The sequence below is a fragment of the Staurois parvus genome, unplaced genomic scaffold, assembly GCF_062004578.1.
Source record: "Staurois parvus isolate SC_StPar_1 unplaced genomic scaffold, SC_StPar_1.0 ptg000096l, whole genome shotgun sequence".
NCBI classification, from domain to species: domain Eukaryota; kingdom Metazoa; phylum Chordata; class Amphibia; order Anura; family Ranidae; genus Staurois; species Staurois parvus.
The window spans coordinates 17,166,956-17,311,134 of record NW_028317892.1 but is presented as its reverse complement, the minus strand read 5'-3'; the positions used below and the strand labels follow the sequence as shown (position 1 = coordinate 17,311,134).

Sequence of the window (144,179 nt, the reverse complement as noted above, 5' to 3'; positions counted from 1 at the left end):
ACTGGGTGAGTCACAAGCAAGTAAAAGGTGTGACAGGTGGATCAGCTGCTTCTGTAACTATTGTGAAAAGCACAAAAGGAAGTAAACTGTGCATAGTCATGATGTTTTACCTTTAGTAAATACCCACTTCCCTTTATGGTTTTATTAGTAATTTGTTAACCTCACCTTAATTTATAAGAATGGGTAATCTATGAACACCTATGTAACATTTCTTACATCAGTGCTCTGTAAACATAATATGAGCGGAAAATACATGTATGAACAAAGCAGTTTATATTAACAACCAGAACAATCTGCCATGGACAACAGAACAGTTACAATAGCAACTCCATTCATTACAGAGTTCTCTATTTTGTGTATGTGGGTAAAGTTTTATCCCCTGTTCATTACTGCTGTGTGGGTTGGCAGATATTTCCCATATGCCCAGCAATGCCATGATATGTTAACCTTGCCTTGTAAACCCAGCTACTACTGTCACCACCTTAGGTGAATTCTCTATATATGCCTATGGAGAATTAACTAGACAGCAGATGATACTTTATTTCAATGTTTTCGAAGGTTGTTAAAGCAGACCTAAACTAAAGAGCGAGCAGGCAGCTCTCTAGGTTTCTTCTGCAAAAACAAACACACTTGCCTGCTTGCAGTCTTCTATGAAACGCACAAAGAGCTGTGCAGCTGTACTGGAATGTTGACTCCTAGGTGCGTGTGCAGGATGACGTCGTCCCCCACTGGCCAATCAGGGGGCCAAAAACCTGGCACCTGGAAAGAACATAACAGCAGCCAGTGAGAGATGTAACCGCTGCATCACTAGAAGGTGATGGTGAGTATTTTGTCAGTATAATTCCATTTTAGGTGCTAAGAGCTTGTGTTGTGCCACACTGACTTTCTGGGTTCATGTCACACTATCCACATGGAATTTGTATATTTTCTTCACTTATAATTGAATTTACTTATTGCAGTTAAAACAGTTGGTAAGCTGAAAAGCTCTTCTACTTACAGCAAATCTACACCCATTCAGTACCTCCATTTTCCTACTGCTGTCTTCCTTAAAAAATAAAACACTTAAAATGCGTATATGTCAGCTGGAGTAGTCTCATTTCAGATTTCACTAAATCACTAATTATTCGGTATTTCCAGTTGAAAGAGGTGGTTCTCTGTGAAGCAGAGACCCTGATTAGATGCTTAGTTGGCAGTAAAGGGTTATTGATTCTGTATACAGTAAAGGCAGTGATTGTCTGTTGAGAAAAGACAGTCAAATAGTGCCTCCACATTATTCAGTACTCATCCCTGGCCATGGCCAGATATTTTCTTTCTTGTCCACTGAGGGACAGAGGAATTCTTAGACTATAGGGCTATACCATGGCCTACATGAAAAATGGACACTGGCAACAAAAACTTATTAGTCAACAGAATAACCCTACCCAAAACCAGCACGCCTCAGTTTTTTGCTAATATCCTCAGGAGAGTGGACATTTTTTCTTCAGCTCTGCTGTTCTATGATCATTTGGAAGATTTTTCTACTATCAAAATCTACTGTTTGATTCATGCCAGATATAATAAATCTTGGAAACTTCTGCAGTCAACCATCGAGCACTGGTAAGTTAATGCAGGGTATGTTAAATCCTGGAAGATTGAATGGGTCGTGTTTTAAGGGCTTACCATCCAGTGATCATGACATGTTGGATAGTTTTTGCAAAGCATCGCAATTTTGGCTTGTAAACACCCCTGTCCACAGCCATTTGCAGGTTAAGGGTGGGAGGCACTAAAAACACAGCTGGACCACGCATTTGTTATTGCCTCCCAACATCTAAACTTAGCCTATGGTAGATTCTGCCTTTCACCTTAACCAGGACATGTTTTTCTATCCCTCCCTCCCTATCCCTGTCTGGTTCCAGTTCACCCAAAAGAAGTTTGCCTTCAATGTCTGGATGCGTTTTGGGCTGTGAGAGTCTCTGTCTCAGCTACTGCTTCTTCAAAAAGCCTGATTCTCTTTTTGTCATCTAGCATGGATCCTGGAAGGGTGCTCTGACATTTCCCCATCTCTACATGGTTTAGGCAGACCATCATCCAAGCCTATGGTTTTAGGCATTGTGTTCTAGCCTTCGCCGTCCAGGTTCACTCTACTAGATCAGTAAGTGCTTTCTGATTTTTGGTTTTGCACCAATTGTTTCCTCCATTCCCTGATTTCACACTTAAGCAGGAGTCCATGTCTCCAGCGATCTGAGACAACTCCTCCCCTCTGCACATTACTCCAATCAATGGTGCTTCAGCTCCCTAGAGGGTGCAGGAAAATGATGTAAAAAATATAGAGAGAGGGATTTATCAAAACTGGAGCAGCCAGAATTTAGACCAGCTATGCATGGCAAACAATCAGCTTCTAAAGTTCTTTTTCAAAGCTTAATATGAACATGCTGAAGATAGAAGCTGATTGGTTGCCATGTACAGCTGCTCCAGTTTTGATAAATTACCCCCAGAGTGTAATTTAGGAAGCAACAGAAAGGACAAAGTAAATTCTCAAATTTCCTCTTTAAAGGCAAATGTGTGCTACTTGCGGGCAGGGGTGTGTAGATGGCCCGTCCTCCATATTCTCCCATTAACTTGTTGGGCACCACGTCTGGGTCACATAAAAGGGCTACCCCTGGCATGGGTTCTTCTGGGCTATGCTAGGCACCTGTAATAGGATCACTCTCCTAGCACATTGGGTACTTTTGTACTGTGCCATATTCATCAATGCACTGGGACAAGGCTGATGCTGCTGTGTGGGAACACTCAACCTTAAGGCAAGCCTTAACTCTCAGAGACGAATTTACACACCATGTACACTTGCACAATAACTATCCTCCAGTTAACTCTTGGGCTCGGGGCAATGTGTACCCTTCACTGCTGCTTGCAATTAGGAGAGACACGCTGAGCCTGTGTCCACATTCACCTGTCCAGCGTTCTCCACTACTTCTCCATAGTGGAGTGGAACCCTGCTGTGCACCTAGCACAGGCTCCAGCGTGCACTAGACTTAACTCTTGATTTGCTGTACCTCTGCACAGAATGGGGACCTCTGCAGTACCGATCTGTTCCCTTTACTATGGGAGACAGTCCACTGACAACATCTCCCTTGCTACTAGAGGCTGTTCCACCTGCCACATATACACAATTTACCAACAGGCTGCTTGACTGACTGTTAGCTTCTATTACCCTTGTGACTTTACACAAGGACTTTACACAAGGATGACTTTTAGTGCTGTCTCTTCATACCCCAATGTGCTTACTGACCCAAACGGGAGACTATGTGAGGTGCTGGTTACTTGCATTACACTCCTTTAATAACTTCAGACTTAGAAAAACTGCAAACATGACAGAGTCCAACATACAAGAACAGTCATTTTCCCTATGTCCCTAATCCCTAACTCGGGCTTGTGTGCTACCCCTGATACCTGTACAAGCAGAGTCCCTCTGTAACAGTGTGCATAGCATGACAGTCTCCAGCAGCTGGTGTCTTCTAGGTGAGCCATGGGTTCCAGAAGCACCCTTACATGATGGCAGGCTTCAAGGATGACAGCACGGGGTTATGCTACACTCTCATTCTCTCACCTCTCCTCTCTGTGGCTCTGGATCATTGTCATTTTCGTAGTGCACAGGAGCAGTGGGTCAGACCCAAAAATCTCACCATAGAAAAACAGAGTTAACCCCTAACTTTCCCAGCCGGGGCAGCACCTAACTAGGCTAAATTGCACCTTGCTTACATGATGGGCATCTAGATGAAAATGAATCCAGAGATTTTCCAAGAAGCTGGGTGAACACTTCTTGTCAAAAGCATTTATCACACCCCATGGTAACCCAAAATAGTCCAATCCACTGAAGCATTGTATTGGGCTGTTTATTGCTACCCAAGAATTTCAAACTCTGCTTTGCATGTATGTGCAAAGAGCTCTATACTAAGAAATAGTACTTTCCTACTATCCATTGAGCTTAATCTATTCACATTATAGGAGATTATAGAAAAAGCAAATGTTTTAGCCATGATCCATATGAGGCCAGGTATAATCCTGGCTTACTATAAACCTTACCTAATTGGGAACCCTGCTGTAAAAGAAATTATACATAAGAACAAAGGACAAAGATTAAGTACAAGTTAACTAAATAATCTCTATATGAAATGTTGTATTTGTTAACCCCTCAAGATGATAAGAGATCCTCATAAGAATACAAGTAAAAATGTTACCCAAGACATAACTAGCATGGCTACATACATTGAAAAAGACACATGCTTATCAAGTTCAACTATAAAAAAAAAAACTTTTATTTTTAGCACTCAAAACTCAAGGTTGATCTAGAGAAAGGAAGCACAGAGGTTTGGTGGTAAGCATGTCTGCCTTGCAGCATGGAGTCCTTGGTTTGAATCCAAGCCAAGACACTATCTACATGGATTGCATGTTCTCCCTGTACTTGTGTAGGTTTACTCTGGTTTCCTTCCACATGTCAAAGATGTGCTGGTATGATAATTGGCTCCTGTCTAGACTGGCCTTAATGCGTGCATGTTTGTATGCAAGCGACATATGGGCCTTAGATTGTAAGCTCCTGGAGAGCAGGGACTGATGTGAGTGTATAGCATGTAAAGTGCTGCTTAAATGCTGGTGCTATATAAATGCCTGTAACAAATACACTCACCGGTCACTATATTAGGTAAACCTTGCATGATGCATTATCCTGCTGGAAATAGCCATCAGAAGATGGGTACACTCAGGGGCGTCCCTAGGGTTGGTGTCACCCAGTGCGATAACACTTGGTGACACTCCCTCAGATGATCCCCGCAGAATGGATCAGATCTGCAGATTGAGCAGAATGGATCGGAGCCCGATTCATTATGCTCCCCAATCTGCAGATCTGATCCATCCTGTGGGGATCGTCGGCATGCAACCTATACGGGATGACACCGGATCCGCTCCACGAAAAGGTAAATTGTAAAGCAAGCCGACAATCCCAGCAGGATGGATCGGATCTGCGGATTGGGGAGCATAATGGATCGGACTCCGATCCATTATACATAATTCGCAGATCCGAGCCATTCTGTGGGGATCGTCGGCTTGCTTTACAACTTACCTTTTCGTAGAACGGGTCCGGTGTCACCCCGTGGGGTAGGTGTCACCTGATGCAGCGCGCACCGCACCCCCCGCACCTGCCTAGGGACGCCCCTGGGTACACTGTAGTCATAAGGGGATGCACATGGTCTGCAACAATACTTAGGTAGGCTGTGGTGTTTAAATGATGCTCAATTGGTACAAAGGGGCCCAAAGTGTGCCAAGAAAATATACCCCACACCATTTCACCACCACCACCAGCCTGAAACGTTGATACAAGGCAGGATGGATCAATGATTTCATGTTGTATGAATCTGAATGTTGCAGCTGAAGTTGAGACTTATCAGACAGGAAACATTTTTCCAATTTTCTATTGTCCAATTTTGGTGAGCCTGTGTAAATTGTAGCCTCTGTTTCCTGTTCTTAGCGGACAAGAGTAGCACCCGGTGTGGTCTTCTGCTGCTGTAGCCCATCTGCTTCAAGGTTCGATGTATTGTGCGTTCAGAGATTATATTCTACATACTTTGGTTGGAATGAGTGATTATTTGAGTTTCTGTTGCCTTTCTATCCTCTCGAACCAGTCTGCCCATTCTCCTCAGACATCTGACATCAACAAGGCATTTTTGTCCACAAAACTGCCACTCACTGGATATTTTCTCTTTTTCTGACCATTCTCTGTAAACCCTGTAGATGGTTGTGTGTGAAAATCCCAGTAAATCAGCAGTTTTTGGAATACTCAGACCAGCCAGTCTGGCACCAACAACCATGCCACGTTCAGAGTCACTTAAATCCCCTCTCTTCCCCATTCTGATGCTCAGTTTGAACGTCAGCAAGTTGTCTTTCCACGTCTAGATACCTAAATGTATTGAGTTAATGCCATGTGATTCGCTGATTAGCAATTTGTGTTAACAAGCAACTCAACAGGTATGCCTAAATAAATTGACCGGTGAGTGAAAATTTATCTATTAGGGATAATTCTCCTTCCTGATTTCCAAAGAAAATCAGAAAACTCTCAGTAACAATGTACTAGGATGCTATGGGTTATACATATTAGTAGCCATTTATATTTTTTGGTATAGAAACACATCCAGCCTTTTTGGAAACAAACTGGGTTCACACTAACCAGTTCCTATGATAAACAATTCCACATTTTCACTACTCTAAAAGGGGGTTTAATCCGTTCCTACATTATCCAAAACAAAAAAAATCAGCTTTAGATTAGCATTATGCCCAGAATTGTTGTCTTTTTATTTTGTTTTCATTATGACTGTACAGTGCCTTGAAAAAGTATTCATACCCCTTTTTCTACATTTCGTTATGTTACAACAAAAAACATAAATGTATTTTATTGGGATTTTATGTCAAAGTGGCACATAATTGTTAAGTGGAAGAAAGATGATAAATGGTTTTCAAAATCTTTTACAAATAAATATCTGAAAAGTGTAGGTTGCATTTGTATTCAGCCCCCTTTACTCTGATACCCCTAACTAAAATCTAGTGGAACCAATTTCCTTCAAAAGTCACCTAATTAGGAAATAGAGGCCACCTGTATGTAATTAATCTCAGTATAAATACAGCTGTTCTGTGAAGCCCTCACAGGTTTGTTAGAGAACATTACTGAACAAACAGCATCATGAAGGCCAAGGAACAAACCAGACAGGTCAGGGATAAAGTTCTGGAGATGTTTAAAGCAGGGTTAGGTTATTAAAAAAATATCCCAACCTTTGAACATCTCACAGAGCACTGTTCAATCCATCATCCGAAAATGGAAAGAGTATGGCACAACTGCAAACCTACCAAGACATGGCGGTGTACCTAAACTGACAGGCCAGACAAGGAGAGCATTAATCAGAGAAGCAGCCAAGAGGGTGGTAACTCTGGAGGAGCTGCAGCGATCCACAGGACAACTATTAGTCGTGAACTCCACAAATCTGGCCTTTATGGAAGAATGGCAAGAAGAAAGCCATTGTTGAAAGAAAGCCATAAGAAGTCACATTTGCAGTTTGTGAGAAGCCATGTGGGGGACACAGAAAACATATGGAAGAAGGTGCTCTGGTCAGATGAGACCAAAATTGAACTTTTTGCTTTAAAAGCAAATCGCTATGTGTGGAGGAAAACTAACACTGCATATCACCCTGAACACACCATATCCACTGTGAAACATGGTGGTGGCAGCATCATGTTGAGGGGATGCTTTTCTTGAGCAGGGACAGGGAAGCTGGTCAGAGTTGATGGGAAGATGTATGGAGCCAAATACAGGGCAATCTTGGAAGAAAACCTGTTAGAGTCTGCAAAAGACTTGAGACTGAGGTGGAGGTTTACCTTACAGCAGGACAACGACCCTAAACATACAGCCAGAGCTACAATGGAATGGTTTAGATCAAAGCATATTCATGTGTTAGAATGGCCCAGTCACAGTCCAGTCCTAAATCCAATGGAGAATCTGTGGCAAGACTTGAAAATTGTTGTTTACAGACGCTCTCCATCCAATCTGACAGAGCTTGAGCTATTTTGCAAAGAAGAATGGGCAAAAATTTCACTCTCTAGATGTACAAAGCTGGTAGAGACATACCCAAAAAGACTTGCAGCTGTAATTGCAGTGAAATGTGGATCTACAAAGTATTGACTCAGGGGGGCTGAATACAAATGCACTCCACACTTTTCACATATTTATTTGTAAGAAATGTTGAAAACCATTTATCATTTTCCTTCCACTTTACAATTATGTGCCACTTTGTGTTGGTCTATCACATAAAATCCCAATAAAATACAGGTGAAACTCAAAAAATTAGAATATCGTGCAAAAGTTAATTTATTTCAGTAATGCAACTTAAAAGGTGAAACTAATATATGAGATAGACTCATTACATGCAAAGCAAGATAGTTCAAGCCGTGATTTGTCATAATTGTGATGATTATGGCTTACAGCTCATGAAAACCCCAAATCCACAATCTCAGAAAATTAGAATATTTTGAAAAGGTGCAATATTCTAGGCTCAAAGTGTCCCACTCTAATCAGCTAATTAATAATTTATAACACCTGCAAAGGGTTTCTGAGCCTTTAAATGGTCTCTCAGTTTGGTTCAGTAGGAATCACAATCATGGGAAAGACTGCTGACCTGACAGTTGTGCAGAAAACCATCATTGACACCCTCTATTAGGAGGGAAAGCCTCAAAAGGTAATTGCAAAAGAAGTTGGATGTTCCCAAAGTGCTGTATCAAAGCACATTAATAGAAAGTTATGTGGAAGGCAAAAGTGTGGAAGAAAAAGATACACAAGCAGCAGGGATGACCTCAGCCTAGAGAGGATTGTCACGAAAAGGCCATTCAAAAGTGTTGGAGACTTTCACAAGGAGTGGACTGAGGCTGGAGTGAGTGCATCAAGAGCCACCACACACAGACGGATCCTGGACATGGGCTTCAAATGTTGTATTCCTCTTGTCAAGCCGCTCCTGAAAAACAAACAACGTCAGAAGCGTCTTACCTGGGCTAAAAAAAAACAGACCTGGTCTGTTGCTGAGTGGTCCAAAGTCCTCTTTTCTGATGAGAGCAACTTTTGCATCTCATTTGGAAACCAAAGACCTAGAGTATGGAAGCAAAATTGAGAGGTACACACTGCAAGATGCTTGAAGTCCAGTGTGAAGTTTCCACAGTCTGTGTTGATTTGGGGAGCCATGTCAACTGCTGGTGTTGGTCCACTGTGCTTCATTAAGTCCAGGGTCAACGCAGCAGTCTACCAGGAGATTTTGGAGCACTTCATGCTTCCTTCCGCAGACGAGCTTTATGGGGATGCTGACTTCATTTTCCAGCAGGACTTGGCACCTGCCCACGCTGCCAAAAGCACCAAAACCTGGTTCAATGACTGTGGGATTACTGTGCTTGATTGGCCAGCAAACTCGCCTAACCTGGACCCCATAGAGAATCTATGGGGCATTGCCAAGAGAAAGATGAGAGACATGAGACCGAACAATGCAGAAGAGCTGAAGGCCGCTATTGAAGCATCCTGGTCTTCCATAACACCTCAGCAGTGCCACAGGCTGATAGCTTCCATGCCACGCCGCATTGAGGCAGTAATTGCTGCAAAATGGGCCCAAACCAAGTACTGAGTACATATGCATGCTTATACTTTTCAGAGGTCCGATATTGTTCTATGTGCAATCCTTGTTTTATTGATTGCATGTAATATTCTAATTTTCTGAGATTGTGGATTTGGGGTTTTCATGAGCTGTAAGCCATAATCATCACAATTATGACAAATCACGGCTTGAACTATCTTGCTTTGCATGTAATGAGTCTATCTCATATATTAGTTTCACCTTTTAAGTTGCATTACTGAAATAAATGAACTTTTGCACGATATTCTAATTTTTAGAGTTTCACCTGTACATGTACTCTTTTAGTTGTAACATGACAAAATGTGGAAAATTTCAAGGGGTATGAATACTTTTTGAAGGCACTGTATACTCTTCCATGATGATCACATGCTATGAGTCAAACTCACATAGGCAGTTTTACTATTCAGCCCTGCTTCTAACACACAAAGGACTGGCTAAGGATAAAACTTTTCTGTTTTGGGCACAGCTCTCAATTTCACAAGAGAGTGACTCATGTAGTACTGTACAGCCAGATAACATAAGTCCTTGTGATCTAGCCCTGTGTACCTAGTAGAGGAAAGGATCATAGAGAGGCAATATCCTGAGCTGTGTGACATCACTGAGCTGCTGACTACTTCATACAACATTTTCTTGTGACTATTGTGTCGTCAGAAAAGGGAGAGCGATTACAAACTTTATACTCAGTTACTAGGAACACGGTGTAAAGAAGTACTATATTTAGAAATGGGTGTGTGTCCCATTTTAGCACAATTCAAATTCTAATAAATTGCAAAGCATTGCATTTATACAATAAGAAAAAAGAGGTCTTCTGGATTTGTTTTTCTTTGTCTGTTGTATACACACACTATACATATTTTGACAAGTCCCATTAATATAGTAAATCTTTACAGTGACCATGCGCTTAGTCCCATCAAGACTTACTTGTTTTTTATTTTTAATATTTACAGCTATTTAGATCTCTAAGGATGATTTACACAGGTCCTAGATCCAGAAATATATGGCAGTGTTCTGCTCATGCTTGGTCTGCTCCCAGTGGAAGCAGCAATGCAACACAATATGCAGACCCAGGCAGTTGGGATTTTATCTTTGCAGTATGTGTTCAACTTGGAGTGCTGCTAAGCACTGTCCACATGCGCATCGAGCCATTAGCTTAGGCGCAGTTGGAAGAACCAGCTGTCTCAGCCATGAGCTTTTCTCAGCCATTTCTTTAAAGCCAGAGAATGTGGTTAGCTTTGACTATCACTATGCAACAAAAAGGTAATTTCACTTGATTCAAATGGATATTATTATTATTATTATACAGGATTTATATAGCGCCAACAGTTTGCTCAGCGCTTTACAATATGACAGGAGACAATACAGCAACAATACAGTTCAATACAAGAGGGATAGCTCCTTGGAGCTTACAATCTAGGATATATCTACACTATATAACCAGGCATACATTACATTTCTCACTGTCATTCGCATTATTGTCTAATTTGATAAAGAGAGGCATGTGAAGGTGTGGGGGAAATAGTGAAAATGAAGTGAAAAGCAAAATAAGTTGAATAAAGGTAGAAAGGAATTAAAATTGTTAGGCAATGTAAAAAAAACAGTAGTAGTGCATCTGCAGTCCATGTACATTGCCCCATTTTTTTTCATTTACTGCAAATACAAAAAAGTACTTGCTGATCCACTCAAAATTCAGTGTGCTCCTAGCTTACTATTTGAGCAAACAAGACAGTGACTCTACCTCAATGAAATCCCAAATAGTGTTTCCAGCCCTGCCTGAGTTCTCTCTTGACTGGCTACAGAATATATCCCGATTACAACATAAGGAGGAGACCTTCTCTAGTCCACCAAGAAATAATTCAGGCTGATAACATTGCTTAGTATTTCAGTACAGCAGATGAAGAGTTGTCTGTTCAAATGGAAAGTCAGGAACTCACTTGATTTATGGAAAGATCAAAAGGTATTGATTATACTTGCACTATTTTTACAGAGACAAAGCATGGTGAAATGTACATGCCTTGCTGAAGTGTACTGAATATTTGAATGTTTTTTAAATGCCCATACATACACTTTAAACAAGTGAGAAGAGTATCTGGTAAAAAAAAAAGAACAAGTGAGCAGGCAGGGGAAATGCTGAGAAGGATGTTTTTTACCTGGTCAAAAAAGGGAAAGCAACCACAAGTAATGAAGAAGTCATCAACAAATGAATGTGGATTTGGCCCTGAGAAATTTAATGACTGATGATATGACACAATGATAACAAATGCTAGAATACAAATAGAGTAGCAGGGTACCTTTTTGCACTTTAAACAAATGGGGAGAGTATCTGGTAAAATAGGGAAAGTGAGAAGGCAGGTGACATGTTGAGAAGGATCTGTAACTGGACAAAAAGGGAAATCAACCAAGAGAAATGAAGAAGCCAGTAACAAATGGAAGTGGATTTGGCCCTGAGAAATTGAAGGGATAAAGACATGACACAATGATAAGTTAACAGAACCTAGAATATAGAGAAGTAGGGTACCTATTTACAAATTTAAAATGTTACTATAGAATATGTGATGAAAATGGACATACTATATAGAATGGAGATAAAGGTTGACAGATGTAGCAGTTGATGTGTGTAAAACATAAACTGGATGGGCAAAGGAGGGTGGGAGACGGAAAAAAACAAGGAGTGCAAAAGGGACCGGTGGAGAACACATGAGGCAGGAGGAAAAACAGAACATCAAACAAGACCAAGAAAAATGGATGAGAATAAGAGATAATGTGGGCGAAGGACAATAACACCCATAGATGACACTGATGAAGAAAAAAGAAATTGGCTAACACTTCATACAAAGAAAGATGATGTATACATACAAGACAGGTGGAGGAAGGCAAGGCTGAAAGAAAAGTTGGCAAGGCAGACAAGACTGTCAAAAGAAGATAGTACTTAAAACAGAATCCCACAAGGAAAGCAAGACTATTAAATAGTAACAAAGACAAGGAAGCTCAACCTGACATGGAAGGTGATACTTATGAATAAACCAGGTGAAAGAAAACAAGATAAACAAGGTAGTCAAAGTTAGGTAAGACTGAGGAACAACACAGGTGGGGAACAATTAAACTGACATACAGGACTGTGGGGGGAAACTGCCAAAGGAAAGAAAACAAAACAAAAGCAGGCAAAGGAATGAGGATAACTAATGGGTCTGTTATTGCAAAATGGTAAAGGCATGAAACACAAGCTTTTCAAAGGAAAATGAAACTTCCAAAGAGGTTGAGTAAGTGAGGGCAACAGTGACAAAATAATGAACAATAAAGAAAATGGAAAGCTAAGACTGTCAAGTGGGAAGAGGTATATGTGAAAACACACAGCCAAGAGATTTAATTACAGTGAAGAAGTTACTTTTCAAGATGCACATCAACCACCCTACATGCAAAGAGCTCTGTGAAATCTTGTTGCAGTTGGATACAGAAAGTTAAGATTAACACGTATCTTAAAAAAAATGTTTTTTTAATTCTTTATTTTAGATTACCTGACTTCTGATAGCCGTAATGTAATTAATTGTGATGAGGGAGATGGGGGGCTGAGCTGCAAATTGCGAACAATTTCTGACAACAAAAATGGACTTATGAAAATATATGGGTAAAGTAGATTACAGGGCTGCATGAATATCAAATGAAGTCAAATGAAGCATGCATAATGTTTCATGTAAGACAAAGTCTTCAAAGCAAACCGTTTGAATGGGCTGTAAATCGCAACAGAACGCACAAAATTAATGCATACGTTACTTTTGAAAAATGGGCTGCACCAAATGGTACTGCAGTACCATGTGATCTTGTGTCCGCAAATGCAGTGTGAATTAGGGTACTGGCACCCGCAGCAGATTGCAAAGGCTGTGGGTTTTGAACAATTCTTTCCCACACCCAATTCCGGTGTGAACCGGCTCTAAAGGCCCTATCAACATAGAGTAAAAAACATTATATCCATAAAATAACTGCTACTCCCCAAATACCACCCCTGAAACAAATGCTAATTTTTAAGGGAAGCCTTACAGCAAATAATAAGCAAGCAAATGAAAAACTAAAATTGATTTGGACAGAACAGTAGATAAAAGTGACCACTGAACTCAAATAAACCACAAAGTAATATGTAAGAAAAAAAGCTTCCAATAATAACAAAACAAAGGTTTATTGCTTGGATAGCTAGCAGTCAGAAAGCAAACTTTCCAAACTTACCCAAATATTTCCCTTTGTAGTTTGTCAACTTGTCTCTCTGTTTTCCATGAAACAGCTTTCAATTTGCTGACACTATGCTCTCTGCCCCCTATCATAATAAGAGGCCTGGCTTGAACCTTAACTAAAGTCAAAAAACTTATTCTTTAGTTTTGGACAGAGTGCAGATGGATTATAACATATATTAGGTTTATATTGCTACCTCTGCGTTTGTTAGGGAGAGTCACCCTCGCTATTTGTCCTATTTATCATTGTAATCGAAAGTGTAAGTAAAGAAAATCCCACATTTTGGGTTGTCCTCAAAAAAGTAATAAAGGAGAAATCTTACAATGGGAACATTGGAAGATTTCCCAAACTTTCAAGCATCCCTCTCACTTCCTGTTTGTCTATATGACAGGAAGTAAAAGGGAAATCTTCCCAATGGGACACAAATGTCAAAAAACACACCGAAAGGGGTTATAACCCTCTATAACTCTATCCAAAAAGAGAAAAAAACAGTTTTGCCTATAGTCCTAATTTAACCAAAAGCCCCCTTATTGGCCATTCTAAAACTGATGCCATATTTTAAAGACAATGCACTACTTAAAAAAAAACAAAATCTGGGTGAATCTGCACATAAATTTGCAGCTAACCTGAAACCCATAGGCTAATGCCTGAATCTCATCCCCAGTGACAGTCCACATCTCTGTGAACTACAGTTTTGGTGATTTGAAGCTTACACATGAATGGGAAAGCACAGATTTACTTAAGTAATAACTGCTGAGTGATGTAGACATAGTGGGGGACAAAGGAAACACGTGTTGAATATTTATGCAGCAATGTATCTTTATTAGATTACTGTTTGGTAGAGCAGGCAGTATGAGGGGTGAGTATTTACTGTCTTCTATGTAGGGGGCACTTTTTTTTTAGTAACAAGCTTTAAAAATAGCATGGTAGTACCAAATCATATGAAGAATTTGTGACTTCCTTTGCATACAATGGCATTTTTTTTTCTAGAAATAATGGCCTTCATGTCTGAAAGTACCATTTTTATGTGCTTTACAAATACACAAGTTCTTTCACATATTTAATCTAATACAAATAGTCTGACTACAATTACCTGGTGGAAACTGGATTGTCATTAGCTGAGAGAAGTTACAACATATCAGTGCTTTTTGCAGTATGCTATAGAAGCTACGTATATACTGTATGCACGAGTATTGAAAGGTAACAGCATTCCTCATGTGCTATTTTTAGCAGGCCGTGGAAAACATTTTAATGCTTTTTTATCTAGGGGAAGTGCATTTGTCACCTGGGGGGAGCACTATTTAAGTGAATGGAATTATCCATGTCAAATAACATTGCAAGAAATGATGTGTTCGATAAAGCCTGTGCTTAACATTGTATATAAATGCATGGATTCATAAATCTGAGTCAACGCCAAGGGCAATTGGAAAGTCACTCCAGATACAGCAAACTGAGACCTAAGTGGATTTACTAAATGCCAGTCAATAAAATTCCTAAACGTAAGAACATCATCAGTCTGTTTGGTAGTATGTTTGTTAAAGTGGATGACGGGAGCATCCACATTGGGCAGAGTCCACACATCAATAAATTCAATTTCAAAAGGAAAAAAACTCCTTTACTATGTCAGGGGAAGCCATGAGCTGCATCAATCAGGTTATCAAAAACTACTTTTAACAATGCGTCATAGGATATTCTGAAAAACAGGTTCTTTAGAAGATTGTGAGGATGCTAAATCTGAATCAGAAATTGTAATAGAAGATTCATGCACACTTAGAGGTGAAGGTCCAGTAGGATTAGAACTAGATTCTGTTGTGGATGTGTAAGGGAATTCCCATGAGACGGCTGGCGAATAGACGTGCGCATGTGCACAGAAATGCGCGATCGCGCACATGCACAGCAAAGATTGGCACCAGATGGACTATTTAAAAGGTGCCTCTGCCTGTGCTGAGTGCTGATTGGTCTTCAGCTGTTCCCTGTTTCCTGCTCGTTCCTGTGTGATTTCCTTGTTGCTGACCCGACTTGTTCCTGACCTGACTCTGATTACTCTCCTGCTTGATACTTGTTCCTGACTTTGGCTCTGCTCCTGACTTTGGCTTGCTTATGATTTGGTACCTTGCTGTCCGCCCATTGATGACCCTGGCTATTCCTTTGACACTGCTCCTGTCTCCCATCCCAGCTTCCAATCTTGCTCTGGTGCACACCTGGCGACCTACCATACCAGCTCTGCATATTACTACTGTGCCTGAATCGGAGGTTCATCAGTCTTCCAAGGTCACCAACCGCAAGAGCTGCAAACAACATCTACTGACGCTCTTGTCACCCTGGTCCCTAGACACCCTCTGTACCACCTCCAGTGGGGTCACGGCTAGTGACACAAGTGAGGCTGACCTCGTCATTTCAGTCTCCTATCAGGTACGTGACAGGATGGCACCAGATCACATTAAAGCAATACTAAAGGTTCAGATTTTTCTTTTTTTAAATAACAAACATGTCATACTCACCTGGTTTTGCACAGAAAAGCCCCAATTCTCCTCTTCTTGAATTCCCCGATGGTGCTCCTGGCTCCTCCCCCCTGCTGACTGCTCCCAGAGCAAACTGCTTCCTCTGGGGGCACTCGAGCGTGCTTGCTCCTGAGCCACCTCTGTGTGTCTATAAGACACACAGAGCATTGCTAAGCCCCAGCCCCCTCCTCCTCACTGGCTGTGATTGACAGCAACAGGAAACAATGACTCCCGATGCTGTGTCTCAACCAATATGGAGGGAGAGATCCGGGAGAGCCGCTGCTCTCATGCACATCGCTGGATCGAGATGGGGCTCAGGTATTAGGGGGGAGCTGCATGCTGAAGGTTTTTTACCTTCATGCATAGAATGTATGAAGGTAAAAAACCTTCAGCCTTTAGAACCACTTTAAAGCCTCTACAAGCAAGTTGCTGCATTATGTGTGCACAAAGAAATAAAAAAATCTGAAGTTGATATTAAGGACAAGTTTATATTAATAGGGGTCCAAGGATCTAGGATACAGGTATCAGTCCCTCCTGAGGAAACCAAGAAATCACCCATAGTAATACTGAAGCAGTATGGGCTGGTCACCTGTTGGAATAGGACTGACCTATGTGTCTATTAAAAGACATTTTGTACCCAGTAGCAGAGAGGCAACTGGGCCAAAGTGAGACAAGGCCTAACTTACTCACAAACTCAAGCAGCTGATGCTGAAGAGGTTCCAAGTGTTCAGAGGTGACCAAGCCACTGTAGGCAGACAGTGGCAGTGGTAGAAATGTTTCAGTAGCAGGAGCAGCAGTGGGATGATGCTTCCTCTAGGCTGCACACACCACTTAGTGGAAGACATCAAAGCTCAGTTCCCTCAGCCTTAACCATTACCCTTGTAAGATGGCGGTGGTGAGAAATTTAAAAATGATACCCAATAATACCAATTGTGAGATGCTTCAGCCTGATGGCATTTTCACTATGTAAAAAATTGGACTTTTGTACCTGTAAAATCCGTTTCTTGGAGTACATCACGGGACACAGAGCAGACTTACTAAACATGGCTATCTGGGTTATGTGCCACATATAGGTGAATGGACATTGGCAAACAAACGCAGGAAGTCCTCCCCTATTTAACCCCACCTCCCCAAAGGAGCATCAGTTTTGTAGCAAGCAATATCCCCAAATAGAGAGGGGAGGGACCGCTGTGTCTTGTGATGTACTCCCGAGAAATGGATTTTACAGGTAAGTATAAAAATCCAGTTTTCTTTTTTGTACATCACAAGATATTTAGCACTGCACTATTAAATAATTGGTAATTGCACAGTAATGCAATGCTGCTGTACCCAAACAAAATGTACGGTATATCTTTTTTTTCACATGAATAGAGCTTTCTTTTGGTAGTATTTGATCACCACTGTGCATATTGATTGTTTTGCATGAATGTTATAGTGTCTACAAGCTATGGTATTTATACTGGAAATTTTATTTAATTTTTTTTTAATACTACTTATGGTGGTGATAATACTATACACTGTCACTGTACCAATGACACTGGCTGGGCAGGGGTTAACATCCCGAGGTAATCAAGGGATTAAGTGTGTGCCTAATAAGTGTTAAGGTGTGTAACTTGTGCTGCTTTTTACTAAAAATCTCTTTGTTCCTTCTTCCTGTTCCCTTCATATCAAGGTGGACTGACAGTCTGAATTCTGTGACCTAGGGGCCCAGTTTTTCTTGCAAAATTGACCTTGAGGCTTTCCCCTAGAGGTCAATGCTTGAGAACAGTGAAAAGTCTGTGTAGAGGACATGGATCCTGACATACAGTAGAAGCAGCAGCTCCCCTACTAGTTGGGCGCTTACCCTTCTTCCTTTTCCCTGCTGAGATCTTCTGAATATACGTTTTATACATTTCTATACATTTCGTTAAATCTATAAAAACCTCTGCCTAGTGCACGAGGTTCTAAGTGAACCAGCTTTAGTAAATAAACCCCAGAAGAAGACTTATTAAACTTGGAGTCTCCATGACCACCCAGGTGGATTTCCTACCTAGAGAAGTAGTTTCTTACTCAAAGGAGACACAGACGCCAATCACTACACATCAGGCAGAAGGTTTTTTTGAGAACATTTTGTGGATGCAATTAAGGTGGTTGGGGTAGGCTGGTTTACATCGGGAGGTTCTTTGTTCCTGCATGTCCTTTTATGTCTTTAATCAACATAATCCACCAAATTCCATCAGCTTGACAAAGGAGCACGCTAGAACTGCTATCTCACAGCGAATGCTCAGGAAATGCGTCACTACGACGCTCGGTGACATCATCACGCACATGTTGGGCTCCATTGTGCGCTCCAAGCCTCGGTGCCAGACCTCCTCCATCTTGCCGGCCGTAATGCCTGACACTGACAGATCATCATGCAGGACTGCACACTATGCCGTTCACTGTGGAGGATTCCCGTTGATGGATATTGAAGTGCTTTATTTAATCTACCCTCCTGTAAGTTGCTGTCTTTTATGTGCAATAAACCAAGTTTACAGTTTACACTTAGAGGTGCCTTTCTCCTCTCTTCTCTTATAATCTTTTATTTTCTGCATCCTCGAAGACCTGAAGTGAAATATCTCTGATAAGGAACTCACAATGGCTTTCTGAAGCTGCAAGACACTCTGACCCTGAAACACCACAGGCTCCCAATCCTCCAAAGAGGAAGCCACCATCTGACCTTCTTCAAGCTCCACATCCTCTACCTTATCCTCCACCTATTCTCTCTCCAACATTTAGTGAACTATCTCTGATAAGGAACTCACAAAGGCTTTCTGAAGCTGCAAGACACTCTGACCCTGAAACACCACAGGCTCCCAATCCTCCGAAGAGGAAGCCACCATCTGACCTTCTTCAAGCTCCACATCCTCTATCTTATCCTCCACCTATTCTCACTCCAACACCGAAGGGGAACCAGGAAAAGGGCATGGTCTGAGCTGCAAACATCCCAGCAAGTTTTTCTTTCTAAACTAGCTAATGTGGATTCTAAATCCACCTTTGTTACATACGATATCCCTTTAGTAGACACCAGACCAGACAAACACAGAGGCTCTGAACCACTCACCACACCTGGCCCCTTAAGGGAAATTGCACCAGCAGGACTGAATACACTGAGACCTGTTCCTCAACAGGCAGTCCAAATCAGCTGGGATGCTACTTGAAAGAAATATATCAAGTGCACGGAGTCCTCTTGCCCACAGGTGTCATATCTACCTGCAGGCTGAAACATGCTGCCCTCTGTAGCAGGGCACCGCCTATCACATGCCTACATGGCTGACAGGACTCCCTCCTGCACCTCCGCATCAAGTCTGTGTGCACCACCACGTACATGTTCTCTTGTGCACCTTGGACCATATGCGTGTGTCTGTGAGCTCTTCTATGCGTTCACACACTAATCATGCCAAAAAATTTAAAAATGTGCTGGGAAGCCTACTTTTCCTTGACCGATGACAGCAAAGAGGGTGACTTGCAGATATGGCAGACTTCCTTGCAGGAATCTCAGAAAAAAAATACCAAAGTCTAAGCAGCAAGTTGAAGCCAGCTAATAAAATCGGCCTCATTGCACACAGGCCAGGAACCAGCACCCTCTAGTCTGGACATTCGGAAAGGCCAGGCTAAGAGAAAGAAGTTTTCTAGGACCAAGGATTCCAGGGACTCATCATTCCCGCATCATCCAATTAAAGGAACCAGTATCCAATCTTCGCTCATCACAATGCGCAGTATCTATCAAACCCTCAAGCACTCAGTCTCCTTATTCCAGGGGTCCACTGCCCTGGACCTATGCAGCACCCTGCTGAAAAACACCCTGGTCAGTTAAAACTGCTCAGGGTTTCCGTTACCTGCAGGGTCTAGCACCAAAAGGTTGCATTACAGGAAAAACCCTGTGAGACATCCAGTTCCAAGAACCTAGTGGGTATCCGCACATATGTGCCCATCACCTTCACATGCTGGCAATAAAATTGCTCTCCTGGTGAGGTGGGGTCATATAAGGGAGGACTTCCTGTCTTTGTTTGCTAGTGTCCATTCACTTACAGTATAGGGGGCACATAACTCAAGTAGTCATGTTTATTAAGCCTGCTCTGTGTCCCATGATGTTTGTAGAATAAATATCTGCAATGTATTTGGCATTTTGATTTGAGAAAAAAACAAAATAAAAATGAAAAAGCTAAATTATAGTAAGTCTTTCTCAGCACAGCTGAAGGAAAGGCATCCCATCTCCTAGGGCACTTGCAAAAAAACAAACAAAGAAGGCATGATGGTTACCGGTGGGGTCATACAGGAGCTGGCTTACCATTTTTTGTTTGTCAGTGTCTCAGCCTCGTGTAAGCAGCAGTTTAATCAAAATGTTTTAGAATTTTTACTTTCCTGTGTCCCTCAATTAATGATAAAGGAAGTGTTTTGTTTACTTTATGAGGCGTGGACATCACATACTTATCTGAATTTAGTACTTGTTTAGTCTTACATTTTCATCTGTGTCTTATTAATGCTTGAAATATTTCCCTTTTGATAGCAATATCAGCTTTACAAAAGTATTTCCATGTTTGAAACTGCCACATTTAGGTGTACTCATCACTTCAGTTTTGCATCCTCTTCTAGCCTGTTGAAAACCTAGTGATAATATGTTCAGCACTGATCCTACATTGTTACACTAACACTGCTAGAATGTTTTACCAATGTTTTAAAAAATTAATTAACCAGCAAGCACTTAAGGTAGCAATGTACCCTTTATGTAAAATCAGAAATAGTGTCACACTCCACTACCAATTGCAAAAATTATGAGTAAATAAATATAAAATAAATAACGAATAAATGAAAGTCCAGCATCAAAAAATATATATATAACAATAGCACTGTAATTATAGTGCTACTGCAATCATGTCCTTAGTAAGTCTGCGCCTTTAATACTTCTTCTATTGTTGTGATACGGATTAATAACCGTGCAGTTTACCAAGCTTAAAAAATACTGTGCATCTTCACCAGTTGTGCTCTCACCTGATGTATATGACCAAACCGTTAAGTGAGATCATGAAAAGCTTATGTTCCTTTAATTGGACTTAATCGTAAATGGATAGGATTATCCCTCTATCCCTGGGATGGATGGATGGATGGGTGGACGAAGTGTTTCCTCTTTTCATCTGGGGGTCCCATCACTTCATTATGAATTTTCCTGGACCGAGTGGATGGGCGGGAACATCCTTCTCCCCACTAGGGGGTCTCCTTGCTTCCTTAGCGATATTTCTCCATAGGTATATTGGCCATGAAATGTAATAAAAAATATAATGCCTTATCCCTTTAAAACAAATTTATTTAAATAAAAGTAGTGCACTCACATGTATTCCAAGTTAAAACCGCATTGAAATTTAAAATTTGAATCCACAGCAAGGTTTTCCTATATTGCTGAATACTTGCTGTATGTTGCTTTAAGCTTCGTGACGTCTGAGCCCCTACCCTTTATGGTCCTATAGGAAGTGAAGGAAATAAAGGGATGAAGTTTATATAAAATAACAAAATATGCAAAGTTCAGACTGCAAAAACAGCAGTGTTAATTTGGTTGATGAAAATATTTTTCATTGACTAAATTAACACTATTTTAGATGACTAAAATATGACTAAAACTTAAACAATTCAGATGGCTAAAATACGACTAAAACTAAAATGGCTTTTTAGTCAAAAGACTATGACTAAAAGTAAATCAAAATTTGACATCAAAATTAACGCTGCCAGTATATCTGTTGCTTTTCAAAAGAACAAGCTCTCCAGCAGAATGTATCAGTTACAGGGATGAAACAAACCATTTAATGCTAGCAGGGGTGCTTACAATGATCAGCTTTTATTTATTTATGTAAAAATTTTATCCCAAAAGGAACAAAACTGTTAGCTTATAAAGTGTTAAATGGATTTTAGCTTCAATTTGTTAGTTTATCTAAATCTGCTGGTACATCTAACACTCCTCTCTCCCCAGACTGACAATGCTGCTGTCCAAAAGTGTGCCCTGTGCTCATTCATCTAGAGTGGGGGCATTCTAATACAGAAGTGTTACTCCTCTGACCAGTTTTCAGCAGATAGCAGGCTAAAGCCAGCTGTCAGCTGATGTCGCTCAGCTTGTAAAGGTTCTGGATCAGTCCTGACTTCACAGTCAGGATCCACCCAGATGGCTGGGTTGGCAGCTGGCTCAGTCTCTCAGCAAATCGCTGTGATCCTGAGCCAGAAGCCCCCCCCCCCCCCCTCCACAGCCCAGTGCTTCAGTGAGTGCTGGAGGGGCAGAGCAGAGAGCCAGTGACTGACAGTCACTGGCTTTCTGCTCACTGAAAACCAAGAACTGAGCGATCAGCTGTGTTTGATCGCTCAGTTCTCAGTCTTAAAGCTGGCGGGGGACAGATGCAGCATGGATCGATGCTGCTTCCACCTAAGTGAGCACACGTGTTTGTTTTTTTTACAAACCCATACTTCATTTTAATTTACATGTATAGGTATGGAAAAAAACTGCACAGAGATGTGCAGCTTGTTTTAACAGCGGCAAACATATGCTGTTGGACATACTGGGGCTGATTTACTAAAGGCAAATAGGCTAGTCACTTTGCAAGTGCAGTTGCAGTCTGCAATGGAATTTGTTCCAGAGTTTAGTAAATGAGGTGAAGCTTTAGTTTGTAAAGAATACCCAATCACATGCACAAAAAATAAAAAACAGCATTTTGTATTGCACGATTGAATAATGGAAGTCAGCAGTGCTTCACCTCTTTTACTAAGCTCTGGAGCAAATGTCTTTACAGCGTGCAACTTCACATGCAAAGTGAACAGTGTATTGTTAGTAAATCAACCCTAGTGTGTGCCCAATGACAATACCAAATGATTGATATGAAATTATCACCGATCAAGAGACCCTTCACTCAGGGCTGGTGCTAGACTATTTTGTGCCCTAGGCAAGACCAGCTACACCCCCCCCCCCAAAAAAAAAAAAATTAATAAATAAATGAATGAATAAAAAATTTTAAAAACAGTAGAAAGTATTAAATCAACAAAACATGAAACTGCTAAATTTCTTTTAGTTTGCAAAAATAAGTGCAATAAGATACCACCAGCACCAATATTAAAGACAAAATCAGTGTCATGATGGACTGTATCTGAGGCTGGCAGTGGAAGGGGCACAGTTGAAGTGAGTGGAGGATGATGGTTCCATACTAACAGATCCCTGGAATTCCCTAGGCAATGGGGGGAAGATAAAACGCTGTGACAGCAGGCACACCAACACACACATCGGCAGGCCTGGCAGGCACTAGAAGAGCAGGCTTTGGGATTGTGATAATGTCATTACTCACTGACACATTGCACATGTGATGGATAGCTGGCTGGGTCACACTTACACAGACACAAGATATCTGAGTTGGACATTACCTTCCTCTGCAGGTGCAGCTCCGTCTCTGCTGATGAATGGGAAGAGGTGAGCTGGAACTCCACAGTGAACAGTAGCTGCCAGCCAGCTTGCAGTGAGGGACTGCGTCTAAGAGGAACACTGGAAGGAGTCTGAGAAGGAACACTGGCCCCAGACCCTCGACATCTTCCTTTGTACTTTCTTTCTCCCCTCTGCCACCCCTCCCCTCAGCTGGAGGGTCATTTATGATGTGGTGGCATTCCAAAAAGAGAGAGAGCACCGGCCTGTACTGCACCCAGGTGCCCCTAGGTGGCAGTGCGCCCTAGGTGGCTGCCTAGTTTGCACTGGGACACTTAACTTTTTACCACATGAATTTTTGCATGTAATGTGAATTCCCAGCAAACAGTGCACTAACCACTCAACGTTGCTTTATCATAATACATTTCTTTTTTATTTTATAAACATCTTTTAAACTCACAAAATGAATCATACAACCCACTTTTAGGGATTCTCAGCAAAATATGGTTCCTAATGCACATAGATTGGGGGAATTAACTGTATGTATGTTATAATGTGCACCAGTAAAGTGAAGTTTATTTCAGTCTTTGGTGTCAGCAAGTGTGGATCTGGTGCCACTATTTGTGTAATACAGCTACTTAAAATGTATATATTCAAAACAATTTTTTTCTGCTTTATTATTTTCCTACTTTCGATACAGTAGGGAAGAATTAGAACCCTTGTCAGAATGTAAAAAATTGAACAATCTGTGCTACGCCAACTCCCACCTGCAGACAATTTTAACAGGGTGCACTTTATACATCCAGAATCAGAAAAAAGGTAGCATTTCAATGTGCAACATTGGCATTATGGCTTTTTTTCTGTTTTGAGGTTTTTATCACTGTCACACCCTCTATTTATGTTGGAGACCATTTTTAGGAAAGTTATAGGAAATACAACATTTCAGAGTTGTCACTAGAAGGAGAGGTGAGGGGAAATATACCAATGGGGATACCTATTCCAGTGCCAACTGTCTAAAAGGGAAATTTTAATCACTGTGTAGATTTCCTCTCACTTCTTGTTGCATCTCTGGGATAGGAAGTATAGGGAGATCCCCTCAACAGAACACACAGAAATAAATAAATTGAAAGGGTTTTTAACCTTTCTGACAGTATCCAAAACAATGAGAAAAGTTTGGGCAATGCATATACTTTAATCTTACAAAAGTTATAAAGGAAGTCTTTCAAGGTCATTGCTGGCCTTGAGATTCAGTCTCCATTTACTCTTGTGCTACTTGTCATGCCACTATGAACACAAAAAGTTGCATTACAAGTCGCAGACCATTGTTTCAATAGCACCCATTCAGGTCTATGATACTTAAAGTCACAGCGACTTTGAAAAGGCTCCTGCACTACTTCAGTGTGACTTTGATGCAATTTAGTGCCAGAGAGTGTAAAGTCACATCAAAGTCGCATTCCAAAGTCACACTGGAAATCATACGACTTTGGAGTCACACAAGTGTGAATGGAGCCATAAAGTGACCAATTAAAGAAATATATTGGTGTCATTCCCTTCTGGAAATGCTGCTCCTCTGGCTGTCATATCACTTCATTAGTTTTTGAATTACTGGTACGGGAGTGTGCAGGTCAGGCTTTCTGCTTCAATCCTTCATAACTTGCTGCATGCCTGTTTCAAGTCAGTCACTCAGAGAGTGTTTAAAACAGAAAAGGAGTGGCAGGCAACTAGCATTTTCAGAAGGAGGTCAGCAGAGTAGCCTGAAGGATGTCACCTTTTGACTGTAAGTAGCAAATATGTATTATTTCATATTTGCCTGATTATAATATACAAAATAAAAATCGTATTTTTTTTCAAACGCAATAATATAAGAAAATATATTCCAAACAGTATGCATTATTGCCAGTTATAGTGCTTTGCCCCTGTCCCTACTACACTCATAGGCATAATAGGATCAATTTGCAATGAATCAATCTATTAATCTACAAGTATGTCTTCTGCACTGTGGGAGGAAACAGACAGAACATACAAATTTCATGCAGGTATTCTGTGATTGGTTCACAGAATACAAAATGTTCTGTGAATGGGCAAGGAAGAGAAGCGGACAAACAAGAGCTTGGCTTCAGTCTGTGTGAGCCACAGCTGCAAAAACTGCAGCACGCTGGAAGTATAGCGAGAGCTATACTATAGGATCTCAGTGAAAGTGTAAATATTAAGGAAGTAAAATGGTATAGTGTCGCTCACCCCAGAAAGAGCCTGCTGATTTAATACCAAGGTTCTTTCCCCAGTAAGTGCGCTAACAGCCAGGCACACCATCTCAGTCACTTTTCTGGCTTAATTATTAGTCTAGGGGTATCTTTTTTGATGCTTTTTTTTTTTCAAAACATGAATTTGGAAGGATGCAGGGTAATCATGGGATACTCCTGTAATGTTAAGTAGTAACGTAAGGACACCTATCTTCTTCTTAAAGCTTCTTAGCAACAGCAAATGATGGGCTGAGCTACACAATGATACCATACACAATGTCATTAAGTACAAGCTGACTCTGATGCAAGTGGGAAAGCAGCAGCACACAGTCACTGGGATCTCACACACTGGTGTGTACTCACAAATGTCTCTGGATAGTTGGATGCCTCCTGTGAACACTTCAGACCAGATCTCCAAAAGGAAATTTCTCAACCAGGTCCAGCAAAGTTCAGTAGAATAGGTCCCCCAGCTAGCACAGCTGGGACCTCAATGAAAGAATAAAGGAGCAGAGTTGGACTGCCCAGAAGGACAGAAGCCTTTCAGGCCAGGATCTTCTCCTCCTGGACAAAAACCTCTCTGCTACAGGCCTCAAACTATTTATGCTCCCCCCAGCCACCTTCTGGGTACTCTCCCACAAGGAATGGTTGGGACTGCATAAATATCCATACTGCAGAGTTGACTCTCCCAGCCCACTACTTTCCAGAACCATCCAGAAGGCAGGGTGAAGGAGTCAAACCAGCAGCCTGTGGTACTCAGAACAGACCAGAGTAATCACAAGCAGCTGATTATAGGAGATATAAAAGAACTAAATATACCTGGCCTATCTAGCAGCCTAGCTAGGAGGGGACTACAATACTTACTAGGATACACCTCATGACACTTAACTAGCCTCCATACCACTTGTCATATGAACAAATAAATCCTGTGGACCATAAACCTCCCTGTCCCCCCAAGAGTTTCCCCACAATAGATTTGCCCAGTTATCTAGAGGCAATATAAAAAGGGAAGGCTACAACAATAAGAGTGCCCTACTCAGTGGTTCTATTAAGCCATGGTCTAAGGTGAGATATCTATTTACTTTGTGGCACATTGTAAAATAAGACTTATGACAAGGCACTCTGTATTTGAGTGCTTTTCTGGTCTTCCCAACTTCTAATGGAGCTATTCTTAAACAATTAAAAGGGAGATACAGAGGAAGGAATTGTCACTAACAGTGGGGTGTCAATTAGTAACAACATATGAAAAAATATAAACTACTGAAATTAATTGTATGGTAGCCAATATTTGCTTCAATATACAGCAATGTCATTCCATAAAATAATGTGAAGATCTAAAAAAAAAAGGGCATTGATGTAAGGAACACAGGAAATAATACTTTCTTCACTGAGTGAGACACATTTACAATGAAATCAAAGCTTAGTTTAATGTCGTAATCCAGTGTGCAGAGGAGGACTCTGGTTTATTCAGTACACATGTATTATAAATACATTTATAATTGATAGGTGGACAAGTTCAACTATGGCATAACATGCACCTAACATAATGAAGAAAGTATGCAATTACTTTAGTGTGTATATAAATTTACACATGGTGTACAAGTCTATATTTGACTATGAGCTAATCACGACTTTCACAGCACTGTAATTTTCTATTTTGTAGGAATGCCAAACATGGTTCTTAAAGTAACATTCTTCTGAAAGACTAAGTATAATTGGAATCTACAGTAAATATATTGCTATAGTAAAAAGTAAAAAAATACAGTATATGGTTTTCCAGTACATTAGCCCAGTACATTTTGTCCAAAAGTTATTCAGTCTATACTTAGTAGCCTATTTGTAGTGTGTGTTTATATGCTTAAAAAATTGGTAGATCTCAAATAGACCTAACATCCTTAAAGACCAACTCTGGGTTTTCAAGACAATTAACATTTCTAGATTTTTTCTATAACATAGCAAATCGTTACTTTTTGAGTTCACGTTCACAGACAAGACAAAGAGACCCGCAGACAAGATAAAAACTATCACCATACCTGCATGCACACTGTGTTATACTGGAAAACTAGATATTCACTGATGTCTGCATTTTTTTTTAAATTCAGAATTGTTCCACAATCTTTAGTATGTAACTGAAACAAAATCTTCTTCAGGCCACCAGTTTTCCAGTTTGAATTGTGGACTCAGCTAGTCATTGTTTACAAAGTAATCTGATTTCAAACCAGAGGTGTTTTCTGAATGTAGTGGGCCTATATGCAAGATCATTTCTTGGCCCCCCTCTTAGATTGTATAATTATAACCCCCCTTTCCCCAGGTTCATTGGTGACAGTGTTAATGAGGATCAGTGGTGGTAGTGTGCATTGCGCAGAAACTGCCTGGGCCCCCTGACTGTCCCCAACATAATAAATGACAACTGGCAAGTCAAAGTCAGAACGTCTGAGGCTAAACTGTCTTCTCCCATGGTGCCTGCTGGCTCTCACTAATCACAATGGAAATGTCAGGCAAACATCAAGAGGGGCAAAAACAGGGTGCATTCTCTTCGTGCATTACCGTGGTGAAACACAAGTTTATTTAAAAGCATAAAAGTGCATATTCACAAACCAAAGGGGATTAAAACAGAGATAAAGAGTTCAGTAGTGACGGTCCAAAGTAACAGGAGACCCTTATTGAGGTAGGCTGATACGTTTCGGGAGACGTACGCCCTTCTTCAGAGCTTCAGGTGCAACTGGAGTCACCACTGACTCTTTATCTCTGTTTTAATCCCCTTTGGTTTGTGAGTATGCATTTTTATGCTTCTAAATAAACTCGTGTTTCACCACGGTAATGCATGAAGAGAGTGTGCACAGTTTTTGCTTTTCTTTACCAGTACCAAGATTTCCTGATCTTCTAAGGGCTGCATCTCGATGAATGACAGTTACAGTACCCCTAGTCAGCATGAAGATTTGATCACTGGTTTTGTTTTTTTGGAAAGCATCAAGAGGGGATCACTGTGCATCTCCACCGAGGTATTGGAACACTCTGGTAGGGAGGAGGAAGGGATTTGGTCTCTAAAAGAAGTACTGGTGACCACGGTGCAGGCAAGGTAAGTATTGATGGTCATGGACCCCAAAGGACAGCTTATGCTACCTGGTCCTGAACAGGTCTCCCCTCTGCACTAGGCTGCATTGCTGCCCCGTGGACTGTTATGGCAGTAATTCCACCACTGAGAGCTTTCCAGTTTCCTGTGTATAGTGAGTGCACAATGGTCCTCTACTACCTAGGGGTTTGTGTGCACCACATGCACTGCACACATTAGGGATATGCAAGTATTTTACACTCTTTGTTACAATAACTATGGAGCTTCAAATGAGAATCACCAAATGAACGCAGACAACAATTTATAAGCCTTCCCAGCTCATCAATTTAACGTTAGCTGCAAAAAAATGGCTCTGAGATTAATTCATTCACTTCAGCATGCATGGCAGTAACTAACATGTGTAGCTCAATGGTCATTATCCTTGCATGCACACCTTACAAGGGTTGTGCTGGTAAATGCATATGCAATAGCGGTGGGGGGCTTTTCATTTTTATCAATTATTTAATTGCATTTTACATTTTTCCACTTAACTTTATTCTTTATTACTATAATAGGGGGTAATAAACACCCTATAAAAGGGGTGACAGGTTCTCTTTTTATTAAATCCCTGATACATTCCAGTTACATAGATCATGCACAAACAGTCCATGGTGTCCATGTTTTCCTGGACAGAGCTTCTGCTTCTGACAGTTCTGAACCTAGAAGTTGTTCAGAGCTGAGTGCTTTGGGGTTCATTCATTGCACAGCAGATCAGGAAACAGGTGTTTCTCCATCTGCTCTCACTCGTCATCTTAGACGTGTTTGTTGAGATCCTATTAAACTATGCCAGTAAACATCACACAGTCAATACCTACTCTACTATTCTCTAAATATTATCAATTTTTTATGACCAATATCCCTTAAAAAAATTAGCTCCTTTGGATTCTGTGAAAGTTCAGGGAACCATTTGGCAGGTATGCTGGAGTGGGTAATTTTACAAACTGTGGTTAGTATAAGGCTGCTGAAAGGTATTTATGTGATTGACATTTAAAAATTGACAATGACAGGATCAGACACAAACTTGGCAATGCAAGCTGGCTTTATACTATTTTTCACCCTAGACCAGCTCCCTTGTGCCATCCAAACCCATGCACTGTAGCAGAACAAAGTGAGAAATAATTAACTTGCTTAAAGTGCTACTAAACCTAGGGCTGCATTCAATATATTTTATATACACAACATGGAAATGTAATAATTTTAGCAAATATAAACTGCTAAATACCTTTTCTCATCAGCAGTTAGAGCGGTCTTAAGACTTCTATCAGTGTCCAGCCAAGCACATGTTAAAGCTTGTAGGAGGAGTTTTCATTCTGCTCTAGGAGGGTGCAGGACCCCTGGCCTCTGTCTGGACAGTGCTGATTGGCCCTGTGTGGATCACATGCACTCTCCTAAGAAAAAAAAACTCTCTAGCAATACACATCAAACTGAGCATGTGCAGCTTGCCCCCAAGGCTTTGTTCTATCAGCAAATGGGTTAGGGACAGTAGAGGAAGGGGAGGATCAGAGAAGACAGGATTAAACAACCTTTTTACACAGTGCAGAGGATTAACTCCTTAAATTCTACAGTGAGTATAACAAGCATGCTTTACTGCATATACAGACTGATTTTACTGTTGTGGGTTTAGTAACACTTTAAATAGTAACTATCTGTATTGAAAAATAAAACAACCTAAATGTGATGAGCCTCTTCTTCATAAATTACTATTAATAAACATGTAACAATGAACTAAATAATTTATAGAATAATTTTACAAAACTGTAAATAATAAAACCCATTTTACAAAGACTTACAACATTAGCACCTTACCACAAAATGATAATCATAATAGAGAAGTTAAATCGAAATTTAGTTAATGAAACCACATCCAAAAACATGTCCTCAGAGATACAATCTGTACTAAAAAAATTGCAACTGGAAAATTGTCCCGAGACAGAATCAGTTCCTAAGGCCAGCCATACATGGGTCGAAATGCGACCGATTTTTTTGTCCAAAATCAGACCTAAGAATAATTGGCCAATTTTTGCTCTGTTATTGGGTCAATGGCACTGACCGATTTTCGTGGTTCCTCCACTTTTCAGTGATCATGCATGTTGGAAATTTGTGAAAATGATCGATTTTGGACTCAATGATGGTCAAATCGTACGATCATTTTTCCAAAAAGAATATGTGCATGAGCCATGACCTGGAAGTTTCGCCAGTTATATGTGGTGAACTTTATGACTTGGTCGGCCGATTTTTGAAATCATTGATGGCACTATCGGATTACTGAGCGAACAACGTTTTCGATTTTTGGGTGAAAAATTATTCAGAATTCGAACCATGTATGGCCTGCATTACAGACACAAGCACAGATGTCTGCAGAAACTGAATCAGTACAATACTTAGTACTGACGCAGCCAGGAAGAACTACAGAAACAGAATTTATACTGTTCTGATAAAACTAGAAATGTCTGAGAGACACAGTCATTACTGGACCAACACAACCAACAAATTGTCTACAGAGACACAATCAATATTGTATTGACACAACCAAAAATGTACAACACTGACACATCCAGAAGGCCCACGGAAAAAGCATCAGTACTGTTTTGACACAACCAGAAACGTCCACAGGGGCAGAATCAATATGGTGCTAACACCAGGAACATGTCTGCAGAGACAGTCAGTACCTTACTGACACAACCAGAAACATATTTGTAGAAACATAACCAGTACCCTTACTGACATAGAATAGAAAAAAGTGTAGTAAGATGCACAAAGGGCTTGCAGAATTGCATATGCTGTAGTACACCACTGTGCAGGGTTGTGCAGTGCATCAGAGAAAATGGTGCTTGCTCAATTTTGTCTGTTATGGTGCACTTCTAATTCATTCAAACAAGTGAGTTAACACATGCATAATGTGAGTTAACACAACGCTCCAAGATAAACCAGTGTTCATGGCTGTAGCCCGCTGGTTGCTGAAAACGGGTCACAGGGGTGCAGAACGAACTGCACTCCTATGATCCATAGGAGAAGTACACAAAAGAGCTTTGGCTATATTTCTCTTTTAAATGTACAATATATTGTATATATGTAAAGCACTGCATAAATTGATGGCACTATAAAAGTACTTATAATAATAATAATAACTCAAAACTGTAGAAAAAAGCAAATTGAGAACACACTAGCAACAAAAAAAAAAACAAAAATCTAAAACCACCCCTCCCTCTTAGATTGTAAGCTCCAAGGAGCGGGGCCCTCCAAACCCGCTTGTATTGAACTGTATTGTTGCTGTATTGTCTCCCATTATATTGTAAAGCGCTGAGCAAACTGTTGGCGCTATATAAATCTTGTATTATAAAAATAATAATGATAATGACAAAAATCCTGATGGTGTACAATGCAAGTACTGTTACAGGTACTAATAAAGCAACACCACTGCACCCAGGTTAGGCTGGCCATAAATGGACTGAAACAGGGGCGGACTGACCATTTGGAAACTCGGGCACTGCCCGAGGGCGCAGGATCAGTAGGGGGCCCCATGAGATGCCCCTGGTAACTTTTTCATAGGCTTTTTTGAGTGTGGGCAAGAACACAGGGGCCCCATGATCCCCGATTGCAGGGGGCCCCATGAGTTGTCAGTCCGTCCCTGGACTGAAATATGGCTTTTTTAGCTTATGCAAACATAGGAGCATAATGACATGATGACAAGGAGCTATGGAAAAACTATGACCTCTAGGTCGGTAAGCAATAAAAACTAAAACCAAAAGGTCATAGAAAAACCCAGCTGAGCAACAGAAACTGGAAGACCTTTTGAAAAATCCACAAGAATCATAGGCCCAATGCACTTGGGCGCTATTTCATTTAACTGACCTGAATAATAAATTATTCTGGCCAATGAAATGAAATAACGCTCAAGAGCTAAATGCACCTAGGGTTAACGTGCATTTAGATGCGTTTACTTCCATCAAGCGGGTTTTTTTTTTCCAGCTAAAGTGCTGCTACTCCTGGAAGCGCGTGTGTTGGTTTTGTTTTTCTGCCTCTAAATGCTTATGTGTGCATGGACACATAGACTAAAAAGCAGGAGCCATTAGATGCAGGAGAAAAAACACAGCCAGTGTGCATGAGGCCCTAAATTCATGAGCTGTAAGGTTTTTAAACCATTGCCTATGGTCAACTTTGAGTATTGTAATTTTTCTTTGCTTCTCAAGCATGTGCAATTTTAATATAAATGTATATAACCGCGTACCTGTAACACCCCAAAAAAAGGAAAAAAACCAATATAAACAAGCAGTGAACAAAAAAAAAAAAAATCCCTGTTACCAAAATTGTCTAAATGAATGTGTTACGCTCAACCTAAATAAATTTGCACATTGGTATTTATGTAATTTTAATACTAGACATACTGTATGTATAGTATCTATCTACTTAAGACAGTCTGGTCTTTTGAATCTTACAAAAAAGTGTGAATTATATTGTTTTTGTGTGCAGCAAAATTAACTTTCCTGTCTTCTGTACTGAAAATATAGGTTGGAAAAGCTTTTCAAAATAGCAACTGACATTAACATTTGCACCTACCATCTTTTTATGCTACAGGTTCTCTGCTTTCAGAACGTACAAATATAGAGAGATTTCATTGGAAAGGTGATGTTCCTCTTTAACCATTTCAATACCGGGCGATTTTACACCTTCCTGCCCAGGCCATTTTTCAGGTTTCAGTGCTCTCACATTTTGAATGACAATTGCGCGGTCATACAACATTGTACCCAATCTAAAATTTTAGCATTTTCTTCACACAACTAGAGCTTTCTTTTGGTGGTATTTAATCACCACTGGGGTTTTTATTTTTTGCTATATGAACAAAAAAAGACCAAAAATTAAAAAAAAAAAAACACACGTTTTTCTTTGTTTCTGTTATAAAAGTTTGCAAATAAATAATTGTTCTTCATAAATTTAGGCCGAGATGTATTCTGCTACATGTCTTTGGTGAAAATAACGCAAATTAGGATGTATTTTTTAGTTTGTAGGAAAGTTATAGAGTTCACAAACTATGGTATAGATCTGAATATTGATCAATCCTGAAGTACTGACGGCCAATCTAATTTCTTGAGGTCCAAGAATGTCAGAACAGTACAGATATCCCCAAATGACCCCTTTTTGCAAAGTAGACAGTCCGACGTACTTCATAAGAGGCATGGCGAGTTTTTTGAAGTTGTATTTTTTTTGTCATAATTTTTCGGAAAATGAAAAAATTAAAAAAATTAGTTTCATTATTTTTTTTTACATATTGTCTTCAGTGCAGTACAGCGTCATCATATAACTGGCATGGCGGTGATCAGGGACACTGACTGGTGACAGTATGAAAAAAAAAACATATATATATAAATATATTATTTTTTATTATTTTTTTACGATTTTTTTTTTCATATTTCACTATGACCAAAGTAGTACAATGTTACTAGAGATGAGCGAATCGAACTCGGCGAAGTGGAATTCGTTTCGAATATTAGGAAAATTTCGATTCCGAAAATTAGCAGACTTCGGATGCGCGAATCGAAATTTTTCCAAAAATGGCGGCGACATGTGCGGCGACGGAGCAGGGATCTCTGGGAAGGCGCGCAGACAAGGCGTGCTGACCCATAATGCATTCATTCATGACATGTGATCGCATTAGCCAATCAGCAGCCAGCCAGCCAGCACTGTGTAATGGTGGAGCTATAAATTGCGGCCATCTTACAATTCTCCATTTGCCTCTGGTCATTCAAGAGAGACAGATCTCTCTGTATTAGGGACACAGAACCGTTACTTAGGGACACAGAACCGTTACTTAGGGACACAGAACCGTTACTTAGGGACACACAATCGTTACTCAGGGACAGACACAGAATTGTTACTCAGGGACAGACACAGAATTGTTACTGAGGGACACAGAATTGATACTGAGGGACACAGAATTGTTACTGAGGGACAGAGAATTGTTACTCAGGGACAGGCACAGAATTGTTACTGAGGGACAGACACAGAATTGTTACTGAGGGACAGACACAGAATTGTTACTGAGGGACAGACACAGAATTGTTACTGAGGGACAGACACAGAATTGTTACTGAGGGACACAGAATTGTTACTGAGGGACACAGAATTGTTACTGAGGGACACAGAATTGTTACTCAGGGACAGACACAGAATTGTTACTCAGGGACAGACACAGAATTGTTACTGAGGGACACAGAATTGTTACTGAGGGACACAGAATTGTTACTCAGGGACACAGAATTGTTACTGAGGGACAGACACAGAATTGTTACTGAGGGACACAGAATTGTTACTGAGGGACACAGAATTGTTACTCAGGGACAGACACAGAATTGTTACTGAGGGACACAGAATTGTTACTGAGGGACACAAAATCGTTACTCAGGGACACAGAATTGTTACTCAGGGACACAGAATTGTTACTGAGGGACACAGAATTGTTACTCAGGGACACAGAATTGTTACTCAGGGACAGACACAGAATTGTTACTGAGGGACACAGAATTGTTACTCAGGGACAGACACAGAATTGTTACTGAGGGACACAGAATTGTTACTCAGGGACACAGAATTGTTACTCAGGGACACAGAATTGTTACTCAGGGACAGACACAGAATTGTTACTGAGGGACACAGAATTGTTACTCAGGGACAGACACAGAATTGTTACTCAGGGACAGACACAGAATTGTTACTGAGGGACACAGAATTGTTACTCAGGGACAGACACAGAATTGTTACTGAGGGACACAGAATTGTTACTGAGGGACACAGAATTGTTACTGAGGGACACAGAATTGTTACTGAGGGACACAGAATTGTTACTCGGGGACACAGAATTGTTACTCAGGGACACAGAATTGTTACTCAGGGACACAGAATTGTTACTCAGGGACAGACACAGAATTGTTACTGAGGGACACAGAATTGTTACTCAGGGACAGACACAGAATTGTTACTGAGGGACACAGAATTGTTACTGAGGGACAGACACAGAATTGTTACTGAGGGACACAGAATTGTTACTGAGGGACACAGAATTGTTACTCAGGGACACAGAATTGTTACTGAGGGACACAGAATTGTTACTCAGGGACACAGAATTGTTACTCAGGGACACAGAATTGTTACTCAGGGACAGACACAGAATTGTTACTGAGGGACACAGAATTGTTACTCAGGGACACAGAATCGTTGAATTAAAGAGTATGTCAGACAACATGCAGAGGAGTGGCAGAGGAGGCAATGTTTTAGGAGCGAGCAGACGTGGCAGCAGAGGAAGGGGTCGAGGCAGCACTAGTCGCAGCCAGAGGCCAGTGCTCCCGGTGTCATCCAGCGGTCGTGTCTCCACCGACAACCCTGCCGTCATCGATTGGTTGGCTCGGTCGTCTTCCTCTTCCCAGGTCACCTCTGACACCTACAGCCAACGGTCGGTGGGTACGTCAGACACAACCGTTAGTTGGCATGGCCCGGGAGCAAGCCCACTGAAATCACGTGTCCTCTACCTGCCCCTGTCCTTTGGTGTTCCCTCACCAAGCGAAGTATCGCATGCTGTGGGCTCAGCCCCACTGTACAGTGAGGAAGAGCTAACAGAGGGCGGTCAGGAACGGGGGGAGACATCCGCCTCTTCAGCAGCCAGGCGAAGAAGTACTGGCGAGGAGAGTGGCTCGGTAGCCGGTCTAGAGACAGGTCTGTCTCCTGACCCACACGCAGCCGAGGGGGCTAGTAGTGAGGCGGAGACCCTAATTGATGATGATGAGGCTGATCGCACTTGGCAGCCTCGTCGTCATCAGGCTATTGCTTCCGCATCATCAGGAGAAGAGGGTGCCAGCTTGGCAGCGAGCAAAACAGTCGGTGGGTTGCCCAGGAGGCAGCAGGGTCGCAGCAGTGTCAGTGGAGGCAAACGGCCACGGAGTAGAGCACCAGCTCCACTGCAGCCTACCACCGCGGCCAGTAGTGGTGCCGGTGTGCACGGAGGAAGTAGCAGTCAGCCAGTGAGGAGTAGCGGGGGCAAAGTTTCCTACTCGGCGGTGTGGCAATTTTTCGTCAAGCCGCCCGAGGAAGTAAACGTAGCCGTATGTCGACTATGTGGCCAGAAAGTCAAGCGTGGCCAGGGGGCCCATGTTGGGACTACAGCGTTGCGGCAGCATATGCAGCGTCGCCATTTGGTGGCCTGGGAAAACCGTGATAAAGATACGGCGGTTCTGCCTGCCCCAGCCCCCGCTCCATCACCCGCTCCGTTACTTGCTCCGTCACCCGACGTCAATCGCCCTCTATCAGCCAGTCAAGGCTCCAACACCTCTGCTGAGGGGAGTTGTCGCTCGTTGGCATCTTCCGCTCGTTCAGATGCTCCTTCTCCTGCTACTCCTCTTCACGGATTCCGTCAGCAGTCTTTCTTGGAATCCGTTTCCAAGAGACAACAGTTTGCGAGCACGCACCCGACGGTGCAGAAGCTGAACGTCCTCCTGTCCAAGTTGCTGGTGCTGCAGTCCCTCCCTTTCCAAGTGGTGGACTCAGCACCTTTCCGAGAAATGATGGCTTGTGCCGCGCCGCGGTGGAGAGTGCCAAGCCGGCATTTCTTCGCCAAAAAGGCAGTGCCACCCCTGCATTCACATGTAGAAGACATGGTGGGCCAGTCTTTGAGCATGTCGGTCTCTGCCAAAGTGCACGGCAGCGCCGACGTGTGGAGCTGTAACTACGGTCAGGGACAGTACATGTCATTTACGGCCTACTGGGTGAACGTGGTGCCGGCACAGCCGCACCAGCAACTTGGACAGGTCACGCCGCTTTTGCCTCCACGTTTGCACGTCCTTGGTCCGGCAAAGATGTCTGCCTCTACCACCTCTTCTTCCGCCGTGTCCTCAGCCGCCACCCCCGTGCCAAGTCCCATTACCCGACCGGCATATCACATGTGCAGGGCGCAACGGTGTCACGCTGTGCTGCACCTGGTATGCCTTGGCGAACGTAGTCACACAGGGGAGGAACTTCTGAGTGTAATGAACAGAGAAATCGACAGATGGCTGTCTCCGCGCAAACTGAAAATCGGAACCATGTTGACCGACAACGGAAAGAACATGGTGTCTGCTCTGCGTCAAGGAAGGTTGTGCCATGCGCCATGCATGGCTCACGTGTTCAATCTGGTTGTCAAGCGGTTCCTAAAATCCAACATCCCACTGCAAGACATCCTTAAAATGTCACGTAAACTTTGCATGCATTTCAGCCATTCCTACACCGCAAAGCACACCCTCCTTGAGCTGCAGCGGCAGAACGGAATTCCACAGCATCGCCTGATCTGCGACGTTGCAACAAGGTGGAATTCAACCCTACACATGTTAGACCGCCTTTACGAACAGCGAAAGGCCATCACCGATTTCCTGATGTTACAAGCGGATAAAGGTACTCCCCTGTGTAACTTCGATGTCAGCCATTGGCAGCTCATGCGTGACACCTGCCGCTTGCTCAGGCCCTTTGAGGAGGCCACGCTATTCGTGAGTCGGCAGGACTATGGGATGAACGACGTCATTCCTCTGTTGCACATCCTGGAACAAATGCTGTTAACAATGGCTGGTCAGGGTGCGGTAGACGTGGCGCACAGATCTCAACGCCACATGACCCCTGTGGGGGCAGGACAGGAAGAAGAGGAGGAGGTAGAGGAGGACATTGATGCTCAGGAATTATTGAGTGAAATGGGTGGTTTTTCCACTCAGCGGACAGGAGTGGAGAAGCAGGAGCATCTGGTAGAGGAGGAGACAGAGGACCCAGACGCACCGTGGCAGTATGCTGTGGAGATGGAGGCAGGGAGTCCCTCGCATTCCTTGGCACAAATGGCCCATAGCATGCTCGGTTGCTTGCGTAGCGACAGCCGAATAATAACCATCAGACAGAGGGATGACTTTTGGCTGTCCACCTTGTTGGACCCTCGCTACCGTTCAAAAATGGTGGCCTTTTTCACACCTGCTGAGAGGGAGGCCAAAATAACGTACTATAAAAACCACCTATGTAGTCAGTTGGTCTCTGCCTTTGTGCGCCAACGTCCATCCTCAGACACTGTGGGCCCTGTGCGCTCGCGTTCCGCTGCCATGGCAGCAGGGGAGGGGTGGGGTGGTAGGAGCAGCGGCAGCTCCACCAGCAGCGGCTGCCACAGTCTGCAGTCGATGATGAGTAGCTTTCTTCACCAGCGCAGTGAGGAAACTACTAACCAGCCGCAGCAGCAGCAGCATCAGGTGGACCTGGAGCAGGACCTCAAACAACAGGCTTGGGCCTACTTGGACAGCACCCTGCCAACCGAGGTAGACAATCCCCTTGACTACTGGGCAACGAAACTTGACCTTTGGCCCCAACTAGCTGAATTTGCCCTTGAAAGGCTGTCATGCCCGGCCAGTAGCGTGGCATCTGAGCGCGTGTTTAGTGCGGCAGGAGGTATTGTAACTCCGTGGAGGACACGACTGTCCACCCAAAGTGTGGAGAGACTCACGTTTGTGAAAATGAATCAGGCGTGGATTAGTCTGGATTTCAAACCACCAGTTCCTGACACAACTGACTAAATCCGCCATGAATCATGCCCCAAACATGTGCCACTTTCAGGTCTCCTCACACTGCTGGTGTGTTCCATTTTGTCATAGGGTGCTGGCAGATTACGGGCCTCCCATTGCTGCTGCCAGGCCCGTAATCTGCCATGGGCCCCCGTACCACCTCCTCATGCTGCTGCCAGGTCCACAGTGTCCCATGGGTCCCTGTACGGCCTCCCATTGCTGCTGTCTCCATCGCCACACTCTGCCATGTGCCACTTTCAGGTCTCCTCACACTGCTGGTGTGTTCCATTTTGTCATAGGGTGCTGGCAGATTACGGGCCTCCCATTGCTGCTGCCAGGCCTGTAATCTGCCATGGGCCCCTGTACCGCCTCCTCATGCTGCTGCCAGGTCCACAGTGTCTCATGGGTCCCTGTACGGCCTCCCATTGCTGCTGTCTCCAACGCCACACTCTGCCATGTGCCACTTTCAGGTCTCCTCACACTGCTGGTGTGTTCCATTTTTTCATAGGGTGCTGGAAGATTACGGGCCTCCCATTGCTGCTGCCAGGCCCGTAATCTGCCATGGGCCCCCGTACCGACTCCTCATGCTGTGACGTTGCAACAAGGTGGAATTCAACCCTACATATGTTAGACCGCCTTTACGAACAGCGAAAGGCCATCACCGATTTCCTGATGTTACAAGCGGATAAAGGTACTCCCCTGTGTAACTTAGATGTCAGCCATTGGCAGCTCATGCGTGACACCTGCCGCTTGCTCAGGCCCTTTGAGGAGGCCACGCTATTCGTGAGTCGGCAGGACTATGGGATGAACGACGTCATTCCTCTGTTGCACGTCCTGGAACAAATGCTGTTAACAATGGCTGGTCAGGGTGCGGTAGACGTGGCGCACAGATCTCAACGCCACATGACCCCTGTGGAGGCAGGACAGGAAGAAGAGGAGGAGGTAGAGGAGGACATTGGTGCTCAGGAATTATTGAGTGAAATGGGTGGTTTTTCCACTCAGCGGACAGGAGTGGAGGAGCAGGAGCATCTGGTAGAGGAGGAGGAGGAGGAGACAGAGGACCCAGACGCACCGTGGCAGTATGCTGTGGAGATGGAGGCAGGGAGTCCCTCGCATTCCTTGGCACAAATGGCCCATAGCATGCTCGGTTGCTTGCGTAGCGACAGCCGAATAATAACCATCAGACAGAGGGATGACTTTTGGCTGTCCACCTTGTTGGACCCTCGCTACCGTTCAAAAATGGTGGCCTTTTTCACACCTGCTGAGAGGGAGGCCAAAATAACGTACTACAAAAACCACCTATGTAGTCAGTTGGTCTCTGCCTTTCTGCGCCAACGTCCATCCTCAGACACTGTGGGCCCTGTGCGCTCGCGTTCCGCTGCCATGGCAGCAGGGGAGGGGTGGGGTGGTAGGAGCAGTGGCAGCTCCACCAGCAGCGGCTGCCTCAGTCTGCAGTCGATGATGAGTAGCTTTCTTCACCAGCGCAGTGAGGAAACTACTAACCAGCCGCAGCAGCAGCAGCATCAGGTGGACCTGGAGCAGGACCTCAAACAACAGGCTTGGGCCTACTTGGACAGCACCCTGCCAACCGAGGTAGACAATCCCCTTGACTACTGGGCTACGAAACTTGACCTTTGGCCCCAACTAGCTGAATTTGCCCTTGAAAGGCTGTCATGCCCGGCCAGTAGCGTGGCATCGGAGCGCGTGTTTAGTATTGTAACTCCGCGGAGGACACGACTGTCCACCCAAAGTGTGGAGAGACTCACGTTTGTGAAAATGAATCAGGCGTGGATTAGTCTGGATTTCAAACCACCAGTTCCTGACACAACTGACTAAATCCGCCATGAATCATGCCCCAAACATGTGCCACTTTCAGGTCTCCTCACACTGCTGGTGGGTTCCATTTTGTCATAGGGTGCTGGCAGATTACGGGCCTCCCATTGCTGCTGCCAGGCCCGTAATCTGCCATGGGCCCCTGTACCGCCTCCTCATGCTGCTGCCAGGCCTGTAATCTGTCATGGGTCCCTGTACGGCCTCCCATTGCTGCTGTCTCCATCGCCACACTCTGCCATGTGCCACTTTCAGGTCTCCTCACACTGCTGGTGTGTTCCATTTTGTCATAGGGTGCTGGCAGATTACGGGCCTCCCATTGCTGCTGCCAGGCCTGTAATCTGCCATGGGCCCCTGTACCGCGTCCTCATGCTGCTGCCAGGTCCACAGTGTCTCATGGGTCCCTGTACGGCCTCCCATTGCTGCTGTCTCCATCGCCACACTCTGCCATGTGCCACTTTCAGGTCTCCTCACACTGCTGGTGTGTTCCATTTTTTCATAGGGTGCTGGAAGATTACGGGCCTCCCATTGCTGCTGCCAGGCCCGTAATCTGCCATGGGCCCCCGTACCGACTCCTCATGCTGTGACGTTGCAACAAGGTGGAATTCAACCCTACATATGTTAGACCGCCTTTACGAACAGCGAAAGGCCATCACCGATTTCCTGATGTTACAAGCGGATAAAGGTACTCCCCTGTGTAACTTAGATGTCAGCCATTGGCAGCTCATGCGTGACACCTGCCGCTTGCTCAGGCCCTTTGAGGAGGCCACGCTATTCGTGAGTCGGCAGGACTATGGGATGAACGACGTCATTCCTCTGTTGCACGTCCTGGAACAAATGCTGTTAACAATGGCTGGTCAGGGTGCGGTAGACGTGGCGCACAGATCTCAACGCCACATGACCCCTGTGGAGGCAGGACAGGAAGAAGAGGAGGAGGTAGAGGAGGACATTGGTGCTCAGGAATTATTGAGTGAAATGGGTGGTTTTTCCACTCAGCAGACAGGAGTGGAGGAGCAGGAGCATCTGGTAGAGGAGGAGGAGGAGGAGACAGAGGACCCAGACGCACCGTGGCAGTATGCTGTGGAGATGGAGGCAGGGAGTCCCTCGCATTCCTTGGCACAAATGGCCCATAGCATGCTCGGTTGCTTGCGTAGCGACAGCCGAATAATAACCATCAGACAGAGGGATGACTTTTGGCTGTCCACCTTGTTGGACCCTCGCTACCGTTCAAAAATGGTGGCCTTTTTCACACCTGCTGAGAGGGAGGCCAAAATAACGTACTATAAAAACCACCTATGTAGTCAGTTGGTCTCTGCCTTTCTGCGCCAACGTCCATCCTCAGACACTGTGGGCCCTGTGCGCTCGCGTTCCGCTGCCATGGCAGCAGGGGAGGGGTGGGGTGGTAGGAGCAGTGGCAGCTCCACCAGCAGCGGCTGCCTCAGTCTGCAGTCGATGATGAGTAGCTTTCTTCACCAGCGCAGTGAGGAAACTACTAACCAGCCGCAGCAGCAGCAGCATCAGGTGGACCTGGAGCAGGACCTCAAACAACAGGCTTGGGCCTACTTGGACAGCACCCTGCCAACCGAGGTAGACAATCCCCTTGACTACTGGGCTACGAAACTTGACCTTTGGCCCCAACTAGCTGAATTTGCCCTTGAAAGGCTGTCATGCCCGGCCAGTAGCGTGGCATCGGAGCGCGTGTTTAGTATTGTAACTCCGCGGAGGACACGACTGTCCACCCAAAGTGTGGAGAGACTCACGTTTGTGAAAATGAATCAGGCGTGGATTAGTCTGGATTTCAAACCACCAGTTCCTGACACAACTGACTAAATCCGCCATGAATCATGCCCCAAACATGTGCCACTTTCAGGTCTCCTCACACTGCTGGTGGGTTCCATTTTGTCATAGGGTGCTGGCAGATTACGGGCCTCCCATTGCTGCTGCCAGGCCCGTAATCTGCCATGGGCCCCTGTACCGCCTCCTCATGCTGCTGCCAGGCCTGTAATCTGTCATGGGTCCCTGTACGGCCTCCCATTGCTGCTGTCTCCATCGCCACACTCTGCCATGTGCCACTTTCAGGTCTCCTCACACTGCTGGTGTGTTCCATTTTGTCATAGGGTGCTGGCAGATTACGGGCCTCCCATTGCTGCTGCCAGGCCTGTAATCTGCCATGGGCCCCTGTACCGCGTCCTCATGCTGCTGCCAGGTCCACAGTGTCTCATGGGTCCCTGTACGGCCTCCCATTGCTGCTGTCTCCATCGCCACACTCTGCCATGTGCCACTTTCAGGTCTCCTCACACTGCTGGTGGGTTCCATTTTTGTCATAGGGTGCTGTATGGCCTCCCATTGCTGCTGCCTCCACCGCCACACTGTGGCTCCACACTCTGGTTTTGGCCCCGTGACTGCCCAAATGAGTGAAGTGTGCGGTGATTCTAAGATCGACGGCACTCATCTGCATGTCATACTGACTGACAGTATTATTTCTCTTCCCCAGCAGACTCCAAGGGCATTTAAATTAAAGGTACAGTGTTCTGCACTAATATAAAGACTCTCTGAAGCCTAGAAACACCCTTTTATAAGTTAAATTCGCAGCGAATATATTCGCCTCGAATCAAATTTATTCCTCGAATTCGCCGAATCAGCCGAATCGAATTTTTGAATACTTCGCTCATCTCTAAATGTTACCATAGTAACATTGTACTACTTTGGGGAAGTGATCAGTATTTTTTTTTTTTTTACACAATTTGCTTTGCGGCAAATGGTTAAACCCTAAGTTTAGTTACATTTTGTTTTTAAAAAATCATCACAAGGGGTGGCACTAAGCCCCTGTTCCCGCTCCGCAATTCTGACGTCACAAATTTCACCTAATTCTGCATTCCGCATAGGGCACCCCATTCACTTGAGTGGGCAGCCCTATGTGCGTTTGTTGAAGGATAATGGCACCCAAACGCCCGCAGCGCAATGCACTGTCACTGCCGCACAATTTTGGATCGCAATCAAATCTTATTCGAAAGCTTTCATCTTCTGCCCCTTATATCCCTGCTTTATTTCTCCTGAGCTTAGAGGATGGCAATATCCGAGGACATATAAATGGCTACAGACATAGGCTGAATTCTTTCAGGGGGGATGAATGAAAGGTCCACCTCCTCCATTCATAGAGTGCTTTTCATTTTTGGAAGAAATTGTACAGTTTCTACGAATGGAGGAGAGAAGCAGAAAGGTCGAGCGTAGTTTTGCACTCTTGACAAGTGTCTGTGACAGGTCCAGTGGCTCGTATTAATCCCTGCAGCACTGGAAGATTACCGCTGTGGGGGTGGGGCAGAAGACGGGAGATTTCAACTAAGAGAGCAGTCAGCAGCACAAAGGACATTTCTTATTCAGTGTAAGCACCATTCTTTTTTTTTTTTATTTAACTAAATTTAGGATTTAATGTTACAAAGAAAGGTTCTAGGGAGACAGGGTATTTCCAGTTAAGCTGGAAGTTAGAGAAAAGTTTTTCAAGCAATTCATAATTATATTGTGTGTGTCTAACAATGAATTCTTCATCCATCTTAGTAGTGACTATGTCAAGCATCTATGTGGTGAATTCAGAGTGCCCGCATACTTAGCATTTGTTTCTGTAATACTTTGAACATTATCCAGGTCACTCAAAGGCAGAAATGTAGGCAGATATATATTACCTCTATTAACCCAATTATGTATTCCTTAAAAGAATTTGTAAACAGTACCTCTTTACATTAGCCATTGTACAGAATGAGTCAGTCTGGAAGAGAAAGTAACAGCAATTTACGCTAATCAGGAATCTCTACATTGTATATTACAGAGGGAGCTGTTTTATAGATAGAAGAGCATATATGTGTTGTTTCTCTTTCACCATCCAGTCACAGGCTGTGGTGATGTTTGACTGAGTTGAGTTGCTCTAAAGCAGAACTCCAGTCAGAAATAACAAGATGAAGATGAATAGCCCAACAAAAACACACAACCAACGTTTGCTGCTATATTCACCATCAATGCAGAGATTTCCCTTGCAGTACTTCTATTCTGCCACTATATATCCTCAGTCTGATTGCCAGCATCTCTTAGACCACTTCCTCTGAACCCAGTTCATCTTGGACCCATCGTAACCTGTGAAAGGAGAAACAGCACAGTCACAAGCTTGTCTCTCTGTCACTCTGCTTCCTATTTGTTTAATAAGAAAAGGCCAGCAGTAGAAGTCTCCATAAATCTTCCATGGTAGGTGTACTTTAACACTGGATAAGGTAACTTCTTTTTATGCATTTACAGTATTTCATTACATACTTTCAGTTTCATTTGCCCTGGTTTGTGAAAAATTGTCCAGCAGTGAAAAATACAAGCGTAGCTCTTATGGCAATACTTAGGTCCACTTTAAGGTCCAGCACCAGTTCACTTCCACGCGGAATAAAAACACAGGGGTTGATTTACCAAAACTGGAGAGTGCAAAATCTGGTGCAGCTGTGCATGGTAGCCAATCAGCTTCCAGGTTTTATTGCCAAAGCTTAAATGAACAAGCTGAAGTTAGAAGCTGGTTGGCTACCATGCACAGCTGCACCAGATTTTACACTCTCCAGCTTTAGTAAATCAACCCCCCCCCAGTGTTGTTTAAAATACTTTCTGTGAGCCCAGGGGATCATGCATAAAGCTGGCTTGGGCTTATAGACAAATCCTGCAAAGAATGGTACCTGTGCTAAAACTGTGGTGCTGTTCTATGAATCATTCACAGCCACTCATTGCTGATGGAGGAGGAGGACCTCTGATGTCACCTGACCAGACAAAAGACCCTGTGAAAAAAAGTTATGAATACAGAATTGAATAAAATAAAAAATAATATAGTGGTGTGCATGTGTGTGTGTGGGGGGGGGGGGGGTACCTAACTCTGAATGGGCAATGTAACAGTGTCCCTTTAAAGAAAAGATGTCACTTTGCCCATTCAGGGCAAATAAACAGACTCTTACAAGTCTAATCCCTGACCCTGACCAACTTCAGGGTTTGGCACACTCCATCACAAATACCCAACATGGAGCTTACACAGAGTTTAACTCCCATAGTACCAGGGGAGAATATCAGTGGGCTGAAGGTGGCCTACTAAGAGACGGTCTCTTTAACCAACTTTCTCTATGGTCCCCAAGACTCCATTCACATGGGTGATTCAATCAGGTCCGCATGTCAGTTTTTCAGAAGGTCCATACATTCCAATGGACAGGCAGGTGTAAATGGACTTGTGTCCGTGTACGCTTGTCTACCTCCAGGTCCAATACATTCAGCTAAAAAACATAGAAGGTGATCTGTCCTCTTCCGTTTAGGAGGATCGGACTCAGAGGGTAGTCCATAGAGCAGAGTGGGCTCTGTCCATGCCCTCTCTGTATAAACTGAGCAGACACAGATATCCAATCTATCTGCTCTACTAAGATCAGCAGGAGATCAGAGAGCTGATCCTCTGCTGACCAGGGCCTAAAGCCCCATACACACAATGAGAATATCGGACGAATGACTGTCCTGTTTTTCTGGCATGCTAGTCTCATATCAAAAATTAAGAGGTTACTAAAGTCACGAAAATTCTTGTACAACAATTAAAATTTGAAAGTGATGTGGAGTGCGCATGCGCTGCCGGCGGGACGGACATGTCCCGTTGAGGCTCCGTCTCCCCGTCGGGTGACAGCGCCGCTAAGCAGCGGGTCCCGGCCCGCAATATACCTCAGGGGGACCCAATCCCAGAAGCAACCCTCCCAGGGTCCGATCCGCCCTGGTCTGCGGCGGATCCCCTGCAGCAGGTCGGAGAAATCCGACGGGACACGTGTCCCTGCGGCGAGCTCCGCACAGGCCCGCCCACCACAGTCTACACTGCACCCGGGCAGAGGAGAGAAAAGGGGGGCTGAGAACATCATAACAGTCCCCCCCTGACTGACAGGCAGCAGAATGGTTAAGGGGGCACCCCGGCACCAGGTCCCCCCTTCTACCAAATCAATCAAGGAGGCCCTGGCAAAGGCCTCCACAAAGATGGCCACCGCCCCAGCACATGGAAGCAAGAAGGTGACAGGTACATATGCAGCCCTACAGGATCCGCAGCCCAGCCATCCCTGCACGTCTGAGGGTGAGTCTGACACTGAAACAGATGTCCCTGCACAAGCCCTGACGCCTGACCTTACAACCCCTGACCTGTTGACCCGCTTTGAAAAAATGCTACACAAAGCTTTGAAGCAAACCTCGGACCGCATGACTGCTACGCAATCTAGGGAAATCTGTGAACTAGGGCAACGCACTGCGGACCTAGAGCAGAGGGTAGATGGTCTTGATGTCACGCTTCAGACACATACGGATGACCTAGACCTTCTGCGAGACGAAAACGCAACACTATTGACACGACTAGAGGACTTTGAAAACCGGGCTTGGCGCTCAAATCTGCGTATTCGTGGAATCCCGGAAACGATCGTTGATCTCCAATCAACAGTAACAGCTCTGTTCCAAGAGCTTGCCCCAGCTATCCCAATCGAAAGATTAGAATTGGATAGAATACACAGGGCGTTAGCATTACGACGCACGGATGGTCCACCACGTGACATTATAGCCAAGCTCCACTTTTTCCGCACCAAGGAGCAACTCCTACAAGCCGCCCGTAACGCAGAATCTCTACAGTTCCAAGGTCATTCATACCAGCTATTTCAAGATCTGAGCCCCACAACAATCACCAAGCGCAGGGCTATGAAACCCCACCTACAAGTACTTCAACAACACGCTATACCGTATAGGTGGAGCTTCCCCTTTGCAGTGCGATTCCGTTACCAATCCCGGGATTACACCTGTAAGACTCCAGAAGACCTACTAGACACCCTGCAGATCTTACAACTGCATTCCTCAGCGACGCTTTCAGAAAGCGCCAAGCGGAGGTCCACATCCTGCTCGCCGCGGAAGTCCCTCCCCACCTGTGCCACTGCAGGCCCACTCAACCTCCACAAACGAGGCCACTTTTCATCTCCGGGTCTATCCTCACAAGATACCATGGACTGATCTGTGTCTCATGTTTATCCTTCTTCTCTCCACTATATTTTGGCCACACACACCAAACGGTGTACTCCTTTGATTGTCATTACTGTTGTTGCGGTTAATACCGTCAATATCCTCTCTCCCTCTACTTGTTAAATTTTGGTTGCCCCATTACCTGGGAATTGTTCGCCCCCCCCCCTCCTCAGGGCCCCACTTTAGGTTAGTTTGTTTGGGAGCCTAGGCTCTGACGGCATGAGACGCCACACCCCTTCCCCTATGATGTCTCACTGATACTGCTAATGCCGTCTGAGTTTGGGATAGCGTGATCTTCATGAATGTATTTTCTTTATGTACCTGTTTTTTTCTACCGGGACCTTGCCACCTTTTATCAATCAAGTTGCTGTCATCCTCACGGACCGTGTACCTGCACACTCCAACCTAGCCCCTGTGTTATTGGTTATTTAATAACGCTTGGGCTACTATTGTTCCCTAGCCCACCCTGACTCAGGGTGTCCTCGGGAACCCATCTTTTAGGCCTTAAATGGCCTCTTACACCCCTTCTTTCCTGTTACCTCTCCTATATCGTACCCCTCCTCCCTCCCTTCAACATGACTTCAAGACTCTGCACAACACACTCCACAATGCCCTCATCCCCCGTCAGGCTCCACCTTGGGAAGTAGTGACAGGCTATCTTAACCACTATGCGCTTTCCTCATGGGTTCGTTAAATATCCTTACCCTGAACGTGCAGGGCCTCAATATCCCACAGAAACGTAATAAGGCCTTCCGAACCTTTGCTACGCTTAAAGCTCACGTGGTTTGTCTACAGGAAACACACTTCACTCCCAACTCCACTCCTAAGTTTTTTGGCCCCCGATATCCTCAGGTCTATACAGCCTCAGCCGCCACCAAACGCAGGGGGGTACTGATAGCCTTCCATCGCACAACACCCTTCACGCTAGGCACCGAAATCAAAGATCCGGAGGGCCGTTACCTCCTGTTAGTTGGGCAACTCTTGGACATAGATGTCACCATTGTTGCATACTATGCCCCAAACCAAGACCCTTTACCATTCCTTTCCCATATACTCTCGATTATAGACCACCATAAGCGCGGAACTTTAATTGTTTGCAGAGACTCTAATAGTGTAGTATATCGCTTCCTTGATAAATCCCCTCAACCATCTCCTGCCCCTGCTTCTAAACAAACTTTCCAAGCCATTCTACACCATTACTCCTTGATAGATATATGGCGAGAACTCAACCCGGCGAAACGCCAATACACCTTTTATTCTCACCCCCACCAGTCATTCTCCAGGATAGATCATATTTTCCTTACCACCGCCTCTACCCCCCGGCTCCTGACTTCTGAAATTATTCCAATACCTTGGTCTGATCATTGCGCTGTATTTACGGCTATGACCTCCTTGGCCCCATCCCCCGCTGAACCCTCTTTGATTATTAACGATAACCTGCTTGCAAACCCAGCTCACTGTCTAGAAATCGAAGCAGCCCTTAAAGACTACTTTTCTCTTAACCAATCGCCTGATATTTCTCCTCTCCGGTTATGGGAAGCGCATAAACCGGTTTTGCGAGGGTTTGCATTAGTAAAGCATCCTTCTTAAATAAAAGCAAAAGGCAGCAACGTCTCACACTAGAGCAAACCTACGATCGTTCCCATCAAGCCTTCCAGGTGGCTCCTACGCCTGCCAATCGTGAGACTCTGGAACGTTCTAGATTGGCTCTAGATCTTTTTCTCACAGATCAAGCTGAACTCTCGCTCCGTAGATCTAGAGACAAATATTACACCAAGGCGAATAAACCCAATACATTCCTGGCCCTCTCACTTTGTAGGCTTGACCAACTCACTAGACCTATACGGATACGCACCTCTTCTGGCAACCTCACTAGTAACCCAGAACACATTCTACAGATTTTTCATAAACACCTGTCACAGCTTTATTCCTCTTCTACACCTTTTGACCCCGCGCAAGCAGATACCCTCCTAACCCCCATTTCCTTCCCGAAACTTTCTGAGTGCCAGTTAGAGGCACTTGAGCGACCCATCTCCCTAGCCGAAACCTTAGATGCTATTAAAAATTTAAAACTACGTAAGCGCCCAGGACCAGATGGCTTCTCAGCCACTTATTACAAAAAATTTGCTCACCTCCTTACACCTATCCTCACTAATGCCTTTAACGCTCTACTGTCTGGCCAAATTTTTAACCATGACACAGTACAAGCGAACATTTCAATGATCCCAAAGCTGAATTCTGACGATACACAGTGGTCCAATTATAGGCCAATCTCTCTCCTCAACATTGACGTTAAACTGTTAGCTAAAATCCTCCCTTCACGTCTTAACCTCTGTATTGGCTCTCTAATTCTTAACGACCAAGTGGGCTTTATCCCAACTAGGCAAGCGGGAGATAACATCAGACGTGCATCTCTTTTGGCTAACTTGGCTAGGTCTCGCAATATTCCCACCTGTTTCCTGTCCCTAGATATCCGGAAAGCATTTGATACAGTCTCATGGCCATACCTCAGCTATATATTGCGCCGTTGGGGTTTTGGCCCACATTTCTTAACCTGGATCTTCTCGCTATATCGAGAGCCCTCGGCCAGAATTAGGTATCTGGGACACAGGTCGGCTCAGTTCCCGATCTCCAGAGGCACGAGACAAGGCTGCCCTCTGTCCCCTCTGCTCTTTGCCCTGGCTATAGAGCCTCTGGCCCTCTTAATTAGAGCTAACCCGGATATCAGGGGACTTGAGATAGGAGGCACGCATCATAAGTTATGTCTCTTCGCGGATGACGTCTTGCTCTTTCTCACATCCCCATTGACTTCCACTCCTTCGGCTTCTTGAGGAGTTTGGCTCGCTCTCTGGTTTGATAATAAACCCTAATAATAACCCTAAACCCTAATAAATCAACAGCACTCAACATCTCTCTCCCCCCTTTAGAGTTGACACACCTAAAGCAGATTCTACCATTCCCTTGGTCGCACTGTCATACCCCGTTCTTGGGTATTAAACTGACCCCTAAGTTATCAGACCTTTACGCAGCTAATTATCTTCCGATGCTAAGCCATCTTTCTACCCTTTTGACCAAATGGTCTTCCTTACCCCTCGCATGGCTAAGCAGAATAGCAGTTATCAAGATGTCAATCCTTCCAAAAATTCTATATCTATTTAGAGTCCTCCCAGTCCCAGTCCCCCCTCACTACCTCCGCACACTACAGCGTCGCATTTTTACCTATGTATGGGGTAATACTCGTCCCCGTATACCTCGCTCCACCCTATACCGTCCTAAGCTCAATGGTGGTCTTGGCCTACCTGACATCAGCAAATACTATCAAGCAGCACATTTAGCCCAATTACCTAAGTACCATGCAACCTTTGAAATCCCTCAATGGGTTGCACTTGAATCGATAGAATGTGACCCCTTATCTACAGCTAACTTACTCTGGTTGAGGCCTATAGACCGCCGTTCTATAACCAACCCCATCACTTCTCACTTTTTATCCTTATGGGATAAACTGAAAACCCGATATCCCCTCCAATCCCTACATAATCCTCTGCTCTCGTTTTTACGAAACCCAGCTTTTCCCCCGGCCTGGCAGACGCCCCTTTTATTCAAAGCCTGGTCCTCTTCTAATTTACTCCGCACGCATCATTTCCTGCAGAGGAATACGTTTAAATCCTTTGCCTCGCTGCGGGAAACACATGGCCTCCCAGCTTCCGAGACATTCAGATACTTACAGCTACAACACTTTTACGCCCCCTACGCTACAACAACGAATCGGCCAGATGCTATGTCTTTCTTTGAACGAGAATGCTACAAAGACCCCCATAGACGTGGGCTTATTTCTTGCTTATATTCACTCTTCACTACTTCGATTACCACGTCCCCCACTCGACCCATCTTACTGGGATCACATTTGGGCTAACACAAAATCATCTTCGCAGAACATTGTAGCACTGGAAACGAATTATAAAGTTTTAACCCGCTGGTACTTGGTACCCCTAATTACTCGCCCAACTGTTTTAGAGGCTGTACAGACTTAGGGACACACTACCATATGTGGTGGGAATGCTCAGTGGCCCGAGTCTTTTGGGATGAAATTTTCACCATGCTATCTACACTTAGCGCTATCACTCTACGACCTGATCCAACAACAGCCCTACTGAATCAGTGCCCCCTTGGCGTCTCCAACTTGCAATTCAAGCTCCTTATGCAAGTTACAACAGCGGCTAAGCAGATTATAGCGAAATCCTGGAAATCCCCCACCCTTAGTGTTGCTGCAGTCAAAACCAGAATAACACAAGCCATGATACATGCAAAGGTGGAAGCCACAATTCTAGACACGATCCCTAAATTTTTGCACATATGGAACCCCTGGGTAGAGCGCTTCCTCCCGCCTAACTTTGATGAATCGCTCCTTCTCCCTTGATTTCTATACTGTGCGCCTAAGATACTGTCAATAGTCCTTCATGGGCAACACGTAGAGTCTGCTGTAAACTAGTCGATTGTTTATAGAGTCACTGTTGTTGTTCCTCTTACCATACCCTCCCTTCCTCCCCTGTCTGATCCCCCTCCAAACTTCCCCCTACTTCTTAAATGCACTTAGGAGACGTTATTTCGATTGGCTAGGACGATAATGTCATTTATTGCCGACTCTTATGTTCCTGTTTTTGCCAGAATTGTATAGACATCTGTAATGTGATTCTCATTCATTTTTCTTCATTGTCCTACTGCCTCTTCAATGTCCAATGTATATCAACAAAGTCTCCTTGTTTGTGTTGTTAAAGTTTTCTCTCTTGTTAATAAAAATGTTTGAACAAGAAAAATTTGAAAGTGATGTATTGTATTGTATTTTTAGACAAAAACTGTGCTGATTAACCGCCTCCCGCCTGCCATATAAGGAAATGACGGGCACAAGGTGGTTCTCTCGTTCTGGGAGGACGCAATTCTAACCACGCATGTGCAGCTCCGGGAGTGTGCAGCGATCACCGGTGCGCTGTGTTCCTCGGACACAGCGGATCACCGATCAACGGAAAGAGCCAAAGATTTTGGCTCGATCATGTGATCAGCTGTGTCCAATCACAGCTGATCTCGTGTAAGTAGGGAAATGCCGGTTATCTGCATTTCTCTCCTCACGAGCTGTCACGCTGACAGCTCGAGAGGAGAGGAGAGCTGGTAATCGGCATTCCTCGGAGGGGACACGTACACTGATCATCAGCTGAGCAAACTGTTGGCGCTATTTAAATGCTGTGTAATAATAATAATAATCAGGGCACTGATGATCAGTGTGCCCTGATGATCAGTGTAGCCCCAGCAGTGCCACCTGTCAGTGTCCATCAATGCCAGCTGTCACTACTCATCCATGCCACCTGCCAGTGCCCATCAGTGCCACATCAATGCCACATATCAGTGCGTACCAGTGCACATCAATGCCACATGTCAGTGCTCATCTGAGCTGCCTTTCAGTGTTACCTATCAGTGCCAGTCAGTGCCACCTATCAGTGCCAGTCAGTGCCGCCTATCAGTGCGCATCAGTGCCGCCTATCAGTGCCCGTCAGTGCCACCTAACAGTGCCAGTCAGTGTCACCTAACAGTGCCAGTCAGTGTCACCTAACAGTGCCAGTCCGTGCCACCTAACAGTGCCAGTCAGTACCGCCTATCAGTGCCATATATGAGCGCTGCCTTTCAGTGCCCATCAGTGCCACCTACCAGTGCTTCTCATCAGTGCCCATCAGTGCCACCTATCAGTGCCTATCGCTGCAGCTTCATTAGTGCATATCAGTGAACAAGAAAAATCACTTATTTACAAAATTTTAAAACAAAAACTAAGAAAAAACTCTTTTGTTTCAAAATTTTCAGTTGTTTTTGATTTGTTTAGAAAAAATAAAAAAACCCAGAGGTGATTAAATACCACCAAAATAAAGCTCTATCTATCTAAAAAAAATTATAAAAATTCCATATAGGTACAGTGTTGCATGACCGCGCAATTGTCATTCAAAGTGCGACAGCACTGAAAGCTGGAAATTGTCCTGGGCAAGAAGGGGGTATAAGTGCCCTGTATGCTAGTGGTTAAACGAAAATCGTACGATCTGGTATTGTACAGGGAAAATGTTTGTGCTTGTCCCTTCGAATAATTTTGGACGAAAGCTGTGTACTGACAATCAGATTATCGTACCACTGCTTCGAAAGTGGTATTTTTCGTACGATTTTCTGACTATGTGTACTAGGCTTAAGGGAATACATGGGTCGAATTCTGAATTGATTTTCTTTAGAAATTCAGAAATGTTGTGCGTTTTGTAATGCAATGGTGCCACCATTGATTTTGAAATTTGACCTACCAAGCCTTCAATTTCACCTCATTTTGCTAAATAAAAGAATTTTTGTGGCTGGGAATCTTCTTTTCTTTCCAGTTCACAGCTCGTGTTCATTTCTTTTTTGATGATATTTCTCACACAATTCTCCCATCATTGATTAGAAATTCATTTGTTTGTTAAAAAAATTTCCAGCATGCCCTCCTCATTGAAATGCATGGAAATCTCTGCAAAAACGCATCAGTTTCCTGTTTTTATTGTGGTTTTTGAGTCACGTCCTGTGTAAAACACACGCAAATACATGTGCATTTTTAAGGCATTTTTGCTACGGATCAGTGTGAAAGTAACATAAAACCCTTTCTTTCATTCATCCCATCACAAGTAAAGTATCGAACTTCCAGTGCTAAACCTTACAGCCCTGATTCTAGCACAGTGATAACAGTGGGTTGCTTGTACACCCCCCCTTCTCCATTCACAAAACATTTTGGAGTCTTTACACACAATACAGGGCATTCTGTGGTTGGATGAGGGGAGGGGCATATGAATGTCATGATCTACCCTGCTTTAGGCTTCATACAGACAGGATGTTTTTTTTTTCCCTCCCCTAGTCTTTGTTCCAGGGGAGGAAAATTCACCCTAACCAGTTTCCCTCTGCCCTATAGGACTCCCTACGCAAAATCACACACACATATATATATATATATACACACATACAGTATATATACGTAATCAGCGCTCCCGTCGTGCCTGCCGGTGCTGTGATTCAGTACAGCACCAGTCACTCAACAGATTGAGTCCAATGATGTTTGGCCTGGACCTGCTGATTGGCTGTACCGAATCAGAGGTCTTCCTGTACCTGTGTTTACATTAGACAAGCACAGGAAATGTTGCAATCTTTTCTCTCCCTGGAGCACATTCCGTTCCAGGGAAAGAAGAAAGCAGATCCACATGAGTAAGAGCACTACACTTTCACAGTAGAAGCACGGCTAGGTTGCATTTGACCCTTTCACTGCCCTATCACCAGTGTCACTAGTACAGTGTACAGATTTCTTTACTGATCACTGTATTAGTGACACAGTGACTTCAGATAGCATTAGCGTCAGTTAGTGTCCCTTCCAGATAGCGTCAGATTTCCTGCCACTACATCAGTCATCACATTTAACCCTTTGATTGCCAGGAACACGCTCTCACATACACAATAAACGTCCATTGTTAGAATAGTGTCTGAACAGATCATTATCTTTGATCAGATTAGCACTATACCAGCGTTCACATTAGTATAGTATCCCCAAAAATGCAGTGTTAGCGGGATCAGCCCCGACACCTGCGCAGCTCAGGTTCCTGCTATGGTTTCTGGAGGCCTGCAATGAGAGGGTGAGCATTTTTGGCCCTTGCTGGCCCATGGCCCAGGATCGTATGCACAGTAACAAAAGCCTAACTGCTATCAAGTAAAGAAAAAACATCACTGTGTGACCATATCAACTGATCAGCTTCTCCCCCTAGGAGGATCCTTTGCTGGTTTTGCATAGCCCTGACCCTGGAGAAGTCCAGTCTCTATTTATGGCTTCCTGAGACCCCCCCATAAGGATCAGCATTAACGCTAACATACAAGTAGTACTCTTGTGAGTGCACATCCATACAAGGTGGTGGGTTCCCATGTTGGATCATGAGCACTCTCAAGCATCCCAGCTGGTATTGCTGCACCTTGTAGTTCCACGATCACTGGGCATTGCTGTGATCTGTAGTGCCACGGACTAGTTATAATCACTATTGCTGAAAAGCACTCACGTACCACTTGGCACTTCTGTGACCTGTAGTGCCATGGACTATTTATATTCACCATTTATGTTCAGATTATAAGAGATTTTTTATGATCTGAGACATTCTATTAAAATTATGTCACTTGAATACATATGAACACTATTATTCACATAAGCACTTTATGATTGCATTTGTCACTTATAACGCTGCACTTACATTAGAATTGATCACCTGTAAACAACTTGTACACAGGCCATTGGCTGTATTGTTTCCACTTTCAACATTTTTATAAATATGTATCTACAATAGACTCATTACATAAAGATCTAACCCCTTTTGAATCACTCTGTATGAGGAGTTCGATGTGCTCACGTGCAATTTCAACAATATATGGCATATTACTATCTCATACATACCCACATTGACCTTATTATACTAGAGACTGGGAGAGAGAATTGGGCCCTATGTTAAACGAGAGGGAGTGGAAAAGATCCTTCAGGCTAACGTTTAAATCAGCATCTCAACTTACATATAGAAGAAAAATTATGAATACCTACAAGGTGGTATAGGTGTCCAGTGGGAATACATAGGATAATCCCGACCAACCCTGAAAAGTGTTGGCACTGTGAGGAGGATGAAGGTACAATGACTCATGTATGGTGGTCCTATTCTAGGATTACATCACCTTGGGAAATAGTATGTTGGATTTGCTCACATCTTATTAATTGCCCCAGAAATAGCATTATTATCTATTTTTCCAGAATCTGAAAGCTTCAAAAAGAGGATTGTCCTGTTATTTATTCTCTGCAGCATGTACAGTAATACCAAGGTATTGAAATACTCAGGTTGTCTGTGTCTGCTCCATTAAGGAGTGGATAGATGAAATAAACCGATTAACCACTTGCCATCCTGAGGATTTACCCCCCTTAATGACCAGGCCTCTTTTTGCTACTCGGCGCAGCACTAATTCAACTGATAATTGCGCGGTCATGCAATGCTGTACCCAAACGAAATTTACGTCCTTTTTTCACACAAATAGAGCTTTCTTTCGGTGGTATTTGATCACCTGTGTGTTTTTTATTTTTTGCACTATAAAAAAAAAAAGGCTGACAATTTTGAGAAAAAAAAAACAATATTTTGGACATTTTGCTATAAAACATGTCCAGTAAAATTTTTTTTTTATTTTTCACGCTATAAACAAAAAAAGACCAAATATTTTGAAGAAAAACAATATTTTTTACTTTCAGCTATAAAAAATATATAGTAAACTTATAGTTATAAATTTAGGCCAAAATGTATTCAGCTACGTTTTTGGTAAAACAAATCCCATTTAGTTTAGCATCTACAAACTATGGTATAGATACTGCAATTTACGCCATTTTTTTGCTATACAGCGCTGTGCTAGTTTAACGGACAATTGCGCGGTCATGCAATATGGTACATAAATTAAATTTTTGTCCTTTTTTTCACACAAATAGAGCTTTCTTTTGGTGGTATTTGATTGCCTGTGTTTTTTTTATTTTTTACGCTATAAAAAAAAAAAGGCTGACAATTTTGAGAAAAAAAAAACAATATTTTGGACTTTTTGCTATAAAACATGTCCAGTAAAAAAAAATTAAAAATCAAATTTCGTCATAAATTTTGTCCAAAATGCATTTTGCGACATGTCTTTGCTAAAAAAAAAACCCCAATACGTGCAAATTAATTGGTTTATGTGAAAGTTATAGCGTTTACAAATGGCGGGAAAGATACTGGGATTTTAAATTTTTTTTTATACTAATAATGGTGGCGATCAGCGACTTATGGCAGCGATCAGCGACTTATGGCGGGACTGTGGGACGGCGGCGGACATTCTGACACTGGGGGGGGAACTGACTTGGGGTCACTGACATCCCCAGTAACACCAATACAGTGACCTATGGCGGCAGTGATCAGGGCAAAAAAAATATACTGACACTGTACTAATGGCACGGAAACGACCGGCTGTGACCCGCCAACTGACATTCGCGGCTGTGATTGGCGGGACAGGTAGAGCAGTGGCGCGCCTCGCGCGTGCCCCCTACCTGTTTTGCAAACACACGTTTTAAAACGTGGTTTTGCCCAGCCGTTCTGCCCTGCCAACGTATTTCTACAGTGGCTGGGCGGCATGTGGTTAAAGAGAATGGATTAACTAACAGCAACCATACATGATTGGTACCATAAACATCTGTCGCTGTGATTCCCTTGGGTCAAGTTTATGGGCTCTGACATCCTGAGATCATTTATGGAATAGTTTCCACACTTACCATATTTTTCGCTCCATAAGACCCAAAAAAGGGAGGAAAATGTCAGTGCGTCTTATGGAGCGAATATAAATCGGCCGGTCCGGTATTTCCGCCGCCACCATGTCAGAATACCGGGCCGGCCGCTCAGCTGTTCTCTGCTGCAGGACCTTACCTGTTCCTCAGTCCAGCGCTGCGCAGTCTTCCCGGGCCGGCATCTGTGACAGCCGGGTGCCCACTGCGCATGCGCGAGAAGCTCTGCGCTTTGTGAATGGTCTGGCGTCTTCTGGGACACATGACAGGTCCCAGAAGACGCCAGGCCATTCGCAAAGTCCAGCGTTTCTTGCGTATGCTCAGTGGGCACCCAGCTGTCACAGCCGGGTGCCCACAGTAAAGGGAGGACAACTCCGCGGAAGTGGGAGCGGGTACCTGTCAAATTCAGGTACCGCTCCCCCTCCCTCCCTAAAGGTCCACAGTTACTGGTCATCTCCTGTACTGTCTGCAGTCCCTTGTCATCCCCTGTATTGTCTGCAGTCTCTTGGTCATCCCCTGTACTGTCTGCAGTCTCTTGATCACCCCCTGTACCATCTGCAGTCTCTGGTCATTCCCTGTACTGTGTCCACAGTCCCAGGTCATCTCCTGTACTGTGTCCGCAGTCTCTGGTCATACCCTGTACTGTGTCCGCAGTCTCTGGTCATCCCCTGTACTGTGTCCGCAGTCTCTGGTCATACCCTGTACTGTGTCCGCAGTCTCTGGTCATCCCCTGTACTGTGTCCGCAGTCTCTGGTCATCCCCTGTACTGTGTCCGCAGTCTCTGGTCATCCCCTGTACTGTGTCCGCAGGCTCTGGTCATCCCCTGTACTGTGTCTGCAGTCTCTGGTCATCTCCTGTACTGTGTGCGCAGTCTCTGGTCATCTCCTGTACTGTGTCCGCAGGCTCTGGTCATCCCCTCTACTGTGTCCGCAGTCTCTGGTCATCCCCTGTACTGTGTCCGCAGTCTCTGGTCATCCCCTGTACTGTGTGCGCAGTCTCTGGTCATCTCCTGTACTGTGTGCGCAGTCTCTGGTCATCTCCTGTACTGTGTCCGCAGGCTCTGGTCATCCCCTCTACTGTGTCCGCAGTCTCTGGTCATCCCCTGTACTGTGTCCGCAGTCTCTGGTCATCTCCTGTACAGTGTCCGCAGTCTCTGGTCATCTCCTGTACTGTGTCCGCAGTCTCTGATCATCTCCTCTACTGTGTCTGCAGTCTCTGGTCCATCTCCTGTACTGTGTCCGCAGTCTCTGGTCATCTCCTGTACTGTATCCGCAGTCTCTGGTCATCTCCTGTACTGTGTCCGCAGTCTCTGGTCATCTCCTGTACTGTGTCCGCAGTCTCTGATCATCTCCTGTACTGTGTCTGCAGTCTCTGGTCCATCTCCTGTACTGTGTCTGCAGTCTCTGGTCATTTCCTGTACTATGTCTGCAGTCCATTGGTTCAGAATATTTTTTTTCTTGTTTTTCTCCTCTAAAACCTAGGCATGTCTTAAGGTCAGGTGCATCTTATGGAGCAAAAAATACGGTACTTATGGAGCATTATTTATAAAATGGTGTTTATGGGAGATGCTCTATGGTGTGTTTGTGTTTTTGTATGTGTGGATATATGCACCTTTTTTTCTCTCTTTTTTTTCCCTTCTTTTTCCTATGAAACAACCACAGTTTTGAGTAAACTATAACTAGTATTTTTTATACATTTTCAGAGTCAAACACAGTAGCTTTATTTATTTATTTTTTTAGCTATATAAACACGGGGTAGAAAAGTTGTTATAGTTGTACTATTTTTATGTCAATCAGAATGAAACTATAAAATTTAAAAAGGTATTTTGTATATAACTGTTTGTTAGTTTTTGGAAAATGATAATAAAATTTAATTATATAAAAAAAAGGATGATGCCTGCAGCTGCATTCATTATCCTGGTATCTTTTTTATTAGCCGGCAGTCAGCTTTCATGTAAAAGCAATCCTAGAGTCTAATTAGCCACAGGATTGCTTTTTCATGTAGCGAGAGGAGATGCTCCCCCTTCCACTGCTTTATCGGGCAGTCCTGTCCTATCGGGAAACCTGAGAATGCAGCCGGCGTTTCTGCCAGCTAACCATAGAGCTGATCGGAGACCGGAATGGCTCCAATCATCTCTATAGTCTAAGAAACCGGAAGCTAAGAGCATTTCATCAGCTCAGTTTTGCCAGATATAAACAGCATCATTTTTAAATTGGGAAAGCATGTGATCACACTGATCTTGGCGAGATTAGATGATTTAAGGGCAGAGGAGATATCCCAGAAAAGAATACCTGTCAATGCCTATTGCTATTACAGGGGATATTTACAATCCTTGTGATAACAATAAAAGTGCTAAAAAAATTAAAGGGGCAGTGTAAAAAAAAAAATCATAATAAATAATAAAAAAAAAAAGCTCCCTTGTCCTACCGCGCATGGGCGCAACGGCGTATGCAAGCGTTGGCCCCGTCAGTATGCAAACAGCAGTTGTACCATGCATGTGAGGTATCGCCGCAAACGTCAGATAGAGGGCAGTAATTCTAGCATTAGACCTCCTGTGTAAATCTAAAGTGGTAGCCTGTAAAGGCTTTTAAAGGGTCGCCTATGGATATTAACAATGTATGTCGTTTGTTGCTGTTGCACGGTGCAGTTTTAAAGCATGTTAGGTTGGTGTCTATTTACTCGGCATAACATCATATTTTATATTTTACCAAACAATTGGCCAATATATTGTGTTTTGTGCATTAAAATTCAAAAATGTGTATTTTTTTACCAAAAATATGCATTTGAAAAATTTCTGCGCAAGTACTGTGTGACATTAAAAATTGCAACACCCACCATTTTGTTCTCTAGGGTATCTGCTTTAAAAAAATATATAATGCTTGGGGGTTCAAAGTAATTTTCTAGCAAAAAATAGATTTTTTTCATGTGAGCAAAAAGTGTTAGAAAAGGCTTGGTCTTCAATTGGTTAGAGTGAGTGTGTAGAATAAGCTTCTAATGCTGGGCATAAAATGCCAAGATAACACCCCAAATGACTCCTTTTTGGAAAGTAGACACCCAACACTATTTTCTGAGAGGCATGTTGATTCAATAGAATTTATTTTTTACCACAAGTTTTTGGAAAATGATAAAAAAAAAAATATATTTTTTTTTTTTACACAAAGTTGTCACTTAAATGATTTATTGCTCAAACATGCCTTGGGTATATGTGGAATTACTCCCCAAAATACATTCTGCTACTTCTCCCGAGTCTGGGGGTACCCGATGTGAGAGACCTTTTGTCAGTCTAGCCAAGTACAGGACCCCAAAATCCAATAAGCACCTTCAGGCTTTTATAGGGCTTTATTTCCTCATTACACTTCCTGACTACCTATCACAGTTTCGGAGGCCCTGAAATGACAGGATAGTACAACCCCCTCCCCCCAAAATGACCGCTTTTTGAAAAGTAGCAACCCCAGACTATTTGCTGAGAGGCATGTTGAGTCAATGGAATACTTTATTTTTTACCACAAAATGGTCTGGTCAGGAAAGGGCGTAAATCTTTCTGAGGCCAAGTGGTTAAAGAAGGTATCTAAAGTGATGTCTGCCATGCACATTTAGCGTTAATACATTCTATTGTCCTGAATATCAATTTATTCTGCCCATTAGAATGCATTAACGTGCAAATGTGTGTAGGTGTTAAGGTGTGTTAAAGTGACACAAAAGAAATTAATTTTTTTTTTTTTTCAAAAAAACAAACATGTCATACTTAACTGCTCTGTGTAATGGTTTTGCACAGAACTTTCCCGATCCTCTTCTACTTGGGTTCCCAGCTGGTGCTCTGTGTTCCTCCACCCTGCCGAGTGCCTCCAGAGCAAGCTGATTGCTATGGGGGGCACTCGTGCATACTCACTCCCTAGCCCTGCTCTGTCTGTCCATGAGACACTCAGAACAGGGCTTGGCACACCCCCTCCTCACTGGCTGTGACTGACAGCAGCGGGAGCCAATAGCTCCCGCTGCTGTCTCTGAACCAATGAGGGAGAGACCCGGTAGACCAGCTGCTCCCATGCACATCACTGAATTGGGCTCGGGCAAGTTTTGGGGGGGCTGCGAGAAAAGCTGCATACTGAAGGTTTTTTTATCTTCATGCATGGAATTCATGAAGGTAAAAAAAACTTTCAGGCTTTACAACCACTTTGATGTGTGTTTATGCACGCTTGTAATTTTTTTCTGCTAAAATGCTCCTCTTCTGAACACGCAAGTGATGTTTTGATTTTTTTCCTGCTTCTAAACACCTACAGTTGCAAGAAAAAGTATGTGAACCCCTTGGGATTACGTGGAGTTTTGCATGAATTGGGCATAAAATGTGCTCTGAACGTCATCTAAGTCACCACAATAGAAGAACACAGTCTGCTGAACATAATACTACACAAACATTAGATGTTGCCATGGTTTAATTGCACATAACATGTAAACATTCACAGTGCAGGGAGGAAAAAGTATGTGAGGCCCTAGCTTTATGACTTCTCCCAGAGCTAATTGGAGCCAGGAGTGAGCCAACCTTGACTTCAATCAGTGTGATGATATTGGATGTGTTGTTGACAGCTGTCCTGCCCTTAAAAAACACACACCTGTTTTGGGTTTACTGGTTTCAACAAGCACTGTCTGATGTGAACCATGCCTCGCAGAAAAGAGCTCTCAGAAGAGCTACGATCAAGAATTGTTGACTTGCATAAAGATGGAAAGGGTCACAAAAGTATCTCCAAAAGCCTTGATGTTCATGTGTCCACGGTAAGACAGACTGTCTACAAATGGAGAAAGTTTAGCACTGTTGCTACTCTCCCTAGGCGTGGTCGTCCTGTAAAAATGACTGCAAGAGCACAGCGCAGAATGCTGCATGAGGTAAAGAAGAATCCCAGAGTGTCAGCTAAAGACCTACAGAAATCTCTGGCACATGCTAACATTTTTGTTGACACATCTACAATAAGGAAAACATTAAACAAGAATGGAGTACATGGGAGGACACCACGGAGGAACCCATTGCTGTCCAAAAAGAATATTGCAGCACGTTTGAAGTTTGCAAAAGAGCACCTGGATGTTCCACAGCACTACTGGCAAAATATACTGTGGACAGATGAAACCAAGATTGAGTTGTTTGGGAAGAACACACAACACTATGTGTGGAGAAAAAAAAGGCACAGCACACCAACATCAAAACCTCATCCCCACTGTAAAACATGGCGGAGGGAGCATCATGGTTTGGGGCTGCTTTGCTGCCTCAGGGCCTGGACGAATTGTTGTCATTGATGGGAAAATGAATTCCAGAGTCTATCAAGACATTTTGCAGGAAAACGTACGACCATCTGTCCGCCAACTGAAGCTCTGCAGAGGATGGGTGATGCAACAGGACAATGACCCAAAGCATACAAGTAATTCAACAAAACAATGGCTGCAACAGCACAGAATATACCTTCTGGAGTGGCCCAGTCAGAGTCCTGACCTCAACCCGATTGAAATGCTGTGGCATGACCTTGAGAGAGTAATTCACACCAGACATCCCAAGAATATTGCTACACTGAAACAGTTTTGTGAAGAGGAGTGGTCCAAAATTACTCCAGATCGTTGTGCAGGTCTGATCTGCAACTACAGGAAACGTTTGGTTGAGGTTATTGCTGCCAAAGGAGGGTCAACCAGTGATTAAGTCCAAAGGTTCACATACTTTTTCCTCCCTGCACTGTGAATGTTTACATGTTATGTGCAATTAAACCATGGCAACATCTAATGTTTGTGTAGTATTATGTTCAGCAGACTGTGTTCTTCTATTGTTGTGACATAGATGACGTTCAGAGCACATTTTATGCCCAATTCATGCAAAACTCCACGTAATCCCAAGGGGTTCACATACTTTTTCTTGCAACTGTATGTGTACATGAACACATAGGGTAACACAGAGGAAGCATTAAGAGGCAGTAAAAAAGGCCTGCAAAGGTGACTTTTTTAAAATCCTGTGTACACGAGGCCTTAATCATAGAAAACCTTGTATTCTGTGAAAAAAATGCAAGAGGTTTTGTGAATGGAGGATGGCAAATGACTATGATCGCTGTATGCCCCATATGAGAGCCGCAGCTGTAACGTGTCATTGCTTAATGTTGGGCAATGACGGGGATGAATGATAAGAAAGAGTTTTACATAACACAGCAACCATCCACACAAGTAGGACACCCCAAGGGAATGGTCAGCCCTGTCACATTCATGGCGTTGACAATTAAAATCCATCTGGTCCATACGGGGAGCACTGAGGGAGAAGAGTAGGGAATCCTTGAACCGGCTGCGGAGATGCTGACAGCTCAGCAACCCCGGAGGTAAGTACAGTGGAGACTGAAGGGGGGTGGTGATGGTGTTCGGTGTTAGTTCACCTTTCCTTTTTTCTGTAAGGACCAGTTCACACCACAAAAAAAGTCCTCCAGATCCGTTCTGGATGCTTTTCTGCATGCGCTTTTTTACCGCATTTTTGATGCCTTTGCAGATACATTTCAGATGCTTTTTTTCCTGTTTTTTTTTCAATGCACTGGTGCTTCTTTTATGCTTTTTATTGCATTACAGTACAGTTATATGCAGGACTTTTTTTCTGAAACTGAAAAGCACTGCGCTGGTGTGAACTATGCCAGTGGAACCCATATAACCTACTTTGCATGCTTTTTTGATGCAGAAAAAAACCAAAACACTGCACTATATGTGGTATGAACTGACCCTAAAAGTGAACATAATTTAATTTTCAGGCTTAAAATGTGTATATTAACTTACACTATATTGCCAAAAGTATTAGGACCCCCCTCCAAATCATTGGATTCAGGTGTTCCAATCACCTCCATGGCCACAGGTGTATAAAATCAAGCACCTAGGCATGCAGACTGCTTCTACAAACATTTGTGAAAGAATGGGTCGCTCTCCGGAGCTCAGTGACTCCAAGCGTGGTACTGTGATAGGTTGTCACCTGTGCAATAAGGCCATCCGTGACATTTCCTTGCTACTAAATATTCCACAGTCAACTGTTAGTGGTATTTTAACAAAGTGGAAGTAACTGAGAACAACAGCAACTCAGCCACAAAGTGGTAGGCCATGTAAAATGACAGAGCGGGGTCAGCGCATGCTGAAGTGCACAGTGCGCAGAAGTCGCCAACTGTCTGCAGAGTCAATAGCTAAAGACCTCCAAACTTCATGTGGCCTTCAGATTAGCACAACAACAGTGCGTAGAGAGCTTCATGGAATGGGTTTCCATGGCCAAGTAGCTGCATCCAGCCTTACATCACCAAGTGCAATGCAAGCGTCGGATGCAGTGGTGTAAAGCACGCCGCCACTGGTCTCTAGAGCAGTGGAGACGTGTTCTCTGGAGTGACGGATCACCCTTCTCTGTCTGGCAATCCAATGGATGTGTATGGGTTTGGTGGTTGCCAGGAGAACAGTATTTGCCTGACTACATTGTGCCAAGTGTAAAGTTTGGTGGAAGGGTGGATTATGGTGTGGGGTTGCTTTTCAGGGGTTGGGCTTGGCCTCTTGGTTCCAGTGAAGGGTACTCTTGAGGTGTCAGCATACCAAGAGAATTTGGACAATTTCATGCTCCCAACTCTGTGGGAACAGATTGGGGATGGCCCTTTCCTGTTCCATCATGACTGCGCATCAGTACACAAAGCAAGGTCCATAAAGACATGGATGAGCCAGTTTGGGGTGGAGGAACTTGACTGGCCTGCACAGAGTCCTGACCTCAACCCGATAGAACACCTTTGGGATGACTTAGAGTGGAGACTGCGAGCCAGGCCTTCTCGTCTGACATCAGTGCCTGAACTCACAAACGCCCCCTTCTGGAAGAATGGTCAAACATTCCCATAGACACACTCCTAAACCTTGTGGACAGCCTTCCCAGAAGAGTTGAAGATGTTATAGCTGCAAAGGGTGGGCCAACTCAATATTGAACCCTACGGACTAAGACTGGGATGCCATTAAAGTTCATGTGCATGTAAAGGCAGGCGTCCCAATACTTTCGGCAATAGAGTGTATGTACATAAAGTGTGCTGGCACTGAAGAGGTTAGCCAAGGTAGCCCTCCGAGCTGTAGACTATAGCGCGTCTTTTCCTGGTCGGCTATACACCGAGGTAGGCCGTGTAAGGGTAAATGAAGGCTCCTATAGGCAGTGTTAAGTCTTTTCCCGGTCGGCTGTACACTCAGGTAGGTCGTGTACGGGTAAATGAAGGCTCCTACAGGCAGTGTCAGGTTTTTCCCGGTCGGCTATACACTGAGGTAGGTCGAGTACGGGTAAATGAAGGCTCCTACAGGCAGTGTCGGGTCTTTTCCCGGTCGGCTATACACCGAGGTAGGTCGTGTACGGGTAAATGAAGGCTCCTACAGGCAGGCTATACACCGAGGTAGGTCGTGTACGGGTAAATGAAGGCTCCTACAGGCAGGCTATACACCGAGGTAGGTCGTGTACGGGTAAATGAAGGCTCCTACAGGCAGTGTCGGGTCTTTTCCCGGTCGGCTATACACCGAGGTAGGTCGTGTACGGGTAAATGAAGGCTCCTACAAGCAGTGTCAGGTCTTTTCCCGGTCGGCTATACACCGAGGTAGGTCGTGTATGGGTAATTGAAGGCTCCTACAGGCAGGCTATACACCGAGGTAGGTCGTGTACGGGTAATTGAAGGCTCCTACAGGCAGTGTCAGGTTTTTCCAGCTCCTATATTACCTTCTCCACTCTGGTTACAACAAAACTCGGAGCCCTATTCCAGCACCATGACGTCACCCCCTTATCTCTAACACACAGCGAGACTTTCCAGTATTACAGCCCACTACAAAGTACAACCTCTCCGTGCCCTTAGGACAATGACGACATCCCCATATGACACGTTCCTCACATTTAGCCCGCCCCCCCGGTGATGTCACCGCGGCTGATTGACAGTTTCACTGATAGTGTGTCACCTCCGCCGGGGGTACCGCCCTCAACCTGCTGCATGCTGCGTAAGAGGAGGGGCTTCCCTGCTGGGGGACTGGCCGCCTTGTAGTCAAGATGGGCGTGGCTGACGTAGGGGGACAACACGGGTGTGCTCGGAATTGTCGTGGTGCTGATGAGTGAGTGAGCCGGACATGGGGTGGGCGTGGAGTGTGCAGGGAGGCGTGGCTACGTGTCTGGCGGAGAAGGGTGGTTGAGCAGGGGTGCCGCTCTTGCGCCGGTGTCACTTCCAGCTCTTGGTGTTCTCGGAGATAGTGCTGCTTGAGGCGGCGAGCTCCACACAGGCCGTTCACTGAGGGATTGAGGGAGGCGGAGGAGCCAGGGACACCTACACACTGCTTCACTCTTCCGCTCCAGAGCCCGCTGCGTCCATGTCGTGCTGTGTGAGGCATCGCTGACACTTGTCACTGGTCTGCCCGGACGCCGAACCACCACTCGCCCACACAGGAGACAAGCAGGAGGAGGAGATCTTCATAGTGCTCGGTGTCATCTCTCCCGGTTATGGCCGTCCTGGATCTGGCCCTGCAGGGACTCGCCATCTTCGGCGTCGTTCTCTTCTTCGTCTTATGGTTCATGCATTTCTTATCCATTATTTACACGTGAGTAATCACATCAGCATCTATCTGGGTGTCAGAGGGAGGGATCACACCCCCTGAGAGTCTGCACAGGGTATGTCACCCCATCCCTACCGATCATATAGGTCTGATCTTCCTGGGCTTCTGTCATCTCTACTATATACCCTCCAGCTTCTACAGCACACCTTACCTGCAAAAATGTTCACATCTCCGGGACACCTTGTACAAACCACTTCACTGCTCACTAGTCATAGGAACGCCCCCTTCATTGGTGGCCAGTCAGAGGAACGCCTCCTATGTTGGTGGCCTATAGGAAGAATGCCTTCCTTTTATTGGTGGTCAGATGGAAGAATGTTTCCCCATTCCATTGGTGGTCAGTTCAAAGAAAGTGCCCCCCCCCCCCCCATTCATTGGTGGTCAGGTCAAAGAAAGTGCCCCCCTCCCCCGATTCATTGGTGGTCAGGTCAAAGAAAGTGCCCCCCTCCCCCCCATTCATTGGTGGTCCGTCAAAGAAAGTGCCCCCTTTCCCCCAATCATTGGTGCTCAGGTCATAGAAAGTGTCCCCTCCCCATTCATTGGTTGTCGGGCAAAGAAAGTGTCCCCTCCCCATTCATTGGTGGTCAGGTCAGAGAAAGTATCCCCTCCCCATTCATTGGTGGTCAGGTCAAAGAAAGTGTCCCCTCCCCATTCATTGGTGGTCAGGTCAAAGAAAGTGTCCCCTCCCCATTCATTGGTGGTCAGGTCAAAGAAAGTGTCCCCTCCCCATTCATTGCTTGTCGGGTCAAAGAAAGTGTCCCCCCCCCCCCCCCCATTCATTGGTGGTCAGGTCAAAGAAAGTGCCTCCCTCCCCCGATTCATTGGTGGTCAGGTCAAAGAAAGTGCCCCCCTCCCCCCCATTCATTGGTGGTCCGTCAAAGAAAGTGTCCCCTTTCCCCCAATCATTGGTGCTCAGGTCATAGAAAGTGTCCCCCCCCATTCATTGGTTGTCGGGTCAAAGAAAGTGTCCCCTCCCCATTCATTGGTGGTCAGGTCAGAGAAAGTATCCCCTCCCCATTCATTGGTGGTCAGGTCAAAGAAAGTGTCCCCTCCCCATTCATTGGTGGTCAGGTCAAAGAAAGTGTCCCCTCCCCATTCATTGGTGGTCAGGTCAAAGAAAGTGTCCCCTCCCCATTCATTGGTGGTCAGGTCAAAGAAAGTGTCCCCTCTCCATTCATTGGTGGTCAGGTCAAAGAAAGTGTCCCCTCTCCATTCATTGGTGGTCAGGTTAAAGAAGGTGCCCCCCCCCTCGGTTTATTGGTTGTCAGGTCAAAGGATGTGCCCCTCCCCCTTCTATTGGTGGTCAGGTCAAAGGATGTGCCCCTCCCCCGTCCATTGGTGGTCAGGTCAAAGGATGTGCCCCTCCCCCGTCCATTGGTGGTCAGGTCAAAGGATGTGCCCCTCCCCCGTCCATTGGTGGTCAGGTCAAAGGATGTGCCCCTCCCCCGTCCATTGGTGGTCAGGTCAAAGGATGTGCCCCTCCCCCGTCCATTGGTGGTCAGGTCAAAGGATGTGCCCCTCCCCCGTCCATTGGTGGTCAGGTCAAAGGATGTGCCCCTCCCCCGTCCATTGGTGGTCAGGTCAAAGGATGTGCCCCTCCCCCGTCCATTGGTGGTCAGGTCAAAGGATGTGCCCCTCCCCCGTCCATTGGTGGTCAGGTCAAAGGATGCGCCCCTCCCCCGTCCATTGGTGGTCAGGTCAAAGGATGCGCCCCTCCCCCGTCCATTGGTGGTCAGGTCAAAGGATGCGCCCCTCCCCCGTCCATTGGTGGTCAGGTCAAAGGATGCGCCCCTCCCCCGTCCATTGGTGGTCAGGTCAAAGAAAGTGCCCCCTGTTAATTGGTGGTCAGGTCAGTGCCCCCTGTTCATTGGTGATCAGGTGGAGGAATGCCCCCGTTCATTGGTGGTCAGGTGGAGGAGTTGCCTCCCCAAGCATTGGTGGTCATCAGGTGGAGGATTGAAGACCCCCTTTCATTGGTTGTCAGGTGGAGGGATGCCCCCCATTGAGGTCATGCTGCATCTGATTGTTGGTGTTGACCCTGGAACTATGCAGGCACCATCAGATGGGAGGATAGTCAGTCACAGCTCAAACCCTTGCATTCTACCGAACTCTGAGAATGATTGCTCTAACAAACTGGATCTGATCATCTCACATCTGCTCCTAACTATACAATGCAGTGCTGGTAAATCATTCCATCTGATTTTCAGTGAAAACCTGCTAAAACCGTGTCCTTCCTCCACTGTGCTTCAGAGGCAGGCCAGGGGCTGCTAAATGGAGCAATCCTTGATAGGTGGGCTAGGCTGATGGATCATTCTTTGCCTGACAACTCACCGAAGCAATTTTGACAAGTATATGAGCCTGTACATCTCATGTCAATGCAATGCAAGTGTAGCCGGCTTCTATGACTGGCTTTGCACAGTACCAGTGTATAGACAGACATGTGGCTGTCATTAATTGTGTAGTATGTGCTTTAACATGGATATCCCTACAGTGGATGTATGGACAAATGTGCTATTGATAGCCGTGCTGCTTTGAATGGTATGGATTTTTGAGAATGGCAAGAGGAAGAAGCTGCTTACAGGAAGGGGGAAGGAGTATTTTCTTGCTGTCATGCTGCTGCTATTGACATTTGAAGTGTCTGCTCAAGCAGTTTAGAAACAGGAACATCTAGGCCTTCTTTTACCCCGATTTGGATGGCCATTTATAGCTTTGTTGATACCACACATTTTTAAGTGCATACCATGTATCGTTACTGTTTGAAAGGGAATATTCCAGTAGAAGGGATGAAATCCTATGATTTGTATTACAACTGAATGCAACCAATGTGCCTGGATTACTTGTCATCTATGACTTTGACATTTCAAAATCTGTTTGTGGTCAAAAGTGTTTTGATGAGCAGAAAAGAGCCAGATACACCAGACTGCAGAATATTCAGCACACATTACTAACATTGCTGAGGCTACCTAGTTTCCAGTATGCGGGCTTTGAAAAGAAGGATGTGGTGGCTCCAATGTACATTCTAAGACTAATGTGTGTAATAGACTTGCTGCAATGTTATTTCAGCATAATAAATGTGTTGTTGGTGTCTAAGTTATGCAGAATTGCTGAGTATCCTAGTTTTAGCTCATTATGGTCTCCCATGATAATGCATAATTAACTTTTACTCTTTGCTCACTTTGAAGAAGAAATTGCTACAATAAGATGATTAAACTTTGTACTGCATCAGCAGATCACATGACATTTTATTGCAATAGTTTGTGGCAAGTTAGGAGCGTGCTGTGGGGATATCATGTAAATGTAGTCCATGTCGTGTTGCCTTTCATTGTTTTAAATTGCCGCTTTCCATTCCATATTTCACAGGATCTGTGGTGGTGGATTAAGATCTGTTTAGATCTAGTATCCTGTAGCCATAGAATCGTTTATAAACCTGTTCACAAAATTGGTTTAAAGACTAACTCCACCTTAGCAACATGTTACATTATTATTATCATAATACAGGATTTGTATAGTGCCAACAGTTTACTCAGCGCTTTACAATATAACGGGAGACAATACAGTTCAATACAAGAGGGTTAGGAGGGCCCTGTTCCTTGGAGCTTACAATCTACATGTAGGTTCTTCTCCCCTGCAGCTGCCATCACATTTGAAATGTTAGAATGAATGAACTACAAGTCCCCATCTGCTGGTAATCAGCGTACTCATGGTTCATTGACAGTTCCTCCAGCTCTCCAATTGAAAGGCTGTACATAGGTATGGGCAGGTAGCTGGAGGAAGAGTTTGCAGAAGCCTGACATTGCACTCGTAATCAATCCACTGATCATGAGTGCAGTACATTGCAGGCTCGTGTGGTGAAAAAACTGCACATTTTCTTCCTGCACAATGTGTGTATTTATTTTGTTAAAGGAGAGCTTAACCTTTAATAGGAATAAAATCTACACACACACAATGAGAACATCAGATGAATGATCGTCTTTTTCTTTTTGTATGCTAGTTTCAAATAAAACAAAGAAGAGGATACTAAAGTTATGAAAATTCTCATACAATAGAATACAACTTCAGAAGCAATGTCATGTATTGTAAAGTATTTTTTTTTTTTTTTGTTTCTGAACATGGTCTTAATCACTCAATTTTTTTTTTTACGGACGAATACTGTACTGATTAAAAGAAAATTGTTCTGGTATTGTACAAGAACAATTATCATTCTTGTCCCTTCGGATAATTTCACATGAACTGTCATGATCAGCTCTCAAAAGCTGTGTAATAATGATCAGATTATTGGATGATCACTTTGAAAGCGGTATTTTTCGTCCAATTTTCCTATCTCGTGTACTAGGCATTAGTCGGAATGTATCCTTGCAGTGGGCCCTCCTGCACTGCAAGGGGTTAATGAATTGTTCAGTATAGGGCTGCAGGTATAAGAAGCAATACTTTATTCCTCACTCCAGCAGGGTCCTTTCGGTGGTGCCACTGGTACTGCGAAGCTTGCTCTCCTAAGGGGTTCCTGGCCATGGTCGCACTCTTGCCTCCTTCACGTACAGTGCAGGTAATAGACCAACATTGCATGTGATGATCCAGAGGGATGGTCCACAGCCCAGGAAGAAGAAGAGTGCTAAAGCAAGCTGGGGCAGGATTTTGTAAAATGTTACAGCTTTTTCATCTCCCCCTAGACTCAGTGAGTTTAACCTGTCCAGTTTATGTGGCCCATGGCAAGTCTCAATTTTGTCTAGTTGCAGGAGTTTGACTTTAAGCTTTTATGTGCCTAAAGCCATTTGTTTTGAATAGGGTGAAGAAGGCATAGCAACCCTGCCCGGTTATTATTGCTGCCCGCATCCCCACTGGGAATATTCTCCTTCTCTATTTACCCAAGTTACCATTGTCTTTTGGACTGGGAAAGTGATGGGGAAAATGTTAAAATGTCACCTGTCCCAGCTTCTAATCGTAAATGGTGACCAAGAGCTGTTGACCAGCTCGCTCAGTTATCATGCTGTCTGTGCTGAGCAAGCACACTCTCAGCATAGAATAGCAATGCTTTATGTAACCATATATGCAGCAGCCTGGTGGTAAAGTCCACCCGCCATGTTGATACATATATGCATATTTCCATTGGCAAGTGCGTAAGCTTTACCTATACTGTCCAAAGCAAAACTTTTTTTTTTTCAGATTTAAAGTAGAGCTAAACTTTTTTTTTTTTTTTTTTTCCCAGCATTTGGGATAGAGTAACTGAGGGTTATAACCCCTGCCAGTTTTATTTTTGCTATCTGTGTCCCATTGAGGAGATGTCCCTTCACTTCCTTTCCCATAGCCAAACAGGAAGTGAGAGGAAATCTCTGAAAATTAAAGGAATTCCTTGGGTCACCAGAACTAGTGTCCCCATTGGAAGATTTCCCCTCTACTACTCTTCTAGTGACAACCAAAACTTAGGGGTTTTCTTTTGGCTTTCACTTTCAATGATAATGGTATACAGGACAAATAGAAAGGGTGAATCTCTCTAATTGGGGCACAGACTGCAATAAAAACTGACAGGGGTTCAATCTATCCAAAACTAAAGAAAAAAAAGTTTTACCTTTTTTTAGTTCTATTTTAATTTTGCATCAGTCTGTGATCGTCGGTTGTAGTTCTGATAATTACTTGGTGAAGGTTGTAGTTCTGATAATTACTTGGTGAAGGTTGTAGTTCTGATAATTACTTGGTGAAGGTTGTAGTTCTGATAATTACTTGGTGAAGGTTGTAGTTCTGATAATTACTTGGTGAAGGTTGAAGTTCTGATAGTCGCTTGGTGAAGGTTGAAGTTCTCATAATTACTTGGTGAAGGTTGAAGTTCTGATAATTACTTGGTGAAGGTTGAAGTTCTGCTAGTCTCTTGGTGAAGGTTGAAGTTCTGCTAGTCTCTTGGTGAAGGTTGAAGTTCTGCTAGTCTCTTGGTGAAGGTTGAAGTTCTGCTAGTCTCTTGGTGAAGGTTGAAGTTCTGCTAGTCTCTTGGTGAAGGTTGAAGTTCTGCTAGTCTCTTGGTGAAGGTTGAAGTTCTGCTAGTCTCTTGGTGAAGGTTGAAGTTCTGCTAGTCTCTTGGTGAAGGTTGAAGTTCTGCCAGTCGCTTGGTGAAGGTTGAAGTTCTGCCAGTCGCTTGGTGAAGGTTGAAGTTCTGCCAGTCGCTTGGTGAAGGTTGAAGTTCTGCTAGTCGCTTGGTGAAGTTTGTAGTACTGATAGTCGCTTGGTGAAGGTTGTAGTACTGATAGAACTTCAACCTTCACCAAGCGGCTATCAGTACTACAACCTTCACCAAGCGACTATCAGTACTACAAACTTCACCAAGCGACTATCAGAACTTCAACCTTCACCAAGCGGCTGATAGTCGCTTGGTGAAGGTTGTAGTACTGATAGTCGCTTGGTGAAGGTTGTAGTACTGATAGTCGCTTGGTGAAGGTTATGTTTCTGAAGCTTGCAGTTTGATAAGCATTTAAAATAATGTATAGGCATCGGGTATATTGCTATGGTTGTATTTGTCATGGTACATTATCTGGTGTATTTATATTAGTTGGAGATGTTTGTCAATTGTTTCACAAGAATTGGAGTAAACTTCACATGTCTCCTGCACAGCTATAGTAAGGTGAGTTATCCATTTCATGCAAGTAAATATTTTCTTATAGTGCATTTTAATTAAAACCTGAGTTGGTTATCACGCTGAGAGCCTGCAAGCTTGGGTTCACACTGATGCAGTGCGGAATTTGCAGCGAATTCCGCACCGCATTATAATTGCAGCCCGTTCATACGAACCACTGCGGGTGTGTATGTTAAGTTAACACCCCGAAACCAGTTTGCAAAACGTGGTGCGATGTTTAGGATCAGATCACATAGGTATGAATACCTATGTGATCCAATTCTAGTGCGGACAAAAAAGGGTCCCACACCTTTTTGAAGTGAATGCAGTGCGATTTGAGCCATACATAATGTATGGTCAAATTGCACCGCACAAAATTCGCATGTGATTTGCACAGGAATGTGGTGCGGTTCCTGTGCGAATTACATGCGATATGCTGCACCACAGAAGTATGACTCCAGGCTAAATGTTTCATGTTTGTAAAAAAAAAAAAAAAAAAAAAAAAAAAGAATAAGGATTATGGTAAAACATACTTAAATCTTAGGTACAGAAAGCAAACGATCTCAGTTTGGTTTAATGTGTCTAGTACATACCAGACATGGGGTTTTGTTGCCCAGCAACTGTCAACCTAATATAATTAAGGGAGGAAGGCTTCCTTGGGTATTGTCAGCAGTATCCAAGGACAACTGGTGCAAAAAGGTTACCACCTATATTGTCTGCACAAATCACTAAACTACCAATTGAGCAAGCCACATCTGTTCTGCTCTTTGGTGACTCCTCCATATCCCAGTGGATCTACAGTAGTAGCATTAATGAGATCATTGGTGTCATGTGCTCTTGTGCCTTGCTGCCTTGCACATGTTCAAAAACTATCTCTTAGGTGTCCCAAACTTTAGGTACAGCAAGATTTTCTGCAGTATGATTTTATCACAGGATTTTTAATCTAGTGACCTCAGCAGCAGCTGAGCTGTATTATTCTCCTAGAGATTTGCCTATTCATTTGAGAAAATGCCAAAGATCACTTGCCAGCTTTCCTTGAACCTTGCTCCTTTTCTGTTTTAGCAGATCTCAAACAATGCTTTCTCTTTTGCTAAAGTTATAAAAAAAAAAAAAAAAAAAAAAACACTTTCAAAGGCTCATCAAGCATTGACTCCTAGCTGAATTGGGATGAGATTCAGGCCAAAACACATTTCCAATTTATTGTCCATACAGCAAAGATTTGCTGACTATCTTATATTTAAACATGTATTAGATCCTGGATCCTACACTGTTATAGCTCCCTGGTTTCCTTTGGTGTCAATTCTCAGATTAGAAAACATCTTGAATGCCATAGCACCTCCATTTTTTTTCATTCCTCTTTTATTTTTATATATATGTTATTAGTAAGTGAATCTACCACGAGTGGGTCTTTTCCAACTGAACATGAAATGGGTACATAAACAGAGTTTACCTTTACAAAAGAAAAAAAAAATTCTTGGCAAATCAATTTGTAGATCTGGAGTTAGACAGAAAGTTGTATGCAAATTTCAGCCTTTCCCATAAAAGCTGTTGTTGGTCCCATCTCTGTGTTGCCCCATTATTCAGGCTCCCACATTATATTAAAAGTGGAGTAAAGCTCAATTTTTAGAAGAATAGGAGAGTGTAACTTCAGTTGCCTGTATCTCTGAAACTAGTCATCCTTTTGACAAGTGCTCTTGGCAGTAGTGTTTTGGCACAAAAAATGCCTCATGCTTGTAAAATTGTTTAGCGCTTTTACGAGTTTTTAGGCATGTTTACAGGTGTCAAGCACTTGGGTGTTCTTTTCATTGTCTCGAATAATAATTTATTCTGGCCATGGAAATAAATGAATGCTTAAGTGCTTTTTTTTTCTGCCAAAATGCTGCTGCTTCTGGACGCACTGGCTTTGGGTTCTTTTTCAAGCTGGTAAATGCCCCTTGCCACTAAAAGCTTCTAAAATGCTGTGTGCATGGAGGGGTGTTTGGAAGCCGTAAAAAATGAGACCTAATAAGGAAAAAAAAGACACAAATGTCACATACATGATTATGTTTGTTTACATTTGACTTGTGAAGTGTGAGGGAAGTCCAATAGCAAAAGAGGATTTTTGTTTTCTCTGGAGTTCAGACTTTAAAAAAAAAAATCCCAAAATTTGTTTGGCTGTACGTCTGTGGATCACAGGAGTGCAGTTCGTTCTGTACTCCTTTTGACTTGTTTTTAGCTGACAGCGGACTGAAGTGTGATGTCAGCTGACGTCACTCAGCCAGTCCAGGCTGGGGAAAGATCCCGACTTCAAAGTTGGAATCAACCCCAGAGTCTGGAGCAGCACCTGATCAGCCTCTCAGCGAAGGAGAGGCTGAGCCAGGAGAAGTAAGGCCAAAGCTCTTTTGGTCCTCATCCTCCTCCTGTAGGTCACTAGAGTGCACTTAGTTCTGCATTCCTGTGAACCGTATTCAGCTGACAGCTAGTCCAGGCTTTGGAGAGACCCCAAATTTAATGTTGGGATCTACAGAGATGCCTGACCAGCAGCTGGTTCAGCCTCGCAGCACACTGCTGAGAATCTGGGCTAGCTGCTCCCAGACCCTCCACAGTCCACAGCTCCAGTGAGTGCTGGAGGGGTAGAGCAGAGAGCCAGAGACTGACACTCACCGACTCTCTGCTCAGTGAAAACCGAGAACTGAACGATCAAGCGGCGGGGGACAGATGGAGAATCCGATCTATGCTGCATCCACCTATGTGAGGATGTGAGGTTTTTTTTTTTGTTTTTAATTCCCACACTTCTTTTAAAGCACAGGTGTCAAACTGGCAGCCCTCCAGCTGTTGCCAAACAAGTCCCATAAGTCATTGCAAGACTGACAGTTAGAAGCATGACTCCCAAAGGTAGAGGCATGGAGCGCCGCCAGTTTGACACCCCTGTTTTAAAGCATAAAAGGACAGATTCTTTCAAGGCAAATGCTGGTTTCTTAAAGTGATATTCTAGGCTATTAAAAAAATAAAATAAAAACACAAATGTATTATACTTATTTGCTTTGTGCAGTGGTTTTGTTGGCGCTCCTAGCCACTCCCTCTTGCTGAGTGCCCCCAGAGCAAGCAACTTGCTATGGGGGCACCCAAGCAGGCTTACTTCTGAGCTGCTGCTCTGTGTGTCTGTTCACACACAGAGCCACAACACGGCAGCATCCCAGTGGCTTCCACTGCTGTCTCAGCCAATGAGGAGGAAGAGTCCCCAGAGAGCTAGATAGGGATGGGGCTCAGGTAAAAATTGTGGGGCTGCTACATACAGAAGGTTATTTATGTTCATGCATAGAATGCATAAAGGTAAAAAAACCCTTGAGCCTTTACAACCACTTTAACATGTCCCAGTATTGTATAGCAGGGAATGGTAGATTAGCCGCAAGGATGCTGCTATTTCATTTGCTGTCCAACATTATCAATACTGATAACCACAATGCAGAAAGTCCAATGTGCCTGCATTTGCACAATTCCACTCTCACCTCCCTTCCCCCAACACTTTTTTTTTTTTTAATAGACGTCTGGATGTTTAAGTGACAGGCAAGATACTCTTCTCTTCTCCAGCACTGGTGCGCCCTTGGCATCAAGTTCTTGCAGCCAGTAGGGCATCATCAAGCTCACAGGAGAAAGGTGCAGGGAACCGCAATCAGATCATGCAGGGTGGGAAGTCGGATAAATCAGAATTGTGTTTAAAAAAAATTAAATAACATTAAAATTGAAAACCGGTATAGTTACTTTGAGGTCTTTATAGTACTAGTAGATGACTGAGACACATCAGAAATATTTGCACTCATACCTGTTATAGGTAGTGACTTGCTCTTCTGAAAGCTTGTATTGATTTTTGTTTACAATGCTTGTTTACAATTGTTTATGATACTGCACATGTGATCAGCTTTGACACCAGCCATTTGAGGGCTTGAAAGTTATTTGAGAATTGACATAGGCACACTGGCAATTGTTACAGCTCTAGTGTCACTAGAGGCAAGCCTTGTAATGTAAAGCTGGTCATACATTATACACTTTTCTTCTTCAATTTCCGTTAGATTTACCTCCAACTATGTAGTGCAAGGGGCTGCCTGATTGCATACAAATTGAAAGTGTTTGTTTGACCTCCATATTATGTTTTTGGTAAATCTAAAGAAAAATTGTACAAGAGAATTGTGTAATGCATGGCCAGCCATAGAAGAATGAAGGTTGCAGACAATCGGATCTCAGCAGCATGGCATGAGCATATGAATGAGCTGATTTATAAAAGAATGCTAAAGGTTACTTTATAGCACCAGGGTTCTTTATTGATCAGGGAGCCCAAGCTAAACAAAATGTGGGCTGCCACACAAAATGCTAAACAAAATGTGGACTGTCCCCTTTTTGAAATAAATGCTAGGAGCCTGACTGGTTAATTCAGTAACTTTAGTACTTTCTAAGTTCATGAACTGGAGCAGACATGCAGAGCTAGAGTTTGGGCTTTACTTGCTGCTTTCTTTTTCCATGTCTGTAACTTGTAAGGTATTAAAGCGAACGGGGTTGTCTTAAGAAGGTGAGATTGTTCACTTGAGTAAAGTTGGTCATAAACACCCCAGGGGGCTAAAAAAGCAAAATGCATAGATTTCCCTTCTAAGTTAAAAGCCTAATCTCCCTCTGTCACCTATTGTATCCTGACAGCCTACAGGTGTCAGAATATGGAAGAGTATCTCCATCTGATTAGCTGCAGTCACTGTTTGAATTTTTTCCGTCCAGCTTCTTGGAAATTATTCCCCTGAAAGAACTGGGTGGTGTTGCCCATTGGCATAATCTTTACTCTTGAATCATTCAGTAAATTTATTGTGTATTGGAAGAAGAGGGGTGGATGAATGACAGGTTTTCCCCTTCATAGAACATCTTGCATTCTGGGAGAGGAATGTTAGGAGTTTTGTGAATGGATGATGAGACCAGAATGGGAAGGTGAGGTGCTGATTCCCCAGCTGTTAACTCCTGCAGCATCGGATGATCACCACTGTGTTGTGTATCCAGGGTCAATGGAAGGAGAATTATCAGGGTCAGTGGAAGGAGAATTATCATAGTAACCAGCAGAACATGGATTACACTTTATTAGTGGTAAATTATGTGGCTGGTGCTCTATGGACAAAAAAAACTTTTTGGCCTGGTTCAAACCTATGCATTTTTCAGTGCTTTTTGCGTTTTTCAGAAACTTACTACAGTCCATTAAACATGGTTTCCTATGGGACATGTTCACATCTGTGCATTTTCAGCCACTGTGTTTTTGAATGGGGTCAGGGACATTTTGTTTCTCGCAGCAGATTGGAACATGCATAGGTGTGAACCAGGCCTTACTGGAGTTCTGCTTTAACCCATCGCCCAATCAGCAGACTTCTGCAGTGCTCAAATCTTGTTTAAATGACCACTTTCTCTTTCGTAGAAGTCATTACATTTTGTCATTTGAGCTGCTTAGGGATGGTGGTTGCTCCTGAGTTAGCTGCTTTATAACCCATAGATCTTTATCAAGTAAAGGTAAATATGTAATGTGAAGTGCAATAGATCTTTGTCATGGAGCTTTGTTTCTCTATGCAGCACCTGCCATTAGCGATACAGTTCTAGCTCTAGGCATTTGCTTCCTCTAGTAGTGCTTTTTTAATTGCCTCATTCTGCTGATGTTCAGTGAGTTCTCACATGAAGGCTCAAGGCAATTACTAGTGTGTTATCATGGGACTAGCAGTCACTAGCAAAGGCAGTTTTCTTAATAGAGTTTCTGATCATTCCAGTCCTTGGTTAAGCAGGCACATTAACAGCTAGAAAGTTTTAAGTTCTTCTGTGTGGCAGAGTGGACTGTGACAGTTGTGTCTCTTGGCCAGATTTTGACTGCAATAAAGTTGAACTTCAGGCAAACGATAAAATCTATTTTAGGGAATTGTTTTAACTGCCCAATGATTTGCCTTTTATTCCAAAATTTTACATAGCCCTGTCACACTGCACAGCCTGAAGATCTGACAATTTTCTACTGCTGTCTTGTAATACATCCAGCCATTGTCCCTGCCCCCAAACATGTAACTGGACATTGAAAGAGAAGCAGCAGACTGATAAGCTCATTTATCTGCTCTGTTTTGCTATTATCAGGTTCCTGCAGTAATGTCTGGTTCCTCCTGCTTCTCATCTCTGTCTGAGCTCTGCTGTACAGGGGGATCGCAAAGAGCTGAAAATGCTAAGTTAAATTCAAGTACATACAACAGTTGCTTTTTAAAATACATTTAATTATTTTTTAAATATATATTAAAAAAGTGTTTAAAACATTTATTTATTATAGGTATTTGTATAGCGCTGTTAATTTACACACACACATCAGTCCCTGCCCTCAAGGAACAATTTTAGGTCCATAACTCATACACATACTAGGACCAATTTTATACAGGAACCAATTAACCTACGAGCATGTCTTTGGAGTGTTGGAGGAAACAGGAGTACCTGAAGGAAACCCATACAGGCACGTGGAGAACATGCAAACTCCAGGCAGGTAGTTGAATCGAACATCTAATCTCCACTGTGCGACTATGCCTTAAACTGTACAATCTTTCTTTTGAAACCATTCTGCTCATGCTTGATGTGGTCCTATTCATTTTTGTGAGAGGAGTGCTGTACTCAGAAGGACTTCTGGAGGCTTCCACCATGAGTATAGCGCCTCATAGGAATGAATCGGGCCATGGGTACTTTCTGAAGAAAGGCTGTTTGGATGCGGGCAGGACTACACAATGAAGATTGCTGAAATGGGAACATAGGTAAGTATTGGACTTGGTGGGCTGCCGCCAGGGTGAGGGGGGCACCAAAATCGTACCGGTCCTTCACACAATAAAGTTTAGACAGATGAAGAGACAACTGAAAATTAATTGTGTTGCACTTTGATTAAAAAAAAAAAAAGTCAAGCACACTGTATGTGAAGTTGGGTTTAATAGGAAAATATTGATTAGCCTTGAAGTGTATGGATCCAAACGCATTACTTGGTTTTTACTTGTAAGGTAGTTATTTACTGTAAATTTGCACTGTATATTACAAATGAAAGTGTTTTTGGTCTTTTTGGTTTTTTTTCTAGTTCATTTTGTGGCCTCTTGACCTACTTTAAAATGATATGCCTTGTTTTTTTTTCTGTGTGGGTGGAGAAGAGAAGGAGGAAAAGAAAACCTCACCATGTTGCTACCACTATTGGCATTTATTAATTTTATAACCTAATACAAAGTATTAGTTATGTTTAGGCTTCTTTACCGCTACTGTACCATTTTATTTAAATGTAACTAGGTATTCAAAAAATGTAAATAGATGCCACCTGATTTTTAGTTCTATTAATTTTTTTTTACTTTACATCTAATCAGTTAGGCCTCATGTAAACCAGGAAGTTCCCCCCCCCCCCCCCCAATGCCTATGCTCTAGGGGAGGTAAAAGCAGTGTTAAGAATGCTCTTAAAGTTGTGTTTTGACAACAGATTTAGTCTCATCCAGCATTTGGGTGTTCATTCATTCCATTAAAATAATATTGTGGATGTTGGAATTAATTAAAGCTTTAGGTGCTTCGGACAGATTTTTGTGGCAAAACGCTCTTAAGTGTGCTGGCTCTTTTTTATTTTTCGTCTTTTTCCCCTGCTTCTAAACTCCTGTAAAAGATTTTGTACAAGGACACATAGGCTAACATAGAGGGGTGTGTAGAGGCAGCAAAAACCCCAAAAAATAAAAACCGTCAAACACCCTTACAAGTGGCGTTTTTGGTGTCCTGTGTGCCTGAGGCCTTAAACTCTTTGGAACTTAAGAATAGGTAAAGAGGACTTTTCCCCTCCTACATTTCTGCATACATCATGCAGAAATAATTTTAAAGTATAGCTAAAAGCAAAATTTTAGCTATACTGGAGAGAGCTTATAATACCTGTATGTTATTGCTGACTGTGCCCTGGTTAGGGAGATTCACCTTCTCTTTGTGAAAGAGTCACACATTGGAGGTTGTCCCCAGAACAATAACGGGAAAATCTTTCAATGGGGACACCAGTTTTGGTGACAAGCATAAAATCCCCCTGTTATGAGACAGGAAGTGAGGGGATAAACAGGATCATTCAACCCACTTCCTTTGAACGGGATCTGCCCTCAGCCTGTGATTGGACAGTGAAAGGTGAAGTAGTACAGTGACAGGCTCATGTCTCTGTCACTCTCCCTTCCTTTCCTATCATCATGATTCTTGTCATCTTGGGATCTGCCCACAGCCTGTGATTGGACAGTGAAAGGTGAAGTAGTACAGCGACAGGCCCATGTCTCTGTCTCTCTCCCTTCTTTTCCTATCATCATGCTTCTTGTCATCTTGGGATCTGCCCCCAGCCTGTGATTGGACAGTGAAAGGTGAAGTAATACAGTGATAGGCCCATGTCTCTGTCTCTCTCCCTTCTTTTCCTATCATCATGCTTCTTGTCATCTTGGGATCTGCCCCCAGCCTGTGATTGGACAGTGAAAGGTGAAGTAATACAGTGATAGGCCCATGTCTCTGTCACTCTCCCTTCTTTTCCTATCATCATGCTTCCTGTCATCTTGGGATCTGCCCCCAGCCTGTGATTGGACAGTGAAAGGTGAAGTAATACAGTGACAGACCCATGTCTCTGTCACTCTCCCTTCTTTTCCGATCATCATGCTTCTTGTCATCAGATGACCCTGAATGGCTCCCTATGCTGCTTCTTCCTCTCACACTCCCAGCTCTAATATACAGGAATTGCAAGAGGCTGGTACCAGGTCAGTTTCAGGTACTTGCTCTGATTGTATTTAAAAAATACATTTACTGCTGTATTAATGATTACAGAGCTGCATTAACTGATTTATTAATGATTACACAGCTGTATTAATGTGTATCCTTTATATCTGCCTAGAATGTATCATTAGAAATGTTTAATGTTGTGTTTTACTGGATAGATGATGGGATTCATCAGTGTTTTATGTTATTGAACTTAAGATTCTCTTATTGTACAACAAAGCCATATGAGTTGTTCAAACTCCATGATGCATTTCCTCCTTAAAGGGAACCTCAACTTTCATAAAAAAAAAACCTCACAGCAATTACAACAGAAGCCATTTTGTAATTTTTAATATGTTTAAATGACCCTTCCATTGCACTCTGTAGATGTAATTTTCTAGACGTATCTGCTCTTGATTTCGTTATGTACAGTATCATGCTGCAAGTGTAATCTATCAAAGTGCTGGCCATAATACCAATGCTCTAACCATTACACCTGCTGCTCACTGTCTTGCCGCCTGTGTTGTTGTGTTTGATATTTATAGCTTCATTACAGAAGTGCTGTTGGTGCCATTTGGTCCTGTATCTGCAGTATGTTCAGTGCTTAGATAGTGCTCTGACAAGGAGTATAAATCCCTATTGACAAAGATAAAAATGACACTGTTATAACTACTGATTCTGAATTCATTCTTCTGTTTTTTTTTCCTATCATTACAGGAGACTACACCTTAACAAGAAGGCATCTGACAAGCAACCTTACAGCAAGCTTCCTGGGGTTTCCCTTCTTAAACCATTAAAGGGTGTGGATCCTAATCTCATCAACAATTTAGAAACCTTTTTTGAACTGGATTATCCAAAAGTATGTGGGAACTTTTTTCTTTTGTGTTTTATGAAATACATCAGACATGTATCGACTGAAGAACTTGCGGCCCTGTGGTCATCCCATACCAAACACTTCCTCCACATGCTTCTACCCTCCACACATTCCTTTTGGTCAGACCAATAGGAATGGCGCTCTAATGCTGCATGGAAGTAATGCAGCCTGGTGGTAGAGGATAAAGAAAGCTGCTGTTGTTGTATGTAAAGGTCCTAGAACTTTATTCCTGCCAGCAGGTTCCAATATTCTTAAAGTGTTACTAAACCCAGGACCCTGCATTCACTCCATCTGGTCTCTCACAGTACACACAACATGGAAATGCAATTATTTTAGTAAATATAAACTGCTAAATACCTTTTCTCATCAGCAGTTAGAGCGGCCTTGTGACTTCAATCCGTGCCCAGTAGAGTACATGTTAAAGCTTGTCGGAGGAGTTTTCATTCTCCTCTAGGAGGATGCAGGACCCCTGACCTCTGTCTAGACAGTGCTGATTGGTCCCATGCTGATCACATGCACTCTCCCAAGAAAAAAAAAAAAAAAACCTCTCTAACAATACACAGCAAAGTGAGCATGTGCAGAGTGACTCCACACAATATGTCTTTTCAGGAGATAAGAGGGGGGGACACTGGAAGAAGGGGAGGATCAGAGAAGTCAGGATCAAACTACATTTTTACATAATGCAGAGGATTAACCCCTTAGGTTCCACAGTGAGTATAACAAGCATGCTTTACTGCATATACAGACTGATTTTACTGTTGTGGGTTTAGGAACACTTTAATGTGCTAGGATCATTAAAGGGTAACTCTACTTTCTTGGCAAAAAATAAAACCTATATAGCATATACAGTTGATACAAAAGCCATATTGTAAGTGTAATTTACTGCTTTGTTTGTTTGGCTCACTGCACTGAGGTGCAAGTCAGATATTCCCTTTGGGCTAAATATTTCTATAGGGATGCAGACACTGCAACATTTTTTTTTCAGAAGAACACTGGGTGCACCAGGTGATTATAATGAACCCAGGCCCTATTATTCAGAATCAGTTTCCAGAGGACATGCTCAAACATCTATGCTTTCAGAGCAGAAACTGGTAGAAATCTGCAACCATGTTTGTTGAAATCCTCCCAATGTATGTTGATCACCTAGAGTGTATTTTTTTTTCTTAACAAAAGAGGAGTTATTCTTTAAGTCACTGCAGGTCTTGTTGATGTATTCTACATTGCATAAAAATTAGTAGTCCTTGACAGCCCTGAGTTTGGTAAAGAAACACTGATACACAAATTTAAAGCATGTAATGTACAGTGCAGAGTGTACTGACCACTGGGGCACATGTAGTCAATGGTGTTTCCTCTGCTTTAATAGACATCTGCAAAACTGCTATTTTTTGGTTTTGCATGGTTGCAAGCAGTTGAAGCTGCATATACTTTTTGTATTATTAGAAAAAAAGATCTTCACAATTTCCAGCTCCTTTTTTAGTATTGTTGCAGTTACAACACCAAATGCTTGTATTGCACTTCCCTGATGGATTTCCTATAGTGGGAGGTGAGGACAAATCTATATTTGTGAATCAAGCTGCAAAAGAGTAAGGGCTCATGTACATGGGGTGTTTAGAAAACTCTTCTGAATGATGGAAACTGACGCTGCTGCGTATGCATACCGCATTTGTGTGCTTTTGCTTTAGAAGTGCTTTTAAAAGATAACCTCAGGAGACCTTCCAAATGCCCAGAATGCACTGAAAAACAGTAAAAAATTAACTATTTTAGAAATTTTGAGAGAAATAGAGAGAGAAGAAGCAGAGAGAGCAGTATGTGTTGAGATGACCTGTCTTTTCTGGTTGTATTCACTATGGATCCCATCATGAGCATAATGAAGCACATTCTACCATTTGTTCCTTCACGCAAAACCTGTAACTGACTGCACTGGTGTGCTAGGTCCATTTTAATACATGGAAAACACTTTGCATGCATTTCTGATGATGAAAAGAGGCTCTGGACATGGAACAGTTAATTGCGTTTACAAGCATTTGGAGTTTGAAACGCTGGTAAACTCAACTGCCTGTAAATGACATAGTGTACATGGACACATAGGAAAACATTAGGGAGAGTTCAGGGGCTGCTGAAAAAAACTCTGAAGAGCTCCTGTATGTGACTTTATCAGCTGCAGTGTACATGAGCCCTTACACTGTCATTCTGGCTTTGCAACAGATGGCTAGGCACAAACTACTTAAAGGAAACCTTATGTGTCCTTTAGTCACAAACTATTCCTTCTTGTGCTGCTCTACTTTATACTGCAATGTGGCTATCTATTTTTTGTGACTATCTGTTACAATATTGCAACTTCAGCTCAATTTCAGCATAGGATTTGCAATTTCATGAAGTTATTTTTTGTTCCCTTTCAGTTGCAAATACTAAAACATAGCTTGAGTTTATTACATTAGCGCGTTGGTGTGTGACAGTATGCTTGGTTCGTCTGTATGACAAATTCTGGTATGACATTAGCACTACAATTCTAGATCATTTGCAATATGTGATTGAATTGCAACAGATTAATAGATGCAATAGGATTGAAAAACGGGTTGAGCAGGGTTTTTTTTTTTTTTCTCAACATTTTTAATTTTTTCATAGATACAATGTGTCAGCATTGGCCAATATAAAGCACCTCAGCCATCCAATGAGTTTTAGGTGGTTATGGCAGACTGTATTTTAGAAATAGTGGGACATCTACTTCCTGTGACTAGTGTTGTGTAGCCTGGTGAGAACTCATTGTACTGGAAATAGCTGTGCATTTTATAGTGTAAATGGATTTTCTAATGCCTATTTCAGAGGAGAGCCAAACATCTGATGTTTCTTTTCTTTGTATAAAAAGCAGAAAAAATGCATTTCCTTACTGAGAGCTTCTCAGCTTCTGTTTAGATCTACAGGTACCATGATGCTGCACATGTGATCAGCTTTGATACCAGCCATTTGAGGGCTTGAAAGTTATTTGAGAATTGACATAGGCACACTGGCAATTGTTACAGCTCTAGTGTCACTAGAGGCAAGCCTTGTAATGTAAAGATGGTCATACATTATACACTTTTCTTCTTCAATTTCCTTTAGATTTACCTTCAACTATGTAGTTCAAGGGCCTTTCTGATTGCATACAAATTGAAAGTGTTTACATTTGACCTCATGTTATATGGTTTTGGTATACACTGTATTGCCAAAAGTATTGGGACGCCTGCCTTTACATGCACACATACTTTAATGGCATCCCAGTCTTAGTCCATAGTGTTCAATATTGAGTTGGCCCACCCTTTGCAGCTATAACAGCTTCAACTCTTCTGGGAAGGCTGTCCACAAGGTTTAGGAGTGTGTCTATGGGAATGTTTGACCATTCTTTCAGAAGAGCATTTGTGAGGTCAGGCATTGATGTCAGACGAGAAGGCCTGGCTCGGCTCGCAGTCTCCACTATAATTCATCCCAAAGGTGTTCTGTCGGGTTGAGGTCAGGACTCTGTGCAGGCCAGTTAAGTTACTGCATCCCAAATTCGTTAATCCATGTCTTTATGGACCTTGCTTTGTGCACTGGTGCACATTCATGTTGGAACAGGAAGAGGCCATCCCCAAACTGTTCCCACAAAGTTGGGAGTATGAAATTGTCCAAAATGTCTTGGTATGCTGACGCCTTAAGAGTTCCCTTCACTGGAACTAAGAGGCCAAGCCCAACCCCTGAAAAACAACCCTACACCATAATCCCCTCCTCCACCAAACTTTACACTTGGCACAATGCAGTCAGGCAAGTACCGTTCTCCTGGCAACTGCCAAACCCAGACACGTCCATCAGATTGCTAGACAGAGAAGCGTGCTTTGTCATCCCAGTGCTCTAGAGGCCAGTGGCAGCGTGCTTTACACCACTGCGTCGGGCGCTTTGCATTGCAGTTGGTGATGTAAGGCTTGGATGCAGCTGCTCGGCCATGGAAACCCATTCCATGAAGCTCTCGATGCACTGTTGTTGTGCTAATCTGAAGACCACATGAAGTTTGGCGATTTCAGCGCACTGTGCGCTTCAGCATGTGCTGACCCCACTCTGTCATTTTACGTGGCCTACCACTTCATGGCTGAGTTGCTGTTGTTCTCAGTTGCTTCCACTTTGTTCTGATTCCACTAACAGTTGACCGTGGAATACTTAGTAGCAAGGACATTTCATGGATGGACATCTGCAGGCCATACACGGGTCGAATTCTGAAAGCTTTTTCTTTAGAAAATAGGAAATTTTGTGCATTTTGTAATTCGATGGTGCCACGAAATTCAACCAACCAAGCCTCCAATTTCTCCTCATGTGGCTACAGAAAAGAATTTTCGTGGCCAAGAATTTTCTTTCCTTTCCAGGTCACAGCCTTATATTTCTTGTGCGATTTCTCCCATCATTGATTCAAAATTTGTTCGTTTTTCAAAAAATTTACAACATGCCCGATCACTCAAATTCGATAGTCACACGAAAATCGACCGTTTCTGTTACCCACTAATGGTGCGAAATTCGATCGAAAATTCTTAGAAAAGATCCCATGCATGGCCGGCTATACTGCACAGTTGGCAACCTATCATGGTACCACACTTGAATTCACTGAGCTCCTGAGAGCTACCCATTCTTTCACAAATGTTTGTAGACGCAGTCTGCATGCCTAGGCGCTTGATTTTATACACCTGTGGCCATGGAGGAGATTGGAACACCTGAATCCTATGATTTGGAGAGGTGTCCCAATACTTTTGGCAATATAGTGTATCTAAAAAAAATTGTACAAGAAACTGTATGGCCAGCCTTACTGCTTGGTGAAACAAATTATTGAGTTTAGTTCTGCTTTAATTGTTCTAGTGTTTTGGTGTGTGTTTTTTAAGCAGCTGTTGATGATTAACAGAGTGGTTTTAACATGTAAATTTCTTTTGGCTGGAAATGATGAGTTGCAATGAAACTCTTCCTGTTTGGTTTTCCTGCAAAGAATTTTATTATTATATTTTTTAACTTCTGAAAGCCTTTTTTGACCTTTTTTACCCAGAGGAACAGCTGAATTAATTTTCAGAACCCTGCTAAGTTTAATTGAAAGGTGGCAATTTTCTCACTCCCATTGGTGGTCAGTAGGAAGAATGTCCTTCCTTACAGTGGTGGTCAGAATGTTACCCTGAAGCTGGATTCCAAATTGAGCTGAGCATCTGGACATTTTGATAGGCATTACTTTTGTATCATTGTATTTTCACTGGGGTTTTTTTGCCAATGGAAGACTAGTTACTGGGGAGGATTACGCCTTTTTCTGGTGTTCATGGTTTTTTTTTTTTTTTTTTGAGGTACAAGTTTCAAGCAACACTACGCCGTAGAAGGCTAGTCCATGCAGGTCTCCTGCAGACTTGTCAGTGTATCTGTGTGCCCGTACATTGTATGGGTAAGCACATACTTACTGACAGGAAGATTCAATGAACTACCACAGCGCTGTGGTAGTTCATTGAAAACTAAAAGCCAACAGCCACAAAGGCTATTGGAATTTGTAGTGTTCTCATGCACAGATTACTGTGAATGAGTGACATGGCTGGGCAGGCAGAGCCCAGCACAAATGCGTTTTTAAAAAATGACAGCTAGCAAGGGGAGAAGATCCCTCACTAGCAATCACAATGGGAGATCAGGGGGGTGCTGGAGCCAGTCCGTTTGCAACATTGTACACCATGAATACGGGTGTAACATGTTAAAACAGATGAACTTATCTTTTACCCCTGGTTCACATATGTGCAGGCACGAGAGCCCGTTCATTTGAATGGACTCCCGTGCCCCGTGACACGCATGGAAGAAGTACCTGCACTTCTGAAAACACAGTCCACGCGGGAACCTCGGTTCCCAGTACGGTTGTGTTTTCCAGTGCAGGCGGCATGCCATTAGAACTAATAGTACCTGTCTGCGGGTCCGCATTCCTCTGTGCGGGTGGGTCTGTGCACGGATTTTCATGCAGATCTGCAGCGGCACCACCCACACATATGTGAACCAGGGCTTAGTCTTCATGCACACTGGACGTTTTTACAGCTGTTTTTGGCTTTTGACTTTTTTTTTTTTTTTTTTCTACAGACAGTAAACCCCCCAGCGTGTTATCCTATGTGTCCTTGAACACATACACTGTAATCAACGTTTTTTAGCTTTAAAAAAACCCCAGAACTAGTGGGTTTCTAGAGGAGTTTTTTAGCTGTAAAAATGCTCTAATGCTGAAAAACACGGTAAAATGCCACAAACCAGTGTTTTTGGACTTTTTTTGACCAAAAAAAAGTTTGTTTTTTTTAAAAAAAGCTACAAAACGCAAACATGGAACAATGCAGCTAGACGGTAATGTAAAAACTCTAAAAAAAAAAAAAAAAAAAAAAAAAAAAAAAAAAAAAAAGCTGAAAAACGTTTTTAACGTGACTTTGCACAGCTAACAATACCAGCATTAAAACACCCAGTGTGCATGGAGACCTAAATCTGTAACAAATGCTTCTTCTCAACCTTTTCCACTTTGGATGCCTTTTATTTATTTCCAGCTGAAATATCTGCAGGGATGAGTTTTGTTGTCTGGCACCAATGCAAATCTATAAAGCTGTCTTTAGCTTTTAGGAAGAGCATTCATGCTATTTTTGTAAGATGTTTGCATTGCTGTAATGTGGCTGCTAATTGCACCTCTGCTGCATAAAGTGCATAAAGTATACAAATCCCTTCCGATCTTTGCTGTGCTGTGTCCTCGATTTAGTGTACTTTTATGCTAAACGGTACATCATGTCTTTATAGGTCCTCATGCACACTGGATGTTTTTACAGCTGCTGTTTTTGGCTTTTGATGGTTTTTTTCTACAGCCAGTAAACCCCCCATGTTATCCTGTGTGTCCATGCACACACAGACTGTAATCAATGTTTTTTTGGCTGGAAAAAAAACCCCAGAACTAGTGGGTTTCTAGAGGAGTTTTTGTAGCTGTAAAAACTATGAAAAACGCGGTAAATTAAGTCGAACCAGCGTTTTTGGACTTTTTTTGACCAAAAAAAGTATTTATTTTTTTGTCAAATCAAACACGAAAAATGTGGCTAAATGTGAATACAAAAATGCTGAAAAACTCACTTTTTTTTTTTTTTTTTTAACGTGAATTGACACAGCTAATGTTACCAGTGTTATTAAAACATGCAGTCTGCATGGAGCCTTACTTAGAACCACCAATTATTATTATTATTTTTTTTTTTTTTTGTTTAACATAAATTTTAATGAAGTAACAATTTTCTAACATGATAATTTTTTACATAAATGCATAAAAAATGTTCTCACATTTAGAGCAGAAAATGGGGGGGGGGGAATAAAAATGTGTGCTCTTTCCTTTGAATCCCAGGGGAAGCTTTTTTACAGTTCAGCTAAGTTTAATATAGATAAAGGAAAACTAAAGCCCAGCAAGTGTCCTCAAAAATTGTGTCCTAAACAATTTGAGTGAGTGCGGCCTCAGGCTGTGTGTTTCCTTTCAGGAGTACATTTCTTTCCAGAAGAAACAAACAGTTTGGAAGAATGCTTTTACTGTTATTATAGATGCCACATAAGGACATTTCTACATTTTAAAGGGATTGTATGTATCATGAAGCAAAGTCTTTAAAAGAGGCAGGCATTTGCATGGTGCCTTTTAATTCCACAATAGTGATGCTTTAACTTTTTGTTAATGTTTAACTCTAGCTAAAACTTTTTTGTAAATTTGGGATTGGATAGAGTATGGAATGATTAAAACCTTCTGTATCCTTTTTTTTTTTTTTTTTTTTTTTTTTTTTTTTTTTTTTGGTACAGTGACAGCCATAAAATTTGTGAATTTCCCATCTTTTTCTCTCTTGATGACAGTGGTCACCAGGGCAAATACGGATAGTGAATGTCTCCAGATTATTATTATACAGGATTTGTATAGTGCCAGCAGTTTGCTCAGCGCTTTACAATATAATGCCTATAGAAACTTTTTAAACCTCTAGTCGCTTCCTTGAAACTAGTTGGTGGTGCATGAATGATTGCCTCATCCCAAGCTTCTGAGATGGCTGCTTTTGCTTTGTGACAAATTTCCTTAAACAATGATAGGTCACATACTCAGATCCTCAGTTTAGTATGGACCACTTGTTTCTGCTATGAATGATTTGCTTCCTTAGTGTATCCTGTATGAAGTACTTTCCAGAAATGCCAATTTTATTTATTATTTTTTTTTTTTTTATATGTACATGTTGGAATTTTGTTTTGTTAGATGTAAACTCTAGTTGTATGGCATTTCTTAGGATGAGTTTCCTGTTGATGACAACAGTGGCCCATGCCTGCATAAAATGTGTGTTGAACCAACCACTTGTAGTCTCCATCAAAGGCCATTATAGCAGGGTAGTAAATCAGAAGCACAAATGAGGCCGGTACACAGCATTGTCACTGTCATAGGAAATGGCTGAGCTCAGACTTTCATGTCAGGATTGCAGATGTTAGGACCTAGTTCTTAATTGGTGTACATATATTTTAAGCCTGTTATAGACAGGTAAGGGTCAGATAATACCAATCATTCTATTGTCACACTTTTTTTTGTTGTTTCTTTCCGGGCATAGGAACATACATGTGCAGTCCAGACCTCTAATGTTGGTGGAGAGAGCAATAGGCATTTGGCCAATATGGTACAACCCTGGGGCAGACTAGATGGACCACTGGACTTTTCTCCGCCGTCACACTTCTACGTGACCCAGCTCGTTATTCCTTTCTCTGTCAAAAGTGACCTGAGGAGGTCTGCTTGCGTAGTAGATTCCTCTTTTGCCCGGTTAACCCAATTCTCCTGTAAAAAATGGTAAAGTACACAAGAGAAGATACAATCAAGTTAATCCAGCTGGATCAGGCAACAGTCCTCCTATGGATCATTACCAGCACCAGACAATCCAAATTGTCTGTCTGATTTTGTAGAAAATAGCAATTGGCTAAGATAGATAAAGTTGGATAACTGATACAAAAACCTGGTTGATTGAAATGTGTATTTTTTTCATGAATTGTTTTTCATGAATATCTATGGTTTAAATCTGAGATGCACATCCTTTTGCGTGAGTTTCCAAGGTGAAAATGAAATTCCAAGATGAAATGTAACATTTCTTGGAGGAGGTTGTATAGATTTAGTTCAACCCCATGTTTGGAGGCCCAAAGTAAAGGCTGTCTGAGTTCAGTAAATTAGTGCACAGGAAAAATATGGGGAAAAAAAACCTGCAGTCTTTATTTAGATGTGAGTTCAGCATTTGTTTGAATCATTCATTCTCATAAAATATACAGCTGCTGTAATACACTGGCCGTGGCATTTGGGCAGATGGATTTGGTGATTCAGAAACTGCTCACTAGACTTCATCTATGTTTTGCAGCTTGAAGGTGTGTCTAGTATACGTGTGTGCACGCATGATATAATTTATTTAAAAAAAAAAAAAAATTATATATATATAAAAAATATTATTATTATGCAGTGTTCTAGTTTTTTTGCCCAGACCTTAATTTATAAATTGAAAAACTGACCATTCCAGATTACCAAAATCTCTACTTTAAAAAAAATATATATATTTTTTTTTATAAGTTTGCATTTCATAGTTCTTGGATAATGCACAGTGATGATCCTCATACCATGTGATGACACTGCATAAAGAAAAAGCAGCAAGCTCATTACTGTAATGTTACCAGATCTCTAAAGTTTGTTGTTCATCTTGCTGGAAGAACACACATGGGAATGATGAATATCACTGGAACTTCGTAATAATATTTTTAACATGTGGCTAAAGGTTATGTAATCCCCAGTGCTTTCTTTTAACACATGAATGTTTGCTCGTGTTAGAGTACTGTACCAGACGGAAGTTCTTTCCCTGTTGGTTTATGCGCATGCAGGACATTTGGAAGGCTACTGAGTGCTTGCAGTGAGTTATCCCTTTCTTTTGGTGCCATCTCTGTTCAGCTTGTTGTAGAGCTAACTTTTTAAAGTGCCACTAAAGGCAAAACTTTTATTCATTTTTGGATAGAATAAGGTTTTAAGGCCTGCCAGTTCTTTTGCCATCTGTGTTCCTTTGGGGAGATTACACTTTTTACTTCCTGTCTCATAGCCAAAACAGGAAGTGAGAGGAAACCCTTTCATGGGGACTCTCCAGGGTTTCCAGAACTACTGTCCCCACTGGAAGATTTTCCCTCTATTATTGTTTTAATGTCAACCCAAAATGTGAGATTTTCCTTTCTTTTCACTTTCAGTACCAGAAAACAGGACTCATAGAGAAGGTCAATCTCCCTAATGAGGGCACAGCCAGCCATAAAACCTGACAGGGGCTCTTACTCTCTCTACTCTATCCAAACCGTAAAAAAAAAACATTTTCCTTTAGTGACACTTTAAATTAGTATCTATTGAAATTTCTTTACTGTGCATAAACTACCTTTTCTTCAGCTTTTCTAGTAGCTTGAAAGCAAGTGAGCAGTGCTTTAAATGTGTGTTAACCTGAAATCTATTTTTTTAGTATGTTTTGACATCATGCCTTTTGGTATAATTTTTTTATTCACTTCCTTTTTTAGGCTGACACCCCTGAGATGCTCCCACAGAAATTAGAAGTAATGCTGTGAGCTTGTTGCATTGGTTGGCCTTTGGGCTGCCATTTAGATAAGCACACCCAAAGCAAACTGCAGGAGTGCATAGCAGGCTTACAATGCTGCTGCTTACTTGCTCAGAATAGCCAACCTTAGGCTAGGTTCACATCTGTGCGGGTGGGGCCGCTGCGGATCTGCACAAAAATCGGTGCAGCCGCACCACCCACACAGAGAAATGTGGACCCGTCCGCACTGGAAAACGCAACCATACTGGGAACCAAGGTTCCCATGCAGGCTGCGTTTTCAGAAGACTTGAAGGGACTTCTCTGCGTGTCACGGGGCACGGGAGTCCATTCAAATGAATGGGCTCTTGTGCCCACGCAAAACGCAGCCCGCACTGCCTCATATATGTGAACCAGGGGTAAAACAGGAAAGGCTGTTAGGCTCCATTTACACCTTCCAGGTGCAACGTCATATGTCCACATTTCGGACAGACTATACATTTCAGTGGGTTATGCTTCTTGCGAGGTAACTGCAAAAGAAGTGCGTACAAAACTGTAAAGCATGATGTCAAAATGCTAAATAGATTTTGGTCTTTTATACACTTTTTAAAAAAAATGTGGTCACCCTTGGATGTGATAGAAGCAGCCATTTCCCAGCTCAGGTGCCACATACTGGTTCTGGGGCAGGAAAAATAGTTACTGCTCTGAAATCGGTCTGTAGGACACAAGTCAAGAAATGACCGCTTTCCTCTCACCAAACCAATGTCGAGGACAGTGTTGACTGGAAGGTTTATCTAGCGGGCAACCAAGGGCACAAAGAGTCATTCAGCAGGTAGGTTATGTCAGGAGAATGTGTGTGTGTTTTTTTTTGTTTCTGTTTTCTTTAATGTAGAATTTCTTGTTTGGCTAGTGTGCTCTTTCAGTTTGTGCATTTATGTTTTGTTTCGTTATTCTTTTTCTAGTATGGCTGTTGTGTATATACCAGACTTCCAAAGTCCAATATCAAATTTGGAGGGGGGGGGGGGGTTCTGGATGCACAATTGGTGCAGTGTGTGGTTTGTCTCAAAAAATACAATCTGTTCTTCATTATCCTATTTTATGAGTGTTGTTTTTGTTTTGTTTTTTTCTTTCATTTGAAAGCAGTTGGTGCTTCCCATTAAACATTGCAACTGTGATAAAGCCCAAAAGTTGACCTAGTTTACCCTAATCTGAATTCTGTGTATTCCTTTTTAGTTGCAGCACACCTCTGTACAGGGTCACGTCAGCTGTACATCTCACTTCATTTCCTGCTGTTTTGCTTGCACTTTTGCCTGCATCACCATTCAGAATTCCAAGTCCAGGTTAAATCTGTTGGCTGTGAAAAACTTCTAAGTTATAGTATCTTGTGTGTTTTGTATTTGATTTTTGTTTTTGTTTTTTTTTTAATATGTATATGTGAGAGGTGGCAAGGAGTCTGTGTCACAGGCAGGGCTGTTCTATGATTACTAGATGACTGTCAAAAAAGGAAGAGAGATGAACTGGTGTATGGATGCCTGGGTAGGAACCCTAAAATGCTGAGCAGTTGGTTTGTGCTTCCTGTATGAACCTGAAGATTTGTTTTTACTGGAGTGTATATTGAATTTGTTTTAGAAAATTATTCAACCCAAAAGCAGAAATTATATTGCAGCTTAGCATTTCTTAGATGAACCCCCCCCCCCAAAAAAAACTAATGCAGCCATCACATCCATTTTAATCTGGTCAGTAAGTCTGTTGCTTTTCAAAAGAACAAGCTCTCCAGTATCAGTTACAAAGATGAGACAAATCATTTAACACTAGCAGGAGTGCTTACAGTAATAATCTTTTTATGTAAAAGCTTTATCCTAAAAGGACAAAAACTGTTTGCTTTAACTGATTATAAAGTGATAGCTGGAGTTTGGCTTCAAATTGTTAGTGTATTTAAATCTGCTAGTACATCTAAAACACACACACACACACACACACACACTGATAATGCTGTTGTCTAAAGGTGCCCCTGTACTCCTTCATCCAGAGTGGGGGCACTCTGTTACAAAAGGTGTGTGACTGAACAGATCACCAGGTGAAAACGGGGGGGAAAAAAGTCTGAAAAAGAAAACTAATGCAGCCACCACATCTAATGATTGGTAAGCCGCTATACATCATTACATTTTTGGGTTTAATACCATTTTAAGTCCTTGGACAAATTCAATGTAAAGAAAAAAGTGCGTATTGAAACTGCTGGCTTTCCAAATATTTATTTTATACAGAAGTTACAAACTTGAATAAATGCTAACAGAGTTTAGAATATGCTTGTGTTATTTGAGATGGTTAACTAATTGCTAATTTTTTTTTTATGTTGTCCAGAAACTTTAGCTGTATGTTTCTGCACTTATGGTAGAATTATTATGACAAAATCTATCAGCTGGAATACCTGATGTTTCCAAGACGTCCACATATCTACTTGATGAGCGAAAACTGCTGCACAGGCTTGGGTGTGCAAAACTGCTTAATACCAAATACCATTCTTTTCTTTTCTTTTTTTTTTTTTTTTTTTTGTTTTGTTTTGCGCTAATTTGGTGTGTGTCTTAGCAGAATGTCCTTGAATTTAGTTAGTCATTATTATAATAGTTTGAATATGAAGGCAACTTGCCTGTCCTCAAACACACTGACCTGGTTTAGTTCAATTATTATTTAGCCTCCTTCCACTTTTTATGTTTGTACTGCCATTATATAAAAAGACAAGTGGCTGGAGTGCCAATTCTAAGGGTCCTTTCACACGGGCGTTCTGGTTTTCTTTTTTGTCACATTTTTTTCACAGAAAAAAACAAATGCGTTTACATCCGTTTTTTCATCTTTTTACATCTGTTTTTTTCATCTTTTTACATCAGTTTTTTCTCATCTGTTTACATCCGTTTTTTCTCATCTGTTTACATCCGTTTTTTCATCCGTTTACATCCGTATATTCATCCGTTTTTGGTCTGACATCCGTTTTTAGTCTGTTCTGTGGTTTTTTTGTTTTGTTTTTTTTTTTGCGGAAGAAAAATAGGGCTTTCTTCCGTTCAAAAAAACGTATGTTAACGGATGCAGACGTTAATGGATGTAAAAAGATGTTCATCCGTTTACATCCGCAAGTCCATAGAAATATATGGGGGTCTGTTTTTTCATCCGTAAATGGACAGATGAAAAACAGACATAAAGAACACCCGTGTGAAAGGGGCCTATATTATTATTATTATTATTATTATTATTATACTACAGTATTTATAAAGTGCCAATAGTTCGCTCAGCGGTCGGCAAGTTAGCAGGGGGTGAAGTAGGCTTCCCTGAAGAGATGGGTTTTCAGGGTGCGCCGAGAGGAGAGTAGGTGATAATCTGATGGGTTGGGGCAGGGAGTTCCAGAGGATGTGTGACACCCTGGAGAAGTCCTGGAGGCGGGCATGGGAGGAGGAGACCAGGGAACTAGAGAGAAGGAGGTCTTGTGAGGAGCGGAGTGTGCGTGCTGGGCGGTACTTGAAGTTGTGTTTACAGGCTGGTTCATGTGCCAGATACGTGCACTTTTTTTTTTTTTTTTTTTTAAATCACATTGTCATTAGAGATATCCGATCACAAACAAAATGCTCACAGTCAATCAGAGCATATTTACCTCTTTATTGATGTTTGTAGGACTGTGTTCCTATATTTTGACCACCAACCTCCAGGCAACATAAGTCACAGTAAACGTCTTTATCATTCTAACAAAGAAAATGTTGCCATGCTTCAGGTCTTTTAATACAATACTGTTGTGTCTGTGTAACCAAGTATTCAATATACAGAACAGGCTCAGGAAATGGAACCTGCCAAGGGAGGAATGTGTGTTGCCCTTGTCAGCCTCTTGCGGAAGATTCTTGTTGCTTAGCTTTTGTCGAGGTCCTTGTCACTGCTTTAGTTGCTGACTGCAAGAATTTCCAGTATGTAGCCAGCGTAGTGGAAATCACTAATCTGCATGTTTGTCTAGGTTACTCCTAGCATTGAGAATTGTTCTTCTTGCATATTTCTGTGATGACAGATTACCTGTAAGCACAGGTTCAGGAAGTTGTTACTGCACAGGATTTAGAAAAAGTAATCAAAGTATAAGGATGAGCTCACATGTTGTCTGGTTAAACCCTGGGAGGTACATAAGCTTTCTTAGAGCTGAGTTAATGAGTTACCTTGACATTAGCTGGAACACATTCACACATCATCCTCTTATACCACACATCTATTTATAGATAACAGGGAAGGAGAATAAAAGAAAGATTTTATGCTGTTTTCATTCACCCGTTCATTTACTATTGAACATCTGATAGGTTAGGCTTGTTTAAAGCATAAGTCCAGGCATTGTCCAAATTTACCACCAAACTTCCCTCCCCTCTTTAGAACATATCCCAGCATTCATTTTTTTTTCTCATTTTATTTATATATTACAGGTACTTGCATAGCGCCATCAATTTTCACAGCGCTTTACACATATATATTGTACATTAACATCAGTCCCTAACCCTCAAGGGTGTACAATCTTCCTCCTGAGATTGTAAGCTCCAAGGATCAGGTCCTCCTAACCCTCTTGTATTGTTGCTGTATTGTTTCCCTTTATATTGTAAAGCGCTGAACAAACTGTTGGCACTATATAAATCCTGTATAATAATAATCTAAGGTCCCTAACTTACATTCATACATACACACGCAAACTAAAGCCAATTTACTCTAGGTTCACACCTAAGTGTTTTTTAGAAACACAGTACAGTCCATTTAACATGATTTCCTATGGGACAGGTTCACATCTCTGCATTTTCAACCAGTTAGTTTTTTTGGAAAGGGTCAGGGACTTTTTTGAACACAAAACATTGCATTTTTGGTTCTATAGACTTCAATGGGAATGCTGCAGAAAAGCATGTATTGCGTTTTTGCTGCATTTTTTTTAAATGCTTTTTGTGTTTAAAATCTGCCTAGCAACAAGAAAAATTTTTAAAAAGGAAAAAAAAAACTGCATCAAAAACATGTTAAAAGCACAAATGCAAAAACCACAAAATGCAATGCAAAAACACACCAAACGCAACCTGCATAGGTGTGAACCTAGGCATAGACAGGATCCAATCAACCTACCAGCATGTCTTTGGAGTGTAGGAGGAAACCGGAGTACCCTAAGGAAACCATGCAGGCAAAGGGAGAACATTGAAACTCCAGGCAGGTGGTGCCGTGGTTTGGATTCACACCAGCGGTCATAGTACTGTCAGGCAGAAGTATTTAATTTGTTCCTGTATGATTATTGGGTTTTAATACTATTGGTGACATTTTTCACCAAGCTTATACAAATTCTGGGCAGCTTCTGGAAGGTCAGCTGGTGGGAATAGGTGGATCTCTGTCATGCAGTTAGTGGGGGTCAGTTGCATGACTGCCACATTGATGCTTTGCCTTTTCCAAATGGTTGACTTGAAGCTAGTATAGAAGTAAGGAATTCTGACACTTTGCTATATGCGTGTGCCAAGTCTGTGGCCTTCATTTCTTGAAACCGGACGTGGACAGGAAACTTGCATTTTCAGAAGGCAGTGATGCCACCCTGCTTACTTAAATTGTAAAACAGAATTAAAGACTGCAGATGTAAACAAGTTGGTGTTCTCCTGAGCTTGCCCAAGACAAGGCATGTTTACATCCAGACCTGGGGTTCACACACATGCATGCTGAAATCACATTTTGCGTTCCTGTGTGAATAGCATTGTGGTTTAAGTGCAATTTCACCATAGATGCGATTTTGGTTTCTGCAGTTCTGTTGACTTAAAAAAGGCCTTCCATTGTCTTCTGTGCAAAAACACCTTCCATTGACTGCAGTTCAAAAATGCTTGTCGATCGCAATCCTATATGAACACTGACCTCCAAATGCCACTATTTTCTGTCACTTGCGAGTCTGGAACACACCGTTCCAAACTCGCACAGAACCCTTTTTGGAATCCCACTCAAAATTAAATGCTTGTGGATCGCATCAGTGTGAACCACCTTAAAAGGAACAAATACTATCTAGCCTGTCATGCAAAACTGCACATTTGAAAAATGCATCCAGAATCGCATATGTGTGAACAAGGGCTGAAGTGCTCCAGTGTGCCCTGAAACATCGGTTGTGAAACAATAAGTGCATGATTAGACTATAAAAGAATTTTCTCCTTTTGCCTTCATTTGCTTATTGTAAAAGATATCTTATTTCCAGCACAGATGCTTCTGTACACTAGACCCAAAAGGCAACAATCTGGATTCCATTGAAAGCAGCCCCCCTACGTTTTAAAAATGCACACTGCTGCCCCATAAGCCTGAGTCCAGTCAAACTGTGAGTTGACTAAAGAGGCAGAGATAGATTACTGCCTATGTGACTGCAGGGTGTAGGCACAAGCTGAACAGGACTTCTCATTTATGGACACCTGTTCACTGACTTGACAGGCAGTGGCTCTGTGTCAGAAGGTGAGTCTGTTTTACTAAGTGTAGAAGGCCAAGAGGGAAAATATTATGTCTAGTCATGCAGTTATTCTTGCTGAGTTATCAAATTATGCTTACTTGGTGGCATTCCAGGCTGTTTGAGCCCACAAATGTGTTTATGTCTGCCCCTCCATAGAGGAGAACAGAGGGTCCAATCAGACCACTTACACAAGCTTGGTCTTATTTTCAAAATGACGCTTTGAATTGTCATTTGGTATATCATTTGGATTATTGAGACAGTATCATGATTTGAACTTAGCCTGTTCACAGCTCTAGGTTCACATCTGTGCAAGTGTTTGCTGCTGCAGGACTGCACCTTCACAGAAAAACACAGGATATGTGTGTAAGTGTCATTAATCCTAGTGGTATGCCGCATGCACTGGAAATTGCTCCTGCGCTGGGAACTGCACTGCACTTTCAGTTCCCATGCGGACTGCGATTCCAAAAATGATGCAGGGACCTTTTCCCTGTGTTACAAGAGGCATAGCAGCCCATTCAAATCAAGTGCGTCATCAAGCCCATTCAAATAATTGGGCTGCCATGTCTGTGCAAAACGCATCTCTCAGAGCCGCATCATTGTGAGCCTATCCTTTAAAGTAACCATTTTGACCAAGCAAATGTTCTAAAACAAATTGATACAGTTATTACTTGAGTAAACTTCTAGAAGATTATTTAGGATCAAGATACAACAGGCCTGGACAAACCTCAGTTTAGGTTAGGGGCAAGCAAACTTCAGCTAGTTGACATAGTGATTGATATTTTCATATCCTACTGCCCTCCAGCAAATTGTATCGTGGGTATATGGGACTTTGCTGTCCCAATATTTAATTCAAAAACTAATATATAGTTTAATATATATATGTTTATTACATCATTCAGATCATATTTCACTTGTCCTTGAGTAATACTCGAAATGCGTAGGTCAGCTTCTACATCGAGACTGTTACACTTGAACCTATGAGAGTTGTATATGGGGTCCTGTTTCCCCCTATGGTCTAAGCCAGGGGTGTCCAAACTTTTTTCAAAGAGGGCCAGATTGGATGAAGTGAACATGGTGGAGGGCCGAACATTTTTCCGAACATTCTTTGAACCATTACAATTAAATGCAAATAAATTATTTTATGCCAAGTTAATTGCAAACGACATACTTCATTTCATAACATTAAGATCAACTGACAGCTGAGTTTTCACAATGTATTGAAAATAAATTAAAAAAAACTTACCTGCACTAATGTGAAGGGTGAAAAAGGTAGCTGGAGCTGAAGTCTCTGCTCGGCAGCCGGGAGGGGAAGAGAAACACACTTCACGCTGGAAGCCCGGCCCTGACGTCACCGCCCTCTGTCGCTCCCAGCGCGGCGCAGTCACGCATGCGCACTGCTCTCAAGCAGAAGACTGTCTGCCACAGAAGGGAGGGCCGTGCGACAGCCGCATTTACACAGACCAGAGAGACAGCGCAGCAGTCAGGCATGCGCACTGCCCTCTGCTCTCAAGCAGAAGACTGTCTGCCATAGAAGGGAGGGCTGTGGGAGGGCCACATTACACAGAGCAGGGAGGGCTGTTGGAGGGCCGTATTAAACCGACCCCCGGGCCGTAAATGGCCCGCGGGCCGGACTTTGGACATGCCTGGTCTAAGCCTACAGTGTATGAATTGAGATATAGTATGTTCTGCTGTATAGGTTTTTATAATGAGTGGTTTTTAAGTTCAATGTTATAAACTCTGTGTATGTATGTATGTGCTCATATACAATGTTTTAAACTGTGTGTGTATGTATATATGTGCTCATATACTTGTGTGTGTGTATATGTATGTATGTATACTTTTTTTTTTTTTTTTTGGTAGTATTACTTTACACATACATTACATACTCATTACTATATAATGTAAAGTAGCTGTTGTCACTTTCTCATGCTTAGTTTCATTCCTTTTTTTTTTTTTTTTTTTCTTTTAGCAAAAGGTAGGCTGTTAACTTCCAGACATAAATAGCTTTATGTTTGTTTAAGAAAGGGAGTAAAAATTCTTTCATAAAAGTAAATGTGTATTTTTAAAGTGGGTATACCAACTTTTCAGTGTTCTTTTAGAAACACAAGTAAGAGGTCAGCATGAGGTAAAAAAAAAACCTTTGCTGTTGATGTGTTAATTGTGTGTGCAGTTTTTAGTGTACTCTGGGCTGCTGGATTCTGCTTTTGCAGTCCTGCACAATAGTTTGGCTTTTCTGCTTTACTGTCTTGCAGTACAGATCTATGAACTGGCTACCTCATTGAAAACCAGCATTGGTGGCTCACTGCAGGAGGTTAGGAAGGCATTACGTTTTCAGAAGATAACTCTGTAACCAAAGTGTTTTAAAGGGATAAACATGAGGAAATGTTTATGTACTGCAGAGGTGTACGGAGAAAAAAAAAAAAACTCATTGACAAGGTGCCTACGTTAAATGAAAAGAACGAAAAGAGTATAGAGAAACTGAAACTCTTCATTTTTAGTAGTCCTATTTGGTTGTACTCAGTCCATTTACTATACTGTAGGACGTATATTTTAAAGTCACACACCACCAAGTTAGTGTGATAATTGACTTCTTAACTAATCATTTTGGTTTTTTTTTTCACTTGCAGTTTGAAATCCTTCTCTGTGTGCAAGATGTTGACGATCCGGCAGTGGATGTATGTAAAAAACTGCTTGGAAAATACCCGAATGTGGATGCCAACTTATTTATAGGTATGTTTTGTGCTGAATATTAAGAGTGATGGGGAATCTATTTGCTAGGTGGGTTAACGAAAATGTCCAAAGACAAGTTAATGCATCCTGCTATTTATCTTTGTTATTTACACTAATGCAATCCCCAAAGAGAGGTGTGGGATCTGTAATATAGCTGGTTTGTGTGGTGAAGGAATATTAGATGCCTTCTGAAGACCCCCCCTTTTCCCCTGTTTTTGTAGGAGTTGTTTCAAATTGTGCCTTTAACTGCATTCCATGTAAATTTGGTGGCATGACTAAACCATCCAGGTGAAAAGAGATTCAGTACATACTACCTGTTCTACCTTGGTTGATTTAGTTTAGCATTCAGATATAATTGGTTAAATTAGTCATACTTTTTAAATGACTAGTAATGAGGGATCCCCCTTGCTACATGTTGTAGCCTCCAGCAGAGCAGAGATCCAATTTCCTTTTTAATCTCCTGTGGGAAAACCCCTCCTCACTTTTTTTTTTTTTTTTTTTTTTTTGCACATTTGTCAAATTTCTCACAACAGTGACATAGCAACATGGGTGTGGGAAGACACTTTTAATGACAGCTTCTTTGGTGCCATAGTGTTGTGGTATACTAGGGGGACAAGTATATTTGAGGCTAAGCAGCTCTTTGTGGGAATGGTGTGCACCAGGTGAGCTTTGACTGCTCATAAACAGAACTTGTTAAATGTGCAGGGTTTGGGGGGGGGGGTTAAAATAAGCAGCAGGGCCTTTTATTATCAAAGCTGTTTGCATAGCCTGGCTATCATGCTGATACAGTGGCATTAGTATGTTCTAAGATGTTTGTTTGGAATACCAATTCAAGCCAGAGTAGGAAGCTAGTATTCTTAGTTCAGCAATGGTAAAGCTTTTATTTCTGGCCATAGCCTGCTGTTGACTGATTTTTGAGTCACAGGAGAGTAAAAGTAAGTGCACCCCTGTGACCCACGTAAGACGCCTGACTAAGCAAGCTTTAGCTGTACTTCTCTTTTACGCTCAAGTCTTGCGATTTTATGTTGGTGTGAGCTGAATGTCAGTGCAACTTTCCTTTTTACCATGCAAATTGTGATTTTTTTTTTTTTTTGTTTTGTTTTGATGGTCACTATTTGAATAATCACACTGATGGTGCCCCAATGTGACAATGCCTGGACCTTTTTGACAGGTTGCTCAAACTGGCCGTTGCAGTAACTGGTCTGGAGGCATGCATGTTGTCCACTTCAAGCAGTGCCAAATAGATGTTGGTGCTGGTGGTAGCTATCTTACTGTCTGGTTAATATTTTTAATTTTTTTTTTTTTTTTTACTCCCACAAGGTGGTTTTACGTATGGCTTACATAAAGCTTAGAAAGTTGGGGTTCAAGAATTGATCCCTCTTGGAGAATGGGGTCAAGTGCTTCCCTTGATTGTGGCAAAAACTTACACACCAGCTATAATAATTTTAGTTGCCTGTACTGCCTAGCATTTTTCTGGCTAAGAGTACAATCCTAAAGTTTGTGTGTGTGTGGTTTTTTTTTTTTTTTTCTTCTTTTTTTGTATTAATTAAATACCAAACATGTCATGCTTACCTGCACTATGCAGTGGTTTTGCACAGAGCAGTCCCGATCCTCCTTTTCTCAGATCCCCTGCCGGCTCTCCTGGCTCCTTGACCTCCCCCCCCCCGGCACCCATGCATGATCACTTTCAAGCCAACCCTGTATGTCCATAAGACATACAGGGCTTGGTACCGCCCCCACTCCCTCCTCACCGGCTGTTGTGTCTCAGCCAAAGAGATGAGAGAGACCCGGGAGAGCTTCGGCTCTTGTACACATCACTGGTTCGCGATCAGTCTCGGGTAAGTTTTCGGGGGGCTAAAAGGGGAGCTGCGCACTGAAGGTAGTTTACCTTACTACATAGAATGCATGAAAGAAAAAACTTTACAACCGCTTTAAAGTAGCAGAGGTATCCCCATGTTTGTAAACCAGCAACTATGATTTTTAACATAACATTCTCACTAGCAATAACATGAATAATCCAGGGTGCAAGCTAACTTCGGAGCTGGATGTAGCAGGATGTTTAACAGAGGAGCTTTGTTCATAAATCACTCCACTGTGCTTTGTAATCTAATACAGAACAAGCTGCTACACTATAAAAGCAATTGCTGCAGTGCTGTTACTGTGCAGTATCTGATACCCGAATTCCAGGATTTCCACATCTCTTTAAGAAGATGAATTTCTGTGTTCTTATTATTTCTTTAAAGCTAGCGAAAGCATTCAGGGGTTACTTTGAGGAGCTCTTCTTCTTTTTTTTTTTTTTTTTTTTTATATAATAAAAGCAACATGTACAGTACCTTTCTTCTTTTTTTTTTTTTTTTTTTTTTTTTTTTTATCAGAGACTTTGTTTTCTTTTAACAATTGTGACTGGTACTGGTTGCAAATTTCTTGGCAGGTTATGCTGAGGAAGGGAAACCTCCTTTGACTTATTTCAAGATGCATTAAACAGCAGTGTTTGCATTTTCTGGGATTCTGGCATGCAAGCTAAACATAACTGGCCCGCGAGACCCGCCAACAGCTGAGCTCCGACAAAACTGCTTGGCCTCAATCAGGCTGCCTCTTTCCTGCCAGTAATGAATATTTCATAGCTCGTGCTACACACTTCCATTATATGCTGTCAGTCTTCTGAAAAATTGGGGCACGTTAAAACATTTTTAATACGTTTTCGTTCCTGCTTTCCTCCTTCTTGATTTGTTCCATATACATCACGGGTACATGGACTGTTGAGTTTTTCGACAGTGCTCACTGTATTGGGGTCAATTCATAGCAATCTAAAGCAAAAATAAAAACCACTGTTCTGATGAAAGCCGTTTTCTCACTTCTTCTTTGTGTGTTGTCCAGGACACAAAGTGATTGGAAATTCCCTCAATGTGATACAGACCTTAAAAAGATGGGTTTTTACCAATCTGTACTTCCCCCACTCTATTCAAATAAAAAAGTGTTGGTTTTAGATGAGCTTTAAGATTGTGCCTGGGTACTGTTTAGCACAACAGTAGTATAGCTGTGGCCTTATGATTACCATAACAGATTGGTGCCACTGCATGCCAACAGTATCAGTCTCCTGGGTTCATGCTCTGTATTCAGGTGCTGGCAGAGATGGAGGTTATTTCGCTCCAAGATAAAATGTAGCATACAAATACCACCACACACTATTCAGATTCGGTGTGAAGGCTTTCATTGTGGCCTTGCAACATTTTAATTTTGCACTCTCCAAGTCAACTTAAAGATCTACCTGTCTTCAGTTCTATTGTCATAATGCACTACTCGCCATTGGTGCCACTGTGACTGGTGCAGTGAAAATGTCTAAAAGGAATGATCAAGATCTGCCTTAAAATTTTCTGGCATGCTGAAAAATTCTGCCATCACTACTTTTAGCTGGAATAAGCTGCACTACATGTACACTAAATTATGTGTGTTTTTAATTTGACTATGACCAGGAGTCATTGTTGCCTAGATCGTCAGGTCAAATTTTAGCAGCCTCCATATGTGTTAGTTAAATTGACAATATCTCAGACTAATTTGCATGCCTAAAACATAACTAGGCACACTTCTGGATGATCAGTGTACATTGGAAGAATTTTAACAAACTTTGTTGCAGATTCCTGCTCTAAAGGAACATTGTTAGACCATGAGCACAGTGACACTGAATGGGAGTGACTAGTTCATTTTAATCAGCTGATGCACTTTGAGTGTTGGATGAAAAAAGTTGCAGTACCTGCATCCCTTTAAAAGTGATTAAACCTTAGGGGAGTATCTCTGCAAAAATGTGTGGTGTTTTTTTTCATTCGTTTTTTTTTTTTTTTTTTTAATTTTTCTCTTTGCAGATCATGCCTAAAATCTGACTTGTATCTTAGTGCAGGGTTATTTGCCCAAGCAGGAAGGGGAGGCACACAAGGCACATTTTTTTAATGTGTTTCCGGAGCTTCATGCAGGTAGACTGTGTTAGTCAATGGAAACGCAGTGGCTGTACAAACTCAACTACACATCCAGATTTGGAGGGTGCGCAGGAATGGGTGCATAGGCCCCAAACGCAGACAGTGTGCATCTGGGGTTGTGCACCCATCCCTGCATGCTTATCAAACTAGAAAGTGCAGGTGAGTCCATACAGCTGCTGCTTCTCTATTGACTAACATTTGTTGCCTGCACATAGGTCCAAACCCAAACAAATGACATTTCGCACTGTATGGGCCTCTGCCCCCATGTGACTAGGCCAGAGTCTGCTGCCTGCTTTTGTCATAGTCCCTCTGTGTGTGAGGCCCATTGACCATTCTGCTGGCTGGCCGTGGCTTGTGATCATATTATCAGGAATCATGCTTCTTGCTTGCTGTAACTGACCAGAGTATATGGCGGCTACTGCTTTTAATGGAGGGTGTTAAACACATGCTCTTGCTGAGGAATGCTGTTATATAGATTACAGATGAGAAAGCATTAAATCAATTGCAGTACTTGTAAATATCACTTAGTGGTGAAAGTGGTTCTCCGCTTTAATTACCCATGGACTTTATAGACGCCAGTATTTACCAAATACCACTGGTGTGGGTCAGATTCACTTTTATCATTTCTGGCCCAAACATGGCTTCATGTTTTATAGGTTTGTTTTTTTTTGTTTTCAGTCTGTTTTGTATGACCTGTTTGTTATTGGTCCTTCCATATGTAGCATTGACCATATTTGACTGTTTTATTTATTTCACATCTTAGGTGGCAAAAAGGTTGGCATTAATCCAAAGATAAACAATCTAATGCCCGGATATGAACTTGCTAAATATGACCTCATCTGGATATGTGACAGTGGGATTAAAGGTATGTTGATGATATTACACTTCTAATGATTCTTACCATGCTTATCAGTGCAATTATGCATGATGACAGCAGAGCATGACATGAAATTCTGATTGTGTAAATTTTTAATGAGTGAAACAATGAATTTATGGGATATTAAATGCCTAAAACAATCGTCTTGTCCTGTATAATAAGCCACCTTGGCTAAATGTTGAGTGGCTATGGTGAGAATTGTCATTGTTTATATAAAGTAGTCTATTTATACATCATCACTGGAATCCCCATAGAACCCATTTTGGCTCTGCTGGTTTTTTCTTTCATCAAGAGCGTTATAAGGCCGGCGGGATTTGATGGGAACTATTTATTCTTCCATATCCTCCTAGTACATAACATGACTTGGTTATTTTGGTTGATGTGTAGACAATGCAAAATTCAAACATCAGTCAACATTCTTCTTTGAATGCTCTAGGGCCTTTATGCATATTACAGTGAAAAGTGAGAACATACAAATAAGACAGCAGAATTATTAGAGTAGGAGTGAGAGGTATCTTTTACAGACAGAAAAAATACTATTCTTTCCAGTATTCTGTAATACTTTCTTTTTTGACAGGATGTTCCCTCAGTAGAAGTAAAACTTTTTAGATTTGAATAACGGTGAAGGGTTAAAATCATGTCTATATCCACATTAACCACTTCAAGTGCAGACACTTTCACCCCCTTCCAGTCCAGGCCAGTTTTCAGCCTTCAGTGCTATCACACTTTGAATGAGAATTGCGTGGTCATGCAACACTGTACCCATAATAAATTTTTAGCATTTTCATTTTTTTGAGACAGATAACTTTATTTTGGTGGTATTTATTCACCACTGGGATTTTTATTTTTTGCTATATCAATGAAAAAGATCAAAAAAAAATTTTAAAAAGTGTTTTTCTTATAAAATGTATCAAATAATCTTTCTTCATAAGTCTTGGCCAAAATGTAATAATCTATCTTTTTAGTAAAAAAACAATAACCCAAATTCCTTTATAACCAAAAATTTAAAATTTTCAAACCAAATTTTTACATTTTTATTTCTATTTATACTATTTGTGTATTTTTTTTAATGTAATTTTTTTTACACACTACTATAGTGACACTGTACTACTTGTGGGGGTGATGATGATTTTTTTTTTTTTTTTTTTTCTTTTTTACACTGATTGCTTTTACACCCATAAAGGCTATAAAAGCAATTATTTCTCCTTCTCTCTGGCTGCATTCCTGCAACCAAAGAAGGAAAATCTTCCAGTGGGGACAATCATTCTCCTAAAGGCTAACTAAAAGAGGATTTCCTTGACATTGGGAAGATAACCCTATCACTTCCTGTTAAAACTACATTACAGGAAGTGAATGGGAAAACTCCATAATGAGACACAAATGAAGAGGAGAAAAAATATCTGACAGCGGTTTAAAGCTTCCTCTACTGGAGAAAAAAGTATTGGCTTCAGATTCATACTGCTTGCAAAGACAAATGCTGTTTTTAATTGCGGATTCTTCCTCCATTCCCTAATACACATTAGCATATGCTATTCCACCTTAACCATTTAAGCTCTGGAAGATTTTACTCCCTTCATGACCAGAGCATTTTTTGGTCTTCGGCACGGTGCTACTTTAACTGGCAATTGCACTGTCATGCAACACTGTACGCTATTGAAATTTATATGATTCCATTCACACAAATAGAGCTTTCTTTTGGTGGTATTTTATGACCACTGGATTTTTCATTGTTTTATTATTAAAAAATTATACTTTGCTATAAAATCATATCCAATAAAAAAAAAAAAAAAATCTAATTTCTTCATACATTTAGGCCAAAATGATATCTGCTACATGTCTTTGTTCGGTTTTTTTTTTTTTTACCCAATCCCAATTAGTGTATATCAATTAGTTTGTGTGAAAATTAGTGTCTACAAACAATGGTGTGTGTGTGTGTATATATATATATATATATATATATATATATATATATATATATATATATATATATGGATTTTTTTTTTTTTAACACGAATAATGGCTGTGATCAGCAACTTATAGTGGGACTGTAAAAAGTGCAGCAGGCGATCTGACACTAACGGACACTGACATCAGTGACACTAATACAGTGATACTATACACTGTCTCTGTACTAATGACACTGGCTTGGAAGGGTTTAACATCTAGAGGCTATCAAAGGGTTAACTGTGTGTGGCAAGTTTAAGGTTTGAAATGTGTTCTGTGCAGGGAGAAAAAAAAACAGCCACTCCTTTACTTCGTATAGCAAGCCCTGTGTTGTGTTTTGCTAAGCAGATCAGCAGGCCCTGGCCATAAATCATTGGCTGGGACTTGATGGCCAACTTGTGCTGTCCCAAATTAGAGCACAGATGGGGCGGCAGGCACACACCCCCTGTACCCAGAAATGCTAGTTTTACATACATGTACGTGATCCAGGGCAGATATAACTTTAACCAGCAGTGGACCGCCCCATGTATATATACTGCGGTGGGGCGGTCCACTGCTGGTTAAAGTAATGTCAAGGCACAATTTAAAAAAAAAATAGTGTTTAGTACAACCCAGATTCCAAAAAAGTTGGGACGCTGTGTCAAATCTAAAAAAGAATGCAGTATTTTTCACATCTCATGAGCCCATATTTTATTCACAATAGAAAATGCATCAAATGTTTAAACTGAGAAAATATACCATTTTAAGAGAATATAAGCAACATGACTCAAAAATGTTGAAACAGGTCAACAAAAGGCTGTTAAAGCAAGTGGCTGTAAGAGCATTTTGCAACTAATTAGGTTAATTGGTAACAGGTCAGTAAGATGATTGGGTATAAAAAGAGCATCTTAGATCATCAGTGTTTGAGAAGTAAAGATGGGCATGCACATTTCCTCATGTTTTTTTTTTCCTTTTTAACCATGATGCAGTTGCATACAAATACTTGCTCATGTGCCAGAAATATAATGTGCTCCTACCTTCCTCTTTGACTGGACAACAGTGTTGGTTTTGAGTTCCAAAGCTCTTGGCGTCAGCCTTGCCTACTTTTCTGATGCTTTACAAAGAACACAGACCTCTCCTCATCTCCGTCCCAATCTTCATAACCTTTCCTTATGCACAGGAAGAGACTACAGGAGTTACCGGTTTAAAAGATTTCTGGCAAAATCAACAGTATTTTTTACAATGCTCTGTTTTCTTGTAATGTCGAACTTTTTTAAATCTGCAGACTCAGTGACTATCATTCTCATCACTGGTTTCACACTTTTAGTCCTCATGCACGCTGGACGTTTTTACAGCTGCTGTTTTTGACTTTTTTTTTTCTACAGCTAGTAAACCCCCCAGCATGTTATCTTATGTGTCCATGTACACATAGACTGTAATCAATGTTTTTTGGCAGGGACGTTTTTTGGCTGAAAAAAACCCCCCTAGAACTAGTGGGTTTCTAGAGGAGGTTTTTAGCTGTAAAAATGCTCTAACGCAGTAAATCGCGGTAAACCAAAAAAACCACTAAAAACCAAAAACGTGGGAAACCGCCACTAAATGTTAATGCAAAAACTCTTTAAAAAAAAAAAAGCTGAAAAACTTACCTTTTTAACGTGACTTTACACAGCTACCGTTACCAGTGTTCTCAAAACACCCAATGTGCATGGAGCCTAAGGTTTTATTGACTGCTTGTTTGCTCTAGATTAGTGTCTCACTAATGCAGGCCATAGACGGGTCGTTTATCGGCCGAATTTTCATCCGAACGAAAAATCGTCTGATATTCACACCGTTAGTCGTCGGCCGATTTTCGCGGATCTTCTCATTTTTTTATCGGTCATGCTGGAAAATCTACGAAAAACGGCTGTTTTTTGTCAGCATTGGTGGCAGCAACGACCGATTTTTCGTTTATCGGTCGATAAACGATCCGTCAATGGCCAGCATAAGACATTAAGCCCATATCAGGATGACAACCCTTGAACCAGTACAGCAATGGCAATTCCATTTCTGTCCCTGGGTACACTTTTTAGGTTTTGAATAAAGCTGGGAAGTGTTAGAACCTTTTATCAAGTTTTCATTTCCATTGTGTCCTCAATTGGGGCGAATTGCCATGCTACCTCCAATGTGAGTCGGGAAGAAGTAGGAATGTAAAATGAGTAAAAAAAAAAAAAATCTAAATATTTAGACAATGGTTAAATTTCAGCCTACTTTTTATATTAGTGTGCAGTGTTTTTGTTCTTGCTAACCTATTACCATTCTCTAACTTTTTTAATGGCAGTGAAACCTGACACATTGACTGATATGGCTAATCAGATGACAGAGAAGGTTGGCTTGGTCCATGGACTTCCTTATGTAGCAGATAGGCAAGGCTTTGCTGCTACATTAGAACAGGTAAGCTAAAATTAGAGTGTGACAGATCATTGCCTAGCATTGCTGAAGGAAAGAATGACAAACAAGTTATGTGAGGTTGTCTGAGTGTGTTGGGTGTGTAGTGACTTTGAAAATCTGATACATATTCCATCATCCACTTTAGTACTATATAATAATGTAATATTAGCACACCTGTCTTGTGTTTATTCCATATGTACAGCTGGACTATATTTTGGTAGATGAAATCATACCTACAAGGAACATTTAGATGGCGTTTTCATGTCTATATGCACGTAACTATGTAACTTGGAGCCATTTTTCAACTGATATTTTAGTTGTGACTAACTACACTTCAGTGGAGCCCTTTTCTTGTAGATTTCCTGTTGGTTGTATCTCTTGTCATGGTAGTCATGTTGGCCTTTTCACCGATTTTATACTTGATTATCACAGATTCTACTAAAAAATACTGAAATCCGTTGCATGTCCCTTTTTGTGAGAAATGAACAAAATGATTTGCGGAGGTGATGCACTTAACCCACCATGCATTTCACCCGCTAGAATCTTCACTTTTACTCTCTTGCATTAATATTATGGAAGCGATCAGCAGCCTATATACCTGCAGAGAGTAAAACAGAAAATTGGAGAAAAGTTTTTTTTTTTTTTTATTTATATGGGCTGCTAAAGTTGAAATGAGGATGTCGAAATGTGCGTGACTAGAGTAAGAGAGCAGATTGCTCCTGCTGTGGTGCCTGAGAGAAATGAAAATTTGGCAGGGTAATCCAGCTTGTTGGTGTCCTCTCAGCACTCCTATGTCAGTTCAGGTAAGCAGGAGCTGTAATGATGTACGTTTTATATAGCCGGAACAGAGAAACCTGGAAGTAAATAATTCACTGCGCAATTCGGAGCAAACCTCTTCATATTTATGGAAATTTGTTAGGTTCCTTTTTTTAAAAAAAATCTTCAGCAAAGGCAGTTCTAAAAGGGAGCAATTTTATAGGACAAAGTAGTAAAACATTTCAAACCATTTTTTTTTTTTTTTCTTGTCTCATTTGATAAACTAGTAATAAAAACCAGTCGGAAATTGAGAGGAGCGCAGAGGACAAGATGCATTCTTTTTGGTTGTTGCAGGTTTCTGCACTTGTTTGTACTTTCTATTAAAGAAAATGAAATCTGCAGTATATCATGCATTATTCTTTTACAAGTAGGAAAGCACTTGCTTCTGTTACAGTGTTGAGAAAATGTATTTGAATCGTTAGATTTCTGGTTGAATGGCTCTAGATTTTAAACAATAGTGTTTTGATGTTTATAGAGCAGATAATAGTTTAAAATTGCTTTTTATTGTGAGTTTACTGTGTTAATTATTTCCTTTCACTACCTATCCTAGAGACACAGCAGAAAGTGAAGGGAAACCACCCTCCTAGGGCCCTTTCACACCAGTGAGTAGTGTTTTTCTGCAGTAGAAAAACGCAGATCACCACTAGGGAACATAATTAATATAAACTATTATTTTTTATGTGCCCCGAGGTGCATTGCACTGAGGTGTGATAAAATGCAGACATACTGCATTTTTTTGCACCTCAGTACATGGCACCCCGTGCCACCAGACAGATGCGCAGAATGAAAGTGTCACTTTTGTGTACTTAAAATAAATTTGTCCAATGGTAAATGGTGAACTGTGTGATGTGGCAAAATGTGCAATACCCTTCCCTGCGGCTGTCAGAATACCAGTGCAGTCAGCATCTGATTGCATACAGCTTCAGTTCAGCCAGAACATTTCTGTCTGGTTCCTTCGTCTTTTCAAACAAAGGATGTCTTCCTGAATGGCCAGACAGTGCCATCTACATTTTGGCCAGTTCATCAGGAACCAGTACAAATCTGCATAATGTAAGGATCAACTTTAGGCAGTTGTTCCCCCTGTGAAACGTGTTTTCTCATCACGTTTCTGACCCAGTAACAATGATTACCAGGATAAATAAAAAGTGGAATCCCCAGCAGGGGCTTGGGCAGAAGTAAAAACCCGACAGGTGTTAAGCATTGAAAGCACAGAAACAAAAAATTAGCTTTGGATATAAGACATAATATAATCTCTGTCACAGACTGGATTCACACTGTTGTGAAACACAGCTTATGTGCATTGGTGTGCTGTGATGCCATGCATTCTGGACAGACACGCTGTAACGCACTACCATACATTGTGTGCACTGACTTAATGCAATCCATGTTAACACACAACACAGATGGAAATAGGCCCATAACACACTGCTCAAACAAATTAAAGGAATACTTTGAAAACATATCAGATCTCAGTGGGGAAAATATTATGCTGGATATCTATACTGATATGGACTGGGTAATGTGTTAGAAACGTAAGGATGCCCCATTGTTTGATGGAAATGAAAATTATCAGCTTACAGAGGAATGATTTCAAAGACCCCCCCCCCGAAAATCAAAGTGAAAAAATGATGCAGCAGGCTAGTCCATTTAACTGAAATTTCATTGCAGCAACTCAAAATGGTACTCAGCAGTTTGTATAGCCCCCCCCCCCACCTGCTTGTATGCATGCCTGACTATGTCGGGGCATGCTCCTAATGAGACAACGGATCGTGTCATGGTGTATTTCCCCCCAGATCTGGTCTAGGGCATCATTGAGCTCCTGGACAGTCTGAGGTGCAACCTGGTGGTGTTGGATGGATTGAAACATGATATCCCAGAGGTGTTCTATTGGATTTAGGTCAGGCGAGCACAGGGGCCATTCAATGGTATCAATTCCTTCATCCTCCAGGAAATGCCCGCATTCTCTCGCCACATAAGGCCAGGCATTGTCATACACCAGGAGGAACCCAGGACCCACTGCACCAGCGTAGGGTCTGACAATGGTTCTAAGGATTTCATCTTGATACCTAATGGCAGTCAGGGTGCCAATGTCTAGAGGTCTATGCATCCCTCCATGGATATGCCTCCCCAGAACATCACTGACCCAACCACCAAAAATGGCATGCTGAACAATGTTACAGGCAGCCTAATGTTCTCCACGGCTTCTCCAGACCCTTTCCTGTCTGTCACATGTACTCAGAGTGAACCTGCTCTCATCTGTGAAAAGCACAGAGGGCCAGTGGTGGACCTGCCAATTCTGGTGTTCAGTGGCAAATGCCAATTGAGCTCTGTGGTGCCAGGCAGTGAGCACAGGGCCCACTAGAGGATGTCGGGCCCTCAGACCACCCTCATGAAGTCTGTTTCTGATTGTTTGGTCAGAGACTTCCACACCAGTGGCCTGCTGGAGGTCATTTTGTTGGGCTCTGGCAGTGCTCATCCTGTTCCTCCTTGCACAAAGGTGCAGATACCAGTCCTGCTGATGGGTTAAGGACCTTCTACGGCCCTGTCCAGCTCTCCTACAGTAGCTGCTTGTCTCCTGGAATCTCCTCCATGCTCTTAAGACAGTGTTGGGAGACACAGTAAACCTTCTGGCAATGGCATGTATTGATGTGCCATCCTGGAGGAGTTGGACTGCCTGTGCAACCTCTGTAGGGTCCAGGTATCACCTCATGATACCAGTAGTGACACTGACCCTAGCCAAATGCAAAACTAGTGAAAAACGGACAGAAAAGATGAGTAGGGAAAAAAATGTCAGTGGCCTTCACCTGTAAAACAATTCCTGTTTTGGGGATCTTTTCATTGTTGCCCATCTAGTGCACTTGTTAATTTCATTAGCACCAAAGCAGCTGAAACTAATTAACAACCCCCTCTGCTACTTAACTGACCAGATCAACATCCCAGGAGTTTAATTGACTTGATTCTATACTCTGATTAAAAAGTGTTCCTTATTTTTTTTTTGAGCAGTGTACATTCTTGTCTATAAAACACAAACATTTTATTTTGATGTCTCATGAATGTGTGTGTGTGTGTGTGTGTGTGTGTGTAAAACTGTACTGTATTTGTTTTACTGTAAACTTTGGATGGACACGGAAATTGAGAATATGAAGTCTTTTGTTTAACGCATTGTATTCTTTACATACTAACAGACATTGTTAACACATTTCTGCTTTTCTGTTAATTTTGTTCTCTTATTCTCACATCCTAGGTTTATTTTGGGACTTCCCATCCAAGGTCTTACATTTCTGCTAATGTGACTGGTTTCAAGTGTGTTACTGGTATGTCTTGTTTGATGAGAAAAGAGGTTCTGGATCAAGCAGGAGGCCTTATTGCGTTTGCCCAATACATAGCTGAAGATTATTTCATGGCCAAAGCAATTGCAGATCGGTAGGTAGTGGCTATCGGATGCTTTTCATTTATAGACCTCAGTACACTTGTGTTTACCATGGGCTGATATTGGTGACTGCTCTTAAAGCAGTAGTAAACCGCACTTAAAAGAAAAAAAAAAAAAAATTTTCCCCTGCAAGGTTTCTAAAGTAAGGACTTACTTTAGAAAGAAGCCCTCCAGCGCTGTCACCGCTGCAGAGGCTTCCATCTTCACCCAGTCTTCCTTCCGGATTCGCTATTTCCGGATGCCTGCCTGTCTGAGCCGTGATTATGTCAGTCCCACGAATGTGTTCAGGGGTCCTAGGCACGGCGCATGCTCCAGCAGTCAAATAAAAGCAAATATCTCCTAAAAGGTTCATGTTTAGGAGATATTAATTTTATCTACAGGTAAACTTTATTATAAGGTTACCTGTAGGTAAAAATAAAAATCTGGAGTTTACTACCACCTTAACATAATTTTTACACTACGTTCAACAATCCTTGCCCGAGTTCTTTCTAGGCCTTGTGCTGCTTTGGGGAAAAACTAAAATTATTTCCCCTAGAGGTAAGCCCCAACTCTGACAAACCATTATTAGATTTTGTAATATAGATTCCCTACTTCTATAACCTTTCAAAATGTCCTGTACTGTTGGTTACAGCAGAGGGCAGGGTATTAAAGTGATACTAAACACTTAACCACTTGCCCTCTAGAGGATTTTCCCCCCTTCCTGACCAGGCCATTTTTTGTGCTAAAAAATATATAAAGGAATGCGTTAAATACCAAATCACATGAAAATGCAAATAAATACATAAGTAAAATAAAAAATATATCTATAAATGTCCGTAATTCATATACAAGTCCAAACACCAATATAAGTGATTGAAAAAATCTCTTCAAACAAGAAAAAAACCCGTGTAGCAAAATCCACCACCGAATGAAATGGGTAAACTCACCAGAGCTATTTGCTGATCAAATTATAAATCAGCAAAAATAGCAATTGCTCTGGGAGCGATGATCTGTTGGAGTATCCAGGAGCAATAGACTGCAATCAGCCAAATCAGCACACATGGAACAGCCTTAACTGCAAGTGGTCATCATGCCTTCATAACTTTGGAAATGCTCGGGGAATCAAAGAAGAGTATCATGGTGCAGTATATTAAAAGAAAGATAATTTTAATTGTAGCCTTAAATATGCACTCACAAGAAAGGTGTCCAACCAACACCAGCAATATCAGCAATATCAGTCTCAAAAAGCTAAAACGGGGACGAGCCTCGCTCACTGCGATCACAGCTGACCGTCTCGATGAGCGTCCTGACGACGCATCCACTAAGCCCAGCCCTACACGTTTCATCATCCAACGTCTTCAAGGTTTCGTCATCCACCCCTTGAAGACGTCGGATGACGAAACGCGTAGGGTGGGGCTTAGTAGATGTGACGTCAGCACGCTCCTCGAGACTGTTAGCTGTGATCGCGGTGAGCGAGGCTCGTCCCTGTTTTAGCTTTTTGAGACTGATATTGCTGATATTGTTGGTGTCGGTTGGACACCTTTCTTGTGAGTGCATATTTAGGCTACAATAAAAATTATCTTTGTACACTGTAAGCATGCTGCTTTGTATGGCTCTCCCCCATCGGTAATACTTGGGAGATCGCCGGGTGCCGGCCGGGACCCAGTGATTGACAGCTGAGGACGTTAATGGCCTACCTGGAGCTGCAAAATCACGTGTATATGTACGTGATTTTGCGCACCCGTGCCACTCTGTAGCAGTGTTTCTGCTATAGGGCGGCACAGAATTTAAAAAAAAAAAACATTTTACATGTACCTGCTCTGCGCAGTGGATTTGCACAGAGCAGCCCTGATCCTCTTCTTCTCAGGTCCCCTGCCTCCTGGCGTGTGCCCCCACAGCAAGCCGGCCCTGTATGTCCATAAGACACACAGGGCGCGGCTCGTCTTCCCTCCCTCCTCAATAGCTATGATTACTGTGTCTGAGCCAGTAAGGAGTTGGAGACCCGGGAGAGCTGATGCTCTCATGTACAACACTGGATCGGGCTAAGGTAAGTATTAGGGGGGCTGAGGGGGAAACTGCACACTAAAGTTTTTAAAAAAAAAAAACAAACTTCAAAACCACTTTGTCATTTCTGGCACATTCTCACCTTACCTTGCTTGCTCGTATAAAAAGCAGGGCACAAAAAGCTCAGTTGTGGGTACTTTTTGGTATTAGACTAATATGCTGTGATAAACTTCAGTTATTTGATGGCTTTTTCTTTTTTTTTTTTTTTTCTTTCATGTACAGGGGATGGAAATTTTCTATGGCTACACAGGTCGCAATGCAAAATTCTGGTTGCTACTCCATATCTCAGTTTCAATCTAGGATGATTAGGTAAATATGTCTTGGATTTTTTTTTTTCTTTTGTCTGCTTTCAAAGACTGATATTTGACAGTCACGTTTTAAATGTTATGTAAGGCATTGATTAAAGCCATCTATCTCCTGAAAGTAAAAGGCCTGTGAATAGTCTATACAATACCCGCCAAAAGGTCTGGTTCCTTTTATATTGAAAATAGTTTTTGAAAGTTCAGTGTAGAAGAGTTTGACTCTATCCATCCATATTCTCAGATCTGTTCTAGATTTGGCTAGCAGAAAAACAATTTTCACAGTGAGAATTCTCCCCCCAAAAAAGTCTAAAAGCAGAAGTGAAAAATCACTTTAGCTTTCTGCAGACAGTTCAGTTTTTTTTTTGTTTTTTTTTTCCACAAGGTTTGTCAAAGCGGTACTGAAATACCTCTACCACAGCTATAAAAATGTAACTAGCCACAATTTGTTTTTCTTGTTTTGGTTTGATTGTGGAAGTGTTCATATTTCTTTATTTTTTTTTCTTTGTCAAGTTTCGGTTTTAGTAACAATGGTTACCCAGATAATTTGAACTGGAATGCCAATGAAAGGAAATCTCTAATGGTGCAAACACACTCAACTATACAAAACTATTTCTGCTGAGTTACCCTCATCTTCCGACCCCCATAATAGCTACAAGACTAGGATAGGAAGTGTGATGACGTTCCCCAAATATCTCACACACAGCTATAAAATCCTGACAGATTTTAACCTTTTGTGACTGCATCAAAAACGTATATATACAGTCAGGTCCATATATATTGGGACATCGACACAATTCTAACATTTTTGGCTCTATACACCACCACAATGGATTTGAAATGAAACAAACAAGATGTGCTTTAACTGCAGACTGTCAGCTTTAATTTGAGGGTATTTACATCCAAATCAGGTGAACGGTGTAGGAATTACAACAGTTTGCATATGTGCCTCCCACTTGTTAAGGGACCAAAAGTAATGGGACAGAATAATAATCATAAATCAAACTTTCACTTTTTAATACTTGGTTGCAAATCCTTTGCAGTCAATTACAGCCTGAAGTCTGGAACGCATAGACATCACCAGACGCTGGGTTTCATCCCTGGTGATGCTCTGCCAGGCCTCTACTGCAACTGTCTTCAGTTCCTGCTTGTTCTTGGGGCATTTTCCCTTCAGTTTTGTCTTCAGCAAGTGAAATGCATGCTCAATCGGATTCAGGTCAGGTCACTGACTTGGCCATTGCATAACATTCCACTTCTTTCCCTTAAAAAACTCTTTGGTTGCTTTTGCAGTCTGCTTTGGGTCATTGTCCATCTGCACTGTGAAGCGGCGTCCAATGAGTTCTGAAGCATTTGGCTGAATATGAGCAGATAATATTGCCCGAAACACTTCAGAATTCATCCTGCTGCTATTGTCAGCAGTCACATCATCAATAAATACAAGAGAACCAGTTCCATTGGCAGCCATACATGCCCACGCCATGACACTACCACCACCATGCTTCACTGATGATGTGGTATGCTTAGGATCATGAGCAGTTCCTTTCCTTCTCCATACTCTTCTCTTCCCATCACTCTGGTACAAGTTGATCTTGGTCTCATCTGTCCATAGGATGTTGTTCCAGAACTGTGAAGGCTTTTTTAGATGTCGTTTGGCAAACTCTAATCTGGCCTTCCTGTTTTTGAAGCTCACCAGTGGTTTCCATCTTGTGGTGAACCCTCTGTATTCACTCTGGTGAAGTCTTCTCTTGATTGTTGACTTTGACACACATACACCTACCTCCTGGAGAGTGTTCTTGATCTGGCCAACTGTTGTGAAGGGTGTTTTCTTCACCAGGGAAAGAATTCTTCGGTCATCCACCACAGTTGTTTTCCGTGGTCTTTCGGGTCTTTTGGTGTTACTGAGCTCACCGATGTGTTCCTTATTTTTAAGAATGTTCCAAACATTTGTTTTGGCCACGCCAAATGTTTTTGCCATCTCTCTGATGGGTTTGTTTTTTGTTTTTTCAGCCTAATGATGGCTTGCTTCACTGATAGTGACAGCTCTTTGGATCTCATCTTGAGAGTTGACAGCAACAGATTCCAAATGCAAATAGCACACTTGAAATGAACTCTGGACCTTTTATCTGCTCATTGTAATTGGGATAATGAGGGAATAACACACACCTGGCCATGGAACAGCTGAGAAGCCAATTGTCCCATTACTTTTGGTCCCTTAACAAGTGGGAGGCACATATGCAAACTGTTGTAATTCCTACACCGTTCACCTGATTTGGATGTAAATACCCTCAAATTAAAGCTGACAGTCTGCAGTTAAAGCACATCTTGTTAGTTTAATTTCAAATCCATTGTGGTGGTGTATAGAGCCAAAAATGTTAGAAGTGTGTCCATGTCCCAATATTTATGGACCTGACTGTATTAAAAAAAACTAAACTTCCACTTTAATATAATTTATTTTTAAAAGGAAGCAACTAGTTATAATTTTATCTTGGCTATACTGAAGTGAAGTTCCTCTAGTATCTTTGGTGGACACTTTTTTTTTTTTTTTTTTTTACTGATGGCTGGGATTGTACATCGTTTTTGACCAGCAGCAATCATGGGTAGGAAGTTATTGGAGGACCTGCTGTAATGGGGGAGAATTTTTTTTTTTTCATAAAGAGCCTTAATGTCAATATATCAGCATTAAAAACTGTATAAATGTAATATTTGTTTTTTGGGTTTTTTTTTCCAGGTGGACTAAGCTAAGGATCAATATGGTTCCTGCTACAATCATATGCGAGCCCATATCTGAATGTTTTGTAGCCAGTTTAATAATCGGCTGGGCGGCACATCATATCTTTCGATGGGATATCATGGTGTTTTTTATGTGTCATTGTCTAGCATGGTTTATATTTGACTATATTCAGCTCCGAGGTGTTCAGGTGAGGTTTACCAATCTCTTTGGCTACACATTTGCTTGAGTCAGCGCTATGTATATTTATAACATGCATAGGACAGGTACAGGTTTCTACAAGTTCTTGAATATTATGTATATAACAAGTTACCTCAATCTTTATAGATTCTGAAATATCCTCTGATTGGAATTAAATAGGAAAGCCTGCACAATTCACATAACATATTTAATGCTGTTGATGGGGCAGTACAGTCAATTGGCCATTTAAACATCTATGTACTTTTAGGGCCAGTTCACACTGCATGCGTTTCATTTGCTTTTTTTTCTGCATCCAAAATGCGCAGAAAGCAGGTTATATGGTTGTCAATGTCATAGTTCAAATTAGTGCTTGCAGTTCCAGTGCGTTCTGGTTGCAGAAAAAGTAGAAGATGCTGCATTTTTTCTGCACAGAACTGTACTGGGATGTGTTAAAATACACCAAAATCACACTGCAATGCACATGTCTCTATTGAAATTAAAGCAAAAGAGAGGGGAAAAAATTAACTAGAATGCATAAAAAAAACACACTGGAACGTATCAAAACCGTGCCTGATTGTGTCAAAATGCATCCGGAACACATCTGGACTGCGTTTCTATAGTGTGAACCGCCCTTAGGGCTAGTTCACACCAGATGCAGTTCAGTGCAGTTTTTTTCTGTATGAAAAATGCGTGCACAGTGTTTTCCATGTATTCCAATGGCCCTAGTTCACACCTGTGCTGTAAGTTCCAGTGCGTTTCTGATGCAGAAAAATGTAGAACATGCTACATTTGTTCTGCACAGAACTGTACTGGAACACAGCAAAACGTTTCAAAAATGCAACGGAACAGAGTGTAGTGTGAACTATAAACAGAAACACGTCCTGAGTACATTTTTTTTTTTTTTTATGTTGTTAACTAGCCCTTATAGTCAGGATATGAAATACAGACTAGATTGAATACAGACTAGACTGAACTGTATTGTTAAAGCGGAGTTCCACGCAAAAGGGGAAGTTCCGCTTTAAAGATTGGTCCCCCGCTCCCCATTAAGGATTGGCACCTTTGGGGAGCAGGGGGGGGAACGGGTACCCAAACTTGACAGGTACTTCCGCCTAGGTGATCAGAAGCAGAAGTTGTCCTCCTACCCTCCCTCTCTGTAGTCTTGTGGGACACGTGACAGGTCCAAGAAGACTACGGGACCATTCAGCACTACTCGTGCATGCGCAGTGGGCACCTGGCTGTGAAGTCACAAGCAGTCACAGCCAGGTGCCCACACTGAAAATGCTAGCATCTGGAACACAGGACAGCTGGTGAAACGGGCTGCGGTGGGGGCAACGTGGGATCGTGGGACAGGTAAATGGCTATATTTTAGAAGGCAGCAGCTACAGTTTTTGTAGCTGCTGACTTTTATTTTTTTACAGAGTGAGTGGAACTCCTCTTTAATGTAATGAGGTATATACACTGGTAAGCCATAACATTATGACCACTGACAGGTAAAGTGAATAGCATTGACTATCTTGTTGCAATGGCTTCTGAAAGTGGGTGGGATATATTAGGCAGCACGTGAACATGTTGTCCACCAAGTTGATGTATTGAAAGCAGAAAAAATGAGCAAGGGTAATGATTTGAGCGACTTTGACAAGGGTCAAATTGTAGAGGCTAGACAACTGGGTCAGAGCAACTCCGAAACTGAAACTCTTTTGGGATGTTCCCCATCTATAGCGGTAAGGACCTAAAGTGGCCCAATGAAGGAAAACTGGCAAATTTGGTGACTGGGTCATGGGCGGCCAAGGCTCATTAATGCACATGGGAGTGAAGGCTGGTTCTTGTAGTTAGATCAAATAGAAGAGCTACTGTAGGTAAGATTGCTGAAAAAGTTATTGCTGGCTCCAATAGGTGTCAAAACACACAGTGCATCACAATTTGTTGCATATGGGGTCTGCATAGTTAGACCGGTCAGAATATCCATGCTGACCCGTGTCCACAGCCAGATGCACCTACAATGGAAATGTGGTCATCCGAACTGGACCGCAGAGCAATGCAAGACCTGGTCTGATGAATTAAAAAATGGTTTGAAGAACACAAGAAGTTTGAGGTGCTGGCTTGTCCTCCAAATTCTTAAGATCTTTGTTCAATCAAGCATCTGTGGGATGTGTTGGGAAAACAAGTCTGATCCATGGAGGCCCCACCTCACAATGTACAGGTCTTAGAGTCTGCTACTGACAGCTTGGTGCCAGATACCACAGCATACATTCAGAGATCTAGTGGTGTCCTTGCTTTGATGGGTAGTCATAAAGTTATGGCTGGTCCCATGGATTTCTCACTTCTGTTTATGCTGATATGTAGTCTCATGATGTAATCACTTTCCCAAGTGATGTTGCTTGGCTATTACAACTATCTGAGCAAAGACTTGATTCGCAGAGGTTTTTAGAGAAAACAAACCTCTTAGTTTTGCTGCATTTGCATTCAACAACCTTCTCACCTTTTTTAGTTTATACTACCAACTTTTGCAATGTAACATTTGTAAATATCAACTGTATTTTTTTACACAAAAGTTAATAGATTTTGTTTGTTGTTTTTATTATGACATGTTGCACATACCCTCCCTTTCACTGTAGGTTTGGCTTGTGTTAAAAATGATGTATGCTGAAGGAGAACAGTATAATATTCTTTGTATGGTGTTTTGTGGCATGGCTCACTTGGTTTAATTATATGTGTTTTGTACAATAACTTTAAATGCATTCTCCTGAGGTTTTTTGCTACAACTTTTGTTTGGGGAAACAGCTTTTGAAAAGCTTATTTTTTTTCCTGGATAATTAAGCTTAGTGTTTCCCATTGTTCTTTGAGCCCTAAGCACTCATTCACACTCCCAGTTGAGCAATGTTGATCTGTATAGATCCATGCAGACTCAACACAAGGGCACATAGAAATTAGTTTATGTACCCTGTTCACACCACAGTGCTGCATTAAGGTGGGTCATGGCTTAAAAATTTAGACATGCTGCATTTTTACAAAGCTCAGCTCAATGCACCGTATGTCAAAATTAAATGATTAAACGATTCAGTATTTTGTGACAGTTCAATAAAATAAAAAAACAACACAAATACCAGCCCACATATATTTTAGCCTGGTGTGAATGAGCCCTAAGAGTTGTCATAATCTGTTACTATAATGCATGTAAATTTATTTTACTTGAGCTGTGAGGTTAAATGTGAACTTGCAATATATACTCTTTCAGTGAATTTGAACTAATTTGGGTATGTACATTGGTGGCATTTCTGTAACTTGCTGCTTTAACCATTTGTCAGGGCATTTTTTTTAATTTTTCACACATGGCAAACTCTGCATTTTTGTTGGAAGATTACTTTGAACCCTGAAACCGTTATATTTTTTCTGAAAGCAGAGGACCTGTAGAATAAAAACGTAGCTGTTGCAAGATATTTGAGCAACTGTTTATCGAATACAGATTTCGGGAAAAAACACACTAAAATTAATTTTAATGCATACAAACACAAAATTATACCCATTTATTTGTAAAATATAAAAGATGGTGTTGTGCCAAGTAAATGAATACCAAACATGTCAAGCTTAAAATTTGCACTTGCCTGTGAAAAGGCAGAAAACTAAGATACCCAAATTTGCCCACAGGCAATATTTTAAAAGCCATTACAATTTAAAGTTAACCCTGAATTATGAGCCTAGAATGATTGCTTTCAATAAATTTTAGGTGATACCTCATATGTGATGCAGCTGATGGTTATATACGCGTGTGTGCTATGCTTGCATTTTGCATGCGAGTATGGGGTAGTGGGTTGCTTTTACATTTATTTATTTTTTTCTTTTACAGTTTATTTTAACCCCTTTTCATTAAGTTTTTTCATTGTTCTTTCTACTGTAAAGGTATTCACTGGCTGAAAAAATATTTTGCAGCCATGAGCTTGTTGTAACCATTCGTCCAAGTCCAGGCCATTTGGATTTTAAGTAGTTTAACCACTTGCCTACCAGGCACTTATACCCCCTTCCTTACCAGGCCAATTTTCAGCTTTCAGCGCTGCCGCACTTTGATTGACAATTGCGCGGTCATGCAACATTGTACCCATATGAAATTTTGATCATTTTTTTCTCACAAATAGAGCTTTCTTTTGGTGGTATTTAATTGCCACTGGGCGCTTTACTTTTTGCGCTATAAATTAAAAAAAGTGCAAAAAATTTGAAAAAAAAAAAGTTTATTTGTTTCTTTTATAAAATTTTTCAAACAGGTATTTTTTCTCCTTCACTGATTTGCGTTTGATGAGGCGGCACTGATGGGCACTGATAGGCGGCACTGATGGGCACTGATAGGCGGCACTGATGGGCACTGATAGGCGGCACTGATGGGCACTGATAGGCGGCACTGATGGGCACTGATAGGCGGCACTGATGGGCACTGATAGGCGGCACTGATGGGCACTGATAGGCGGCACTAAAGGGCACTGATAGGCAGTACTAATGAGGTGGCACAGATAGACGGCACTGATAGACAGCACTAATTAGGGGTCACGGATAGGCGGCACTGATATGCAGCACTGATAGGCGGCACTGATAGGTGACACTGATGATGGGTACTGATAGACGGCACTAACTGGCATCACTTCTGGGCACTGACTGGCGGCACTGACTGGCACAACCCCTGGGCACTGACTGGTGGCACTGACTGGCAGCACAGGTGGGTGGCACTGGTGGGCACAGGTGGGTGGCACTGGTGGGCACAGGTGGGTGGGCACAGGTGGGTGGCACTGCTGGGCACATGTAGGTGGCACTTCTGGGCACAGGTAGGTGGCACTGCAGAGTGGCACAGGTGGGTGCACTGCTGGGCACAGGTGGGGGCACTGCTGGGCACGGGTGGGCGGGGCTAGTGGGCGCACTGCTGGGCGGAACTTGCGGGTGTCACTGCTGGGCACCGATCATCAGGGCACTGATCATCAGTGCCCTGATGATCGGTGCCGATCCCCGCTCTGACAACTGCCGGTTCTCGGCAGTACTTTCCTCACGATCTGACAGCGTGAGGAAAGTGCAGCCGAGAACCGGCACTTGCATTTCCCTGTGATCAGCGTGTCATTGGACACCGCTGATCACGTGGTAAATGGCCGGTGGGATCGGCCTTTCACCACATCACGTGATCAGCTGTGTCCGTAGGACACAGCGATCACGGAGATCGCCGGGTGCGCGCCCCCTGGGGCGCGCAGGAGAGCGCATTCTGGGAGGACGTCATATGACGTCCACTCAGAACTGGCCGGCCGCGGTGAAGCCGTCATTCGGCTATGCGCGGTCGGCAAGAGGTTAAAGATGGGTTAGGTTAGAGTTGCCATTAAGAACAAAAAGCTGGTGTGAGTTGCCATGGAAAAGTTCCAGGATATTTTCTGGACAGCTGATGTTTAATATTGATATTGTAAAGCAGGGAGTAATATTTAGTAAGGGAATGCTAGAACCTCATCTGAGCTTTTTATTATCAGTTTCCTTGTTGCAGGTTTTCTTTCACTTTCTATCTGGTAAAAAAATAATCTCCAGAACAGGAAGTGATGGGAAATCTCTTTAATGGAACCCTGGATAGTCGTAAAACCTGTCAGAGGTTCTAACCTTACCCCATTCTATCCACAACTAAGAGAAGGTATGGGTATAGATATACTTTGAGACGACTTATTAACCATTTGTTTTGTTTTTTATTTTAGGGAGGTTCGCTTTCTTTTTCAAAATTGGACTATGCAGTGGCTTGGTTCATTCGTGAATCTATGACGATATATATTTTTCTATCTGCCCTTTGGGATCCCACGATCAGTTGGAGGACGGGACGGTATAGGTTAAGATGTGGAGGCACAGCTGAAGAAATTCTAGATGTATAGTTTTCAATTTATGACTGTATATAAAACCAGAAAAAATTCAAAAATGGGGAAAAAAGTATTATAAATTGTTTATACGAATGCTTTTAAAAAAGACAAAAAAACAAAAACCTACCTTTTTTGAATAGTTTTTACATGTATGTTTTGCTGTCTGATCTTTAAATTATTTTGCATGGCACTTGCATCTGTGAAGACTTAACATGTTTGTAATCTAGTCCATATGGGGCAATATTGAATTTATTTCTTTTTATTTTTTTAAAAAAGAGATAATTTCAAGATGTTATACGTACTCTGCAGTAAACTCTATGGAAGTGGGGGGGAAACATTGTGCTTTTCTGAAAATATGTGGAGTTGGATGCAGTTTCTGTGAAAAATTAAGGCAGTCATTTTTTTCTTGCGATTATAATCTGAGCCCTAATACAACAATATTAATGTGTATCAATTTACCATTTTTTTTTTCCATTTTTTTTTTTTATATGAAAACCAGTAGCTCCCTTACTGGATTTCTTACACATTGTTTGCTACCTCGTAGCATTGCTGCAGAGTAAGTGTAATCTTCACTTGCTGGTATCCTGTATGTGAATATGCTGTAAACAGCAAGAGAAGCAATATTTAAGTGTACTAGTTGTTGGAATCAGCCGTTTTCTTGGTTGAAACAGTATATATGTAAATGCAAGCCAAGTACAAAAGGACCAATGACTGGTTCATAGTACATAGGATGCATTGTCATAAATATTGGCACAAGCTGAAAAAATGGCTGATCTAATGTGTATTAGCAAAGGTTAAAAGGGTGGATTGTCTTCCTAGCTGTTACTGCTGAACCAAAAGTAGACTGTTTGATTGCTCCCTATGGCTAGCCATGCTCTTAAAGATCATTACTAATTTGTCCCATCTGGGACCCTTGCTAATCACAATGCTGTACTTCACTTTAGCCTTTGCCTCCATAATTCCTCCTGGTGAGGTCCCCCCCCCCCCCCCTTTAGTGTAGTTTTTTGTTTGTTTTTTTTCCCCCCTTTTCCTTTTTTTGTTTCTACAAATGGTAGAAATGCCATTTAGAAAGCTCACGCGTTTAACTATTTTCTTACTCCACATAAAAATAAAAATTGCTAAGTCATTTTGTAACATATTTAGTATCTTTTTAATGCATGTATGATGAGCAGAATGAAAGAATCACCGTAAATAATGTAAATAGCTATTTAAATGTATAAAAACAAAGTGAGGTTATATTTGCCGCATTGAAGAGCTGTACACAGTCTTAATTTATTAGCTTTCAAACATGTCTACTGTTGGGTTGTATGCTTAATACAGTTGGATCTAGTTGTATTTAAATTTATTTTTTGTTAATTATTTTTTTTTTAATCTATACTTGTATAACAGCTAAAAAAAATTGCAAAATGTAAATGCATGCTGTATATTATTCATATAACTGTTTGTATTTATTGTTCTCAACCCTGATGTCTGGTTTCCCGTGAATTTGTGGTGAACTGGGCGTGTTTTTGGTTCTGTACATGCACTTAAAAGAAGTGAACAAGATATGCATAAGCCTTTAAGAGTATGTGTCAGTGTCTTGCTATGCCATCTCTGTCGCCTCCCATGTTTCCATCCTGGCTAGTGAATAGGACTCTCGTAGAAGCTTGAACCTTTGATGGTTTTAAGCTTAACATGTGCCAGAGAACTCCCTATTTAAAACCTCAGACTACCAAAAATTATTATTTGCTGTTCGTTGGAATCTCTCACCTGCTTCTTCTCACTTTCAGAGACTTCCAGTGATGAGTACAATTCCCAAACCCACCCAACTGCCATGATCATTTAAAATGGGTATCAACAGTCCTTGTTTGATTCCTTGTTCATTTTAAATGGCAGAGATGACGGTGGCAAATGTTCGGATTTCTTTTGCTACAAAAAATAGACAAACTGTATTGCTTGGGTGACAGAGACAGGAATCTCCAGCTGGTAGGTCTGACCAGAGGTTCTGTGAGAAGCCAGTGGGGAATTCAGCCCACCAGCATTTATATATAGCCAAAGTAGTAGGATTGGGTGAGCTAGCCTGAAATACAGCTAAGAGCACCATTCAGAGCCTAGTACTCTATACCAACCAATAAAAACATGGTCGTTGACTCAATAAATTGCAGAAAATCAGTTGCTGTGGGTAAAAGCACAGCATAACTATTTGCACTACGTTAAGTGAAGCCCTGTGTCTGGAAAGCAATAATTACCTCTGTTAACATTCGGGCACCTGTTTTCCATACTGATCCTGTAAATATTTTGCCCAAAATTGTATTTCAGTGATTTCTCTGGCCAGATCTATCCTAGCCAGCGTACTGTTTTGCCTTATGACATCATCATATTTTGTTTGAAGGGCATCTGTATCAAACTGGTGGGGTGAGGCTTTTGTTGCATGTTCGCATTCTTTACATGAATCAGGGACCTGCTTCCCTGAGGAAATAGCACATTGCAAGCCAGTCTAGTTGTGACCCACATAAGCTGTCCATTAAATGCTTTATATCATTTTGTTACATATTTTTTTTGTATTTTTTTAATTTTTTTTTTTTTTTAGTGTGTATTTGAAGTTTGAGTGATGCAATCCCTTTACACTGCTATCCACAGCATACTCCGTAAGCTTTTGAGTGTTCGCAGTGTATAGAGACTGAAGGCTGGACAGTTTCTTGATAGAACAATGATGTTTTGCACTTCTTGTACATCTGCATATTTGAGGAAACATTGAGCTGCACCGAAGAGAGCTGAAGCTTTTGGATTCACATACTGTGTTAAAGTAGTGGTAAAGTAGATGCAAATGAGGACTTGTGTAGATTTTTTTTCAGTGTTTATTTAAAATCATTGTTCCTCAAGTTCTTTGTTCCAAGGAAAAAAAGAATAAATTTTGATTATAGTGAAATGATAACCTTGTCTTTTTTCATCATTTTAACATTTTGATCACTATTGTTCAAGCATGTTTGTATAATTATGGTTTCTTTTATGGCCTCTTTATGCTGGCTTATCAAGCCTTCCTGTACCAATATACATTAATGTTTGCTGTTGCACACGTCCAACATTTTTGAGATGTTATTAGTACAGGAAGGGGAAATCTTCAATGGGGATGCAAACCCATTGTGAATGGAACAATTTGCAATTTCCTGCAGGAGATTTCGCAATGTGAGCCACAGGTGGGAAGCCACACTGAAAGCAATGTGAGCCTGGCAGTGCCTGCAACTATTCACAGCCATTTGCATGTAATCTGTTTCCAGGACAAAGGTTACTTCCTCCAGCACTCACTGGAGTGCTGGGCTGTGGAAGGGGTGGGAGCGGCTGGCTTGGGCTCTCAAGGTATGTTAGGTCCATATATATTTGGACACAGGCACAATTTTAGTTTTTCCGGTATTTACCAAAACATATTCAAGCTATAGTTATATATTAGATATGGGCTGAAAGTGCACACTCAGGTTTAATTTCAGGGTATGTACATCCAAATTTGAGGAAGGGTTTAGGAATTACAGCTCTTAAGAATAGCCATCCCCCCTTTTTCAAGGGATCAAAAGTAATTGTACAATTGAATCAAAAGCTGTTTCGTGGCCAGGTGTGGGCTACTCCTTTATTTCTTCATCAATTAAGCAGGTGAAAGATCTTGAGTTGATTCTAAGTGTGGTATTTGCTTTTGGAATCTATTGCTGTGAACCTACATCATGCGTTCAAAGGAGCTGTCCATGCAAGTGGAACAGGCCATTGTAAGGCTTCAAAAACTAAACAAAAACCATCAGAGAGATAGCAGCAACATTAGGAGTGGCCAAATCAACAGTTTGGTACATTCTGAGAAAATAAGAATGCACTGGTGAGCTCCGCAACATAAAAAGGCATGGATGTCAACAGAAGATATCAGTGGTGGATGATCGCAGGATCCTCTCTATGGTAAAGAAAACCCCATTCACAACATCCAGACAAGTAAAGTACACTATCCAGGAGGTGAGCGTATCATTGTCAAAGTCTACAATCAAGAGAAAACTTCACGAGCGCAAATGCATAGGGTTCACCACAAGGAACAAACCATTTATAGGCCTGAAGAATAGAAAAGCCAGATTAGACTTTGACAAAAAAATCTAAAAAAGCCAAACCAGTTCTGGAAAAGCATTCTTTGGACGGATGAAACTAAGATTAATCTGTACCAGAATGACAGGAAGAAAAAAGTGTGGAGAAGGCTTGGAACAGCTCATGATCCAAAGCACACAACATCATCTGTAAAACATGGTGGAGGCAGTGTGATGGCATAGTCATGCATGGCTTCCTGTGGCACTGTGTCATTGGTGTTTATTGATGATGTGACAGAAGCAGCCGGATGAATTCTGCAGTGTTTAGAGATATACTGTCAGCCCAGATTCAGCCAAATGTAGCAAAGTTGATTGGACGGAGCTTCACAGTACAGACGGACAATGATCCAAAACACACTGCAAAAGCAACCTAGGAGCTTTTTAAGGAAAAGTGTAATATTATGCAATGGCTGAGTCAATCACCTGATCTCATCCCAATTGAGCATGCATTTCACTTGCTAAAGGCAGAAAGACCCTCAAACAAAGAACAACTGAAGACAGCTGCAGTTAAAGCCTGGCAAAGCATCAGAAAGGAGGAAACCCAGTCTTTGGTAATGTCCATGGATTCCAGACTTCAGACAGTCATTGCCAGTAAAGGATTCTCAACATATTAAAAATGAACATTTTATTTATGATTATATTAATTTGTCCAATTACATTTGAGCCCCTGAAAATGGAGGGGCTGTGTATAAAAATGGTTGCAGTTCCTAAAATTTATACTTTATATTGTTCAACCCCTTGACTTAAAGCTGAAATTCTGCACTTCAAATTCATTTTGTTTCGTTTTAATTTATTCTGGTGGTATACAGAGCAAAAAGTATGAAAATTGTGTCTGTGTCCAAATATATATGGACCTAACATATACCTAATACTGCTCAAAAAAATTAAAAGAACACGTTTTGATCAGTATAGCATCAAGTCAATTAAACTCCTGAGATATTGATCTGGTAAGTTAAGTAGCAGAGGGGGTTAATTAGTTTCAGCTGCTTTGGTGCTAATGAAATTAACAAGTGCACTAGATGGGCAACAATGAAAAGACCCCCAAAACAGGAATGGTTTTACAGGTGAAGGCCACTGACATTTTTTTCCCTACTCATCTTTTCTGTCTGTTTTTCACTAGTTTTGCATTTGGCTAGGGTCAGTGTCACTAGTGGTAGCATGAGGCAATACCTGGACCCTACAGAGGTTGCAAAGGCAGTCTAACTCCTCCAGGATGGCACATCCATATGTGCCATTGCCAGAAGGTATGCTGCGTCTCCCAGCACAGTCTCAAGAACATGGAGGAGATTCCAGGAGACAGCCACTTACTCCAGAAGAGCTGGACAGGGCTATAGATGATCCTTAACCCATCAGCAGGACCAGTATCTGCTCCTTTGAGCAAGGAGGAACAGGATGAGCACTGTCAGAGCCCTACAAAATAACCTCCAGCAGGCCACTGGTGTGAATGTCTCTGACCAAACAATCAGAAAAAGACTTCATGAGGGTGCCCTGAGGACTTGACATCCTCTAGTGGGCCCTGTGATCACTGCCCAAAACCATAGAACTTGATTGGCTTTTGCCATTGAACACCAGAATTTTCAGGTCCACCACTGGCGCCCTGTGCTTTCACAGATGATAGTAGGTTCACCCTGAGTACATGTGACAGACATGAAAGGGTCTGGAGAAGCCTTGGAGAATGATATGCTGCCTGTGATATCGTTCAGCATGACCGTTTTGGTGATAGGTCAGTGATGGTCTGGGGAGGCATATCCATGGAGGGACGCACAGACCTCTACATGCTACACAATGGCACCCTGACTGCCATTAGGTATTGGGATGAAATCCTTGGTCCCATTGTCAGACCCTACGCTGGTGCAGTGGTTCCTGGGTTCCTCCTGGTGCACGACCATGCCCGGCCTCGTGGTGAGAGTATGCAGGCAGTTCCTGGAGGATGAAGGAATTGATACCATTGAATGGCCTCCACACTAGCCTGACCTAAATCCAATAGAACACCTTTGGGATATCATGTTTCGGTCTATCCGACACCACCAGGTTGCACCTCAGATTGTCAAAGATCTCAGTGATGCCCTGCTCCAGATCTGGGAGGAAATACCCCAAGACACATCCGTCATCTCATTAGGAGCATGCCCCGACATTGTCAGGCATGCATACAAGCACGTGGGGACCAAACAAACTACGGAGTACCATTTTGAGTTGCTGCAATGAAATTTCAGCAAAATGGACTAGCCTGCTGCATCATTTTTTCACTTTGATTTTGGGGTTTCTTTGAATTCAGTCCTCCTGTAGGTTGATAATTTTCCTTTCCATCAAACGATGGGGCATCCTTACATTCTTAACACATTACCCAGTCCATATCAGTCTAGATGTCCATCTTGATATTTTTCCCCATTGAGATCTGATGTGTTTTCAAAGTGTTCCTTTAATTTTTTTCAGTAGTGTGTGTATATGTATGTGTGTGTGTGTGTGCGTGTGTATATGTGTATGTGTATATATACATACATACATACATACATACATACATAGTGGGGCAAAAAAGTATTGTCAGCCACCAATTGTGCAAGTTCTCCCACTTAAAAAGATGAGAGAGGCCTGTAATTGGCATCATAGGTAGACCTCAACTATGAGAGACAAAATGAGAAAAAAAATCCAGACAATCACATTGGCTGATTTGGAAAGAATTTATTTGCAAATTATGGTGGAAAATAAGTATTTGGTCAATATCAAAAGTTCATCTTAATACTTTGTTATATATCCTTTGTTGGCAATGACAGAGGTCAAACGTTTCCTGTAAGTCTTCACAAGGTTGGCACACACTGTTGCTGGTATGTTGGCCCATTCCTCCATGCAGATCTCCTCTAGAGCACTGATGTTTTGGGGCTGTCGTTGGGCAACACGGACTTTCAACTCCCTCCAAAGGTTTTCTATGGGGTTGAGATCTGGAGACTGACTAGGCCACTCCAGGACCTTGAAATGCTTCTTACGAAGCCACTCCTTCGTTGCCCGGGCGGTATGTTTGGGATCATTGTCATGTTGGAAGACCTAGCCACGTTTCATCTTCAATGCCCTTGCTGATGAAAGGAGGTTTGCACTCAAAATCTCACGATACATGGCCCCATTCATTCTGTCCTGTACATGGATCAGTCATCCTGGTCCGTTTGCGGAGAAACAGCCCCAAAGCATGATGTTGCCACCCCCATGCTTCACAGTAGGTATGGTGTTCTTTGGATGCAACTCAGCATTCTCTCTCCGCCAAACACGACGAGTTGTGTTTCTACCAAACAGTTCTATTTTGGTTTCATCTGACCATATGACATTCTCCCAATCCTCTTCTGGATCATCCACATGCTCTCTAGCAAACTTCAGACGGGCCTGGACATGTACTGGCTTAAGCAGGGGGACACGTCTGGCACTGCAGGATCTGAGTCCCTGGCGGCGTAGTGTGTTACTGATGGTAGCCTTTGTTACGTTGGTGCCAGTTGCAGGTCATTCACTAGGTCCCCCCGTGTGGTCCTGGGATTTTTGCTCACCGTTCTTGTGATCATTTTGACCCCACAGGGTGAGATCTTGCCTGGAGTCCCAGATCGAGGGATATTACCAGTGGTCTTGTATGTCTTCCATTTTCTAATTATTGCTCCCACAGTTGATTTGTTCACACCAAGCTGCTTGCCTATTGCAAATTCAGTCTTCCCAGCCTGGTGCAGGTCTACAATTTTGTTTCTGGTGTCCTTTGACAGCTCTTTGGTCTTCACCATCGTGGAGTTTGGAGTGTGACTGTTTGTTATCAGTATAAAAGACACCTGTCCACAACCTCAAATTCACCCAGGTGCCATTGATACAGGTGATGAGTGCAGGACAGAGGAGCCTCTTAAAGAAGAAGGTACAGGTCTGTGAGAGCCAGAAATCTTGCTTGTTTGTAGGTGAGCAAATACTTATTTTCCACCATAATTTGCAAATAAATTCTTTCCAAATCAGCCAATGTGATTGTCTGGATTTTTTTTTCTCATTTTGTCTCTCGTAGTTGAGGTCTACCTATGATGCCAATTACAGGCCTCTCTCATCTTTTTAAGTGGGAGAACTTGCACAATTGGTGGCTGACTAAATACTTTTTTGCCCCACTGTGAATATTTATATATACATACATACATACATACACACTGTATATACAGGGTGACCAACAGGAGTCAGACTGTGTTGAAAAAACAGTACTTCATAGATTTTCAAATAAATATTTATTTATTTTTACAACAGAGGTCAAGACATGCCATTTGAGTTACTTATTTAGTTATGAAAAATAATGCCATTTAGATAAGGACCATCCTCTTGAATGCTGCTTTCAATCCTTCGCTTGAAATTATCCATCACTCGGGCCAGCAGCTCTTGATCGCATGAGCGCAAACATTTTCTTCCAAGATCACTTTTATTCGCACAGCAAAGTCTTTCTTTTTTTTGTTGCTCCTAATCTCTCACATTGAGCTGTTGAACAACCTGCATTTCATATGGATGGAATCCTAAATCTTTGTAAAATGATTCTCACTGATTCGCAAATCAAACCTAACTCACTTGCATGTCTTCAAGGAGACCGTCCTGGGTTCCTCTCTCACCCTTGCAATGTTTTCTGGCGTCTTTGCTGGGGCTTAGTGGTTTCTTGTTCATAATGTTTTCAGTTGTTCTGAAATGTTCAACCCACCTGAGGACCGTGTTGAGACTGGGAATTGCCCCGTGTCAACCAAAATTTAATTCTCGTTGAAATAGCTGCTGTGTTGCTGTGATAGACTCACCACTTCAAACAAAGCTGTCGTAAGTGAACAAACAATGTTGTAGTATCCATTGCTTCATTGTGACTGAATTGGTATTCCAGTGGGGGTGGTGGGGGGAAGACACCTAGCTCGTCCACCTCTCATCACCAATTACCGTGTACTACTGGTTCTGAAAATGTCCGACTCCCAACGGTCACCCTGTATGTATGCATTATTATTATTCAGGATTTATATAGCGCCAACGGTTTGCTCAGCGCTTTACATTTATAGTAGGAAACAATACAGTAACAATATAGTCAATACAAGAGGGATTTGAGGGCCCTGCTCCTTGGAGCTTACAATGTATGTATGTGTATAAATATATATATATATGTGTGTATATACAGTAGCCTTATGCAGGCCATAGATGGGGAGAACACCGGCCGAAAATTCATCCAAAAAAATAATCGGCCGATTTTCGGATCGTTAGTGGCTGAATTGGTCGGCCGGTTTTCTTGATTTTGACACATTTTTTTAATCGTTCATGTTGGGAAAAAAAACGTCCGATTTTCACGGCAATGATGGGCTAATCGTACGATCTTTTTCCCGATTAAAAAAATGTGCATTAGCCGTGACCAAAGAAAGAGAACATCTGTATCTATTTGTATCCATACAAATGGATACAATGTTTGCAACCGCAATAAGAAATGTCAAATCTATTAGCTGTGTCCCTGCAGAGAGCTCTGCTATTATATTTGACATTTAAAAGTATTGCGGTTGCAACATTGTATCTATTTGTATCCGAATAGAAACATCTGTATTCGAAATGGATACAAATAGATACAATGTTGCAACTTTTTCTTATTATTCATATTCTATTTCTTCTTTTAAATGTCAAATATGGCGGAGCTCTCTGCAGGGACACCGCTATTATATTAATTGCCGGCCGCAGACGGGACGAAAATCAGCTGACTTTTTTTTTTACCAATGGTGGTAACGTCTGCTGATTAAACGACCCATTTTTCGTTTTTCTAAAAAAAAAAAAAAACGGCCGGTTTTCTCCCAGTCTATGGCCTGCATTAGGCTTGGTTCACACTATTGTGGGCCGTGCAGCCTGCGTTTGCTCGGGAACGGCAGCCTATTCATTTGCATGGGCTGCTGTGCTCACTGTAGAAAAAAGGTGGCCACAGGGAAACCATATGGTCTTTTCTGACCATGCAATTTCCATTCAGTTCCCACACCCGCAAACACCCTGCCGGCTGAGACACATGGGGGTGCCATTCAGAAGAGCAGTGCAATTTGGCTATGGGTGGTTGTAAGTGCGGGAACTGGTGCGATTCCTGCAACCAACCTGCAGACTGTGGGTAGGTGTAAATGTAGGGTAACACTATAGGATTAAACTTTCGATCGGAAGATAACGTGAGGGAAACCTCTGCTAAGTGTATGCGATTTCCCTGCTCACCACTGACAGTGTAATAAAGTCAGCTACTGCAGAAAGGGAACTGCTATGCAGAATTGATACTGTTGCAGATACAGAACTCTGTTATTTAAATGTTCTGTTGCTCATCAGAGTTTCAGAAGAGTAAACTTGTCAAACCTTGGTTTTCCATCTCTGCAACATTGTACCATTTCTGCTATTCATTCTCTGATGTAGCTGATTTGTTACACTGCCAGTGGCGAGCACAGGAATCGGTATACACAAATACTTACCTCCATCGAGTAACTAAATGCAATATTTTCTGTTTTAAGTGCTGGTTCTTGCTGGAATGCCAGGCACGCAACCCATGTTTGCAAACACAGTGGCTGTGGGATCTGCTGCAGGTATCAATAGATTCCTAATGACACCTCAGTTGCAGATCTCAAGTACAGTTTGTTTTCTTGCACCGAATCGCATGGTACCTCAGTACCATGTGATCTAGTTGCAGTGCATTTTTAAAAGTGAATGGGCTGAAAATCGCATCTCACTGAATTGCAAAGGAACATGGAGCGCATTCTTGTGCAATTCCTGGTGTGAATCAGCCTCTAATCACTTTACAATTCAACAGCACATAATATAGCCTATTTATATTTATTTTTGGTCCCATGTACACAGAATGAATCTACATGCACTTTAATTGAGCAACTGGCTATGAAAATGCTTTACAAATCAACCCCTTTGTTACAGTGCAGAGGTCTCACTCATATTATTTCCCCTTTTTTAGTCAAACATTCTTAGCCTATAGTGTTGTTTTTTTTCTCTATCAGTTGAATGTTCTTTGGGCTATTTTTCTATTAAGATTGAATGTTAGGGAATGTTACCTTCTCCCTGAAAAAAGGTGACAAATAGAAACTGGCATTTCACACATGATATGGATAGTATTTGTGATCTTTGCACAAATGCTGGGACATTCTCTGTTTTATAAACACGATTTTTCTTTCCACAATTAAGGGTTCTCCTCCTTGTAAACTGTACACTGAGCTGCACCTGTTTACATCAGACTACCTCACGTATAGGTCTGCAAATATGGAAAAAAAACGTAGACCCTAGGGGCTGCGCTGCAGTGTGATCTGTCTCCAGTGGACACAGCGGATATTTGTACCGGGACGGTCCTGGTGTCATGTAATAGCTGTGGCCACAGTGAATGGCTTTCATTCATAGCCTTTCATTGTGTATTATTGTGACACTCTATGATTGGTCACAGTGATCACATGGTACAGACAGGAGCGATCACAGGCATTTGTACCATGTGGTAGCTGTGGCCAATCGTAGCTAATCACAATAGTACTCAATGAATGGATGCCATACATAAAAATGATTGCTTAGAACAGTGATCATCACTGTTATAAACGTTCATATCGTGAAAAAAAAACATCCTGATCACTTCCCCAGAGAAGTACAGTGTCACTATGGTAACACTGCTCTGGTCAGCGTATATAAAATTAAAAAAAAGTTAAATTTATTTATTTTTTTTTTACAAACCGTCACCAGTTAGTATCCCTATCACTGCCACACCAGTCAATGATGACGCTGTACTGCTCTGACAACAGTATGTAAAAAATAACACATTTCATTGAATTTCTTAATTTTCCAAAACATTTTGACAAAAAAAATTACAACTTCAAAAAACTCGCCATGCCTCTGAGTAATACCTCAGACTGCTTTCCAAAAAGGTCATTTGGGGGATATTTGTACTGTCCTGCAATTTTCTGGCCTCAAGAAATGAGAGAGGCCGTCAGTACATCAGGACTGATCAATTTTCAAATGTATATCCCATAGTTTGTAGACTCTATAACTTTCATACAGACTAAACAATATAGATTGTTTGGGTTATTTTTACCAAAGAAATGTAGCTAAATACATTTTAGCTTAAATTTATGAAGAAAAATGTATTTATTTGTAAAGTTTTATAACAGAAACTAAGAAAAATGTGTTTTTTTTTCCAAAAATGTTGGTATATTTTCACTTCTGTAGGAAACAAAACCCAGTGGTGATTTAATACCACCAAAAGAAAGCTCTATTTAATATATATTAAAAAAAAAAAAAAAACGATAAAAATGTTATCTGGGTACAGTGTTGCATGACTGAGTAATTGTCATACAAAGTGTAACAGTGCTAAAAGCTGAAATTTTAGCCTGAGCAGGAAGGGGTGAAAGTCTCTGGTACTGAAGTGGTTAATATACATGTTTGTTTTTCCTGTATTCTTGTTTTATTCGTGTAGAACGAACACATTTTATTACTGTAAGGAAATACTCCTCCCTAGTCTGAATTATATAACTGTATTTTTTAATTTCCTGTATCTCTCCTTTTTCAACACTCAAAGTTTGAAATACAGCCAAAAGGCTGAACTTGTTTTTCAACATTTGGAGCTCCTCACCATACACTTGATGTGGAAAATACAACAGTGCTGTCAATGTACTGCACAGAAATTTACCTAGAGTTTTTGTTTTTTTGGGAGAGGGGGACACATCAGATGTGGACCTGACCAAACTGAAAACTACTTAAAGGCTAAGTTCACCTTTAATAAAAATATTAAATGCACATATTTTTACAGGTAAAAAAAGTGCATTTTTTTTTTTTTTTTTTTATGGAGCCTGCAGAGCATTGTACCACAAGAGTGCTCGCAGCGCCCCCTTGCAGTTCATTGAGAACTACAAGACGTTTGCCGCAATGGTGGATGGTAGTTGTAGTTGATTCACAGAACTCTGTGAATGAATGGCGAGGCCATGTGGGTGGAGCCCTGTGTAGCTGCACTCTTTTTAAATTGTGACCATAAGTGCAGGGAGAAGATCACCAGCCCCCTGTCACAGCGGGGGATTGGGGTGGGGATTGGTGCCTGCAGGTGCTCATTGGTAACATGCTACACTCTAAATAGGGGTGTAACATGCTACCAAAGGTACCCTTCTCCTTTTAGGCTGCATTCACACTATAGCAGTGCATGAACGAAATATGCAAAAAGCTTGAGTTGCTTTTGCTGTGCTACCCCAACATTGGCAAGCAGATGTATGTTTTTTTTCCCAAGAGACAAACTTGACAAAACAAGCTACTAAAAATGCTCAAAGAGGTGCAAGAGCTATTTTTCCTTCTAAAAGGAATGTGCTGCCCTTTGTGTGTAGATTGACAACGTGCAAAAAACCCAAAATGCATATGCATGGGGCGTGATGTTATGCATCATAGCGGGAATGGGGCGCAATAGATGAACTTTTCAGCAGTCCTCTGCCTAGCTAAGTCTAGTACATTTACAGAAGTGTATTTACAGCACCAAGAGTGTTACTCCTTTTTGTCCATACAACAGCAGCTTTTTGTGAGCCTACACATTTGACAGTTTGCTCTCTACATTTTGGATTTTCCCCTTTCTGTCCTGTTGACAAAGACACTATGTTTAAGCTCTATCTAAAACAATAAAGTGTTAAATAGGTGAGTACAGTGAGAAACCATGATCAAGGACAAACCCGATACTGTGTGCTAGCCTTTGTGTAATGCAAGACTTGTTAGGCTAGTTAAGCCTGTTTGGCTTCATATGTTCATAGCATACCAGAAACCTGTCACCTAAGTAAAGTCATGATTGCAGTCTTTGTATTTTACTGCATGAAACAAGCCTTAAAGCTGAACTCCAAGCAAACAGTTAAAGTGACACTAATCTCTGATTTAAAAAAAAAAAAAAAAAACACGTTCTGTTCAAGTAGGCATTCTCATAGGTGAACTTTACCCAAAACAACTTGATAAAAAATAATGTTCTTTAGCAAGGAACATATAGCACATTCCACATTAACGATTATGCTACCACAATGTTTGTGTGCTGTAAATTGCCTCCAGCATTGCTCATGTTTTTTCTTGCTGGAGGCTGCCATTTTGCTGAAGCCCAGAGCCCCTGAGCAACAGTAAATCTTTAGGCTGTTAGGTCAGCCGCTAGTGGCTCTGATTTTCAGCACAGTGAAAAAAAATAGAGAGCAACTGAGCATGTGCAAAGCAGGGTGAGCCAGTGTATTACTGGATTTTAACCACTTCCAGACAGGGCACTTTTACTTCCTTCCCACCCAGGCCAATTTTCAGCTTTTAGTGCTGTTGCACTTTGACAATTGCGCGGTCATGCAACATTGTACCCATATGACGTTTTTATCATTTTTTTTTTCACACAAATAGAGCTTTCCTTTGGTGGTAATCACCCCTGGGTTTTTATTTTTTTTGCACTATAAATGAAAAAAGACCGAAAATTTTTAAAAGGTTTTCTTTTTTTCTATTACAAAATTTTGCAAATAAGTAATTTTTCTTCATAAATATAGGCAAAAATTTATATTGCTACATAACTTTGCTAAAAAAAAACCAAATCAGTGTATATTATTTAGACTGTGTGAAAGTTATAGTCTACAAGCTATGGCACCAACCACAGAAAACTGATCACACCTAAAGCACTATTTCATTTCTTGAGGCCCTAACATGATAGAAAAGTACAAATAGCCCCCAAAATACCCCATTTTGGAGAATGCGCAGTCCAAGGTATTTAGTAAAAGACACGAGTATTTTGAAGTTTTTTTCCGAATTCTTTGGAAAATGAAGAAATTATTATTCCTATTTTTGTCACACATAATAAGTTATTTCTCACACCTGGCATAGACATACTTGCAATTGCACCCCAAAACACATTCTGCTACACTTCCTGAGTACTGTGATACCACATGTGTGAGACATTTCCACAACCTGGCCACATGCAGAGACCCAACGTCCAAGTAGCACCTTCTCTTGTTCTAGGGGCATAAAAGGGGCATAAATTACACATCTAATTTCCTGACTACCTATCACAGAGGCCCTGGAGCACGAGGACGACGGAAACATCCACAAAATGACCCCATTTTGGAAAGCAAACATCCCAAGGTACATTTTATCAGGCATAATGAGTCTTTTGAACATGTTATTTTTTTGCAAAAGTTTTTAGAATATGTGGAAAGAAAATGAAAACTTTTTTTCACACAAAGTTTTCAATTTATAAGATATTTCTAACACACAGCATGTACATACCAAGAATTGTGCCCTAAAATGCATTCTGCTACTCCTGAGTATGGCGATACCACATGTGTGAGACACTTCCACAGCCTGGCCACATACAGGGACCCAACATCCAAGTAGCACCTTCACACATTCTAGGAGCATAAAAGGGGCATAAATTACACATCTAATTTCCTGACTACCTATCACAGTTCTGAAGGCACCAGGACAATTGTGGGAAAAAATGAAAGTATTTTTTTTTACAAAAAGTTGTCAATTTATAGGATATTTCTTTTATACTCAAAAATATTTTTTGCTACTCCTCCTGAACATGACAATACCACATGAGA

General features: G+C 42.1%; 1 protein-coding gene across 1 annotated transcript; it reads left to right on the top strand.

Moving 5' to 3' along the window:
- The first annotated feature begins 67,466 nt into the window (after nucleotides 1–67,466).
- On the top strand, nucleotides 67,467–131,456 carry UGCG (UDP-glucose ceramide glucosyltransferase). Its single transcript, XM_089670947.1, has 9 exons — nucleotides 67,467–68,000; nucleotides 84,076–84,217; nucleotides 103,885–103,987; nucleotides 108,722–108,823; nucleotides 113,076–113,188; nucleotides 117,246–117,424; nucleotides 119,697–119,783; nucleotides 122,502–122,691; nucleotides 128,387–131,456. The coding sequence occupies exons 1-9, from the start codon at nucleotides 67,903–67,905 to the stop codon at nucleotides 128,555–128,557; spliced, it is 1,185 nt and encodes a 394-aa protein (XP_089527073.1). The 5' UTR covers nucleotides 67,467–67,902; the 3' UTR covers nucleotides 128,558–131,456.
- The last annotated feature ends 12,723 nt before the right edge of the window (nucleotides 131,457–144,179 follow it).

Bases quoted from the DNA above. Each gene is read 5' to 3' on its own strand.
- UGCG (XM_089670947.1), top strand. From the start codon at position 67,903: ATGGCCGTCCTGGATCTGGCCCTGCAGGGACTCGCCATCTTCGGCGTC. The intron at 84,218-103,884 runs GTATGTGGGAAC...TTTCACTTGCAG, and splicing joins TTGAACTGGATTATCCAAAA to TTTGAAATCCTTCTCTGTGT. The intron at 122,692-128,386 runs GTGAGGTTTACC...TTTTTATTTTAG, and splicing joins TTCAGCTCCGAGGTGTTCAG to GGAGGTTCGCTTTCTTTTTC.